The 114,159-nt window shown below is 37.9% G+C and overlaps 3 protein-coding genes, 1 long non-coding RNA gene and 2 pseudogenes across 5 annotated transcripts; 1 reads left to right on the top strand and 5 right to left on the bottom strand.

Moving 5' to 3' along the window:
* Positions 1–27,982: 27,982 nt before the first annotated feature.
* LOC143617236 (heavy metal-associated isoprenylated plant protein 39-like) lies at positions 27,983–28,913 on the bottom strand. Its single transcript, XM_077089860.1, has 3 exons — positions 28,782–28,913; positions 28,619–28,694; positions 27,983–28,252 (listed from the first exon to the last, which is right to left on the bottom strand). The coding sequence occupies exons 1-3, from the start codon at positions 28,794–28,796 to the stop codon at positions 28,008–28,010; spliced, it is 336 nt and encodes a 111-aa protein (XP_076945975.1). The 5' UTR covers positions 28,797–28,913; the 3' UTR covers positions 27,983–28,007.
* Positions 28,914–53,607: 24,694 nt separating this feature from the next.
* LOC143617241 (heavy metal-associated isoprenylated plant protein 12-like) lies at positions 53,608–67,829 on the bottom strand. Its single transcript, XM_077089862.1, has 5 exons — positions 67,722–67,829; positions 67,559–67,634; positions 66,959–67,191; positions 53,843–53,918; positions 53,608–53,735 (listed from the first exon to the last, which is right to left on the bottom strand). Exons 1-5 carry the CDS (start codon positions 67,734–67,736, stop codon positions 53,608–53,610), a joined length of 528 nt encoding a protein of 175 aa, XP_076945977.1. The 5' UTR covers positions 67,737–67,829.
* A 5,167-nt stretch (positions 67,830–72,996) lies between these two features.
* LOC143617237 (uncharacterized) lies at positions 72,997–73,820 on the bottom strand. The gene is made up of 3 exons (XR_013150795.1): positions 73,788–73,820; positions 73,219–73,294; positions 72,997–73,111 (listed from the first exon to the last, which is right to left on the bottom strand). It is a non-coding gene; the product is annotated as an uncharacterized LOC143617237 (long non-coding RNA).
* Positions 73,821–78,476: 4,656 nt separating this feature from the next.
* Positions 78,477–79,620, bottom strand: LOC143617240 (uncharacterized). The gene is made up of 2 exons (XM_077089861.1): positions 79,261–79,620; positions 78,477–78,596 (listed from the first exon to the last, which is right to left on the bottom strand). Exons 1-2 carry the CDS (start codon positions 79,618–79,620, stop codon positions 78,477–78,479), a joined length of 480 nt encoding a protein of 159 aa, XP_076945976.1.
* A 3,163-nt stretch (positions 79,621–82,783) lies between these two features.
* LOC143617238 (uncharacterized) lies at positions 82,784–99,984 on the top strand (annotated as a pseudogene).
* An 8,104-nt stretch (positions 99,985–108,088) lies between these two features.
* On the bottom strand, positions 108,089–111,641 carry LOC143617234 (putative polygalacturonase; annotated as a pseudogene). The gene is made up of 6 exons (XR_013150794.1): positions 111,576–111,641; positions 110,794–111,168; positions 109,698–109,818; positions 109,421–109,595; positions 109,266–109,336; positions 108,089–108,576 (listed from the first exon to the last, which is right to left on the bottom strand). The product of XR_013150794.1 is annotated as a putative polygalacturonase (transcript).
* Positions 111,642–114,159: the final 2,518 nt, after the last annotated feature.

Here is a 114,159-nt window from a genome sequence, read left to right as displayed (position 1 = left end):
CGTGCATAGCCGGCAGTTGGTGGAAAAGGAATAGTACACAGCAGGCCTGGTCACTATCAGCCGCTGCCTACCCACCAACTACCAGCAGGGCACGTGCGTAGGCCACTGTTGGTGGAACAGGAACACTATTGCAGCCGGCCACACCTCATTGGAAACCTACCTTCGGCTATAAATACCACAAATGGTATGACCATCTTATCTTAACATATCTTATCATATTATACCTGATATCTGCTCTAGCAATCTCTTAATATACATTTATATTAAAGAGCAATCTAGTCTGATTCTCACGCCGGAGGGTGGTCACAAGGAGGAACCCCCCCCCCCCTTCTCAGTGACAAGCTCACGGTGTCTGTTTTGCAGGTTATCAGAAGAACCATCTTTACCGGGTCTAACCCCTCGTGGGAAACATCTATCTAACCCCCAGGTTACCCGTAATCTGCCCGGGGTCCGGTTAGTGTTTCTTCATTGGCGCCATCCGTGCATAAAGCTAGAACTTCATTTCTTTTCAGTTTTTTCAAACTACTGGAAAGATGGTTAAAGAAATTCCGGTAACCACAACCCCAGCTACTGGGGGGAATACCGGCTACACAGTCTTTACAAACACTACCCCGGTTACCCAAGCCGGGGCAAGTGAAGTAAATTTTACGAACACTACCCCAGTTACCCAAGCTGGGGCAAGTGCAGTAAATAATCGCTCACTGGATTCACCGATACCCAGTTAGAGAAACGAACAAGATTCCCCGCCAAACACTCGATGAAGTTAAGGCATGGGCGGAGGCACGTCAGAGGGAATTCCAAGCTGAGTTGGACGAACGTTTGCGTTCCGTCCAACAGGCTGACGAATTCGAAGAATACTTGGACGATGACTCGGAAGAATCCGACTCCGACGCGAACCCTCGCCATAGGGCAAAAGGGAAGCGTAAAGGAAACGGACTCCCAACCGAGAAGGCATTTTGGAGAAGCCTTCAAACCAAAAAACACAGGTGGAAGTCCACGTGACTTCTCCAAAACATTCAGACCAAACGTTGCAAATGCGGGGGAACGTCCAAATTTGCAAGGGACATTGCGGAAGCAATTGCCCCAAAAAGTGCTAAACAAATGTCCAGCATAGGCACATATGATGGTATATCTGACCCAGATGATCATTTGAACAGATTCATAGCTGGGGGCAACCGTCAGTAGTTGGACGGAACCTACGTGGTGTACATGTTCCAAATGACGCTTGTTGGGGCTGCTAGAGCGTGGTTCGATCGTCTACCGGTCAACCCACATCTACGACTGGGCAGACTTCCAACAGAAGTTTAGCCAACACTTCAGCCAGCAAAGAAAAGTATACCGAGGAGCAATGGACAATCCTCAAATGCATTCGAGAGGAAGATGAATCTTTGCTAGACTTCATCACTCGCTTCAACTCGAAGAAGCTAAGTCTGGGTAACATTAGCGAAGATCTTGTTCGCGCTGCTTTTATTCAGGGCGCGAACGACCCAGAGCTCATCCGCACCTTAACGGGTAAAGATGGCATGCCATCCACATGGGATGCCATCATGACAGCAGCTAAACGCTTTGCGGAAACGGAGAAGCAACTGGGTAGAGATCTCCCACAGAGCACAAACCTCTACACCCAGAAAAACAAGAGAAGACAACGTCCTTACCGGCCCGATTAAACAAAAAGCGGAAGCTAGGCATTTGGCAGTCAAGGGTAAACTTTGACACCTCATCCGGCTTGCAGCATCGGTTAGGCGGAAGGGATAACGTACAGTCAAACAAGAACTCCAGATGGACGCCGCTCACCAAAAGCGTCACCGAGATATTCGCTACTGAGGAGCTCCCATGGCCAAAGCCTCAAATAATCCGACATCGTCACAATGCTGATCGGAGCAAATACTGTGACTTTCACAGGACAAAAGGCCACAACACCGAAGAATGCATAGACGTAAAGGACATGGTCGAAGCATTTGTCAGAGATGGGACGCTCGCGCACCTCGTGGCGCAATGAACGCTGAGCAGGCTGATGCGTGTAGAACCCCAGCTGGGGAAAACACGAATAAAATTCCAGCTTCAATGTGGAGACTACATGCTGCGTAAAGAACGAGATCCCGAACCAGGTGCGTATCGGCTCGATGGCACTCCCATCCCAACAACATGGAAGGGAGCTCAATTACACAGTTTGCATGTAAATCAATTCCAAATTTGTAAAGAAAAGGCCAAGAGCCACTTCTAATGGAAATGATTCTCCTTAGAACATCGACGCTGATGATTTTACATTTATACTTTATGAACTATCAACACTGATGCGGTTTTCACCGCATAAATACGTGGAAAGTCGTTGGTTGGGGAAGACGGCAAAACCCGCATAAACCCAAAAAACGGCAAACCTTCACGCAGGTCAGTTGAAGGGGAAAAGTTCAGTCATCCTACTAAATGAAAGTGCCGGTCTATCCGCATGAATCAGGAGAGGAAACTGAACACTAACCTATTACAACCGCACGTCGAACGGTTATTCAAAACAGAGAATTTCTAACAAAAGGATGAGGAAAACCTACACGCAGGTCAGATGTAGGTAAAGTTTAGCCATCCTACTAAGTGCAAGTGACGGTCCCTACCCGCACAATCACGAAAGAGGAAGCAAAACTTCAACCTATTATCTACCACGTTCAAAGGTTAACTTATCCTAAACACTTAGAAATTTCATTAAGGATGAGCAAAACCTCCACGCAGGTTACCCGTAATCTGCCCGGGGTCCGGTTAGTGTTTCTTCATTGGCGCCATCCGTGCATAAAGCTAGAACTTCATTTCTTTTCAGTTTTTTCAAACTACTGAAAGATGGTTAAGAAATTCCGGTAACCACAACCCCAGCTACTGGGGGGAATACCGGCTACACAGTCTTTACAAACACTACCCCGGTTACCCAAGCCGGGGCAAGTGAAGTAAATTTTACGAACACTACCCCAGTTACCCAAGCTGGGGCAAGTGCAGTAAATAATCGCTCACTGGATTCACCGATACCCAGTTAGAGAAACGAACAAGATTCCCCGCCAAACACTCGATGAAGTTAAGGCATGGGCGGAGGCACGTCAGAGGGAATTCCAAGCTGAGTTGGACGAACGTTTGCGTTCCGTCCAACAGGCTGACGAATTCGAAGAATACTTGGACGATGACTCGGAAGAATCCGACTCCGACGCGAACCCTCGCTATAGGGCAAAAGGGAAGCGTAAGGAAACGGACTCCCAACCGAGAAGGCATTTTGGAGAAGCCTTCAAACCAAAAAACACAGGTGGAAGTCCACGTGACTTCTCCAAAACATTCAGACCAAACGTTGCAAATGCGGGGAACGTCCAAATTTGCAAGGGACATTGCGGAAGCAATTGCCCCAAAAAGTGCTAAACAAATGTCCAGCATAGGCACATATGATGGTATATCTGACCCAGATGATCATTTGAACAGATTCATAGCGGGGGCAACCGTCAGTAGTTGGACGGAACCTACGTGGTGTTACATGTTCCAAATGACGCTTGTTGGGGCTGCTAGAGCGTGGTTCGATCGTCTACCGGTCAACCACATCTACGACTGGGCAGACTTCCAACAGAAGTTTAGCCAACACTTCAGCCAGCAAAGAAAGTATACCGAGGAGCAATGGGACAATCCTCAAATGCATTCGAGAGGAAGATGAATCTTTGCTAGACTTCATCACTCGCTTCAACTCGAAGAAGCTAAGTCTGGTAACATTAGCGAAGATCTTGTTCGCGCTGCTTTTATTCAGGGTGCGCGAACGACCCAGAGCTCATCCGCACCTTAACGGGTAAAGATGGCATGCCATCCACATGGGATGCCATCATGACAGCAGCTAAACGCTTTGCGGAAACGGAGAAGCAACTGGGTAGAGATCTCCCACAGAGCACAAACCTCTACACCCAGAAAACAAGAGAAGACAACGTCCTTACCGCCCGATTAAACAAAAAGCGGAAGCTAGGCATTTGGCAGTCAAGGGTAAACTTTGACACCTCATCCGGCTTGCAGCATCGGTTAGGCGGAAGGGATAACGTACAGTCAAACAAGAACTCCAGATGGACGCCGCTCACCAAAAGCGTCACCGAGATATTCGCTACTGAGGAGCTCCCATGGCCAAAGCCTCAAATAATCCGACATCGTCACAATGCTGATCGGAGCAAATACTGTGACTTTCACAGGACAAAAGGCCACAACACCGAAGAATGCATAGACGTAAAGGACATGGGTCGAAGCATTTGTCAGAGATGGACGCTCGCGCACCTCGTGGCGCAATGAACGCTGAGCAGGCTGATGCGTGTAGAACCCCAGCTGGGGAAAACACGAATAAAATTCCAGCTTCAATGTGGAGACTACATGCTGCGTAAAGAACGAGATCCCGAACCAGGTGCGTATCGGCTCGATGGCACTCCCATCCCAACAACATGGAAGGGAGCTCAATTACACAGTTTGCATGTAAATCAATTCCAAATTTGTAAAGAAAAGGCCAAGAGCCACTTCTAATGGAAATGATTCTCCTTAGAACATCGACGCTGATGATTTACATTTATACTTTATGAACTATCAACACTGATGCCGGTTTTCACCGCATAAATACGTGGAAAGTCGTTGGTTGGGAAGGCGGCAAAACCCGCATAAACCCAAAAAACGGCAAACCTTCACGCAGGTCAGTTGAAGGGGAAAAGTTCAGTCATCCTACTAAATGAAAGTGCCGGTCTATCCGCATGAATCAGGAGAGGAAACTGAACACTAACCTATTAACAACCGCACGTCGAACGGTTATTCAAAACAGAGAATTTCTAACAAAAGGATGAGGAAAACCTACACGCAGGTCAGATGTAGGTAAAGTTTAGCCATCCTACTAAGTGCAAGTGACGGTCCTACCCGCACAATCACGAAAGAGGAAGCAAAACTTCAACCTATTATCTACCACGTTCAAAGGTTAACTTATCCTAAACACTTAGAAATTTCATTAAGGATGAGCAAAACCTCCACGCAGGTCAGATGTAGGTAAAGTTTAGCCATCCTACTAAGTGTAAGTGACGGTCCTACCCGCACAATCACGAAAGAGCAAAACTTCAACCTATTATCTACCACGTTCAAAGGTTAACTTATCCTAAATACTTAGAAATTTCAAAAAAGATGAGGAAAACCTCCACGCAGGTCAGATATAGGTAAAGTTTAGCCATCCTACTAAGTGCAAGTGACGGTCCTACCCGCACAATCACGAAAGAGGAAGCAAAACTTTAACCTATTATCTACCACGTTCAAAGGTTAACTTATTCTAAACACTTGGAAAATTGCTAATTTAAACTAAAGTATGCAAGTCATATAACGTTTACAAAGCAAGGAATCCAATGAAAATAGCGGTCTTACCCGCAAAAAGATTTATATTTCACAATGATTCATTACAAGAATGGCCGGGTAACTACCCGCCTACAAGAAAATAAATCTATACAAGCTAAATCTATCCTAGCAGTGGAAGGGATCTTCAGGATCAGGCTTCAGGGCCACTTCCACTTGGACCAGCACCGTCAGTAGAGCGTGGCAGTTCAAGGAAAGCTTTAAGGATAGCTAGCCCATCATCAGCAGCAGCAACTTGGTTCACCTTCTCCACCACCGGATGCGGGAAGGCGGCATACTGATTCACTGCTTGGTCGTAAACAGCTTCAGTATCAACATTGTACAAAGGGAAGTTGGAAGGCGGGATGCCTTTCTCAACGACCCTAGACCAAGCAGGAAGCCGGCTTTTCCCCATCCTCGTGAGAAGCGTTGAGGGCTGCGCTCATAGCATCGTCATAAGACGTCTCTGAGAAGACCCGATGCACAACCTACAAGAAAATATACAAGTATCAGAACCTTTTCTATCTACAAAGAAAAGCGTAAAGAAATGAAAAGCATACCTGAGACAACGCTTCTCGAAGAAGCCATTCCTTGGCAACCAGAGCTTCTTGGAGGGCAGCTTGAGCTTCGTTACGGGCGCGTTCGGCTTCACTCTTGTTGAGGTTGGCAAGCAACACTTCTTTAGCCGCAGCCTCTTCGACGCCCTTTAGCTTCCGCTCAGTATGGTCAAGCACCCCCTCTGGTCCAAGATCTCCTGGAGCTTTTTGGCGTCTTCCATCGCCAAGGCATCATGAGCCTGCTGGAGAGCCTCTAATTGGCTTTAAGCTCTTCATTCTCCACGCGTAGAGGCTCAGCAACAGCTTCAGCCTTGGTGGCCCTCTCGGTTGCGTTCCTTGCAGTTTCCTTAGCCAGCCGAAGCTGTTCATTAACAGCTTGGGCAGCCTTGGACGGGCCTCGAGCCGGGCCTGAACTTCAACCTCGAGGGCCCTTGAAGGCCTTCTCCTTTTCCGCAGCAGCTGCGGTAAGCCTTTGGTTCTCCTCCCGGACAGCCCGCGCCTGAGCTACTTCTTTATGCGAGCTGCTTTTAACTTGTCGTTTTCATGGACAAAGCAGCTCGACGCGCGGCTGCATCCGGGCCAGGAGAACCCCGAAGCTCATTGGTTAGCCTACCCTCCTGGTAGCTAGCCATGGCTTCCCCCAACGCACCACTGGGAGCAGCGTGACGAGCCCACTCCACGCACTCCACAGGGGTGCGAAGGGTTGTTCCTCGGCGAATGTTCCATCGTGGAACATACACTTCATTAGAATCCGACACTGCAAAAAACATAAAGCAGTTAGGAAAAGATGATAAAAAAATATATATAAAATGGGTCAAAAGAACCCTATGCACCTGTAGGGTCAATAACAGGCCGATAGCCGCCAAACCCATCACCTGAACCCAACGGAAATCCATCCAAGAGGTCAGGCAGATGGGAAGGAGGCAGAGGTTGGCGATAAGCCCCATGCATACCTGAAGGTTCGGCCGTCGTTGCCGATGACGGAGGCATGGTAGAAGCCGCCGCGGTCGCAGCCGCGGAATCCGCAGCAAAACTAACCGCCGGCAAGGTGAAAGATGCGCTAAAAATAGCACTCACTGCCGGCGGTGACGTCATCACAGCTGGAACAGTCGGCTCAAAGGAGTGAGCAACTGAACCAGCGGAAGCAGGCGCAGGCGCCTGGGTCGTCGCCTCAGGTAGGCTGACCAAGCCTACCGTCATTGGCGGAGAGGTACTCCTCTGCGCTCCACCCTGGAATGCGTCAACATCCACGCCTGCACAAAGAAGAAAAGTATTAATAATGGAAAACTATGAAGTTAAAGATAAAGGAAGTTTGTACTTACGGGTTTTCTTGAGCCTAAATGTACGGACAGGCGGGGATGAACCCGATGGAGCCGGCCTCTTCACGCCGCTCACCATTGTCATCCTGGGCTCTTCGGTGACAGTTGTCACAGCCTCCGGAATGGTGGCCTTATCACCACCGGGATTCCCCGCCACCTCTTCGCTCTCGGTCTCCGATTCAGACCGAGGCACCGGATCGGCAGTAGAGGCCACCTTCTCCTTCCCCTTCCCGCCGGCAGCCTTCTTCTTCCGCACCAACGGAGGACCATATGCGGATTCCTCATCAGAACATACGATTAGAGGAATTCCAGCAGAGGTTTCAACATTGAGGGGTCGAGGGTCGAATAGCGCCTTACCTGGCCGCCTGGCGCTAAGGATCTCATGGCCTAGCGGATAGACCTCCACGAACCGATCCGCCGTTTGTTCTAGGATGGGCAACTCGTTCTCGTCTAGAGCGCGAGTACCCATCCGAGCGGGACCGTCAGCCTCCCGCGGGTACATGAGCGACTGCAAGTCGTTCCCCTCTGAAATAAACAGGAAAGAAGTTAGAAGAAATTCTAAATTAACAAAAAGAAACAGAGCATACCGTAAGGAACAGAGTTCGAACCGTATTCAAGGACGATTGGGATCTTTTGCGCATCCGCAGCCTTCCACACCCGGCTCATCCCCAGCATCACCATCCCGGACTCCGCAAACCGGTAAACCGGAGATTGGACTCGGGATATCTTCGCAAACCATTCCGCCTCCTGGTAGTTGGAGGCGTGAAGGCTGGGAAGTGCTTGCCCATTCTTGAATTTCATGGCAAGGGGGATGGCGCGAGCGGAGATGTAGAAGAACTCCCGCTTCCACGAGCGAAGACTGCGCTCGGTTGCGCAAATATTCAAACCCTTAATCCGGGTTATCAACGTGTACCACCCCTGGATGCACCTCCAGGAGTAGAAGGTCATCAGGCGGTCGACGAAGGGCTCAATGCCCAGTATCCGGCACACCCACTCGAAGTGGCGAACCTTGGCAATCGCCATCGGATGCACCTCGGTCAGGTGCACACCGTGCCTCTCAAGGACACGGTAAACAAACTTTGTCAATGGGAACCTAAGATTCCCATAGACAAAGAATGCAGCATAAACCCCGATCTTGCCTCTGGGGGCATCATACACCGTCTGGTGGGGTTCAGGAAACTCAGGCTCGAGAGACTCAAGCATGAACTTCCTGACGACGTACTGATACAGATCGACAGGCAGAGCACACTGGCACTCGCCAGCAGTACTCTTGTCATCGGCTGTAGCTTCGAAATCACGAGACGACATCTTGCAAAAAGAAAGAAGAAAACGATTTCAAGAGAATGCTCGACTGAAAGATGAGTATTCGCCGGAAATCGTTTAGAAGATGAAGAGAAAAGTGAAAAGTGTGGATTACAAAGAACCCTCTCCCCCTTTATATACTAATCGCAATTAATGCGATGAATTTAATGCGGAGGAGAGAGAAATCAAAGGTGCAGTGAAACTATGACACGTGGCGAAAAGCAAGCTGGCAACAGCTGTTGAAAGGACGCGTACCATTAATTTCGCGGCCACGCGCCCGAAAAATCGCGCCCACGCGCCTGAAAAAGCGTCTGGAATGACCATGTACTGTCACGTCACCATAACTTCCTGCACGTCCTGACACAGTCAGAAGAAACCGTCGCACGACGTTTCAGAGGTTTGGACTGTTCTTATCCTTTCACCAACCTTTCGAATTTCAAAATTCAAAAAGATTCAAAAGCGGGAAAATACCCCTTACCTTGGCAACCAAGTAACCATAAGACGGGTGCGGGTACAGTGTTAAGGCAAAACCCTTCACATACCTAGCACCCGCAGGGAATTGAAGCCAAGAATAACTTGGCAACCAAGTAACCGTAAGACGGATGCGGGTACAGTGTTAAGGCAAAACCCTTCACATACCTAGCACCCGCAGGGAATTGAAGCCAAGAGTAACTTGGCAACCAAGTAACCATAAGACGGATGCAGGTACAGTGTTAAGGCAAAACCCTTCACATACCTAGCACCCGCAGGGAATTGAAGCCAAGAATAACTTGGCAACCCAGTAACCGTAAGACGGATGCGGGTACAGTGTTAAGGCAAAACCCTTCACATACCTAGCACCCGCAGGGAATTGAAGCCAAGAATACCTCGGCAACCAAGTAACTATAAGACGGGTGCGGGTACAGTGTCAAGGCAAAACCCTTCACATACCTAGCACCCGCAGGGAATGGACGCCAGGAATACCTTGGAAGTAAAGTAACCGTAAGACGAGCGCGGGTACAGTGTTAAGGCAAAACCCTTCACATACCTAGCGCTCCGCAGGGAATTGAAACCAAGAAGGATCTTCTGGGCAATGCTTGCGGAAACGGAAATAACATCCCCGCATAGCGGGAATGTCGAGAACTACGTTGTTTGAAGCTCCAGGATGGAATTGGTGGTTTTAACATAATTGATCACTATGTTCAAAACTACCAAAACCTCATGGAGAATCCACACAAGTGGGACTCAACGCTCCTGACTTGCGAGGAGGTTACAGACCTACCCGCATCATACCCAAAGATCACGCAGGAAACTCGGGAATTTCTGCAAGTGACAAGGACTTCCGCGGGAAGAATCCCCATGGAAAACCTTAAAAAACCCTTTTCAAAACCCTTTGCTTAAGTCCAAAAGTTCACCTCACTTTATTAAACACTCATGAGAAGAACATTGGACTAGGGGGACTTGAAGAGGTAGGTCCCAGCAGAGCCCAGTTGGACCCGCAAGACTCACCTTGAAGAGGGACGTCTGCTCAGAAACCAACTGGATCCGCAGGACCCACCATGCTCAGAGACGTGACGTCCTTACGCGCAGTACGCAAGCTGTTCCCGCAGGAAATGCCTCCCAATGGTGAAGGACTCCGCCTGTTCCCGCAGCTTCGGATACAAGCCATCAGGGAAGGCCACCCGCGCAGCAAGGCTACACGCACAAGACACTTAGCTCTCAATCACTCAGTGTCACCTGAAGGAATGAGCAAAGCCGGGAACAATCCCGCACAAGGGCGGGAGGGGGAATACTCCCGCCCAAATAAGCCAGTCCGTACGATACGGGAAGATCTTCTGTACTGTACCTGACGAGGTATGGGCAAAAGATCTGACTAAAGATACGACAGCTTATTGACAACAGTATGGCGAGCAACATGCTCCTGTACTGTATGTCACTATTAGCCGCTGCCTACTCACCAACTCCTGTCATACCACGTGCATAGCCGGCAGTTGGTGGAAAAGGAATAGTACACAGCAGGCCTGGTCACTATCAGCCGCTGCCTACCCACCAACTACCAGCAGGGCACGTGCGTAGGCCACTGTTGGTGGAACAGGAACACTATTGCAGCCGGCCACATCTCCTTGGAAACCTACCTTCGGCTATAAATACCACAAATGGTATGACCATCTTATCTTAACATATCTTATCATATTATACCTGATATCTGCTCTAGCAATCTCTTAATATACATTTATATTTAAAGAGCAATCTAGTCTGATTCTCACGCCGGAGGGTGGTCACAAGGAGGAACCCCCCCCCCCCTTCTCAGTGACAAGCTCACGGTGTCTGTTTTGCAGGTTATCAGAAGAACCATCTTTACCGGGTCTAACCCCTCGTGGGAAACATCTATCTAACCCCCAGGTTACCCGTAATCTGCCCGGGGTCCGGTTAGTGTTTCTTCATCCAAACACTATTATTCAACTCGGTTTTCATATTAATTTGGACGACAAAATATTATTTTCTTTAGAAAATAGGTTATAAAAAATATACCGAGTAAACTAATTTAAAAACTTGAACCTGTTATAAAAACTATTGTACGAATCCCTTAAGGTTTAAAGCTTCAAATTTAGCAATCCCGTTTACACATAGCTAGACTTATGAAATATAATATCATGTAAGTTGCAGAAAGTAAGATTGAAAAGGTTGATATTTTTTTTGCATGCATGGTATGTTCCGGTAGATAAAAGAAAAATTATGTGTTTATCTCAACATGTGGAAGAGCAAAAATGGAAAACATTTTGAAACGATATTTCATAATATAGAGTCACGTGCGTTACTAGGCAGCTAGAGCAATAACAAGAAACGTAATTAATGAAGTATTTGAAACCATAACAAGACATGGCCGGGCCTAAAACATTACAATGAATCAACTCAAAAGGGGACGTATACAACACATGGTTCTCGCATAGATATAGTTTCGCAAAAATCATAGGTTTTGCATAAAACCAGAGTTTTCACATAAAAACATCATGTTCGCAAGAAGAAGAAGAAGAAACTCATAGTTTTCGCATATAACCATAGTTTTCACGTTTGTAAAAGAATCCGAGTTTAAGTGATGTTTCTGACATTGAATATTAGATCGGCGTGAGTACTATAGCATGTGAATACTTGACCGAAGCGAGAACTTTTGAATGAGCGATAACTTGTAGTTGTCGCATGGCGTTGATAGTTTCACATGTGAACCTTGTACGTATTTAGAGTGAAGTACGGTAACAGTCAAGTATAACTTAGCCGGATTATCATGTGAGTTCGATCTAGACCCCTTTTTATGTGTTCTAGGGTCCAATACGTGCATGCTAGCATTTAGAAGTAAGATGTTTCAAATGTGAACGTTGTTATAAGCTAAGTACATACAAATCTACCAATAGTCCCACACACAAACTTAGCCCTTATTGAATTTGGCAATGCCTTGTGGCTGGCTGACAATTGTACAATTGTTAGGCCGGTGTGTGCCTACCTGTAAAATTAGAAGTCGGGTAGGGTTGGACGTTTTTAACCTGGGGCATGTTTGGGATTCCTTATTTTACCTCCTTATAACTTTTCATTAAGTTAATAAGTTACAAAAGTTTAACTTACGAAACTTTTCCTCTCACAATATAAGCAACGCCAAACACCTTATTACTTTTCAAAAAGTTAATAAGTTATAAGTTGATGAAAATAAGCAATCCCAAACACCCCCTTAGTCTTACAATGATGTAAAAGGCAGTTCTTTCCTTTGACGTGACAAAATTTTATGTTTTGTACCCTTAGGTACTCAAGTATTATTATTTTAATTATGTTTGTGAATGAATGTTATGAATCTAGAACTCACTCAGATAAACTGATTTTCTGAATGCCATCAAATTGGTAATAATGATTTTGATAATGGCAAGCACAGAAGCAGGTTTGTCCGGCTGAAGACCGACATCCGAAAGTTTTGAAGTTTTATAATTTTTGTTATGTTAAAACAACTTACATTGTTCTTCTATAGATCCGTCGCCTTTGGGTTTGAACTATATGTATGATTTCTGCTAGGATTTGTGTTAATTTGAAGTTCAATTAAGAACTATCTTGCATGTGTAAACCCAACCTCTGAGACACCTTGAGTTCAGGACATTTCATAGCGAGAACAGAAGTCTGTCAAAGTGATCATATACTCCATGCCATTGATTTCTATTTCATCGAGTTAAGCACGTCAGTATATATGAATGAACTCAAGTGGTTGGCTGTGCCTTCCCAAATTGGCATTCTACATACATATATTCATTTGTAACTTCAATCACAGGTAAACAAGTTACTCTTTCTTTTCTAGAGATTAAGTTTAATTTACCATAGGCTGCGTGACCAAGTCTTACATGCCACAAATTGGTGTGGCTATAGACTCGGTTGGCAACACATTCAAGGTCTCATATTGGTGTTGACTTAGAGCATGTTTGTGATTGAGTTTGAAAAATGTTTATTGACTTATTGGTGTTTTTAAAAAGCCAATAAGTTAAAATGTGTTTGACAATCACAAATTTTTTTTTTATTTTAGCGTTTTGAAGGGGTTAAAAAACAGTTTTCAAAAGCATAAAATCCTGGCTTTTTAAAATGACTTTTTGAAAAAGCCAATAAACATTTTTTAAAATCAATTCCAAACATGTTCTTAGTCTTGAATTCCTCAAACAACCTAACGTCATGTGGTCTGAACAAAACATACTTTCATGTCTTAGTTATTTGAGGGACCGAGATAATGCTCTTCATTCCGGGCACATATGTTGTAGACTTTGTCAAGGGACAGTTGTCACCTCTTCGGTTTGGAAACGCCACACTCCCGATGCTCGAACTATTACCCAATTGCCTTCATGCTTCTTTGGTTTTAACAATTTATTTTTATCACCGGTTCAAATATTAATAAATTCAAATTGAACCGGAAATGCATTTATTAATTTTTGGTTATAATGTAGTTAGAGATTTTAAAATATATGAAATCATTTAAAATAATGAACATATATGATATATATATATATATATATATATATATATATATATATATATATATATAACAATTCTATCACAGAAAGAATATTGAAAGAATTTTAAAAAATGAAAATTTTATAAATATGAAATCATTAAAAATAATGAACATATAATAACATTTCCATCTAATAGAATATTGAAAAAATATAAAAATGTATTGAAGAAATATTCTACAGTGTATGTCATCAAATATTTAATAGAAATAATTAAGAAGATTATGTCATAAAAAATTTTATATTAAGGGGACTATAACTGAGAAGCACATAATCTCCTATGTGGAGAAGCTGAAGAGACGGCTGAACATGTGTTCACAGTGTGTCAAATTGCTGACGGAGTTTGGAATGGAATCGCTCGGTGGTGTCACATTCCTCCGATCTTCTTATTCTCAATTAATGATATACAGACTATTGTTGATCAGTCGGGAGTTCGAACCGGAAAAAGGAGCTTCTTCATGGCATCTTGGTGCTAACATGTTGGTGCATTTGGAAGGCGAGAAACGAGAAGGTGTTTACGAAGAATAATACAAAGATTACTGAGATTATTTCGGACGTAAAGTTTTAAGGGGACTATAACTGAGAAGCACATAATCGTTTTTGATGAAAATGAAGTCAGTAAAATTCAAGTTTTAATTACAGTAAGATATCCATTGAAAGCCTCCTTTAATTAAACTAAACATAAATACATCATTTTCAGAGCGAGGCGGCACGAAAGAATTTTTGATTTATTTTTTTCTACAGCATTTCATAGTCCTTTTAAATTTACTTGTAAATTAGGTCTATTTTGATAACCACGAGATCTTAAAAAAACAAATCTTTATCCAATTATTTGATACCCTTAGATCAAGGCCCTCTAAATATAACTTTTAGACCTTTTAATCAAGTAAAGCTACACAATATTTTTTTAATTTTCGTAAATATCCCTAAATAAGACTTGTATTTTTTTATTTAGATACACAAGGATAAGTTTATGAAGTCATTGCGTGCATCATTAAATCAAAACAAAGCTCAAAATATATTATTCAACCTTTATAAAAATACAAGTATGATTATGATACACCAATCAACCTTTATAAAAATACAAGTATGAGTATGATACACCAACAATAATCCAAAGTCAACTCCGTATACTGACTATTTCAGTGTGCCATTTCTTTATAAGTTTTCCAACCACATTCACTGGATCAACGTCTCCAACGATCGTTAGTTTCTTGTCTATCAAGTTGATAGACAAGGACTCGATCCCTAAACGAGTTTCAGAAAAGGATTTATGTTTATTAAATCAAATTATGATGCTAAAATTTGGATGATAACTTAATATGAAGTTAAGACTTAAGAACAATGATTTTAACCTGAAAGTCCTGAAACCGCCTTTAAAGCCTTCCTTTTATCATTTTCGTCATGGATATCCACTTTAAGAATCACTTTCTGCAATTTGTTACGGGTTAATAACATTAAAATAGACAAATATGAATGAGGATTAATGATTTAAAGCTAGGAATATAAAATATTTGTTTTTCTAACAAGAAAGAAATAGAGGTTCATTTGAAACGCGTAATTTGGCTTGTTTGGTGGATTTAGCCATAGTTTGATGGTTTCCAGGGGTGCACATGTCGCTAAAAAAATTATGGTGATTCCGCCATCTGAGATAGCAGTTCCCCCACCCAAACTTGTCATGGGTCCATCAAACAAGCATGTGACGGGTGAGACAAGGCATGTAAATTCGGCTATCTGAGATAACAGATCCCACCTAAGCTTGTAACGTATCCTATTATGCTATCTCAGATAACAGAATCCCCAAAAACACTTCACGATCAATTTGGTCCACCATAAACCGGGTTTTTTTTTTTTTTTTTTTTTGCTAAACCCTCAAAACCACAAAAAAATTCCATATGAAAAAGAGGAAGTAATGAAATTTACCTTGCTTTCAGGCATATTGATGGAGATGGTGATCGGTGTGACAAATGGTTGAAGGTTTTGAAATAAGAAAACAGGAAGGTGCGAGGAAAGAATGGGTTGACCGTTACTTGTGGAAGGGATGATATTAGAAAAAAATAAGAAAATGAGTGGCCAAAAGTAGCATTCAATTTTTGCAAGTGAAATTGCGTCGTTTAATTACTTTCTACCAAGATGTTTGTACAAGTCCCGGTAAATGTTTGCATTTCATTTTCTTGTTTTCAACACTTGGTAAGTTGTAAAATGTAAACTATGGTTGTGTTGACTGTTGAGTAATAATGGTCTGTTTTGCTGGTAAAAATAGAATTGTTGTGAAAGGGATTAGAAAAATAAATGCTAGCCATGGACCAAGTTAGTAAAGTCTATTATTAATAATAATACTATTTATTTATTTATTTAATTATTTATTTATTGTGGAACGGCATGCAAAGTCTACTAGGGGATATGAGACCAAGTCTACGTTAGGACATAGCACAACCTCTAGGATTTTATTGCTACAGTAAGCTAAACTTTTTATATATATATTTTTTTTTTAAAATTGACTTTCATTAAAAAAAGACACAACCAACGACTATCACCAAGACGGAGAAAGACGCTGAAATCCAAAAACCAAAACCAACAATCACGTTACATCAAATAAACACCAATTTTTCCAATCCACCACCCCTATCTTAGATCTATTTTTGTACCAAAGAAAACCCAAAGATTTTATATCCGCAACCATTTCTGCCACGTTAGTGCTCTTGCCCGAAAAAATCTTTTCATTCCTAGCCCGCCAAATCCTCCAACAAGTAATGATGACAATTCCATGAATAATCAACCTTTTATTCCCCGTCGCACCACAAACCTTATGCACTTCCACCAAATCATTGACATGAAAAACAAATAGTCTAGGGATGTTGCACCATGAACCAATCGCATTCCAAACGGCCATAGAAATGGAACACCCGGTTAACAAGTGCTCGAGCGATTCCTCATTACTCTCACATAAAGCGCAACTATGATCATCACAATACAAATGACGTCTAGCTAAAGCCTGCTTGGTTGGAAGGCTATCCTGAACGGCCCTCCACATAAAAATATTACATTTTTTCGGGACCCAATCGCTCCATTGGAAACTGGAACTCCCAGCGTCCACAACGGACCGCACCATCCATCTTTTAATCGCCGAAACCTCAAACTCTTTGCAGCTACCAACCGCCCAAGACCATGAATCTTCACGGTCAACCATCACCACCCCTTGAAGGAGATCTTCCAACTCCTGCTTCTCGCTGACCTCCTGATGGGAGCAAGGAGCTCTAAGCCAATCCCACACAATGCGACGAGAAGATCCAGTGACCACCAACCGATCAGCTAACAAGACATTTTTATGTTTTTCTACCGCATATAAGGACGGATACTTGTCCATAACCGGCGCCGAACCCAACCACAAATCCGTCCAAAACCTAACTTGGCGACCATTCCCGACTGTGGCCCGGATCACTCTATTAAAACCCACACCATCAACCTTAAATTTGTTCCAGAACATAACACAATTCTTCCAAACCCCGGGAACCCCATTATTAACCGGAGCAAGCCCCCAACAGCGCGAGGTCCCGTGAATAGACAACACTACTCTTCTCCACATCGCGTGCTAAACTTTTTATATGACTAAAAATAAATTAAAAAAATAAACAGATAATAATAATAATAATAATGTAAACACATTATTATATGTCATCGAACAAACACATACTAAATAATAATAATAATGTAAACAAACATGGAAAAGGACAGTAACACCCCTGAGTTAACGTTGAATTTAGACCGAGTTAACAACTTAGACGAAATTGGCAAAGGTTGGGAAAAATTAAGGGTTTAATTGCCAAAAAAAATATTTTTGGATGAAATTTGCAAATGTGACAAAACCTCAGGGAAGATTTTGGCACTTTACTCATATAATAAAGAAAGAGTGAAAAAGCATATCTACCCCTAACTTAACGATTCAATTTAACGGAGTTAGTGATTTGAATGTAATTGATAAGAATTGAGAAACGTGGATGGTCCATATGCAAAAAATAAACTTTTTGAACTAAATTCGTATTATTTGTCAAACTACAAGGATGAAAATGACACTTTTCTCTATTCAAAGTTAAGTTTCTATCAATCTTCTTTGTTCTTCTTGTTTTGTTATTGATTGAATATCTGATTCAATGACCTCCCTAAGTCCTATACCCCTTGAAGAGTATTGAGATATGTGAGACCAATATTTAGTGCAGACATTATAAATGGAAACTAGAACTGAAAACCCATTGCAATGCAACGACACAGTGATGTGAATTCGGTCAGGATTAGTTAGGTTCGTTGTGGTAACACCAAACTTAAAAATAAAATTAGTAAACACCGAGAATAGTATTGGCACTCTTATAACTTATGATAGAACAAAAAACGTTATTAAGAAAGTGTATTCGGTTGGTCAAACATGCTCGCTGTTGCGAGTCCTTGCGAATTTGGTCGTATCAGAGAAGTTTGTGATTGCACGTTAACTAAAGCAAAAGAAAAATACATTCGTGAATGCCCAAGTACCAAAAACTAACATAAAAAAATGTAAATTGGAAATGGCACCAGTACTAAATCTAAAAAATAATGTCTTCGGTTGGTAAAACTCACTCGTTGCGGCTGTAAGTCATTGCGAATCCAGTCGGCATCAGTCACGTTCATGATGTACGTAAGTAAAACTAAAAAAATATATACATTCATAAATAAATTCCGTTAAACATACACTGTTTGAACCGCATGCCAAAATTGGCCTTCCGATATACGTACTGTTGCCCATTGCGTACATACAATCATTCAACAGCACGCCCTCGTCATCATAGCACCATGTCCATGGTCCTGTTCTCAAAGGCATTTGAGAAGGTTGAGTATAAGAGACGACTAGAGAAGATGAATGTGCATAATGAGCCAGAAAAATTATATTGAGATGATATGTATTTAGTTGTGTAAAAAAATGGTAATTGGTTGAAGATTAAATAGGAAAAAAGATTTTTTTTTCATATGCCCATGGCCAGGGGTAAAAAAAAAAGGCATCGGTAAAATTTTCCATCGGGTAACCGTTTTTACCCATAAATCCAGGGCGGCGGTGTTACCGCTCGTGGTGGGATGCCAAAGTGGCTTTGCTGCCGGTGCCCCCTCTTCCCCTTATAATGTATACATGTTAAGTGGGTTGGTCAAAACTATTAAGATGATTAACGTTTTGTAGCGGAAGGTTAAAATGCCGATCAATTTTGAGGGATTGGCAGTCGTGAACTGAACAAAGTGTTTCGGGCGAAGCAATTAGGGTTGTATAAGGAATGACTAAGTCGAATCGAGCCAGCTTAAGCAGTTTAGGTTTGAATAAACAATTGAACTAGGTTCGACTTTTCTATATTTAACAAAATGAATTTTGAGCTCGTGTATATATTTTTTATATTTTAACAAAATGAAATTTAACTAATTTTTTAGTAAATAGTTCAAACAAGCTCATGTATCAACAAGCCAACACGTTAATTAAGATTAATATTAAATTTTGATTTTAATATTAATTAGTAAAAACAAGTATTAAGTTTCATATTACAATTATAATTAAGACTTATATAACATTAGCTTATCTCTAAATGGAGTTTAAAACCTAAAGTTAACTACTTAACTTAAACAAGTCAAGCAAGCGAGCCACCAAGTGATGTTACCTTGACTTGAGCTTGATTCATTTACAATCTGAACCAAGTTGACTTATTTATAAACTATTCGGTTTTGTATAAACTTTTTTCTAACAATCTTCAAGCCACAGGCTATTTGTAAATTTTAATGCTCTAGATCCAACCTTTAAAACATTAACCGTCTTAATTCTTGACCCTTCTATATTTCCACCTATTATATGTATCCCTTTTGAGTGTAAAAAACTAAAAAAAAAATATATATATCTCATATAGATGTTAGGACCATATCTTAATGTGAGTTTCAAATTTATGATTTTTTAGAACGGTGACTTTCTTGTATTTAAGCTATCGTACCTCCCGAATTTAAAGAGTCTCGATGCCCCACTCTGGCTTTACAGTTTGGGTTGTTAGAAGAAATTTTCTTTACAAAATTAAATATTCTGGATATAATAAGCTGAAGTGAAGGGGCATTCTTTAGTAGACGCCTCTATATAAAAATGAAGAAGTGTGAGATTTTCGAAAATGATATGTTTGTCACTTTCTGTGGGTGTTTAATGTTCTTTATATTGAATGTAATAATGTATATTTGAATAAAATTAAAACAAGTTGCTTTGGTCTATTTTGACAAATATATAAACACATAATTTAGGGAGCATTTGATTTGTTGGAATTGTTAAGTTTAATTAAACTTAACAATTCCAACAAATCAAATGCTCCCTAAATTATGTGTTTATATATTTGTCAAAACTGTTTAATCCAACACGAATCCTGAACTGTCATAGTTACTTCAACTTACTTTTTTGTTGTCTAAATGTGTATTGGAAGCCGAAAAATCTGCTAGATCATCTTATTAGGAAATAAAATTTTAATTAAAAGATAATTGGAAATTTAGGACAAAGAGAGCCAACTTTAGCTCGGACTAGCTTGAGGTAAACGAGCCAACTTGGATTCACTAATTTATACTTAACGAGCAGAAATTTAAGCTAGAGTCAATTTTTTTATGATGAATTTAAAATCTATTATTTATTTTAGTATTTCCATTAAAATTAAGTATTAAGATTAATGAAAATACTAATTAATATTCAGGTGGGCTCTAGTAGGTTCATTTATCGTTTTACGTGAGTTTATTTATAAGTGAAATTGGTTTACAACTTATGAATGTTAAAATATTAACTTTTATGTTAGATGAGCCAAACGAGCGAGCTACTAAGCGAGGTTATGAGCTAGCAAACCTTGGGCTTGAGCTCGGCTCGTTTACAAACCGAACCAGCTTGGCTCCGCTCATTTATAAACAAGGTGATTTTTAATGAGCTTTGAGCCACAACCTTTTGAATGCCCTCAACCCAACCTAGGATATTAACTTAAAAGTTTTGGCAAACCCGTTCGACCAGCCTATGTTTCCCCTATCATGTATCTATATTGTCTCATAATTCTTAACACTTTAGAGGTGTTCACATTCCGATTCTAACAATTTGATGAAAATTATAGACTATCGTTTAACCGTAGCTTTATAAAAGGACAAACCAAATTATTGGGTCGGTTGGGTAGAGTCTACTTCGTGGATTTTACATGCTTGGTCCAAGTCTTGATTTTGATTTTTCTGATCCTTTATTCAACAAATGAATACTCATTTCGACTTATTATTAAGTACTCATTTTTTCTTAATATCGTTTCTAAAGAAATCTAAAAACAAAGATAAATTGATTGGATTTCTATTCATTTATGTCGTCGTCGTCATCATCATCATCTAGGCCCTATAATCGAGCTTGTTACTCAAGAACGAGTGTAAAATCTGTTAAGAATTTTCATACCAAAATATGACCAAACCGATTTCTATTTATAGGCTGAATTGGTGCAATGAACCATCACAACCTTCATGAAATGCCATGAAAATTGGCGGTTATAACTTCCATAACTGTCAATAGACAATTACGTCACTCTGCTATTGATAAAGTTATGCCATTGATTAAGAAAGGTTATACTGATGAACAATTTGCTACTCATGAACAAATTGACTACCCAAGAACAAAATCACGACATATCCTCATTTTTGCTCTTTGATTATGACTTCTCATTCGGTCCTTAACTGAATTTCAATTACACAAAATAGCTAGATAACACTAAAATCACTAATAGGTGCGGCGTCAAAGTGGTCTATGGTGTTGACCTGTTGAGACGTGTTTTCAACTAACAATATAAGAGTGTTATATTACTTGAGTAAACTAAAATTGGCTCGATATGGTGTGAGTTGACTCATATCAGATGAGTCCCTTTACAATACCTTTTTCCAACTCTTGAACAATAGGTTATGATTACCCTCCTTAATTTCATAAGACTAGACAATCATCATTTTCATAATCCACTAATCACTTGTTAGTGATTAACGAAAATCAACTATATAGAAGTACAATAAAGATAAATACAAGAAAACATAATCAAATACAATCTTCAAACTATGATAACAATATAATACTCAAATCCTAATAATATATAATATTCTCTAATATTCCTCTACAGTCAAAGCGGTAGAAAAATGGATGCTCAGACTGGAGCACAAAGTTTGTGAAGATACACGATCGGTTGTCATGTTGAGCAGGAACTTGATCGGTTGTAGGACTAAGAAGATCGGCGGCTGATATAAGGCTAAATATATATTAATTCCTTGTATATTTTAATTAATATTTTAATCGTTTATGTTCGGTTTTTATTAGGATTTGTATACTACTAACTTATTTGAATAATGTAGGTTTCGGGTTTTAATTCCGGTGAAAAGAGGGCGAAAAACGAGCAAAAACAAGCCGAACCGGAGATACGACGCATCAGGAAAAGAACCAGACCGAACCAGGATTGAACCGGACCAGACGAGCCAGACCAGCCCCCCTAGGCCGGTGCGCCGCGCGGCCAAGGGGAAGAGGGCCGTCGCGCGGCGCGGCGGGTGTAATTGGCGGTGTCAGTTTCCAGAATCTTCGTTTTTAACAGTCTTAACCTATTTTTGGACCCCTGTTGCCTATATAAAGACCCCTAAACTCACCATTAATCATACCTTGAAGTCCAGACGAATTTGGAGAGTTCCGAGGCGTCCGAGGCGAGTTTCCGGCAGCTTTGGAGTCGAGGAATCAGCCGGCGAAGTGCTTATCGATCAAGGACGAAGACTCCGGGTTTTATCGCCTTTATTCTTCCGTTCTTATTTATTTTCGCCATGATTTCGTTTAGTATTGTTTTGTTTTATTTTAAGATGCTAGGCTAAACATTATAGACTGCTTAGGCTTATGATGAACCTACTTTGACGTTGTGTTTTGATTTGAGATTTATTTACGTTATGGTTTTTATGATTTAGTAAAAGGTTTACTTCTATTAAATTGATGCGTATGGATATTTAGGATTGTTTGATTAATTGTTATTATTCCATAGTTGCCTTAATTATTGTTTGTCATTATGATAGGTTGCTATTAGGTCATCTACTTTGTGTTTATGATTATTTTATGATTGATTTCGAATAAGATCATAGGAATAATAATTATTAATTAAATAAACCTAAGTGTGCTGCTAACCTAAATAGCTGTAAGGTGCTAGGTTATCGATAGATCTTTATTATTTGATTTTGCTAGATTTAGTTCTTCGTAAGGAGTCCGTCTAGGTTTGATTATTTAATTATTGTTTATTGAATCAAATTGATATATTAAATTGCCTTTGATTTCCGCGCTGTAAGGTAGGATTTCGTATAAAGGAACTAAATTATAAACAATTAGGTGACTGTAAGCGAACTTGATTTTTAATACTGGTGTGCGTTAAAACTTGTTAGAAATCCATAGCTTTTCTCTTGAGAAGGGTCAGGGGTCCTATTTGGTTTTTTCTTTTAAGTGTCTATTTTACAATCCCAGTCCATAACTAAATATTTTCCCGAGTTAATTCATTACCGAAATTTTAGGGAGTCTAGCCTGGGTAGTTTTCTCATCATCATCTTATTTTCATAACAAACTTTGTTTTCGTTTAATTTACTTGTTTTCTTAATTAGTTTTAATTATAATATTAATTTAGTATTTTAAATAAAAAACCCCCTTAAACAAATATAAATAATAAGTCGTGTTTTGTAGTCGAGTCTAATTAGCTAGTAAACATATTTTAAAGAGTCTCGTGGGTTCAATTTCCGGACTTACTTAGCTGTATTAGAGTCGACCGGTTCACTTGCCGGTTAGTAGTTTAGTTAAGTTTAAGAGTCTAGAATTTATTACTTGGTGTCTAGATTAGCGTGTTTTTATATAACTACTTTTAGCACATCAACGGCGCCTTGACCACGGTCATACGACAACTAAGTATAATAGCAGGAGCTTCGACTGTAAAGGCAGGAGCTATAACAGAGTCAGCCGAAGCAACGACTTGACGACACAACGGCAACATAATAATAAATAAGACTTCATTTTATTTCACAAAACAAAAGATGGAGGAAAAAACTAAAGAAATAACCAAGGATAAAAACCTCCATAAATAGGGGAAAAACTAAATATATGAAAAGGAAAAAAGACAAAAACTAAAGATAAAAAAATTGTTCAAAAACTGTTCACCGTAGGGTAAGATATGGAAGAATAAAAATCAAATAGAAGAACTGGAAAGTTCTGGTTTTGTAAATACGTGCTCGGAACCGAACAGTAAGAACAATGTGGCGGCGCGTAAAGATACACATGGCGAGGATCTTTTTATATGTTGCTTGGAAAATTGAACCGAGCAAAAACATGGTTCATGGCCTCATGCCATCCTGTTGTGTTTTCCTTCAAATTTCCCAGAAAAAAAACAAAGAAAAAAGAAAACTATTTTCGGTATTATTAATTAATTATATTTTGTGGACTAAATTTAATATGAAACCAAGTCGAATATCAATAAATTGGATAGTATACAATCAACTATAACTATAATATAAGGTTAAGAACCCAAATGGTGTTTTAGAATAAGATATTAAGAGGGTGTTTGGGATTGCTTCTTTCCATTAACTTATAGCTTATTAACTTTTAAAAAGTAACAAGGTGTTTAGGATTGTTTGTATTGTGAGAGGAAAAATTTCATAAGTTACAGTTTCGTAACTTATTAACTTAATGAAAAGTTATAAGTAGGTAAAATAAGTAGGGGTGCAAACGAGCCGAGCCGAGCCCGAGCTCGGCTCGTTTCGAGCTCTATTTTCAAAGCTCGAGCTCGGCTAGTGAGTAGATTCTCAAGCTCGAGCTCGGCTCGGGCTCGGCTTGTTTACTATTTATCAATTATTTTTTATATAATTATAATTGTTTTTATATTTTTTTCTATTATAATTTTATGTATAAAAATATATATTATTTAGTTATTTGTATTTATTTTTTCATCATTATATATATATATATATATATATATATATATTTATTAATAATTATAAAATATATATTTTAAAAAATTATATAAATGGCAGACTCGTTTAGGCTCGCGAGCCGGCTCAAGCTCAATAAGTGACGCTCGATTATTCAACGAGGTTACTTTTAGGCTCCAGCTCGAGCTCGGGCTCGGGCTCAATTAAGCTCGGCTCGATCAAGCTTTTTAACGAGCCGATCTCGAGTAGCTCACGAGCAGCTCGGCTCGTTTGCACCCCTAAAAATAAGAATCCCTGACACCCCAGATAGATATTAGAAGACTAACAAAATGACTAATGAGAAAAATAAAAATAAATATTCTAAATAAAATAACTTGAAGCTCTCCTGTAGGAGACGCCTCAATAGGAAAATGAAATTCGAAAATGATATTTTTGTCACTTGTTGGAGGTCGTTCTTTAATCTATATCAGTAGACTTTTTGACTTGATACAATAAGTGACAACTGATGTGGTGGTTGAGACGACGTAGCCATTATCCTTAATGGTTTGATCAAGTCTTTAGAGACATTAATTGTTGACCGTTTGTTTCCTGCAGGACCAAGTCAATGATGAAAGGATAATGTTAGTTAATAATAATACTTATTAAGGATCTTTTCTGTCTGTGATCCTGATACACTGTGAGGATTCTTCAAAGGATTCTGCTTGCTAGGATCTTTGAAATTTCTACCCTCAACAGTTGCTAAGGGTTGCAACCAGGCCAACATGAAACCTGATCGCGGTGAGCACCACAACATGCCACCTGCGAGGAGGGTGTCAAAGTGATGGTCAGATATAAATAATGTATAATTTGTTTTATTTTATAGTTTTTATCAAGTTTAGAATGCGAGCAATGGTACTTCATTTGTGTTATTATTTTGCAGGTCACATGACGTTAATGATGCTTAATTATTTTGGACCTATACGGGCATGAGATGAAGTCCCGGGTTGATTGGCACACAAAACGATGCAAAACAGTTGAACGAAATTAATATTCTGTCTCTGAAGGTTTTCACGCTACGCTAAGAGTGAGAGTTTTGTCCATCGCGCTACACGAAGGACCTAGAAGACAAGGCGAGGTCGTGAGCCTAGTAACAAGGTCCAAATAATTTTTGGACCATCTATATAAAGAAGGGGGGGGGGGGGGAGGGGGGGGGGGCGTTCCTCTAACGAGTCTTTTCAATAAGCAAAAATAATAATTCAATAAATAAAGTATATATAAACTAACTAAACACGTTCATTTCTTCACCCTCTACCACTCTTCAATCTTACTATACGTAATTGCCTATACTACCGTAAATCTCATATTTCTCATAATGACGTATGAATTTTTATTGTCAGAATCATTTGACGAAAACGAGCCATTTATGAAAGTCGCTCCAATATGATATGTTAACCATCACGCCGAAGTTCACTCCAATTACTAGGCGACATACAGTTGATCAGGAGCGTGAGGTCGCTATCAAATGTCTTGTATGTCACTATTTTTTTGACAACCCCGGGTATGATATCTAAATCTTTAGGCGACTGTTTTGAATGATTCAGAATTTATTTTGACGCATAGTTGTCGATTTATAGTAGACATGTCCTTTTTCTCAAAAAAGGTCGGCTGACGCTAGAGGTAAATCATGTTTCACTACTATACAAAAAGTGTACATCGACTATTCGTCAAGTTGTGTATGGAACTTCGTACGATTTGTGGGAGGAATGTATGAAGGTGTTACAAGCATTTATTTACGGCACATTTATTGTTACAATTATTTATATTCTTACGCTAAGGTGTTTTTGTCCTTATAATGTGAAGAGATGTTTAAGGAGACCTATAGTGAGTAACATTCGACAAAAAATACGAAGTACATTAAGAAATACACGACTATCCGTGGGATGCTTTAAAGTATTGATTGCACATAATGGAGGTGGGCAAATTGTCCTGGTTGGCGATGTTAGCATCAACGAGGTGATCACCCACGCCTATCCATGATGCTCGAAGTTGTGACATCATCTGACCTTTGGATCTCAAATGCATTCTTTGGAGCTTATGGTTCTAACATTGATATCAATGTTGAGGATCGATCACTTATTTTCAATGACATCTTTGATTGTTCTGCACATGGAGAAACATGTTATGTCGAAAATGTAGAGTACATGCATGAGTATTATCTTGTTGATGGTATTTATCCATGGTACGCCACTATTGTGAAAGCATTTATATGCCCAAATGAAGAAAAAAGTGCATTATTAAAAGAACACAAGAACTAGCAAGAAAAAAAAAGGAAAGAGCATTTGGTGTTATTAAAAAAAGTGGTCTATCATCACTGTTTAGGCACGAATGCGGGTGAAAGAAAAGATAGGCAATACAATCTATACTTGTATGGTATTACATAATATGATCTCGGGAAACAAAGAGAAATGACTTGTCGAAAGTAAGAAAGTGACGTTGAACAGTCCCCGAAGCTGATAAATGCCGCAGAGAAACAAGCTGTACCCAATGATGAAACACACAACCACCTATTTTTTTTAATGAATTTTAGTCATGTTATTTAAAAAAAAAATATTTAGTAACGTTGAGTTTACCATAAAAAAATGACTTTTCTGGCTAAAATCGTTTTCTCCGACGATTTCAAGTAACGGCGTTAAGATTTTGTTAGTCGCGGACCGTTGAGAATAAATACGCTAAAAGTTGGGACCATCAGTAGCCAGCTAATTAGTTGGGGCCAACAATGACTTATAGATAACAGTTATGATTAATAAAAACCGTTACAGCTATATTTTATTTATTCACAAAAATATATGATAGATACACATGACAGTTGGCACCTGGAAGCTGTAATCCAACATCTTACTCAATAGTACGTGCTAAATGCTAAAGTATCAATATTGTCGAGTCATCCCAACCTCATAATATAAAACATTAGTCCCCATCCCATTGAAGACACTGGCACAAGTGGGAATACGTCCTTGTTCAGGTAGTATACGTACTCGCATTAATTAAATCACCGATATTTCCGATATCAGTGTTTTAAGTCTTAATTATCAACTTTTAATTTTCAATGTTAGTGTTTTAAGTCTTAATCAATTCTTACTTGGCACGATTGTTGGTGCTTTGCAATTTGCAAAAGGTTAATTTGTTAATGACTTAATGGTTGGAGACTATACTGAATTATAAGTGTTAAAATGCTATACATATGAATTTTACATGATATTAAAATTACCGATATCCTACCGATATCTCACTACGATAAACGATATCTCATATATCGGTCCTTGACCGATATTCGATTTTTTCCACGTTAATTGCTTAGGGCTACTACACAGTACTACTTATAGTTAGAGATACACCAAAAGCGTGTTTTAAGGTTAATCATTGTTTGTATAATATAAAAGAAAGTACGATAATGACCAACAACCCAACAACAAACCCATATACATGTACCTAGCTATGCATCTCTTATATATATTATACATTCAACAAATAACACAAGCATTGGGATCTTCTTCTATAGAATGATTACCGTATACTGGTGGCGGCCAGTACGGATTGTAAGCCACCAAATTTCCATTCGCTTTCTTTTCCGGCTCTTTCTTTGCGGGTCCAACGCTCAATATATTAGTGTGCCATTTTTTAAGTTTCCCCACAACATTCACCGGATCAACGTCTCCAACGATCGTCAGTTTCTGGTCTTTCATTTCAATAGCCACCGAATCGATCCCTAAAAGATTTAAGATTGGTTTTCTCTAACTAAATCAAGTTATACGGAATTGAAGTGGTTTGCTTTACAACTTGGTGGACTCTTTGGAGATTCAGAAATAAGATTGTTTTTAGCCGAACTAGGTTAGAAGTGGAAAGATTTTCGAGAATATTGTTTATTATTCTTTTTTATGGTACACTAGTAAAAATCGCAAAAGCTAGAGTTGCTTGGAATGAGTGGATTAAGAATCCTCTTTTTATTGATGTAAATACTTTTTTCAGCTTCGAATAGTTTGTTTCGGAGCTCGGTTTTTTTATTCCATGACAACTTAAAAAAAAAGTTATTTGGTGTAGAATCAAAACTGGATAAAATGAACCATATATTAACCTGAAAGACCGGAAACCGCCTTTAACGCTTTCCTCTTGTCATTGTTGTCATGGATATCCACTTTAATAACCACTTTCTGCAATTAGTTAAGGATTAATAACAGTAAAATTATGAAGAAATACGGATGTAGAAGTTGATATCAATTAAGGTACAGAAAATATACCTTGCTTTCAGGCATGTTGATGGAGATGATGATGATTGGTGAAGCAGATGTGTTTGTGTGTGTGATTTATAATAAAATAAAGAAAATGTTTTGAATTCTAAGTGTGTTGGTGTATGAGATTTATAAGAAGAGGAAATAGTGGTCTGAACATTACTTGTGGAAGAAAAGATATTAGAAAAAAATTGACTAGTATAAGGCCAAAAGAACATTCAATTGATGCCAAAGAGTTAGAAAACTCGAAGTCAAGACTTGGACCAAGTATGTAAAAGACATTTAGTGTCATGAGACCAAGTCTATCTCCTGTATTATCAAACAATGTTTGGTTTGTCCGATTCTAAAACTTGTAGTCAAGTGTTCGGTCTAGAAATATTGTTAAATTGGTTGAACCAAATCGTAAACATCTCTAGTTGAGTGTTGAAAATTATGTGACGATTATTTAGTACATACGGTATAGGTAGAAACATACCGGTTTGGAGTTGATCAAAACTATTAAGATGGTTAACTTTTTGTGGTTGGGCCTAGGGTAGTTCAAACAGCTTGTCATTAGCTTGAAGATAGCTTAAAACATTCACGCAAAATCATGTAGTTCATAAAGGAGCAAAGCCAGGCTGGTTCGGCTTCTAAACGAGTTGAGCTCGAGCCAAAGTAAGCTCGCTCAATAGCTGGCTTGCTCATAAGCTTGCTTGGTGATTCACTCATTTAACTTAAGCCCGAATTTTAATGTTTGAAAATTATAAACCAGCTTCATAAATAAACCAGGGCTACTAAACATGCATGTTATGTCGGAGACATGATAAGAAGTCCATGGGTATCAATTGATTCGTCATGTTACGCTCATTGGGGTCGCTACATACACATTAGCAACGGGAGAAAAGGTCAAAAAAATAAAATTTTAATATGATTGAAATGATATCTTAATTAAAAGTTGTGATATAAAACTTTGCCAAACTATTTGTAACTTTTTTTTATGTCTCATTTTTAATTAAATTAAAAAGAAAATACAGTCACATAAAGTTTTTGAAAAGAACCACGGATAAAATTATAATTATTATACTTATTAAAATTTATTATTTTTAATTTATTTAAGATTCTTGGTTAATCTAATTTAATTATTGTATATTATCCTTATTAAATACTTATAATTCTACTTTGTGGGATATCTAATCAAATTGTTTAAGGGACATAAACTGCCAAATGAGTAATGAGTAATATTATATATATCAAAAACCTTTTTTTTTTTTGTCAATCTTTATATTTTCACTATATTCATGAAAATCTATTTTCTCAACCACACATATATATGCTCTCCTCGATCAACGCTTCCTTAATGTGTTGTTATCTAGTCTTCACATATCCCACTTTCTCATTTGTTCTTCTCCATCGTCTCCCCATGAATCGAACTTTGATTAAGACCTAATGGACCACGATGACGGCATTTTAAATAAAACAAAAGAAAAAGAAATGCTCAAAATCGAATTTGAACCTAAGACCTGCCCTTCTTCCAAAGCTTTAATCATGCCATACATAAACACCACCACCACATCTGGTCGCCACCACCACCTTCGGTACCACCTCCGAATTGACGTTCACGAACTTACATGGCATGTGTTTAGTTCTGGTGGTTTAATATATATATATATATATATATATATATATATATATATATATATATATATATATATATATATATATTATATAAACAAATATCTTTTTTCATATTTATTAATTTAACACTTTAACTACTTACTATGAACATTTCATAAATACATGGACTTTCTATGAACAGTTCATAAACATGTGGTTTGTTTGGAGGGCTAATCAAACTTGTATACTTATAACATCTTAATCTAGAATAACATTCGAGGACCCATATCATTGATTATTCTAGACAAAAAAATATTCATTATAGTTGACCTGTACGTACCAACTGAAGAGGTAGGTCCCAGCAGAGCCCAGTTGGACACGCAAGACTCACCTTGAAGAGGGACGTCTGCGCAGAAACCAACTGGATCCGCAGGACCCACCATGCTCAGAGACGTGACGTCCTTACGCGCAGTACGCAAGCTGTTCCCGCAGGAAATGCCTCCCAATGGTGAAGGACTCTGCCTGTTCCCGCAGTTGCGGATACAAGCCATCAGGGAAGGCCACCCGCGCAGCAAGGCTACACGCACAAGGCACTTAGCTCTCAATCACTCAGTGTCACCTGAAGGAATGAGCAAAGCCGGGAACAATCCCGCACAAGGGCGGGAGGGGGAATACTCCCGCCCAAATAAGTCAGTCCGTACGATACGGGAAGATCTTCTGTACTGTACCTGACGAGGTATGGGCAAAAGATCTGACTAAAGATACGACAGCTTATTGACAACAGTATGGCGAGCAGCATGCTCCTGTACTGTATGTCACTATTAGCCGCTGCCTACTCACCAACTCCTGTCATACCACGTGCATAGCCGGCAGTTGGTGGAAAAGGAATAGTACACAGCAGGCCTGGTCACTATCAGCCGCTGCCTACCCACCAACTACCAGCAGGGCACGTGCGTAGGCCACTGTTGGTGAAACAGGAACACTATTGCAGCCGGCCACACCTCATTGGAAACCTACCTTCGGCTATAAATACCACAAATGGTATGACCATCTTATCTTAACATATCTTATCATATTATACCTGATATCTGCTCTAGCAATCTCTTAATATACATTTATATTTAAAGAGCAATCTAGTCTGATTCTCACGCCGGAGGGTGGTCACAAGGAGGAACCCCCCCCCCCCTTCTCAGTGACAAGCTCACGGTGTCTGTTTTGCAGGTTATCAGAAGAACCATCTTTACCGGGTCTAACCCCTCGTGGGAAACATCTATCTAACCCCCAGGTTACCCGTAATCTGCCCGGGGTCCGGTTAGTGTTTCTTCATTGGCGCCATCCGTGCATAAAGCTAGAACTTCATTTCTTTTCAGTTTTTTCAAACTACTGGAAAGATGGTTAAAGAAATTCCGGTAACCACAACCCCAGCTACTGGGGGGAATACCGGCTACACAGTCTTTACAAACACTACCCCGGTTACCCAAGCCGGGGCAAGTGAAGTAAATTTTACGAACACTACCCCAGTTACCCAAGCTGGGGCAAGTGCAGTAAATAATCGCTCACTGGGATTCACCGATACCCAGTTAGAGAAACGAACAAGATTCCCCCGCCAAACACTCGATGAAGTTAAGGCATGGGCGGAGGCACGTCAGAGGGAATTCCAAGCTGAGTTGGACGAACGTTTGCGTTCCGTCCAACAGGCTGACGAATTCGAAGAATACTTGGACGATGACTCGGAAGAATCCGACTCCGACGCGAACCCTCGCCATAGGGCAAAAGGGAAGCGTAAGGAAACGGACTCCCAACCGAGAAGGCATTTTGGAGAAGCCTTCAAACCAAAAAACACAGGTGGAAGTCCACGTGACTTCTCCAAAACATTCAGACCAAACGTTGCAAATGCGGGAACGTCCAAATTTGCAAGGGACATTGCGGAAGCAATTGCCCCAAAAAGTGCTAAACAAATGTCCAGCATAGGCACATATGATGGTATATCTGACCCAGATGATCATTTGAACAGATTCATAGCGGGGGCAACCGTCTTGTTGGGGCTGCTAGAGCGTGGTTCGATCGTCTACCGGTCAACCACATCTACGACTGGGCAGACTTCCAACAGAAGTTTAGCCAACACTTCAGCCAGCAAAGAAAGTATACCGAGGAGCAATGGACAATCCTCAAATGCATTCGAGAGGAAGATGAATCTTTGCTAGACTTCATCACTCGCTTCAACTCGAAGAAGCTAAGTCTGGGTAACATTAGCGAAGATCTTGTTCGCGCTGCTTTTATTCAGGGCGCGAACGACCCAGAGCTCATCCGCACCTTAACGGGTAAAGATGGCATGCCATCCACATGGGATGCCATCATGACAGCAGCTAAACGCTTTGCGGAAACGGAGAAGCAACTGGGTAGAGATCTCCCACAGAGCACAAACCTCTACACCCAGAAAACAAGAGAAGACAACGTCCTTACCGCCCGATTAAACAAAAAGCGGAAGCTAGGCATTTGGCAGTCAAGGGTAAACTTTGACACCTCATCCGGCTTGCAGCATCGGTTAGGCGGAAGGGATAACGTACAGTCAAACAAGAACTCCAGATGGACGCCGCTCACCAAAAGCGTCACCGAGATATTCGCTACTGAGGAGCTCCCATGGCCAAAGCCTCAAATAATCCGACATCGTCACAATGCTGATCGGAGCAAATACTGTGACTTTCACAGGACAAAAGGCCACAACACCGAAGAATGCATAGACGTAAAGGACATGGTCGAAGCATTTGTCAGAGATGGGACGCTCGCGCACCTCGTGGCGCAATGAACGCTGAGCAGGCTGATGCGTGTAGAACCCCAGCTGGGGAAAACACGAATAAAATTCCAGCTTCAATGTGGAGACTACATGCTGCGTAAAGAACGAGATCCCGAACCAGGTGCGTATCGGCTCGATGGCACTCCCATCCCAACAACATGGAAGGGAGCTCAATTACACAGTTTGCATGTAAATCAATTCCAAATTTGTAAAGAAAAGGCCAAGAGCCACTTCTAATGGAAATGATTCTCCTTAGAACATCGACGCTGATGATTTTACATTTATACTTTATGAACTATCAACACTGATGCCGGTTTTCACCGCATAAATACGTGGAAAGTCGTTGGTTGGGGAAGGCGGCAAAACCCGCATAAACCCAAAAAACGGCAAACCTTCACGCAGGTCAGTTGAAGGGGAAAAGTTCAGTCATCCTACTAAATGAAAGTGCCGGTCTATCCGCATGAATCAGGAGAGGAAACTGAACACTAACCTAATAACAACCGCACGTCGAACGGTTATTCAAAACAGAGAATTTCTAACAAAAGGATGAGGAAAACCTACACGCAGGTCAGATGTAGGTAAAGTTTAGCCATCCTACTAAGTGCAAGTGACGGTCCTACCCGCACAATCACGAAAGAGGAAGCAAAACTTCAACCTATTATCTACCACGTTCAAAGGTTAACTTATCCTAAACACTTAGAAATTTCATTAAGGATGAGCAAAACCTCCACGCAGGTTACCCGTAATCTGCCCGGGGTCCGGTTAGTGTTTCTTCATTGGCGCCATCCGTGCATAAAGCTAGAACTTCATTTCTTTTCAGTTTTTTCAAACTACTGGAAAGATGGTTAAAGAAATTCCGGTAACCACAACCCCAGCTACTGGGGGGAATACCGGCTACACAGTCTTTACAAACACTACCCCGGTTACCCAAGCCGGGGCAAGTGAAGTAAATTTTACGAACACTACCCCAGTTACCCAAGCTGGGGCAAGTGCAGTAAATAATCGCTCACTGGGATTCACCGATACCCAGTTAGAGAAACGAACAAGATTCCCCCGCCAAACACTCGATGAAGTTAAGGCATGGGCGGAGGCACGTCAGAGGGAATTCCAAGCTGAGTTGGACGAACGTTTGCGTTCCGTCCAACAGGCTGACGAATTCGAAGAATACTTGGACGATGACTCGGAAGAATCCGACTCCGACGCGAACCCTCGCCATAGGGCAAAAGGGAAGCGTAAGGAAACGGACTCCCAACCGAGAAGGCATTTTGGAGAAGCCTTCAAACCAAAAAACACAGGTGGAAGTCCACGTGACTTCTCCAAAACATTCAGACCAAACGTTGCAAATGCGGGAACGTCCAAATTTGCAAGGGACATTGCGGAAGCAATTGCCCCAAAAAGTGCTAAACAAATGTCCAGCATAGGCACATATGATGGTATATCTGACCCAGATGATCATTTGAACAGATTCATAGCGGGGGCAACCGTCAGTAGTTGGACGGAACCTACGTGGTGTTACATGTTCCAAATGACGCTTGTTGGGGCTGCTAGAGCGTGGTTCGATCGTCTACCGGTCAACCACATCTACGACTGGGCAGACTTCCAACAGAAGTTTAGCCAACACTTCAGCCAGCAAAGAAAGTATACCGATGAGCAATGGACAATCCTCAAATGCATTCGAGAGGAAGATGAATCTTTGCTAGACTTCATCACTCGCTTCAACTCGAAGAAGCTAAGTCTGGGTAACATTAGCGAAGATCTTGTTCGCGCTGCTTTTATTCAGGGCGCGAACGACCCAGAGCTCATCCGCACCTTAACGGGTAAAGATGGCATGCCATCCACATGGGATGCCATCATGACAGCAGCTAAACGCTTTGCGAAAACGGAGAAGCAACTGGGTAGAGATCTCCCACAGAGCACAAACCTCTACACCCAGAAAACAAGAGAAGACAACGTCCTTACCGCCCGATTAAACAAAAAGCGGAAGCTAGGCATTTGGCAGTCAAGGGTAAACTTTGACACCTCATCCGGCTTGCAGCATCGGTTAGGCGGAAGGGATAACGTACAGTCAAACAAGAACTCCAGATGGACGCCGCTCACCAAAAGCGTCACCGAGATATTCGCTACTGAGGAGCTCCCATGGCCAAAGCCTCAAATAATCCGACATCGTCACAATGCTGATCGGAGCAAATACTGTGACTTTCACAGGACAAAAGGCCACAACACCGAAGAATGCATAGACGTAAAGGACATGGTCGAAGCATTTGTCAGAGATGGGACGCTCGCGCACCTCGTGGCGCAATGAACGCTGAGCAGGCTGATGCGTGTAGAACCCCAGCTGGGGAAAACACGAATAAAATTCCAGCTTCAATGTGGAGACTACATGCTGCGTAAAGAACGAGATCCCGAACCAGGTGCGTATCGGCTCGATGGCACTCCCATCCCAACAACATGGAAGGGAGCTCAATTACACAGTTTGCATGTAAATCAATTCCAAATTTGTAAAGAAAAGGCCAAGAGCCACTTCTAATGGAAATGATTCTCCTTAGAACATCGACGCTGATGATTTTACATTTATACTTTATGAACTATCAACACTGATGCCGGTTTTCACCGCATAAATACGTGGAAAGTCGTTGGTTGGGGAAGGCGGCAAAACCCGCATAAACCCAAAAAACGGCAAACCTTCACGCAGGTCAGTTGAAGGGGAAAAGTTCAGTCATCCTACTAAATGAAAGTGCCGGTCTATCCGCATGAATCAGGAGAGGAAACTGAACACTAACCTATTAACAACCGCACGTCGAACGGTTATTCAAAACCGAGAATTTCTAACAAAAGGATGAGGAAAACCTACACGCAGGTCAGATGTAGGTAAAGTTTAGCCATCCTACTAAGTGCAAGTGACGGTCCTACCCGCACAATCACGAAAGAGGAAGCAAAACTTCAACCTATTATCTACCACGTTCAAAGGTTAACTTATCCTAAACACTTAGAAATTTCATTAAGGATGAGCAAAACCTCCACGCAGGTCAGATGTAGGTAAAGTTTAGCCATCCTACTAAGTGTAAGTGACGGTCCTACCCGCACAATCACGAAAGAGGAAGCAAAACTTCAACCTATTATCTACCACGTTCAAAGGTTAACTTATCCTAAATACTTAGAAATTTCAAAAAAGATGAGGAAAACCTCCACGCAGGTCAGATATAGGTAAAGTTTAGCCATCCTACTAAGTGCAAGTGACGGTCCTACCCGCACAATCACGAAAGAGGAAGCAAAACTTCAACCTATTATCTACCACGTTCAAAGGTTAACTTATTCTAAACACTTGGAAAATTGCTAATTTAAACTAAAGTATGCAAGTCATATAACGTTTACAAAGCAAGGAATCCAATGAAAATAGCGGTCTTACCCGCAAAAAGATTTATATTTCACAATGATTCATTACAAGAATGGCCGGGTAACTACCCGCCTACAAGAAAATAAATCTATACAAGCTAAATCTATCCTAGCAGTGGGAAGGGATCTTCAGGATCAGGCTTCAGGGCCACTTCCACTTGGACCAGCACCGTCAGTAGAGCGTGGCAGTTCAAGGAAAGCTTTAAGGATAGCTAGCCCATCATCAGCAGCAGCAACTTGGTTCACCTTCTCCACCACCGGATGCGGGAAGGCGGCATACTGATTCACTGCTTGGTCGTAAACAGCTTCAGTATCAACATTGTACAAAGGGAAGTTGGAAGGCGGGATGCCTTTCTCAACGAACCCTAGACCAAGCAGGAAGCCGGCCTTTTCCCCATCCTCGTGAGAAGCGTTGAGGGCTGCGCTCATAGCATCGTCATAAGACGTCTCTGAGAAGACCCGATGCACAACCTACAAGAAAATATACAAGTATCAGAACCTTTTCTATCTACAAAGAAAAGCGTAAAGAAATGAAAAGCATACCTGAGACAACGCTTCTCGAAGAAGCCATTCCTTGGCAACCAGAGCTTCTTGGAGGGCAGCTTGAGCTTCGTTACGGGCGCGTTCGGCTTCACTCTTGTTGAGGTTGGCAAGCAACACTTCTTTAGCCGCAGCCTCTTCGACGCCCTTTAGCTTCCGCTCAGTATGGTCAAGCACCCCCCTCTGGTCCAAGATCTCCTGGAGCTTTTTGGCGTCTTCCATCGCCAAGGCATCATGAGCCTGCTGGAGAGCCTCTAATTTGGCTTTAAGCTCTTCATTCTCCACGCGTAGAGGCTCAGCAACAGCTTCAGCCTTGGTGGCCCTCTCGGTTGCGTTCCTTGCAGTTTCCTTAGCCAGCCGAAGCTGTTCATTAACAGCTTGGGCAGCCTTGGAACGGGCCTCGAGCCGGGCCTGAACTTCAACCTCGAGGGCCTTGAAGGCCTTCTCCTTTTCCGCAGCAGCTGCGGTAAGCCTTTGGTTCTCCTCCCGGACAGCCCGCGCCTGAGCTACTTCTTTAATGCGAGCTGCTTTTAACTTGTCGTTTTCATGACAAAGCAGCTCGACGCGCGGCTGCATCCGGGCCAGGAGAACCCGAAGCTCATTGGTTAGCCTACCCTCCTGGTAGCTAGCCATGGCTTCCCCCAACGCACCACTGGGAGCAGCGTGACGAGCCCACTCCACGCACTCCACAGGGGTGCGAAGGGTTGTTCCTCGGCGAATGTTCCATCGTGGAACATACACTTCATTAGAATCCGACACTGCAAAAAACATAAAGCAGTTAGGAAAAGATGATAAAAAAATATATATAAAATGGGTCAAAAGAACCCTATGCACCTGTAGGGTCAATAACAGGCCGATAGCCGCCAAACCCATCACCTGAACCCAACGGAAATCCATCCAAGAGGTCAGGCAGATGGGAAGGAGGCAGAGGTTGGCGATAAGCCCCATGCATACCTGAAGGTTCGGCCGTCGTTGCCGATGACGGAGGCATGGTAGAAGCCGCCGCGGTCGCAGCCGCGGAATCCGCAGCAAAACTAACCGCCGGCACGGTGAAAGATGCGCTAAAAATAGCACTCACTGCCGGCGGTGACGTCATCACAGCTGGAACAGTCGGCTCAAAGGAGTGAGCAACTGAACCAGCGGAAGCAGGCGCAGGCGCCTGGGTCGTCGCCTCAGGTAGGCTGACCAAGCCTACCGTCATTGGCGGAGAGGTACTCCTCTGCGCTCCACCCTGGAATGCGTCAACATCCACGCCTGCACAAAGAAGAAAAGTATTAATAATGGAAAACTATGAAGTTAAAGATAAAGGAAGTTTGTACTTACGGGTTTTCTTGAGCCTAAATGTACGGACAGGCGGGGATGAACCCGATGGAGCCGGCCTCTTCACGCCGCTCACCATTGTCATCCTGGGCTCTTCGGTGACAGTTGTCACAGCCTCCGGAATGGTGGCCTTATCACCACCGGGATTCCCCGCCACCTCTTCGCTCTCGGTCTCCGATTCAGACCGAGGCACCGGATCGGCAGTAGAGGCCACCTTCTCCTTCCCCTTCCCGTCGGCAGCCTTCTTCTTCCGCACCAACGGAGGACCATATGCGGATTCCTCATCAGAACATACGATTAGAGGAATTCCAGCAGAGGTTTCAACATTGAGGGGTCGAGGGTCGAATAGCGCCTTACCTGGCCGCCTGGCGCTAAGGATCTCATGGCCTAGCGGATAGACCTCCACGAACCGATCCGCCGTTTGTTCTAGGATGGGCAACTCGTTCTCGTCTAGAGCGCGAGTACCCATCCGAGCGGGACCGTCAGCCTCCCGCGGGTACATGAGCGACTGCAAGTCGTTCCCCTCTGAAATAAACAGGAAAGAAGTTAGAAGAAATTCTAAATTAACAAAAAGAAACAGAGCATACCGTAAGGAACAGAGTTCGAACCGTATTCAAGGACGATTGGGATCTTTTGCGCATCCGCAGCCTTCCACACCCGGCTCATCCCCAGCATCACCATCCCGGACTCCGCAAACCGGTAAACCGGAGATTGGACTCGGGATATCTTCGCAAACCATTCCGCCTCCTGGTAGTTGGAGGCGTGAAGGCTGGGAAGTGCTTGCCCATTCTTGAATTTCATGGCAAGGGGGATGGCGCGAGCGGAGATGTAGAAGAACTCCCGCTTCCACGAGCGAAGACTGCGCTCGGTTGCGCAAATATTCAAACCCTTAATCCGGGTTATCAACGTGTACCACCCCTGGATGCACCTCCAGGAGTAGAAGGTCATCAGGCGGTCGACGAAGGGCTCAATGCCCAGTATCCGGCACACCCACTCGAAGTGGCGAACCTTGGCAATCGCCATCGGATGCACCTCGGTCAGGTGCACACCGTGCCTCTCAAGGACACGGTAAACAAACTTTGTCAATGGGAACCTAAGATTCCCATAGACAAATAATGCAGCATAAACCCCGATCTTGCCTCTGGGGGCATCATACACCGTCTGGTGGGGTTCAGGAAACTCAGGCTCGAGAGACTCAAGCATGAACTTCCTGACGACGTACTGATACAGATCGACAGGCAGAGCACACTGGCACTCGCCAGCAGTACTCTTGTCATCGGCTGTAGCTTCGAAATCACGAGACGACATCTTGCAAAAAGAAAGAAGAAAACGATTTCAAGAGAATGCTCGACTGAAAGATGAGTATTCGCCGGAAATCGTTTAGAAGATGAAGAGAAAAGTGAAAAGTGTGGATTACAAAGAACCCTCTCCCCCTTTATATACTAATCGCAATTAATGCGATGAATTTAATGCGGAGGAGAGAGAAATCAAAGGTGCAGTGAAACTATGACACGTGGCGAAAAGCAAGCTGGCAACAGCTGTTGAAAGGACGCGTACCATTAATTTCGCGGCCACGCGCCCGAAAAATCGCGCCCACGCGCCTGAAAAAGCGTCTGGAATGACCATGTACTGTCACGTCACCATAACTTCCTGCACGTCCTGACACAGTCAGAAGAAACCGTCGCACGACGTTTCAGAGGTTTGGACTGTTCTTATCCTTTCACCAACCTTTCGAATTTCAAAATTCAAAAAGATTCAAAAGCGGGAAAATACCCCTTACCTTGGCAACCAAGTAACCATAAGACGGGTGCGGGTACAGTGTTAAGGCAAAACCCTTCACATACCTAGCACCCGCAGGGAATTGAAGCCAAGAATAACTTGGCAACCAAGTAACCGTAAGACGGATGCGGGTACAGTGTTAAGGCAAAACCCTTCACATACCTAGCACCCGCAGGGAATTGAAGCCAAGAGTAACTTGGCAACCAAGTAACCATAAGACGGATGCAGGTACAGTGTTAAGGCAAAACCCTTCACATACCTAGCACCCGCAGGGAATTGAAGCCAAGAATAACTTGGCAACCCAGTAACCGTAAGACGGATGCGGGTACAGTGTTAAGGCAAAACCCTTCACATACCTAGCACCCGCAGGGAATTGAAGCCAAGAATACCTCGGCAACCAAGTAACTATAAGACGGGTGCGGGTACAGTGTCAAGGCAAAACCCTTCACATACCTAGCACCCGCAGGGAATGGACGCCAGGAATACCTTGGAAGTAAAGTAACCGTAAGACGAGCGCGGGTACAGTGTTAAGGCAAAACCCTTCACATACCTAGCGCTCCGCAGGGAATTGAAACCAAGAAGGATCTTCTGGGCAATGCTTGCGGAAACGGAAATAACATCCCCGCATAGCGGGAACGTCGAGAACTACGTTGTTTGAAGCTCCAGGATGGAATTGGTGGTTTTAACATAATTGATCACTATGTTCAAAACTACCAAAACCTCATGGAGAATCCACACAAGTGGGACTCAACGCTCCTGACTTGCGAGGAGGTTACAGACCTACCCGCATCATACCCAAAGATCACGCAGGAAACTCGGGAATTTCTGCAAGTGACAAGGACTTCCGCGGGAAGAATCCCCATGGAAAACCTTAAAAAACCCTTTTCAAAACCCTTTGCTTAAGTCCAAAAGTTCACCTCACTTTATTAAACACTCATGAGAAGAACATTGGACTAGGGGGACTTGAAGAGGTAGGTCCCAGCAGAGCCCAGTTGGACCCGCAAGACTCACCTTGAAGAGGGACGTCTGCTCAGAAACCAACTGGATCCGCAGGACCCACCATGCTCAGAGACGTGACGTCCTTACGCGCAGTACGCAAGCTGTTCCCGCAGGAAATGCCTCCCAATGGTGAAGGACTCCGCCTGTTCCCGCAGCTTCGGATACAAGCCATCAGGGAAGGCCACCCGCGCAGCAAGGCTACACGCACAAGACACTTAGCTCTCAATCACTCAGTGTCACCTGAAGGAATGAGCAAAGCCGGGAACAATCCCGCACAAGGGCGGGAGGGGGAATACTCCCGCCCAAATAAGCCAGTCCGTACGATACGGGAAGATCTTCTGTACTGTACCTGACGAGGTATGGGCAAAAGATCTGACTAAAGATACGACAGCTTATTGACAACAGTATGGCGAGCAACATGCTCCTGTACTGTATGTCACTATTAGCCGCTGCCTACTCACCAACTCCTGTCATACCACGTTGTGACAATCGTCAATTTCAGGTTAACTCAACTCCGTCAATTCAAACTTTAAGATCGTTGAATCTATAACGTACACTTCATTACATTTAAACTAGGGTTTAAATGACGCGTAACACTTACTACATGTGTAGTCTTTCGGGATTTGCACCGAAACGCAAACGAGTTGACGCAAACGATTGATAAATAAACGATAAACGTAAAAACAATAATTATGTGATTATTATGTGTTAGGATTATGTGCTATGTGATAAAACTATGGTCATGTTAACTTATTGGGCAAGTATGATGGAATGTTCTAGAAAAACAACACTTGGAAAGAAGAGGGACTAGAGTGTAACTTGTATTATTATAAATACATCACTAATAAACAAACCCTAACTTATTATTAACCTACAACCCTAAATCGGCTCTCTCTCCCTCTCTTGATCCACGGCTGCCGTCCACCTTCATCACACACACACACATCAATCAAGAGATTAATCCAAGAACTAGGTGCTAGGAAGGTATACTTGATCATCTCTTACCTCCTTGTTGTGTAATTTTGATGTTTAATGGGTTGTATGTAAACCCTAACTCAGCCGATTATATGTATGTATGTGATCAATATGATAGTTGTTAGTTGGATAATAGATTGATAACTAGATTGATGTTGTTGCATGATTGATTGTTGTTCTTGATTTGAATTAAAACACAAACCCTAATCTTGTATGTATGGTGTGATTTATATGCATGGATAGTAGTTATGGTGTCTAGAGGGTTATATGGATGCATGATAGTTCATAGATTGTTATGATGTTGAGTTTTGATGTGAACAGATTCTGGACAGAATATATATACGATGTTTAACTGACTGTAACGAAGTGTAAACGTGAAAATTGATTGAGATTGTGAGTACTGCAGTAAACTAGGTTGAGTCTAGTTTCTATAAAGTATAAATTCGTAATTTTTGGATAAGTGGAAGTATACTTTTATGATTTTACAAAAACGTGATGCAAAGCTGAGCTGTTAGACCTGCTGTTAGGTTATATTGTAAATTCTATATCTCATGAACTACGAGGCCAATTGGGTTGGTTCCACTTCTGGAAGTTGACTCACTGAGTTAGGAACCAAACCCAAGTGGTCTTGCATTTATTGGATTTTTCGTTTACCGGGAATTGCAAATAACATTCTGTTGTGCATGAATCTGACTGATATGAGTTTACTGTAGTGTTTTGATCATTATGAGAAATCTATATGGAATAAAAATAATATAAAATATGTTCTGGAAACCTAAGACATGTATGTTTCAGTGGTGATTTTTGGTGAATTAATTGAGATGATATGATCGGTGAAATAGTACAATCTTTCAAGTAGAAATTCTGTCACAATGAAACTAGCTGCTGAGTTGTATAGGAATGCATGAAATATGATAGTTTTTATATAATTGTGGTATTTTGACCAAAATACCCTTGCGGGGAATAATTGCTAGTTGATTGCCATGAATTGACCAAATTGCCCTTATGGGGAATAATAGTTAGTTAGTCTTTGTTTGTTGACCAAAATGCCCTTACGGGAATAATTGCTTGTAAGTATGTTATTAATACATGACACGAAAGTAATTGCTCACTCGTGTATCGTATCACAATTGTACTTGTTTAAATCACACACGGTTCACAAACGAAACACGAAACATGATACGTGCATAGGTATTATGTGCCGAGTCTAGAGACTCGTTAAACGTTCCGATACTTAGAAAATCTCTTTGTTATTTTAGAACGCTAGAGAGTTTTCTACGACGCGCATCACTCGGTGATCTAATTTGGAATATTCTTCGCAAACAGTGAGTTCACTTACCCCGCTCTTTGAACTGTTTTCAAACGTTTTTCACTTGGGGGAGATAACATACTCCGATAAACGCATTTTTGAGATAAACACATATTTAAGATTTTGTTATAAATTATATATATCACTTGTAGAGGCTAAGCGGCACGTAACCCTTGAAGTCCCACGCATCGAACCGGTTAATATTTGGAATAGCGAGTCACTGTTGAGTAGTACTACTGGGTTTGACAAACCCCACCCGACGCTAAGCTCAACTGGAGGTTGAGTGGGTGTAATTTTTGGCTAACACTTACCATGGTCTGGGTTGACCTGGTGACGGGCACTTGATAAACAGTCAGCTTCGGTCTCGAACCACTTAGTAATACTTGTTGTATAGATTAGCTACCTATCGATATATAATTTGACATAACATTATCTGGTAACACTTAAACGCTGTAACGTGGTTACACACTTAAACGCTGTAACGTGGTTACACACTTAAACGCTGTAACGTGGTTACACACTTAAACGCTGTAACGTGGTTACACACTTAAACGCCGTAACGTGGTTACGCAAAACTTTTAAACGCCGTAACGTGGTTACGCAAAACACTTAACGAAAACGCTGAACTCAAACGCTAAACGATTTGTCTTATATAGCTTGTGAACTCACCAACCTCGTGTTGACCCCTTTTAGTATGTTATTCTCAGGTAGCCGAGGCGGGCGCGCGGTTTAGGAGCATGCATTAATTGTTAAACATCTTACTCTGCAAACTTAATTTTAACATTTACATTTGGTTTTAAGTCGTCCTGCGTGACGCAACTTTTGAATTAAGGTTTTACGCTTCCGCACTTATTTTTCATTTAAACGTTTTCTTTGGTTTGGTTATAACTAATGATTCCGATCCTGCCAGTTCACACCCTCTGACGGTAAAACTCCGTTAGTGGATTTTGAGGGTGTGACAGATTGGTATCAGAGCCATTGGTTATAGCGAACTAGAAACTGCATGCATACTAGACTATAACCGCGACGACCCATTAGTTATAATAATACGCACTGCATAGGTTTGTGTAGTCTTGTAATCTTATCTCTTACCTCTTTCGCTTCCAACTATTGAAAACCAAGCTTTGTAGCGCCCCTATTTTAGCCCTCCCCGAGGGAACGGAAAACTTTGAGGTACACTGTGACGCATCTATACAAGGTCTCGGTTGTGTGCTGATGCAACTCGAGAAGGTTATAGCCTACGCCTCTAGACAACTACGGGTTCACGAGAAGAACTACACGACCCATGATTTGGAACTCGGAGCTGTGGTGTTTGCTCTTAAGATATGGAGGCATTACTTGTACGGTACCAAGTTTACCATTTACACCGACCACAAGAGTCTCCAACATATCTACGATCAGAAAGAGCTGAACATGCGACAGCGTCGTTGGGTCGAGCTGCTTAAAGATTATGATTGTGCCATCAAGTACCACCCTGGAAAGGCCAATGTGGTGGCCGACGCCCTCAGCAGAAAAGAAACAGAAAAACCCAGACGAGTAAGAGCATTGCAACTTACGATTCATGCCAGCTTACCCGATCAGATTCGCGATGCGCAACTGGAAGCTTTGAAAGATGATAATCTTCCATCGGAACTCATGCGGGGCATGAGCGAGCAACTTGAAACCAGATCGGACGGGGTCTGATATTTTGAGAACCGGATTTGGGTTCCACGATACGGAGAGTTGAGAACTCTAGTGATGGACGAAGCTCACAAGTCCCGATATTCTATCCACCCTGGCTCAGATAAAATGTATCATGATTTAAAGGAACTTTACTGGTGGCCGAACATGAAAGCCGACATTGCCACCTACGTGAGCAAATGCTTGACTTGTGCCAGAGTCAAGATAGAATACCAGAAACCATCTGGTCTACTGCAACAACCGGAACTCCCAATGTGGAAATGGGAGCACATCTCAATGGATTTTATTACGGGTTTGCCTAAGACACCGACGGGATGCGATACCATCTGGGTGATCGTTGACCGGTTGACTAAATCGGCACATTTCCTAGCGATTAAGGAAACGGACAAAATGGAAAGACTGACTCGAGTATACATGAAAGAAGTGGTGTCTAGACACGGAGTGCCTGTCTCGATCATTTCCGATCGAGATTCTCGTTTTACCTCACACTTTTGGAAGTCGCTGCAAAGCGCACTGGGCACACGTCTCGATATGAGTACAGCATACCATCCTCAGACGGATGGGCAAAGTGAACGGACTATTCAGACCCTGGAGGATATGTTGCGTGCATGCGTTTTAGATTTCGGAAAAAGTTGGGAACCCCACTTACCCTTGGTAGAGTTTTCGTATAATAACAGCTACCACGCAAGTATTAAGGCAGCGCCGTTTGAAGCGCTGTACGGACGGAAGTGTCGATCACCACTCTGCTGGGCAGAGGTGGGTGACAGTCAAATCACTGGTCCAGAACTGGTACTCGAAACCTCGGAAAAGATTGTTCAAATCCGAAATCGCATGGCAGCAGCACGGGATCGCCAAAAGAGTTACGCCGACAAGCGCCGAAAACCTCTCGAATTTAAAGTGAACGATCGGGTGTTACTCAAAGTCTCACCTTGGAAAGGTGTAGTTCGCTTTGGTAAGCGAAACAAACTCAACCCACGGTATGTTGGTCCGTACCGGATAACTGAGCGCATTGGTCCGGTGGCGTACCGACTGGACCTACCAACAGAACTCAGTGGCGTACACGATGTATTCCACGTATCAAATTTGAAGAAATGCCTATCTGATGAAACCCAAGTAGTCCCTTTGGAGGAACTGCAAGTTGATGAACAGTTACGGTTCATTGAGGAACCAGTCGAAGTTTTGGATTGGGAAACCAAAACACTCAAACACAGCAAAATTCCAATCGTTAAGGTTCGTTGGAACTCGAGACGTGGACCGGAGTTCACGTGGGAACGCGAGGATCAAATGATGAAAAAGTATCCTCACCTTTTTGAAGGGCTAACCAAACACCGAAAACCGCGAAACCCGGCAAACCGTCAAACATCACCGAAGGTATGAATTAAATTTCGGGACGAAATTTCTTTTTACTAGGGGATGATATGACAAACTGAAAATTTTTCTTCTTACTCTTTCAGACTCTCATCACGACTTGACTCAAATTTTCGGGACGAAAATTCTTTAACATGGGAATGATGTGACAATCGTCAATTTCAGGTTAACTCAACTCCGTCAATTCAAACTTTAAGATCGTTGAATCTATAACGTACACTTCATTACATTTAAACTAGGGTTTAAATGACGCGTAACACTTACTACATGTGTAGTCTTTCGGGATTTGCACCGAAACGCAAACGAGTTGACGCAAACGATTGATAAATAAACGATAAACGTAAAAACAATAATTATGTGATTATTATGTGTTAGGATTATGTGCTATGTGATAAAACTATGGTCATGTTAACTTATTGGGCAAGTATGATGGAATGTTCTAGAAAAACAACACTTGGAAAGAAGAGGGACTAGAGTGTAACTTGTATTATTATAAATACATCACTAATAAACAAACCCTAACTTATTATTAACCTACAACCCTAAATCGGCTCTCTCTCCCTCTCTTGATCCACGGCTGCCGTCCACCTTCATCACACACACACACATCAATCAAGAGATTAATCCAAGAACTAGGTGCTAGGAAGGTATACTTGATCATCTCTTACCTCCTTGTTGTGTAATTTTGATGTTTAATGGGTTGTATGTAAACCCTAACTCAGCCGATTATATGTATGTATGTGATCAATATGATAGTTGTTAGTTGGATAATAGATTGATAACTAGATTGATGTTGTTGCATGATTGATTGTTGTTCTTGATTTGAATTAAAACACAAACCCTAATCTTGTATGTATGGTGTGATTTATATGCATGGATAGTAGTTATGGTGTCTAGAGGGTTATATGGATGCATGATAGTTCATAGATTGTTATGATGTTGAGTTTTGATGTGAACAGATTCTGGACAGAATATATATACGATGTTTAACTGACTGTAACGAAGTGTAAACGTGAAAATTGATTGAGATTGTGAGTACTGCAGTAAACTAGGTTGAGTCTAGTTTCTATAAAGTATAAATTCGTAATTTTTGGATAAGTGGAAGTATACTTTTATGATTTTACAAAAACGTGATGCAAAGCTGAGCTGTTAGACCTGCTGTTAGGTTATATTGTAAATTCTATATCTCATGAACTACGAGGCCAATTGGGTTGGTTCCACTTCTGGAAGTTGACTCACTGAGTTAGGAACCAAACCCAAGTGGTCTTGCATTTATTGGATTTTTCGTTTACCGGGAATTGCAAATAACATTCTGTTGTGCATGAATCTGACTGATATGAGTTTACTGTAGTGTTTTGATCATTATGAGAAATCTATATGGAATAAAAATAATATAAAATATGTTCTGGAAACCTAAGACATGTATGTTTCAGTGGTGATTTTTGGTGAATTAATTGAGATGATATGATCGGTGAAATAGTACAATCTTTCAAGTAGAAATTCTGTCACAATGAAACTAGCTGCTGAGTTGTATAGGAATGCATGAAATATGATAGTTTTTATATAATTGTGGTATTTTGACCAAAATACCCTTGCGGGGAATAATTGCTAGTTGATTGCCATGAATTGACCAAATTGCCCTTATGGGGAATAATAGTTAGTTAGTCTTTGTTTGTTGACCAAAATGCCCTTACGGGAATAATTGCTTGTAAGTATGTTATTAATACATGACACGAAAGTAATTGCTCACTCGTGTATCGTATCACAATTGTACTTGTTTAAATCACACACGGTTCACAAACGAAACACGAAACATGATACGTGCATAGGTATTATGTGCCGAGTCTAGAGACTCGTTAAACGTTCCGATACTTAGAAAATCTCTTTGTTATTTTAGAACGCTAGAGAGTTTTCTACGACGCGCATCACTCGGTGATCTAATTTGGAATATTCTTCGCAAACAGTGAGTTCACTTACCCCGCTCTTTGAACTGTTTTCAAACGTTTTTCACTTGGGGGAGATAACATACTCCGATAAACGCATTTTTGAGATAAACACATATTTAAGATTTTGTTATAAATTATATATATCACTTGTAGAGGCTAAGCGGCACGTAACCCTTGAAGTCCCACGCATCGAACCGGTTAATATTTGGAATAGCGAGTCACTGTTGAGTAGTACTACTGGGTTTGACAAACCCCACCCGACGCTAAGCTCAACTGGAGGTTGAGTGGGTGTAATTTTTGGCTAACACTTACCATGGTCTGGGTTGACCTGGTGACGGGCACTTGATAAACAGTCAGCTTCGGTCTCGAACCACTTAGTAATACTTGTTGTATAGATTAGCTACCTATCGATATATAATTTGACATAACATTATCTGGTAACACTTAAACGCTGTAACGTGGTTACACACTTAAACGCTGTAACGTGGTTACACACTTAAACGCTGTAACGTGGTTACACACTTAAACGCCGTAACGTGGTTACACACTTAAACGCCGTAACGTGGTTACGCAAAACTTTTAAACGCCGTAACGTGGTTACGCAAAACACTTAACGAAAACGCTGAACTCAAACGCTAAACGATTTGTCTTATATAGCTTGTGAACTCACCAACCTCGTGTTGACCCCTTTTAGTATGTTATTCTCAGGTAGCCGAGGCGGGCGCGCGGTTTAGGAGCATGCATTAATTGTTAAACATCTTACTCTGCAAACTTAATTTTAACATTTACATTTGGTTTTAAGTCGTCCTGCGTGACGCAACTTTTGAATTAAGGTTTTACGCTTCCGCACTTATTTTTCATTTAAACGTTTTCTTTGGTTTGGTTATAACTAATGATTCCGATCCTGCCAGTTCACACCCTCTGACGGTAAAACTCCGTTAGTGGATTTTGAGGGTGTGACACACGTGCATAGCCGGCAGTTGGTGGAAAAGGAATAGTACACAGCAGGCCTGGTCACTATCAGCCGCTGCCTACCCACCAACTACCAGCAGGGCACGTGCGTAGGCCACTGTTGGTGGAACAGGAACACTATTGCAGCCGGCCACATCTCCTTGGAAACCTACCTTCGGCTATAAATACCACAAATGGTATGACCATCTTATCTTAACATATCTTATCATATTATACCTGATATCTGCTCTAGCAATCTCTTAATATACATTTATATTTAAAGAGCAATCTAGTCTGATTCTCACGCCGGAGGGTGGTCACAAGGAGGAACCCCCCCCCCCCCCCTTCTCAGTGACAAGCTCACGGTGTCTGTTTTGCAGGTTATCAGAAGAACCATCTTTACCGGGTCTAACCCCTCGTGGGAAACATCTATCTAACCCCCAGGTTACCCGTAATCTGCCCGGGGTCCGGTTAGTGTTTCTTCATCCAAACACTATTATTCAACTCGGTTTTCATATTAATTTGGACGACAAAATATTATTTTCTTTAGAAAATAGGTTATAAAAAATATACCGAGTAAACTAATTTAAAAACTTGAACCTGTTATAAAAACTATTGTACGAATCCCTTAAGGTTTAAAGCTTCAAATTTAGCAATCCCGTTTACACATAGCTAGACTTATGAAATATAATATCATGTAAGTTGCAGAAAGTAAGATTGAAAAGGTTGATATTTTTTTTGCATGCATGGTATGTTCCGGTAGATAAAAGAAAAATTATGTGTTTATCTCAACATGTGGAAGAGCAAAAATGGAAAACATTTTGAAACGATATTTCATAATATAGAGTCACGTACGTTACTAGGCAGCTAGAGCAATAACAAGAAACGTAATTAATGAAGTATTTGAAACCATAACAAGACATGGCCGGGCCTAAAACATTACAATGAATCAACTCAAAAGGGGACGTATACAACACATGGTTCTCGCATAGATATAGTTTCGCAAAAATCATAGGTTTTGCATAAAACCAGAGTTTTCACATAAAAACATCATGTTCGCAAGAAGAAGAAGAAGAAACTCATAGTTTTCGCATATAACCATAGTTTTCACGTTTGTAAAAGAATCCGAGTTTAAGTGATGTTTCTGACATTGAATATTAGATCGGCGTGAGTACTATAGCATGTGAATACTTGACCGAAGCGAGAACTTTTGAATGAGCGATAACTTGTAGTTGTCGCATGGCGTTGATAGTTTCACATGTGAACCTTGTACGTATTTAGAGTGAAGTACGGTAACAGTCAAGTATAACTTAGCCGGATTATCATGTGAGTTCGATCTAGACCCCTTTTTATGTGTTCTAGGGTCCAATACGTGCATGCTAGCATTTAGAAGTAAGATGTTTCAAATGTGAACGTTGTTATAAGCTAAGTACATACAAATCTACCAATAGTCCCACACACAAACTTAGCCCTTATTGAATTTGGCAATGCCTTGTGGCTGGCTGACAATTGTACAATTGTTAGGCCGGTGTGTGCCTACCTGTAAAATTAGAAGTCGGGTAGGGTTGGACGTTTTTAACCTGGGGCATGTTTGGGATTCCTTATTTTACCTCCTTATAACTTTTCATTAAGTTAATAAGTTACAAAAGTTTAACTTACGAAACTTTTCCTCTCACAATATAAGCAACGCCAAACACCTTATTACTTTTCAAAAAGTTAATAAGTTATAAGTTGATGAAAATAAGCAATCCCAAACACCCCCTTAGTCTTACAATGATGTAAAAGGCAGTTCTTTCCTTTGACGTGACAAAATTTTATGTTTTGTACCCTTAGGTACTCAAGTATTATTATTTTAATTATGTTTGTGAATGAATGTTATGAATCTAGAACTCACTCAGATAAACTGATTTTCTGAATGCCATCAAATTGGTAATAATGATTTTGATAATGGCAAGCACAGAAGCAGGTTTGTCCGGCTGAAGACCGACATCCGAAAGTTTTGAAGTTTTATAATTTTTGTTATGTTAAAACAACTTACATTGTTCTTCTATAGATCCGTCGCCTTTGGGTTTGAACTATATGTATGATTTCTGCTAGGATTTGTGTTAATTTGAAGTTCAATTAAGAACTATCTTGCATGTGTAAACCCAACCTCTGAGACACCTTGAGTTCAGGACATTTCATAGCGAGAACAGAAGTCTGTCAAAGTGATCATATACTCCATGCCATTGATTTCTATTTCATCGAGTTAAGCACGTCAGTATATATGAATGAACTCAAGTGGTTGGCTGTGCCTTCCCAAATTGGCATTCTACATACATATATTCATTTGTAACTTCAATCACAGGTAAACAAGTTACTCTTTCTTTTCTAGAGATTAAGTTTAATTTACCATAGGCTGCGTGACCAAGTCTTACATGCCACAAATTGGTGTGGCTATAGACTCGGTTGGCAACACATTCAAGGTCTCATATTGGTGTTGACTTAGAGCATGTTTGTGATTGAGTTTGAAAAATGTTTATTGACTTATTGGTGTTTTTAAAAAGCCAATAAGTTAAAATGTGTTTGACAATCACAAATTTTTTTTTTATTTTAGCGTTTTGAAGGGGTTAAAAAACAGTTTTCAAAAGCATAAAATCCTGGCTTTTTAAAATGACTTTTTGAAAAAGCCAATAAACATTTTTTAAAATCAATTCCAAACATGTTCTTAGTCTTGAATTCCTCAAACAACCTAACGTCATGTGGTCTGAACAAAACATACTTTCATGTCTTAGTTATTTGAGGGACCGAGATAATGCTCTTCATTCCGGGCACATATGTTGTAGACTTTGTCAAGGGACAGTTGTCACCTCTTCGGTTTGGAAACGCCACACTCCCGATGCTCGAACTATTACCCAATTGCCTTCATGCTTCTTTGGTTTTAACAATTTATTTTTATCACCGGTTCAAATATTAATAAATTCAAATTGAACCGGAAATGCATTTATTAATTTTTGGTTATAATGTAGTTAGAGATTTTAAAATATATGAAATCATTTAAAATAATGAACATATATGATATATATATATATATATATATATATATATATATATATATATAACAATTCTATCACAGAAAGAATATTGAAAGAATTTTAAAAAATGAAAATTTTATAAATATGAAATCATTAAAAATAATGAACATATAATAACATTTCCATCTAATAGAATATTGAAAAAATATAAAAATGTATTGAAGAAATATTCTACAGTGTATGTCATCAAATATTTAATAGAAATAATTAAGAAGATTATGTCATAAAAAATTTTATATTAAGGGGACTATAACTGAGAAGCACATAATCTCCTATGTGGAGAAGCTGAAGAGACGGCTGAACATGTGTTCACAGTGTGTCAAATTGCTGACGGAGTTTGGAATGGAATCGCTCGGTGGTGTCACATTCCTCCGATCTTCTTATTCTCAATTAATGATATACAGACTATTGTTGATCAGTCGGGAGTTCGAACCGGAAAAAGGAGCTTCTTCATGGCATCTTGGTGCTAACATGTTGGTGCATTTGGAAGGCGAGAAACGAGAAGGTGTTTACGAAGAATAATACAAAGATTACTGAGATTATTTCGGACGTAAAGTTTTAAGGGGACTATAACTGAGAAGCACATAATCGTTTTTGATGAAAATGAAGTCAGTAAAATTCAAGTTTTAATTACAGTAAGATATCCATTGAAAGCCTCCTTTAATTAAACTAAACATAAATACATCATTTTCAGAGCGAGGCGGCACGAAAGAATTTTTGATTTATTTTTTTCTACAGCATTTCATAGTCCTTTTAAATTTACTTGTAAATTAGGTCTATTTTGATAACCACGAGATCTTAAAAAAACAAATCTTTATCCAATTATTTGATACCCTTAGATCAAGGCCCTCTAAATATAACTTTTAGACCTTTTAATCAAGTAAAGCTACACAATATTTTTTTAATTTTCGTAAATATCCCTAAATAAGACTTGTATTTTTTTATTTAGATACACAAGGATAAGTTTATGAAGTCATTGCGTGCATCATTAAATCAAAACAAAGCTCAAAATATATTATTCAACCTTTATAAAAATACAAGTATGATTATGATACACCAATCAACCTTTATAAAAATACAAGTATGAGTATGATACACCAACAATAATCCAAAGTCAACTCCGTATACTGACTATTTCAGTGTGCCATTTCTTTATAAGTTTTCCAACCACATTCACTGGATCAACGTCTCCAACGATCGTTAGTTTCTTGTCTATCAAGTTGATAGACAAGGACTCGATCCCTAAACGAGTTTCAGAAAAGGATTTATGTTTATTAAATCAAATTATGATGCTAAAATTTGGATGATAACTTAATATGAAGTTAAGACTTAAGAACAATGATTTTAACCTGAAAGTCCTGAAACCGCCTTTAAAGCCTTCCTTTTATCATTTTCGTCATGGATATCCACTTTAAGAATCACTTTCTGCAATTTGTTACGGGTTAATAACATTAAAATAGACAAATATGAATGAGGATTAATGATTTAAAGCTAGGAATATAAAATATTTGTTTTTCTAACAAGAAAGAAATAGAGGTTCATTTGAAACGCGTAATTTGGCTTGTTTGGTGGATTTAGCCATAGTTTGATGGTTTCCAGGGGTGCACATGTCGCTAAAAAATTATGGTGATTCCGCCATCTGAGATAGCAGTTCCCCCACCCAAACTTGTCATGGGTCCATCAAACAAGCATGTGACGGGTGAGACAAGGCATGTAAATTCGGCTATCTGAGATAACAGATCCCACCTAAGCTTGTAACGTATCCTATTATGCTATCTCAGATAACAGAATCCCCAAAAACACTTCACGATCAATTTGGTCCACCATAAACCGGGTTTTTTTTTTTTTTTTTTTTTGCTAAACCCTCAAAACCACAAAAAAATTCCATATGAAAAAGAGGAAGTAATGAAATTTACCTTGCTTTCAGGCATATTGATGGAGATGGTGATCGGTGTGACAAATGGTTGAAGGTTTTGAAATAAGAAAACAGGAAGGTGCGAGGAAAGAATGGGTTGACCGTTACTTGTGGAAGGGATGATATTAGAAAAAAATAAGAAAATGAGTGGCCAAAAGTAGCATTCAATTTTTGCAAGTGAAATTGCGTCGTTTAATTACTTTCTACCAAGATGTTTGTACAAGTCCCGGTAAATGTTTGCATTTCATTTTCTTGTTTTCAACACTTGGTAAGTTGTAAAATGTAAACTATGGTTGTGTTGACTGTTGAGTAATAATGGTCTGTTTTGCTGGTAAAAATAGAATTGTTGTGAAAGGGATTAGAAAAATAAATGCTAGCCATGGACCAAGTTAGTAAAGTCTATTATTAATAATAATACTATTTATTTATTTATTTAATTATTTATTTATTGTGGAACGGCATGCAAAGTCTACTAGGGGATATGAGACCAAGTCTACGTTAGGACATAGCACAACCTCTAGGATTTTATTGCTACAGTAAGCTAAACTTTTTATATATATATTTTTTTTTTAAAATTGACTTTCATTAAAAAAAGACACAACCAACGACTATCACCAAGACGGAGAAAGACGCTGAAATCCAAAAACCAAAACCAACAATCACGTTACATCAAATAAACACCAATTTTTCCAATCCACCACCCCTATCTTAGATCTATTTTTGTACCAAAGAAAACCCAAAGATTTTATATCCGCAACCATTTCTGCCACGTTAGTGCTCTTGCCCGAAAAAATCTTTTCATTCCTAGCCCGCCAAATCCTCCAACAAGTAATGATGACAATTCCATGAATAATCAACCTTTTATTCCCCGTCGCACCACAAACCTTATGCACTTCCACCAAATCATTGACATGAAAAACAAATAGTCTAGGGATGTTGCACCATGAACCAATCGCATTCCAAACGGCCATAGAAATGGAACACCCGGTTAACAAGTGCTCGAGCGATTCCTCATTACTCTCACATAAAGCGCAACTATGATCATCACAATACAAATGACGTCTAGCTAAAGCCTGCTTGGTTGGAAGGCTATCCTGAACGGCCCTCCACATAAAAATATTACATTTTTTCGGGACCCAATCGCTCCATTGGAAACTGGAACTCCCAGCGTCCACAACGGACCGCACCATCCATCTTTTAATCGCCGAAACCTCAAACTCTTTGCAGCTACCAACCGCCCAAGACCATGAATCTTCACGGTCAACCATCACCACCCCTTGAAGGAGATCTTCCAACTCCTGCTTCTCGCTGACCTCCTGATGGGAGCAAGGAGCTCTAAGCCAATCCCACACAATGCGACGAGAAGATCCAGTGACCACCAACCGATCAGCTAACAAGACATTTTTATGTTTTTCTACCGCATATAAGGACGGATACTTGTCCATAACCGGCGCCGAACCCAACCACAAATCCGTCCAAAACCTAACTTGGCGACCATTCCCGACTGTGGCCCGGATCACTCTATTAAAACCCACACCATCAACCTTAAATTTGTTCCAGAACATAACACAATTCTTCCAAACCCCGGGAACCCCATTATTAACCGGAGCAAGCCCCCAACAGCGCGAGGTCCCGTGAATAGACAACACTACTCTTCTCCACATCGCGTGCTAAACTTTTTATATGACTAAAAATAAATTAAAAAAATAAACAGATAATAATAATAATAATAATGTAAACACATTATTATATGTCATCGAACAAACACATACTAAATAATAATAATAATGTAAACAAACATGGAAAAGGACAGTAACACCCCTGAGTTAACGTTGAATTTAGACCGAGTTAACAACTTAGACGAAATTGGCAAAGGTTGGGAAAAATTAGGGTTTAATTGCCAAAAAAAATATTTTTGGATGAAATTTGCAAATGTGACAAAACCTCAGGGAAGATTTTGGCACTTTACTCATATAATAAAGAAAGAGTGAAAAAGCATATCTACCCCTAACTTAACGATTCAATTTAACGGAGTTAGTGATTTGAATGTAATTGATAAGAATTGAGAAACGTGGATGGTCCATATGCAAAAAATAAACTTTTTGAACTAAATTCGTATTATTTGTCAAACTACAAGGATGAAAATGACACTTTTCTCTATTCAAAGTTAAGTTTCTATCAATCTTCTTTGTTCTTCTTGTTTTGTTATTGATTGAATATCTGATTCAATGACCTCCCTAAGTCCTATACCCCTTGAAGAGTATTGAGATATGTGAGACCAATATTTAGTGCAGACATTATAAATGGAAACTAGAACTGAAAACCCATTGCAATGCAACGACACAGTGATGTGAATTCGGTCAGGATTAGTTAGGTTCGTTGTGGTAACACCAAACTTAAAAATAAAATTAGTAAACACCGAGAATAGTATTGGCACTCTTATAACTTATGATAGAACAAAAAACGTTATTAAGAAAGTGTATTCGGTTGGTCAAACATGCTCGCTGTTGCGAGTCCTTGCGAATTTGGTCGTATCAGAGAAGTTTGTGATTGCACGTTAACTAAAGCAAAAGAAAAATACATTCGTGAATGCCCAAGTACCAAAAACTAACATAAAAAAATGTAAATTGGAAATGGCACTAGTACTAAATCTAAAAAATAATGTCTTCGGTTGGTAAAACTCACTCGTTGCGGCTGTAAGTCATTGCGAATCCAGTCGGCATCAGTCACGTTCATGATGTACGTAAGTAAAACTAAAAAAATATATACATTCATAAATAAATTCCGTTAAACATACACTGTTTGAACCGCATGCCAAAATTGGCCTTCCGATATACGTACTGTTGCCCATTGCGTACATACAATCATTCAACAGCACGCCCTCGTCATCATAGCACCATGTCCATGGTCCTGTTCTCAAAGGCATTTGAGAAGGTTGAGTATAAGAGACGACTAGAGAAGATGAATGTGCATAATGAGCCAGAAAAATTATATTGAGATGATATGTATTTAGTTGTGTAAAAAAATGGTAATTGGTTGAAGATTAAATAGGAAAAAAGATTTTTTTTTCATATGCCCATGGCCAGGGGTAAAAAAAAAAGGCATCGGTAAAATTTTCCATCGGGTAACCGTTTTTACCCATAAATCCAGGGCGGCGGTGTTACCGCTCGTGGTGGGATGCCAAAGTGGCATTGCTGCCGGTGCCCCCTCTTCCCCTTATAATGTATACATGTTAAGTGGGTTGGTCAAAACTATTAAGATGATTAACGTTTTGTAGCGGAAGGTTAAAATGCCGATCAATTTTGAGGGATTGGCAGTCGTGAACTGAACAAAGTGTTTCGGGCGAAGCAATTAGGGTTGTATAAGGAATGACTAAGTCGAATCGAGCCAGCTTAAGCAGTTTAGGTTTGAATAAACAATTGAACTAGGTTCGACTTTTCTATATTTAACAAAATGAATTTTGAGCTCGTGTATATATTTTTTATATTTTAACAAAATGAAATTTAACTAATTTTTTAGTAAATAGTTCAAACAAGCTCATGTATCAACAAGCCAACACGTTAATTAAGATTAATATTAAATTTTGATTTTAATATTAATTAGTAAAAACAAGTATTAAGTTTCATATTACAATTATAATTAAGACTTATATAACATTAGCTTATCTCTAAATGGAGTTTAAAACCTAAAGTTAACTACTTAACTTAAACAAGTCAAGCAAGCGAGCCACCAAGTGATGTTACCTTGACTTGAGCTTGATTCATTTACAATCTGAACCAAGTTGACTTATTTATAAACTATTCGGTTTTGTATAAACTTTTTTCTAACAATCTTCAAGCCACAGGCTATTTGTAAATTTTAATGCTCTAGATCCAACCTTTAAAACATTAACCGTCTTAATTCTTGACCCTTCTATATTTCCACCTATTATATGTATCCCTTTTGAGTGTAAAAAACTAAAAAAAAATATATATATCTCATATAGATGTTAGGACCATATCTTAATGTGAGTTTCAAATTTATGATTTTTTAGAACGGTGACTTTCTTGTATTTAAGCTATCGTACCTCCCGAATTTAAAGAGTCTCGATGCCCCACTCTGGCTTTACAGTTTGGGTTGTTAGAAGAAATTTTCTTTACAAAATTAAATATTCTGGATATAATAAGCTGAAGTGAAGGGGCATTCTTTAGTAGACGCCTCTATATAAAAATGAAGAAGTGTGAGATTTTCGAAAATGATATGTTTGTCACTTTCTGTGGGTGTTTAATGTTCTTTATATTGAATGTAATAATGTATATTTGAATAAAATTAAAACAAGTTGCTTTGGTCTATTTTGACAAATATATAAACACATAATTTAGGGAGCATTTGATTTGTTGGAATTGTTAAGTTTAATTAAACTTAACAATTCCAACAAATCAAATGCTCCCTAAATTATGTGTTTATATATTTGTCAAAACTGTTTAATCCAACACGAATCCTGAACTGTCATAGTTACTTCAACTTACTTTTTTGTTGTCTAAATGTGTATTGGAAGCCGAAAAATCTGCTAGATCATCTTATTAGGAAATAAAATTTTAATTAAAAGATAATTCGAAATTTAGGACAAAGAGAGCCAACTTTAGCTCGGACTGGCTTGAGGTAAACGAGCCAACTTGGATTCACTAATTTATACTTAACGAGCAGAAATTTAAGCTTGAGTCAATTTTTTTATGATAAATTTAAAATCTATTATTTATTTTAGTATTTCCATTAAAATTAAGTATTAAGATTAATGAAAATACTAATTAATATTCAGGTGGGCTCTAGTAGGTTCATTTATCGTTTTACGTGAGTTTATTTATAAGTGAAATTGGTTTACAACTTATGAATGTTAAAATATTAACTTTTATGTTAGATGAGCCAAACGAGCGAGCTACTAAGCGAGGTTATGAGCTAGCAAACCTTGGGCTTGAGCTCGGCTCGTTTACAAACCGAACCAGCTTGGCTCCGCTCATTTATAAACAAGGTGATTTTTAATGAGCTTTGAGCCACAACCTTTTGAATGCCCTCAACCCAACCTAGGATATTAACTTAAAAGTTTTGGCAAACCCGTTCGACCAGCCTATGTTTCCCCTATCATGTATCTATATTGTCTCATAATTCTTAACACTTTAGAGGTGTTCACATTCCGATTCTAACAATTTGATGAAAATTATAGACTATCGTTTAACCGTAGCTTTATAAAAGTACAAACCAAATTATTGGGTCGGTTAGGTAGAGTCTACTTCGTGGATTTTACATGCTTGGTCCAAGTCTTGATTTTGATTTTTCTGATCCTTTATTCAACAAATGAATACTCATTTCGACTTATTATTAAGTACTCATTTTTTCTTAATATCGTTTCTAAAGAAATCTAAAAACAAAGATAAATTGATTGGATTTCTATTCATTTATGTCGTCGTCGTCATCATCATCATCTAGGCCCTATAATCGAGCTTGTTACTCAAGAACGAGTGTAAAATCTGTTAAGAATTTTCATACCAAAATATGACCAAACCGATTTCTATTTATAGGCTGAATTGGTGCAATGAACCATCACAACCTTCATGAAATGCCATGAAAATTGGCGGTTATAACTTCCATAACTGTCAATAGACAATTACGTCACTCTGCTATTGATAAAGTTATGCCATTGATTAAGAAAGGTTATACTGATGAACAATTTGCTACTCATGAACAAATTGACTACCCAAGAACAAAATCACGACATATCCTCATTTTTGCTCTTTGATTATGACTTCTCATTCGGTCCTTAACTGAATTTCAATTACACAAAATAGCTAGATAACACTAAAATCACTAATAGGTGCGGCGTCAAAGTGGTCTATGGTGTTGACCTGTTGAGACGTGTTTTCAACTAACAATATAAGAGTGTTATATTACTTGAGTAAACTAAAATTGGCTCGATATGGTGTGAGTTGACTCATATCAGATGAGCCCCTTTACAATACCTTTTTCCAACTCTTGAACAATAGGTTATGATTACCCTCCTTAATTTCATAAGACTAGACAATCATCATTTTCATAATCCACTAATCACTTGTTAGTGATTAACGAAAATCAACTATATAGAAGTACAATAAAGATAAATACAAGAAAACATAATCAAATACAATCTTCAAACTATGATAACAATATAATACTCAAATCCTAATAATATATAATATTCTCTAATATTCCTCTACAGTCAAAGCGGTAGAAAAATGGATGCTCAGACTGGAGCACAAAGTTTGTGAAGATACACGATCGGTTGTCATGTTGAGCAGGAACTTGATCGGTTGTAGGACTAAGAAGATCGGCGGCTGATATAAGGCTAAATATATATTAATTCCTTGTATATTTTAATTAATATTTTAATCGTTTATGTTCGGTTTTTATTAGGATTTGTATACTACTAACTTATTTGAATAATGTAGGTTTCGGGTTTTAATTCCGGTGAAAAGAGGGCGAAAAACGAGCAAAAACAAGCCGAACCGGAGAACCGACGCATCAGGAAACGAACCGGACCGAACCAGGATTGAACCGGACCAGACGAGCCAGACCAGCCCCCCTAGGCCGGTGCGCCGCGCGGCCAAGGGGAAGAGGGCCGTCGCGCGGCGCGGCGGGTGTAATTGGCGGTGTCAGTTTCCAGAATCTTCTTTTTTAACAGTCTTAACCTATTTTTGGACCCATGTTGCCTATATAAAGACCCCTAAACTCACCATTAATCATACCTTGAAGTCCAGACGAATTTGGAGAGTTCCGAGGCGTCCGAGGCGAGTTTCTGGCAGCTTTGGAGTCGAGGAATCAGCCGGCGAAGTGCTTATTGATCAAGGACGAAGACTCCGGGTTTTATCGCCTTTATTCTTCCGTTCTTATTTATTTTCGCCATGATTTCGTTTAGTATTGTTTTGTTTTATTTTAAGATGCTAGGCTAAACATTATAGACTGCTTAGGCTTATGATGAACCTACTTTGACGTTGTGTTTTGATTTGAGATTTATTTACGTTATGGTTTTTATGATTTAGTAAAAGGTTTACTTCTATTAAATTGATGCGTATGGATATTTAGGATTGTTTGATTAATTGTTATTATTCCATAGTTGCCTTAATTATTGTTTGTCATTATGATAGGTTGCTATTAGGTCATCTACTTTGTGTTTATGATTATTTTATGATTGATTTCGAATAAGATCATAGGAATAATAATTATTAATTAAATAAACCTAAGTGTGCTGCTAACCTAAATAGCTGTAAGGTGCTAGGTTATCGATAGATCTTTATTATTTGATTTTGCTAGATTTAGTTCTTCGTAAGGAGTCCGTCTAGGTTTGATTATTTAATTATTGTTTATTGAATCAATTTGATATATTAAATTGCCTTTGATTTCCGCGCTGTAAGGTAGGATTTCGTATAAAGGAACTAAATTATAAACAATTAGGTGACCGTAAGCGAACTTGATTTTTAATACTGGTGTGCGTTAAAACTTGTTAGAAATCCATAGCTTTTCTCTTGAGAAGGGTCAGGGGTCCTATTTGGTTTTTTCTTTTAAGTGTCTATTTTACGATCCCAGTCCATAACTAAATATTTTCCCGAGTTAATTCATTACCGAAATTTTGGGGAGTCTAGCCTGGGTAGTTTTCTCATCATCATCTTATTTTCATAACAAACTTTGTTTTCGTTTAATTTACTTGTTTTCTTAATTAGTTTTAATTATAATATTAATTTAGTATTTTAAATAAAAAACCCCCTTAAACAAATATAAATAATAAGTCGTGTTTTGTAGTCGAGTCTAATTAGCTAGTAAACATAATTTAAAGAGTCTCGTGGGTTCAATTTCCGGACTTACTTAGCTGTATTAGAGTCGACCGGTTCACTTGCCGGTTAGTAGTTTAGTTAAGTTTAAGAGTCTAGAATTTATTACTTGGTGTCTAGATTAGCGTGTTTTTATATAACTACTTTTAGCACATCAACGGCGCCTTGACCACGGTCATACGACAACTAAGTATAATAGCAGGAGCTTCGACTGTAAAGGCAGGAGCTATAACAGAGTAAGCCGAAGCAACGACTTGACGACACAACGGCAACATAATAATAAATAAGACTTCATTTTATTTCACAAAACAAAAGATGGAGGAAAAAACTAAAGAAATAACCAAGGATAAAAACCTCCATAAATAGGGGAAAAACTAAATATATGAAAAGGAAAAAAGACAAAAACTAAAGATAAAAAAATTGTTCAAAAACTGTTCACCGTAGGGTAAGATATGGAAGAATAAAAATCAAATAGAAGAACTGGAAAGTTCTGGTTTTGTAAATACGTGCTCGGAACCGAACAGTAAGAACAATGTGGCGGCGCGTAAAGATACACATGGCGAGGATCTTTTTATATGTTGCTTGGAAAATTGAACCGAGCAAAAACATGGTTCATGGCCTCATGCCATCCTGTTGTGTTTTCCTTCAAATTTCCCAGAAAAAAAACAAAGAAAAAAGAAAACTATTTTCGGTATTATTAATTAATTATATTTTGTGGACTAAATTTAATATGAAACCAAGTCGAATATCAATAAATTGGATAGTATACAATCAACTATAACTATAATATAAGGTTAAGAACCCAAATGGTGTTTTAGAATAAGATATTAAGAGGGTGTTTGGGATTGCTTCTTTCCATTAACTTATAGCTTATTAACTTTTAAAAAGTAACAAGGTGTTTAGGATTGTTTGTATTGTGAGAGGAAAAATTTCATAAGTTACAGTTTCGTAACTTATTAACTTAATGAAAAGTTATAAGTAGGTAAAATAAGTAGGGGTGCAAACGAGCCGAGCCGAGCCCGAGCTCGGCTCGTTTCGAGCTCTATTTTCAAAGCTCGAGCTCGGCTAGTGAGTAGATTCTCAAGCTCGAGCTCGGCTCGGGCTCGGCTTGTTTACTATTTATCAATTATTTTTTATATAATTATAATTGTTTTTATATTTTTTTCTATTATAATTTTATGTATAAAAATATATATTATTTAGTTATTTGTATTTATTTTTTCATCATTATATATATATATATATATATATATATATATATTTATTAATAATTATAAAATATATATTTTAAAAAATTATATAAATGGCAGACTCGTTTAGGCTCGCGAGCCGGCTCAAGCTCAATAAGTGACGCTCGATTATTCAACGAGGTTACTTTTAGGCTCCAGCTCGAGCTCGGGCTCGGGCTCAATTAAGCTCGGCTCGATCAAGCTTTTTAACGAGCCGATCTCGAGTAGCTCACGAGCAGCTCGGCTCGTTTGCACCCCTAAAAATAAGAATCCCTGACACCCCAGAGAGATATTAGAAGACTAACAAAATGACTAATGAGAAAAATAAAAATAAATATTCTAAATAAAATAACTTGAAGCTCTCCTGTAGGAGACGCCTCAATAGGAAAATGAAATTCGAAAATGATATTTTTGTCACTTGTTGGAGGTCGTTCTTTAATCTATATCAGTAGACTTTTTGACTTGATACAATAAGTGACAACTGATGTGGTGGTTGAGACGACGTAGCCATTATCCTTAATGGTTTGATCAAGTCTTTAGAGACATTAATTGTTGACCGTTTGTTTCCTGCAGGACCAAGTCAATGATGAAAGGATAATGTTAGTTAATAATAATACTTATTAAGGATCTTTTCTGTCTGTGATCCTGATACACTGTGAGGATTCTTCAAAGGATTCTGCTTGCTAGGATCTTTGAAATTTCTACCCTCAACAGTTGCTAAGGGTTGCAACCAGGCCAACATGAAACCTGATCGCGGTGAGCACCACAACATGCCACCTGCGAGGAGGGTGTCAAAGTGATGGTCAGATATAAATAATGTATAATTTGTTTTATTTTATAGTTTTTATCAAGTTTAGAATGCGAGCAATGGTACTTCATTTGTGTTATTATTTTGCAGGTCACATGACGTTAATGATGCTTAATTATTTTGGACCGGTACGGGCATGAGATGAAGTCCCGGGTTGATTGGCACACAAAACGATGCAAAACAGTTGAACGAAATTAATATTCTGTCTCTGAAGGTTTTCACGCTACGCTAAGAGTGAGAGTTTTGTCCATTGCGCTACACGAAGGACCTAGAAGACAAGGCGAGGTCGTGAGCCTAGTAACAAGGTCCAAATAATTTTTGGACCATCTATATAAAGAAGGGGGGGGGGGAGGGGGGGGGGCGTTCCTCTAACGAGTCTTTTCAATAAGCAAAAATAATAATTCAATAAATAAAGTATATATAAACTAACTAAACACGTTCATTTCTTCACCCTCTACCACTCTTCAATCTTACTATACGTAATTGCCTATACTACCGTAAATCTCATATTTCTCATAATGACGTATGAATTTTTATTGTCAGAATCATTTGACGAAAACGAGCCATTTATGAAAGTCGCTCCAATATGATATGTTAACCATCACGCCGAAGTTCACTCCAATTACTAGGCGACATACAGTTGATCAGGAGCGTGAGGTCGCTATCAAATGTCTTGTATGTCACTATTTTTTTGACAACCCCGGGTATGATATCAAAATCTTTAGGCGACTGTTTTGAATGATTCAGAATTTATTTTGACGCATAGTTGTCGATTTATAGTAGACATGTCCTTTTTCTCAAAAAAGGTCGGCTGACGCTAGAGGTAAATCATGTTTCACTACTATACAAAAAGTGTACATCGACTATTCGTCAAGTTGTGTATGGAACTTCGTACGATTTGTGGGAGGAATGTATGAAGGTGTTACAAGCATTTATTTACGGCACATTTATTGTTACAATTATTTATATTCTTACGCTAAGGTGTTTTTGTCCTTATAATGTGAAGAGATGTTTAAGGAGACCTATAGTGAGTAACATTCGACAAAAAATACGAAGTACATTAAGAAATACACGACTATCCGTGGGATGCTTTAAAGTATTGATTGCACATAATGGAGGTGGGCAAATTGTCCTGGTTGGCGATGTTAGCATCAACGAGGTGATCACCCACGCCTATCCATGATGCTCGAAGTTGTGACATCATCTGACCTTTGGATCTCAAATGCATTCTTTGGAGCTTATGGTTCTAACATTGATATCAATGTTGAGGATCGATCACTTATTTTCAATGACATCTTTGATTGTTCTGCACATGGAGAAACATGTTATGTCGAAAATGTAGAGTACATGCATGAGTATTATCTTGTTGATGGTATTTATCCATGGTACGCCACTATTGTGAAAGCATTTATATGCCCAAATGAAGAAAAAAGTGCATTATTAAAAGAACACAAGAACTAGCAAGAAAAAAAAAGGAAAGAGCATTTGGTGTTATTAAAAAAAGTGGTCTATCATCACTGTTTAGGCACGAATGCGGGTGAAAGAAAAGATAGGCAATACAATCTATACTTGTATTGTATTACATAATATGATCTCGGGAAACAAAGAGAAATGACTTGTCGAAAGTAAGAAAGTGACGTTGAACAGTCCCCGAAGCTGATAAATGCCGCAGAGAAACAAGCTGTACCCAATGATGAAACACACAACCACCTATTTTTTTTTAATGAATTTTAGTCATGTTATTTAAAAAAAAATATTTAGTAACGTTGAGTTTACCATAAAAAAATGACTTTTCTGGCTAAAATCGTTTTCACCGACGATTTCAAGTAACGGCGTTAAGATTTTGTTAGTCGCTGACCGTTGAGAATAAATACGCTAAAAGTTGGGACCATCAGTAGCCAGCTAATTAGTTGGGGCCAACAATGACTTATAGATAACAGTTATGATTAATAAAAACCGTTACAGCTATATTTTATTTATTCACAAAAATATATGATAGATACACATGACAGTTGGCACCTGGAAGCTGTAATCCAACATCTTACTCAATAGTACGTGCTAAATGCTAAAGTATCAATATTGTCGAGTCATCCCAACCTCATAATATAAAACATTAGTCCCCATCCCATTGAAGACACTGGCACAAGTGGGAATACGTCCTTGTTCAGGTAGTATACGTACTCGCATTAATTAAATCACCGATATTCCCGATATCAGTGTTTTAAGTCTTAATTATCAACTTTTAATTTTCAATGTTAGTGTTTTAAGTCTTAATCAATTCTTACTTGGCACGATTGTTGGTGCTTTGCAATTTGCAAAAGGTTAATTTGTTAATGACTTAATGGTTGGAGACTATACTGAATTATAAGTGTTAAAATGCTATACATATGAATTTTACATGATATTAAAATTACCGATATCCTACCGATATCTCACTACGATAAACGATATCTCATATATCGGTCCTTGACCGATATTCGATTTTTTCCACGTTAATTGCTTAGGGCTACTACACAGTACTACTTATAGTTAGAGATACACCAAAAGCGTGTTTTAAGGTTAATCATTGTTTGTATAATATAAAAGAAAGTACGATAATGACCAACAACCCAACAACAAACCCATATACATGTACCTAGCTATGCATCTCTTATATATATTATACATTCAACAAATACACAAGCATTGGGATCTTCTTCTATAGAATGATTACCGTATACTGGTGGCGGCCAGTACGGATTGTAAGCCACCAAATTTCCATTCGCTTTCTTTTCCGGCTCTTTCTTTGCGGGTCCAACGCTCAATATATTAGTGTGCCATTTTTTAAGTTTCCCCACAACATTCACCGGATCAACGTCTCCAACGATCGTCAGTTTCTGGTCTTTCATTTCAATAGCCACCGAATCGATCCCTAAAAGATTTAAGATTGGTTTTCTCTAACTAAATCAAGTTATACGGAATTGAAGTGGTTTGCTTTACAACTTGGTGGACTCTTTGGAGATTCAGAAATAAGATTGTTTTTTAGCCGAACTTGGTTAGAAGTGGAAAGATTTTCGAGAATATTGTTTATTATTCTTTTTTATGGTACACTAGTAAAAATCGCAAAAGCTAGAGTTGCTTGGAATGAGTGGATTAAGAATCCTCTTTTTATTGATGTAAATACTTTTTTCAGCTTCGAATAGTTTGTTTCGGAGCTCGGTTTTTTTATTCCATGACAACTTAAAAAAAAAGTTATTTGGTGTAGAATCAAAACTGGATAAAATGAACCATATATTAACCTGAAAGACCGGAAACCGCCTTTAACGCTTTCCTCTTGTCATTGTTGTCATGGATATCCACTTTAATAACCACTTTCTGCAATTAGTTAAGGATTAATAACAGTAAAATTATGAAGAAATACGGATGTAGAAGTTGATATCAATTAAGGTACAGAAAATATACCTTGCTTTCAGGCATGTTGATGGAGATGATGATGATTGGTGAAGCAGATGTGTTTGTGTGTGTGATTTATAATAAAATAAAGAAAATGTTTTGAATTCTAAGTGTGTTGTAAGAAGAGGAAATAGTGGTCTGAACATTACTTGTGGAAGAAAAGATATTAGAAAAAAATTGACTAGTATAAGGCCAAAAGAACATTCAATTGATGCCAAAGAGTTAGAAAACTCGAAGTCAAGACTTGGACCAAGTATGTAAAAGACATGAAGTGTCATGAGACCAAGTCTATCTCCTGTATTATCAAACAATGTTTGGTTTGTCCGATTCTAAAACTTGTAGTCAAGTGTTCGGTCTAGAAATATTGTTAAATTGGTTGAACCAAATCGTAAACATCTCTAGTTGAGTGTTGAAAATTATGTGACGATTATTTAGTACATACGGTATAGGTAGAAACATACCGGTTTGGAGTTGATCAAAACTATTAAGATGGTTAACTTTTTGTGGTTGGGCCTAGGGTAGTTCAAACAGCTTGTCATTAGCTTGAAGATAGCTTAAAACATTCACGCAAAATCATGTAGTTCATAAAGGAGCAAAGCCAGGCTGGTTCGGCTTCTAAACGAGTTGAGCTCGAGCCAAAGTAAGCTCGCTCAATAGCTGGCTTGCTCATAAGCTTGCTTGGTGATTCACTCATTTAACTTAAGCCCGAATTTTAATGTTTGAAAATTATAAACCAGCTTCATAAATAAACCAGGGCTACTAAACATGCATGTTATGTCGGAGACATGATAAGAAGTCCATGGGTATCAATTGATTCGTCATGTTACGCTCATTGGGGTCGCTACATACACATTAGCAACGGGAGAAAAGGTCAAAAAAACAAAATTTTAATATGATTGAAATGATATCTTAATTAAAAGTTGTGATATAAAACTTTGCCAAACTATTTGTAACTTTTTTTTATGTCTCATTTTTAATTAAATTAAAAAGAAAATACAGTCACATAAAGTTTTTGAAAAGAACCACGGATAAAATTATAATTATTATACTTATTAAAATTTATTATTTTTAATTTATTTAAGATTCTTGGTAAATCTAATTTAAGTATTGTATATTATCCTTATTAAATACTTATAATTCTACTTTGTGGGATATCTAATCAAATTGTTTAAGGGACATAAACTGCCAAATGAGTAATGAGTAATATTATATATATCAAAAACCTTTTTTTTTTTTTGTCAATCTTTATATTTTCACTATATTCATGAAAATCTCTTTTCTCAACCACACATATATATGCTCTCCTCGATCAACGCTTCCTTAATGTGTTGTTATCTAGTCTTCACATATCCCACTTTCTCATTTGTTCTTATCCATCGTCTCCCCATGAATCGAACTTTGATTAAGACCTAATGGACCACGATGACGGCATTTTAAATAAAACAAAAGAAAAAGAAATGCTCAAAATCGAATTTGAACCTAAGACCTGCCCTTCTTCCAAAGCTTTAATCATGCCATACATAAACACCACCACCACATCTGGTCGCCACCACCACCTTCGGTACCACCTCCGAATTGACGTTCACGAACTTACATGGCATGTGTTTAGTTCTGGTGGTTTAATATATATATATATATATATATATATATATATATATATATATATATATGTATATATATATATATATTATATAAACAAATATCTTTTTTCATATTTATTAATTTAACACTTTAACTACTTACTATGAACATTTCATAAATACATGGACTTTCTATGAACAGTTCATAAACATGTGGTTTGTTTGGAGGGCTAATCAAACTTGTATACTTATAACATCTTAATCTGGAATAACATTCGAGGACCCATATCATTGATTATTCTAGACAAAAAAATATTCATTATAGTTGACCTGTACGTACCAACCAAACACTATTATTCAACTCGGTTTTCATATTAATTTGGACGACAAAATATTATTTTCTTTAGAAAATAGGTTATAAAAAATATACCGAGTAAACTAATTTAAAAACTTGAAGCTGTTATAAAAATTATTGTACGAATCCCTTAAGGTTTAAAGCTTCAAATTTAGCAATCCCGTTTACACATAGCTAGACTTATGAAATATAATATCATGTAAGTTGCAGAAAGTAAGATTGAAAAGGTTGATATTTTTTTTGCATGCATGGTATGTTCCGGTAGATAAAAGAAAAATTATGTGTTTATCTCAACATGTGAAGAGCAAAAATGGAAAACATTTTGAAACGATATTTCATAATATAGAGTCACGTACGTTACTAGGCAGCTAGAGCAATAACAAGAAACGTAATTAATGAAGTATTTGAAACCATAACAAGACATGGCCGGGCCTAAAACATTACAATGAATCAACTCAAAAGGGGACGTATACAACACATGGTTCTCGCATAGATATAGTTTCGCAAAAATCATAGGTTTTGCATAAAACCAGAGTTTTCACATAAAAACATCATGTTCGCAAGAAGAAGAAGAAGAAACTCATAGTTTTCGCATATAACCATAGTTTTCACGTTTGTAAAAGAATCCGAGTTTAAGTGATGTTTCTGACATTGAATATTAGATCGGCGTGAGTACTATAGCATGTGAATACTTGACCGAAGCGAGAACTTTTGAATGAGCGATAACTTGTAGTTGTCGCATGGCGTTGATAGTTTCACATGTGAACCTTGTACGTATTTAGAGTGAAGTACGGTAACAGTCAAGTATAACTTAGCCGGATTATCATGTGAGTTCGATCTAGACCCCTTTTTATGTGTTCTAGGGTCCAATACGTGCATGCTAGCATTTAGAAGTAAGATGTTTCAAATGTGAACGTTGTTATAAGCTAAGTACATACAAATCTACCAATAGTCCCACACACAAACTTAGCCCTTATTGAATTTGGCAATGCCTTGTGGCTGGCTGACAATTGTACAATTGTTAGGCCGGTGTGTGCCTACCTGTAAAATTAGAAGTCGGGTAGGGTTGGACGTTTTTAACCTGGGGCATGTTTGGGATTCCTTATTTTACCTCCTTATAACTTTTCATTAAGTTAATAAGTTACAAAAGTTTAACTTACGAAACTTTTCCTCTCACAATATAAGCAACGCCAAACACCTTATTACTTTTCAAAAAGTTAATAAGTTATAAGTTGATGAAAATAAGCAATCCCAAACACCCCCTTAGTCTTACAATGATGTAAAAGGCAGTTCTTTCCTTTGACGTGACAAAATTTTATGTTTTGTACCCTTAGGTACTCAAGTATTATTATTTTAATTATGTTTGTGAATGAATGTTATGAATCTAGAACTCACTCAGATAAACTGATTTTCTGAATGCCATCAAATTGGTAATAATGATTTTGATAATGGCAAGCACAGAAGCAGGTTTGTCCGGCTGAAGACCGACATCCGAAAGTTTTGAAGTTTTATAATTTTTGTTATGTTAAAACAACTTACATTGTTCTTCTATAGATCCGTCGCCTTTGGGTTTGAACTATATGTATGATTTCTGCTAGGATTTGTGTTAATTTGAAGTTCAATTAAGAACTATCTTGCATGTGTAAACCCAACCTCTGAGACACCTTGAGTTCAGGACATTTCATAGCGAGAACAGAAGTCTGTCAAAGTGATCATATACTCCATGCCATTGATTTCTATTTCATCGAGTTAAGCACGTCAGTATATATGAATGAACTCAAGTGGTTGGCTGTGCCTTCCCAAATTGGCATTCTACATACATATATTCATTTGTAACTTCAATCACAGGTAAACAAGTTACTCTTTCTTTTCTAGAGATTAAGTTTAATTTACCATAGGCTGCGTGACCAAGTCTTACATGCCACAAATTGGTGTGGCTATAGACTCGGTTGGCAACACATTCAAGGTCTCATATTGGTGTTGACTTAGAGCATGTTTGTGATTGAGTTTGAAAAATGTTTATTGACTTATTGGTGTTTTTAAAAAGCCAATAAGTTAAAATGTGTTTGACAATCACAAATTTTTTTTTTATTTTAGCGTTTTGAAGGGATTAAAAAACAGTTTTCAAAAGCATAAAATCCTGGCTTTTTAAAATGACTTTTTGAAAAAGCCAATAAACATTTTTCAAAATCAATTCCAAACATGTTCTTAGTCTTGAATTCCTCAAACAACCTAACGTCATGTGGTCTGAACAAAACATACTTTCATGTCTTAGTTATTTGAGGGACCGAGATAATGCTCTTCATTCCGGGCACATATATTGTAGACTTTGTCAAGGGACAGTTGTCACCTCTTCGGTTTGGAAACGCCACACTCCCGATGCTCGAACTATTACCCAATTGCCTTCATGCTTCTTTGGTTTTAACAATTTATTTTTATCACCGGTTCAAATATTAATAAATTCAAATTGAACCGGAAATGCATTTATTAATTTTTGGTTATAATGTAGTTAGAGATTTTAAAATATATGAAATCATTTAAAATAATGAACATATATGATATATATATAACAATTCTATCACAGAAAGAATATTGAAAGAATTTTAAAAAATGAAAATTTTATAAATATGAAATCATTAAAAATAATGAACATATAATAACATTTCCATCGAATAGAATATTGAAAAAATATAAAAATGTATTGAAGAAATATTCTACAGTGTATGTCATCAAATATTTAATAGAAATAATTAAGAAGATTATGTCATCAAAAATTTTATATTAAGGGGACTATAACTGAGAAGCACATAATCGTTTTTGATGAAAATGAAGTCAGTAAAATTCAAGTTTTAATTACAGTAAGATATCCATTGAAAGCCTCCTTTAATTAAACTAAACATAAATACATCATTTTCAGAGCGAGGAGGCACGAAAGAATTTTGATTTATTTTTTTCTACAGCATTTCATAGTCCTTTTAAATTTACTTGTAAATTAGGTCTATTTTGATAACCACGAGATCTTAAAAAAACAAATCTTTATCCAATTATTTGATACCCTTAGATCAAGGCCCTCTAAATATAACTTTTAGACCTTTTAATCAAGTAAAGCTACACAATATTTTTTTAATTTTCGTAAATATCCCTAAATAAGACTTGTATTTTTTTATTTAGATACACAAGGATAAGTTTATGAAGTCATTGCGTGCATCATTAAATCAAAACAAAGCTCAAAATATATTATTCAACCTTTATAAAAATACAAGTATGATTATGATACACCAATCAACCTTTATAAAAATACAAGTATGAGTATGATACACCAACAATAATCCAAAGTCAACTCCGTATACTGACTATTTCAGTGTGCCATTTCTTTATAAGTTTTCCAACCACATTCACTGGATCAACGTCTCCAACGATCGTTAGTTTCTTGTCTATCAAGTTGATAGACAAGGACTCGATCCCTAAACGAGTTTCAGAAAAGGATTTATGTTTATTAAATCAAATTATGATGCTAAAATTTGGATGATAACTTAATATGAAGTTAAGACTTAAGAACAATGATTTTAACCTGAAAGTCCTGAAACCGCCTTTAAAGCCTTCCTTTTATCATTTTCGTCATGGATATCCACTTTAAGAATCACTTTCTGCAATTTGTTACGGGTTAATAACATTAAAATAGACAAATATGAATGAGGATTAATGATTTAAAGCTAGGAATATAAAATATTTGTTTTTCTAACAAGAAAGAAATAGAGGTTCATTTGAAACGCATAATTTGGCTTGTTTGGTGGATTTAGCCATAGTTTGATGGTTTCCAGGGGTGCACATGTCGCTAAAAAAATTATGGTGATTCCGCCATCTGAGATAGCAGTTCCCCCACCCAAACTTGTCATGGGTCCATCAAACAAGCATGTGACGGGTGAGACAAGTCATGTAAATTCGGCTATCTGAGATAACAGATCCCACCTAAGCTTGTAACGTATCCTATTATGCTATCTCAGATAACAGAATCCCCAAAAACACTTCACGATCAATTTGGTCCACCATAAACCGGTTTTTTTTTTTTTTTTTTTTTTTGCTAAACCCTCAAAACCACAAAAAAATTCCATATGAAAAAGAGGAAGTAATGAAATTTACCTTGCTTTCAGGCATATTGATGGAGATGGTGATCGGTGTGACAAATGGTTGAAGGTTTTGAAATAAGAAAACAGGAAGGTGCGAGGAAAGAATGGGTTGACCGTTACTTGTGGAAGGGATGATATTAGAAAAAATAAGAAAATGAGTGGCCAAAAGTAGCATTCAATTTTTGCAAGTGAAATTGCGTCGTTTAATTACTTTCTACCAAGATGTTTGTACAAGTCCCGGTAAATGTTTGCATTTCATTTTCTTGTTTTCAACACTTGGTAAGTTGTAAAATGTAAACTATGGTTGTGTTGACTGTTGAGTAATAATGGTCTGTTTTGCTGGTAAAAATAGAATTGTTGTGAAAGGGATTAGAAAAATAAATGCTAGCCATGGACCAAGTTAGTAAAGTCTATTATTAATAATAATACTATTTATTTATTTAATTATTTATTTATTGTGGAACGGCATGCAAAGTCTACTAGGGGATATGAGACCAAGTCTACGTTAGGACATAGCACAACCTCTAGGATTTTATTGCTACAGTAAGCTAAACTTTTTATATGACTAAAAATAAATTAAAAAAATAAACAGATAATAATAATAATAATGTTGGACCCCTGTTGCCTATATAAAGACCCCTAAACTCACCATTAATCATACCTTGAAGTCCAGACGAATTTGGAGAGTTCCGAGGCGTCCGAGGCGAGTTTCTGGCAGCTTTGGAGTCGAGGAATCAGCCGGCGAAGTGCTTATTGATCAAGGACGAAGACTCCGGGTTTTATCGCCTTTATTCTTCCGTTCTTATTTATTTTCGCCATGATTTCGTTTAGTATTGTTTTGTTTTATTTTAAGATGCTAGGCTAAACATTATAGACTGCTTAGGCTTATGATGAACCTACTTTGACGTTGTGTTTTGATTTTAGATTTATTTACGTTATGGTTTTTATGATTTAGTAAAAGGTTTACTTCTATTAAATTGATGCGTATGGATATTTAGGATTGTTTGATTAATTGTTATTATTCCATAGTTGCCTTAATTATTGTTTGTCATTATGATAGGTTGCTATTAGGTCATCTACTTTGTGTTTATGATTATTTTATGATTGATTTCGAATAAGATCATAGGAATAATAATTATTAATTAAATAAACCTAAGTGTGCTGCTAACCTAAATAGCTGTAAGGTGCTAGGTTATCGATAGATCTTTATTATTTGATTTTGCTAGATTTAGTTCTTCGTAAGGAGTCCGTCTAGGTTTGATTATTTAATTATTGTTTATTGAATCAATTTGATATATTAAATTGCCTTTGATTTCCGCGCTGTAAGGTAGGATTTCGTATAAAGGAACTAAATTATAAACAATTAGGTGACCGTAAGCGAACTTGATTTTTAATACTGGTGTGCGTTAAAACTTGTTAGAAATCCATAGCTTTTCTCTTGAGAAGGGTCAGGGGTCCTATTTGGTTTTTTCTTTTAAGTGTCTATTTTACGATCCCAGTCCATAACTAAATATTTTCCCGAGTTAATTCATTACCGAAATTTTGGGGAGTCTAGCCTGGGTAGTTTTCTCATCATCATCTTATTTTCATAACAAACTTTGTTTTCGTTTAATTTACTTGTTTTCTTAATTAGTTTTAATTATAATATTAATTTAGTATTTTAAATAAAAAACCCCCTTAAACAAATATAAATAATAAGTCGTGTTTTGTAGTCGAGTCTAATTAGCTAGTAAACATAATTTAAAGAGTCTCGTGGGTTCAATTTCCGGACTTACTTAGCTGTATTAGAGTCGACCGGTTCACTTGCCGGTTAGTAGTTTAGTTAAGTTTAAGAGTCTAGAATTTATTACTTGGTGTCTAGATTAGCGTGTTTTTATATAACTACTTTTAGCACATCAACGGCGCCTTGACCACGGTCATACGACAACTAAGTATAATAGCAGGAGCTTCGACTGTAAAGGCAGGAGCTATAACAGAGTCAGCCGAAGCAACGACTTGACGACACAACGGCAACATAATAATAAATAAGACTTCATTTTATTTCACAAAACAAAAGATGGAGGAAAAAACTAAAGAAATAACCAAGGATAAAAACCTCCATAAATAGGGGAAAAACTAAATATATGAAAAGGAAAAAAGACAAAAACTAAAGATAAAAAAATTGTTCAAAAACTGTTCACCGTAGGGTAAGATATGGAAGAATAAAAATCAAATAGAAGAACTGGAAAGTTCTGGTTTTGTAAATACGTGCTCGGAACCGAACAGTAAGAACAATGTGGCGGCGCGTAAAGATACACATGGCGAGGATCTTTTTATATGTTGCTTGGAAAATTGAACCGAGCAAAAACATGGTTCATGGCCTCATGCCATCCTGTTGTGTTTTCCTTCAAATTTCCCAGAAAAAAAACAAAGAAAAAAGAAAACTATTTTCGGTATTATTAATTAATTATATTTTGTGGACTAAATTTAATATGAAACCAAGTCGAATATCAATAAATTGGATAGTATACAATCAACTATAACTATAATATAAGGTTAAGAACCCAAATGGTGTTTTAGAATAAGATATTAAGAGGGTGTTTGGGATTGCTTCTTTCCATTAACTTATAGCTTATTAACTTTTAAAAAGTAACAAGGTGTTTAGGATTGTTTGTATTGTGAGAGGAAAAATTTCATAAGTTACAGTTTCGTAACTTATTAACTTAATGAAAAGTTATAAGTAGGTAAAATAAGTAGGGGTGCAAACGAGCCGAGCCGAGCCCGAGCTCGGCTCGTTTCGAGCTCTATTTTCAAAGCTCGAGCTCGGCTCGTGATTAGATTCTCAAGCTCGAGCTCGGCTCGGGCTCGGCTTGTTTACTATTTATCAATTATTTTTTATATAATTATAATTGTTTTTATATTTTTTTCTATTATAATTTTATGTATAAAAATATATATTATTTAGTTATTTGTATTTATTTTTTCATCATTATATATATATATATATTAATTAATAATTATAAAATATATATTTTAAAAAAATATATAAATGGCAGACTCGTTTAGGCTCGCGAGCCGGCTCAAGCTCAATAAGTGACGCTCGATTATTCAACGAGGTTACTTTTAGGCTCCAGCTCGAGCTCGGGCTCGGGCTCAATTAAGCTCGGCTCGATCAAGCTTTTTAACGAGCCGATCTCGAGTAGCTTACGAGCAGCTCAGCTCGTTTGCACCCCTAAAAATAAGAATCCCTGACACCCCAGACAGATATTAGAAGACTAACAAAATGACTAATGAGAAAAATAAAAATAAATATTCTAAATAAAATAACTTGAAGCTCTCCTGTAGGAGACGCCTCAATAGGAAAATGAAATTCGAAAATGATATTTTTGTCACTTGTTGGAGGTCGTTCTTTAATCTATATCAGTAGACTTTTTGACTTGATACAAACACATATATAGTCTTGGTATTAATGCGTATTCGAATGGAACTGCACAAGTCGGTTTGGTCTAGGTTGAAAAGGAAACTAAAGCATCAATTTTGATAAAGTTTTAAAGAGTTTTGAGTCAGTTTGGTCTATTTAATTAGAAAAATGAGTCTTGATTATTTTAATTAAGTCTATTTGATTTCAATCTTATATGAGTCTTGCTCAGCAAATAGAGTTTTATCATAATAAATAGTATAAGGTTATTGTATTCATATTTTGTGTGGTTGAATTGTTTCGTTTTTTATAAATAAACAACCAAAAAGTCGTGTAGAGCTCTCACAAAATCAGTATTTAATTAATAGTCCAAGGTTTTTTTTTTCTTTGTGGATAGGGCTCAAAATAATGGAGGCACTAGTGTGTGGGGGCAGCGAAGAAGAATTTAGTTGAATGAAGTTACGGGTTCTACACGCAAGTTAAGGTAAGAGATCAAAAAGAAAAGTAATACAGTTTACTGATTAATTATTTGAGGAGTTCAACTAATAGAGTTTCTTTGTCATTACTTAAAAATCACTACATTTTCTCTCTCATTTTAATTAAATAATATTTTTTTATACCTTTATCATTACCTTTTCTCTTTCATTCACTCATAACCACTTTAGGATAGCATCAACACCTAACTCAACCATTGTTGAAGAAGGGAAACAAAAAAAAATAATAATAAAGTAATATAACATACACAAACAGAAAACATGAGTTTTAATTACCCAAATCGGACTAAAAAGCAATAAATAGCTTATGTTTGACTTTAAAAGTCAACCCGTCAAGGACAAGGGAAAGAAGCCTTGCAATCCAAAAACATTGAGAGGGTATGAAGTGTGAGCAGCTGAAAATGAGTGAAATACACTTGTATTTATAAGCCAAGGGTGTACAAAAAGACTTGAGAGCTCCACCAATAAAATCTCATGCAAAAATGTCCGTTGGTTGCTTTTGAATTAAAGTAAAACCTTTAATTTAAATAAAAGGGGCATTTACATATATCTCTTTATTACGTTCATATATTACATATATACCCAACTCTAAAACTTAATTACATATATCCTCTTTGTTACAACTAAAAATATCAAATATACCCATTTTGATTTATTTTATTTTAAATAAATTCGATGACTATTTTACCCTTTTTATTATATTTTCTTCTCTTGCCTTTTTTTTTCACAGCCAGATAAAAGCCATTGTTTGGCTTGCCGGAAAATCACATCCACCACTCGCTGGAAAAACGCCCAAGAACCCCAAGCCAGTTCATCCTTTTTGGCATCCTTTCTCGCCGTAACACTTCATCATCATCTCCGCCAACACCTCCTCTACTTCAGAAACTGAAATATCACTGGAGATTTTTTCAGATCTGGAATGGCCAATAACCTGAAACATGGCCAAAAACCCCGCCGGAAATAGAAGATGCAATTGACAAGATCTGAAACACTAATTCAAGAGATTTCCGCAACCCTTTGCTGGAAAAACGATTCTGTTAATTATACATATTTTATGGAATTTTCAATTCATTTCCACAAGATCTGGACATGAGTTGTCAACTCTTTCACCAATAATTAAATGTTCCTTTGATAAGGCCTGTGAGTAGGCTACACTCCAAGAATACTAAAAGATTGAGAAGAGGACATTTGGGACAATTTTCTGCATATTCCAAAATGCAAAACAAGAACAGTATCTAAACATGCATGGGAATACATGTCCACCATGCCATGAAAGCATGTTCACCATGTCACCTCCCTTATTTCATGCCATGATCTACCACTACTTCTAAATGCACATGTGACTTAATGAATAATTCAAAACTTGCAAAACAATTAAAAACATGCAGTAAATAAATTGTGTAATTAGTCTAGTAGTCGTGCGGGTCTCCTGGCATCTCTTTCGGCCTTGTGATTGGGCCTGTAGCTACTTGACTTGGACCGGTGGTGTTTTAGGCCGTAACAATTGCCTTCCCCTTCAGTTTCAGCTCGTCCTCGAGCTCAGCATGAACTTCCGGATAATGCGCACAAAAATCTTCATATAACTCCTAAGTCACCTCTGCTATGTCTTGACCTTTCCACGCGACTAACACTTCAACTTTCCCTAGCTTGTAACGATGATCCAGTACTTGACTTGGCTGTAACATAGGCTCCCCTATCCCGATGAAATCTGGTAAAGGAACTGGACTTGGGTTGCCCTTTGCTTCTCGCAGCAACGAGACGTGAAAACCATTGTGTATCTTAGTCCCGGTCGGTAGTTGAAGTCGATATTCCAATGACCCGATACGCTCGATTATCTCGAATGGCCCAAAAAATCTTTTTGAAAGCTTCCTCGTATTGCGATGCTCCACCGATCCTTGGCGATAATCTTGTAACTTGAGGAAAACCATATCACCAACCTTGAATTCTTTCTCCATTCGATGCTTATTTACGAAACTAGCCATGCGTTGTTGTGCCCTCTTTAAGTTTTGCTTGACAACTGATCTAAGGCACTGCAGCTCGTTAAGTGTTTCATCAATCGAAGGACTGTCAGAAGCTCCTGGCTTGTACTTTTCTGGTTCACCCCAACATTCCCCACTTGTCCGACTGTTGCTGAGCAGTTTTTGGATATCAAACGGACCTCCCCAGAAGGTAATTTTAATGTGGCTGATTTCCCTTCTTTTGCAATCAGTTTCGCTACAGCACCCGCTGCTCTAGCTAATTGTCCACCCTTTCCAAGTGTGATTTCTATGTTATGTATGGCCGTGCCTAAGGGCATATCGGTTGAAGTAGATTCTTCTTTTTTATCAATCAAAACCCCTTCCCAAACTGTACAAGCTTCTTCCAAAGCATACGGCTTTCTGGATGTAGATGGTGATATACCGCATCACGTCCGGAATGGGCTGCCCATAGAGTGCTTGAAAAGGACTCATATTAATAGAGGAATGGTGTGATGTGTTACACCAGTATTCCACCAAGTACAAATATTGGCTCCAACTTTTAGGTTCGTCACCTGCAAAAGAACGTAAAAAGTTTTGCAAACATCGATTAACAACTTCAGTTTGGCCGTCCGATTGAGGGTGATAAGCTGTGGAGTAATTGAGCTTTGTTCCAATTTGTTTGAAAAGTTCCTTCCAAAACGTGCTAAGAAAAATCAGGTCACGATCCGTAACAATGCTCTTAGGTAATCCATGTAGGCGATAGATGTTTTGTAGAAACAACGTTGCCAACATCACTGCTCCATAATGTGGTGGTAAAGAAATAAAATGAGCAAATTTAGAAAATCGGTCGACTATTACCCAAATTGCGGTTTTCCCGTGAGACGCGGGCAGGTGGGTAATAAAGTCCATCGACACATCTTGCCACACATTCGAAGGAATGGGTAGCGGCTGCAGAAGACCATAAGGCTTGTGGGTTGGGTATTTCACATGTTGGCAAACTTGACATTGTCGTATAAATGAAATGACATTGGTTTTCAGTTTCGGCCAAGAGAAGGCTGCCGCGAGGCGTTTCATTGTGACCCGAATGCCCGAATGCCCCCCCGCTTGCGATGCATGAAACTCATGACGTAAAAGTGATCGAAGTTGTTGGTGAGAGGGAATAAATATCTTCTTGGTGTGAAAAAGCAATCCCTCCTTAAACAAAAAGTTTGAACCCGATGACTTTGTCATGCACTTTTCTACCAGCCCCTTGCCCTCATTTGACTCATAAAACTTCTTTAATTCACTGACCCACATAGGACTTGAAAAAGAAATAGCCATCACCTGAACAAAATGTATGCGACTTAGAGCATCAGCTACTCGATTGTCTTTTCCCAGTTTATAGTGTATTTCAAAATCGTACCCGATCAACTTGGTGGCCCATTTATACTGCTCGGGTGTTTGAACAACCTGCGACAATAGATGTTTGAGACTTTTTTGGTCCGTAAATATGTTGAATTTTCGGCCGAGTAAGTATTGCCTCCACTTCTTAACGGCTTCCGTAACAGCATACAATTCTCGAACATACGCCGATGCAACCTGCATTCTTGGGAAAATTTTTTTGCTAAAAAAAGTGATAGGATGGTCCGCTTAAGATAACACGACACCAATAGCGACGTTGGAAGCATCTGTTGTAACATCAAATGGTTGTGAAAAGTTGGGAAGGGTGAGTGTTACCAAGGAAACCATAGCAGATTTCAAAGCCATGAAAGCCGCATCACTTTTTTCCGTCCAATTAAATGCGGATTGTTTTAGAAGATCCGTTAAAGGTGCTGCAATCTGAGCGTAGTTACGAACGAACCGGCGATAGTAACCCGTTTAACCCAAAAAACCCCGTAATTTTGAGATGTTCGTTGGAGTCGGCCAAGATTGAATGGCTTTGAGTTTTTCAGGATCATCTTCAACACCGTTTGCCAATATTATGTGACCTAAATAGTCAATGGAGGACACTGCAAAGGTACACTTGGAAGCCTTTGCAAAAAATTTGTGTTGAGATAATGTCTCAAACACCTGTTGTAAGTGGTAATAGTGTTCCTCATTGATTGACTATAAATTAGAATGTCATCAAAAAACACAAGTATATACCGCTGTAATACGTCTCGAAAAAGATCGTTCATTGTTGCATGAAAAGTCGATGGTGTGTTCGTTAACCCGAACGACATAACAAGAAATTCATAATGCCCATCAACGGTTCGAAAAGCGGTCTTGTGTGTATCCTCTGTCGCTACTCGGATTTGATGATAACCTGCTGTGAGATCTATTTTTGAAAATACGACTACGCCATGAAGTTCATCAAGTAACTCATCCACCGTTGGAATCGGAAAACGGTCTTTTATGGTAATGGCGTTTAGTGCACGATAGTTAACACAAAAACGCCAAGAACCGTCCTTTTTTCGAACCAAAAGCACTGGTGACGAAAAAGGACTTTGGATCAGTTTGATTATGCCATCACGAAGCATCTCAGCGATTAGGTTAGACATGATTTGTTTCTGATAATGTGGGTATCAGTATGGACGAACATTGATTGGTTTAGATAATGGTGTGGTGGGAATATGGTGGTCCTGGGAACGATTTGGTGGTAATTGGGTAGGTTGTTGAAAAGGATGATCATATGTTTGTAGTAATTGTTGTATGGTGGGGTTCAATCATTGGTGGAGGGTTTTAAGTGGGTACAATAACATGAAAGTATAAAGCGTGTAAAGATGCAACACTATTTTTGGAAATTAGGTTTTGAAGTAAGGTGGTTGATACTTGGGCTGCATGGGTCTCTCCCCGTAAAGTGATGGCTCTTGGGCCCACATTAAACGTGAGTTGTGGCACCGCAAAATCAGCCAACAATGGGCCCAAAGTACGAAGCCATGCTAACCCTAAAATAATATCAGCTCCTTCCACGGGTAACACAAACACAGGGATGTTAAACGAGGCTTCTTGAATCATGAGATTAACGGCTGGGCAAACGACATTACACTTCAAATTATCGCCATTGCCAACCATCACCGCGCATTCCAGGACGTCTTGTTTGGGCAGTTTCAAAAAGGAGACTATGCGGGGTTGCACGATATTATGCGTACCGCCGGAATCTATCAACACCTAGACCGGCTGGTTGTTGATATACCCTGTAATGCGTAATGCTCGGGGAGACGACAAACCAAAAAAGGCTGCCGACGATAGTGAGAAAACTGGTTAGGGTTTGACGGATCGATGATTTCCGAGGTAAGAGATAATACCATGTTATCGGGAAGCGGTTTGGTATGATCCTCTGGTTCATTATCCGCAATCAATCAAAATTGCGGCGGGTTACATTTATGGCCCGGAAAATACCGCTTCAGACATCGGAAACATAAACCTTCAGAGCGTCTCTTTTGTAAGGCTTCAGGCGAAAGCTTAGTGAAGGAAAGATGCGATTTGGGGTTGGTTAGAAGCGGTGGATTGCCGTTTTAGAAGGAGGCGCTGGTGTGGTGTTGGAGGGGGCGGTAAAGGTGTTAGAGGTTGTGGGAGGTGTGAGAGGCGATGAGGTATAGGTTCGAGGTTGGAACAACTTGGGTTTATTGAGGTTTAGTTTATCTTCAACACGTTTAGATAAACCAGATGCCTGGTGAAGGGTAGTAGGCTTAATTATGGCGAGTTTGGCTTGAATGTCGGCTTTGAGACCTGACATGTAACAATTCAGCAACGCTTCACTCGAAAGCCCAACAATACAGTTACAAAGCTTCTCAAATTCTGATTGGTAAGCCGTAACCGTGGTTGTCTGTTTGAGCTTAAAAAGTGTTGCTTGATAGTTCTCATAATCCGAGGGACCAAAACGAAGCTCAAGAGCACGGGAAAACTCCTGCCAAGTACCTAACAATGAATTGTTATAAAGGTACTTATACCAACTTAGAGCTTTTCCAGTGAAATAAAAAACGGACAACGTGAGTTGATGTAACATCCCGGCTAAAGTGGAAACGCCCGAGTGTGACGTACAGATTGTTCAAAACACATGTAACACTATTAAGTGACAATATCATCATTAATTGGTTTAAACATCATATACACAAGTTCGTAAACAAGAAATACAAGAAAATATAAATACAACTAAACATTTTGTCCATTTGTTTCAATAATCTAAGTCTAGTGTCTTCTCCAAGTATCATCCTCTAATGTTTGTACCTGTAACATATATATAAAAATACGGTCAACTAACTTAATAGTTGGTGAGTTCCCGCAAGTTTGAATAAATACATAAAAACCTTGCAATTCCATGAAACTTGTGATAATTAAACTACTTCGCATGCAATGTCCTTTCCAGTTGGCCACAACCAACGTACTCGGATCGGGGGTCCCTTTTCCACTCATAACAAAATGGTCCTGTGTGCAAAGGGGGGGCGTATGATCATACTTATTGAGGCAACCACTTGCTGAGCACATAATCAAGTAAGCACATATAACACACAAGTCCACGATATGAATTGCAGTTTAATTGCTGAGTATAAAATCGATTTGCGTTTAATAGGATATATATATGCTACCCCCAAAAGTAAAAGCGTTAAAAAGGGGGGTGTGAGAAACTCACCTCGAAATCGACGATAAACTTGCGGGATTGATAAAGTATGATAGCAAGACCGAAGCAACCGAACTTCTCGAACTATAATTGAAACAAAACGAAATCTAACTAACGGGATTGATAAAGTTAAAGAATAATTTAATTTAAGGGATTTACGTTATTTTAATATGCTTTTATTAGCTTTTTATTATAATATACTATTTTAGTTGAGTTTAACGAAATTTAGTGATGTTTATTATTTAAGTTATGATTTTAACACTAATATGAAAGTTACGATATTATAATGTACGTTTTAAATGGGGATTATGTCTCGAAGACTAATTATGTTAACGAATTAAAACTACCGAACTAATTAATATTTTATTATTATTTTTACTCATTTTATTTTAATAATATTTTACGTTTTAACGAATTTTTAGGTTATTATTATTTGATTACTATCTTAACGAAAATATACAAGACATGATATTCGTAAAGTTTCGACTAACGTTTACGAGTCGAAATTGAATTCAAAGGTTTTATTGCAATACTCTAATCAATTAAAGTTTACGGATTATGTTAACGAATGGATTAAAGTTAGTGGGTTACAGAAATGAAAGTTTGGTTTTAACTGGAAAAGTGATGAATTAATTTGTTTTTGTTTTATAAAAATTTTATTTAGTTTTAAAAATAATAAATTTATTGATTGATTATGACTTTTAAAAGGTTTAAATGATTTTTATGAATTAAATAAAGGCTTTAAAAAAAATATAGAACCGCTATGACCCGAGTTCAAACCCGGGTCTATGGTTAAGCATAATATTACCTTAACCATCAGACTAGATTGTTAGTTTGTTAGAAAAACAGAAACAAATATTTATAAACTATACTACCATATTCATCATCTTACCCTAGATATTTCATTCCATGATTTGGTTCCAGGTACGATCAGTTAAAGTTATGGGTTTTGTTTGGTGACTAAAAAATGTTAAAAATCATATAAAATTTACCTGGAATGGTTATGGATTGACGGAGTGCAAGCTTTGGCCGAAAAACGAATTGTTAAGATTCAATACAGATTATAGAGAGTATGTGAGTTTGTTTTGAATGTTGGAACGAGTTTGGAAGAATGAATGGGTCCTATTTATACTAAAAATCGAAGCGTATATGGCCTGATTGATGTTATTGCGGCGTAATTCTCGGCCGGCGAATTCGCGGTCGTTTTGCGGCTTAATTAACTGAATTTTAGGTTGTTAAAACGCGTAAAGATCAATAATTCGAGTTTCCGTTAAGGTCTACGAGTCGTTACAGCATATTAATTAGATTTTAATCAAGTTGAAAAGCTGTTTTGGGTGTTGGCCGGCGCCATTCCGGCTGCCGGAGTTTAGATCGTGAAAACGAGACGGCCATGTGGGCTGGGGGTTGGGTTTACATATTTTATTAATATAATATAAACAAATTTTACATAACATGTCCTTCATCTTTCAGTTTACTTTAAAACAGAATTTAATTATAAATTACAATTTACACCTTGGACTTTCTAATTGTTTTAAGATTAGAAAAATTTTAAATGCAAATTTACGAATTTTTTGAAACATGATAAAAGGTGGAGTAAATGTTTAAATACTTGAATATTTTTGTTATATTATACTCGTATTACTTGAAGATTATGTAACTAGAAATTAAATCCCGGAGTTTCAAGAATTGGACAAAATGGAAAGAAATCGAACGAACGATAAGCGTAATCATTATGAACATTAAACATGACGAAACGTGTCGAATTAACGAAGACGAACGCAAAATTCAAATTTGAATAAAAATATGAAAATTAACTAAATTTGGGAATATATATATATATAAACAAAACCGAAAATTCAAAATGGGTCGGGTTTTCAGGTTTGAAAAGTAACGAATGTTACAGTCGACGATTTTTGGAAATGTTGTAAGTAAAGTAGTTATCGGCTTGGAAAATCCAGTCTAACGGATTAGATCCGTCATACATGGGAAGGTTAGTTTTTGGTGGTCGAGGATTGGGTGGATCGGGTGGGTCGTCTTGAGTGTTCGGCTTAAGGGTAATTTTAGGATGGTTAGGGTCGTTCATGAGGGAGGCAAGGAGACAGTTGGTGGTATCGTTTTGTTGCTGGATTGAAGCTTGAATGGCTTCAAACTGAGCTAACGAGCAGGATTCGGCTTGTGCGGAGGTGGTGGTGTGGTGGGTAAAGAATTGTGTGAATTGATCACACAAGTTTTGGATAGGATCGTCGGAATGGGTTTGGTCTTTGCGAGGAGGCATGGTAATGGGATGAAAGCACCAATGATAAGGCCTGTGAGTAGGCTACACTCCAAGAATACTAAAAGATTAAGAAGAGGACACTTAGGACAATTTTCTGTATATTCCAAAATGCAAAACAAGAACAGTATTTAAACATGCATGGGAATACATGTTCACCATGCCATGAAAGCATGCTCACCATGTCACCTCCCTAATTTCATGCCATGATCTACCATTACTTCTAAATGCACATGTGACTTAAAGAATAATTCAAAACTTGCAAAACAATTAAAAACATGCAGTAAATAACTTGTGGAATTAGTCCAGTAGCCGTGCGGGCCTCCTGGCATCTCTTTTGGGCCTTGTGATTAGGCCTGTAGCTACTTGACTTGGACCGGTGGTGTTTTGGGCCGTAACATCCTTTCATCTGCATATTGTAGTGAAATGTCGAAAAAGAAGATCAAAAAGCATCATTTTCATCATTCTTTAGTTTGTGGTTATCGGAAAATCCTGGATGTACAGGGGTGCTTCGGAAATGTCACACCGATCGGAAATATCACTTTAGATGTGGTGAAGATGAGGAGGGATTATGGAGGGGATGAAGATAACTAATATTTTCTTGTTAGTTTAAAAAGGTATTTTTATCTTAAAGTAGAATTCTATAAATGAAGGGAATATATGTAATTTAAATTTTGATTTGGGTATATATGTAATTAGATTACTTAATAAGGCGATATATGTAATTCTTCCTAAATAAAATAATTAAAATGATTAAAAGAAATCTGGACAAAAATATTTTTATAGCTGGCAAATATTTATGGGATTAATCTTGGTTGGTTTTTGACAACTTTGGTCCTTGTAGTTTGTTTTATGTCGTTTTGAGCACAAAATAAGCGTTTTAACCACCGTTAAATACTTTGGAACGAAACGAAAAGTATGAAACATTATTATAACATAAAATTCATTGTTTTATTAATATCCAATGATCCAAAAATCAAAACGGGTCGGGTTTACAATACAAAAACAGGTATAAATGCGGGCCAAAAATGATGAATGTCACATCTATGTTAATAGCGTTCAATCATAATTTACCTTTTTTCATATTTCTTCAAAAATGGCATTAAAAATGAAAATTATAAGTAGTTGGTGCAAGGCAAAATGGACATTTAGTTGTTGCAAGAAGGATTAGAAAAGTCAAAATCAAGACTTGGACCAAGTTTGTAAAAACCATGAATTGTCATGCGACCAAGTCTACGTTTTGTGTACTCTACCCAACCGACTCAAATATGTTGGTTTGTCATTCTTAGGTTGTCGATAACTGTACTAATTATAATTTTCATCAAATCGGCAGAATCGAACGATAAGCACCTCTAATAAAAATATAATTTTCATCAACGTGGTTAACATTTTGAAGGTTGGGTCGATGACGGTTCAAAAAAATCGTGGCTCGAAGCTCATTAGAAATAGGTGTGTTTATAAGCGAGCAGAGCCGAACTGGCTCGGTTTGTAAAGGAACGGAGCACAAGCCTACGTAAGCTTGCTTAGGGGCTTGGTCGTTTGGCTTGTTAATTTGAGCCGAAGCGTTTATAAGTTATAACAAATTTCTTTTATAAATGAACCTGCGTGCTATGATAAATGACCCCCCCCCCCCAATATCAACTAATATTTAAATATTAAAATCATCATCATCATCATCATCGTACTCAGTATATCCCACCAATAGCAAAGCTATGGTAGGGTCTGAGGAGGGTAAGATGTAGACAGCCTTACCTCTACCCTATAAGGATAGAGAGGCTGCTTTCGGTGAGACCCCCGGCTCGATAGTAGTTTTGCATCAAGCGTTGGACATAAGGCACATAGCACTCGATCATCGGGACACCGGCTGATCGGTGCATGTACCCTTGTCTTTCGGCTATCAACGCCACTACATGATGCCTGATTAACCGTCCGTCACTTTTAACGTTATTTTCACGAGATTAGTAAAATAACGTCAAAATTAGTGCAATTTCACTTTTGCCCACCCGAGGGTTCACACATACATACATCATATGTGCGCACCACAAGCAGGGCTAATATTTAAATATTAAAATAAAACATAAATTTTAATTTTAATCCAATAGACCGGCTCGAGCTCAAATTTCAACTTGTTAAAAATACAAGTGGAGCAATGTTGGTTTGTTTAGCTCGAGCCCGAGCTAAAGCTAACTTGGTTCACTCGTTAAACAACATAAGTTGGGTCCACTTAAAACACTCTTTATCCTAAATTTTCAATTATCCCATTCATACCGAAACAAACATCCCGTTAGTAGGTTTAGGCATAAAAAACACATTTCATGAGAGCTTTGATATGCTCGCTCATAACTAATAATATTTGTGTTACCCTTGTAATCTTTTAAGTATAAAATATAGATACATAATCTGAGTCGACATGTTTGAAAGAAATAAAATGAGTCAAAGCCATCTGTTCCTTAAAATCACATCAAAGACAAACGAGACTGGTGAAATGTTTTAGTACCATAATTGAAAATAAAAAATCTTGTCTTATAAACTAACCTATTTTACTACCGAGTTTTTCTCACTAATTTTAGACTAGAATTTCTCATATCTTACATCTATGACACCTAAAAGAAGCAAAAACAGTACCACTTGAATTACAAACCCTTTGATGTAGTTTTGAGTCGAGAAGCTTTCAAAGAAAGTAATCTTTTAACTGGCTCGTAAGACGCAAAGACAATTTTATACTTGAAACGAGATTTTTGAATTATACATAAAGTATTACACTTCAGACTTTTTTAAAAGGTGTTGTAGATATGAAAATGATGGGATTGAGGGGGTGTTTGAGATTGCTTACAGGGCCGTCTCTGAAGATTTAAATACCTCGGTCGAGCTGGAAAAAAAGGCCCATAGCCTTAACGAGTGACGAAATATGTGGCTACTTTTTTTAAACGAGGCTTAATGTTATAACAATAAACATAGAAAAATATATTATTAAAATCAAATACCGTAATAATTAAAGATTAACCAGTGATTCGTGAAACTCTACTAAGTCCTAACATTGGAAAAAAAAATAGCTTGGTCCTTGGTGGCTAGCTTGGTCAACCGTAGGGGAGCCTGGTGGTTAACAACGAACCAACAGTGGTGGTCGGCAGGATTGGTCGTTGTTCAGCATTAGCAAAGAATGAAGGAACCAAAGAGAAATTTTAATCGACCGCTATTTCTTTTATTTTGCATCGGGTTTTTATTTAATTTTTTTTAGTTTTTAGTTTTAGTTTAGGCCCAGTAATTTAAACTTAATTAAATGGATTATGGATAAAAAATAATTTCGGGCCCAGTAATTATAAGATGATAAAGAGCAATTCATATTTTATAAGTTTTATATTTTTAAATGTATATATAAAAAATATAGATACAAAAAATTTTGACCCCTAAAAATTATGTGCGCCGTCAACGGTCCAACCGGCGCCACCCTCCAGCCGGCCTTGATTGCTTATTTTATCTTCTTATGACTTGTGTTTGGGAAAGTTAAAGATTGTGAGTGCATAAGTCATAAGTTACACAACTTTGTATGACTTATATAAGTTATAAGGAGGTTAAATAAGGAATTCTAAACACCTCCTGAGTAATTTATATGTAAATGGGTTGAACGGGAATGAGTTGAACCTCGCTCAAAATACTCATTAACTAATTATTACACATTGACAAAAAGTGTTTACGGGTAAACCTAACACAAATTGACCGTTAAACAAATGCAGTGGCAATTGACAAGTTTGACTTCTGAAGTCAAAGAAGCTAACTTTCCCTTAAAACTGAAATGAGCTTTTGAATTATACTAAAGCTATATTAATTAGACTTTTATATGAGGTTTCATAATCATAAACATAGAAAAAGTTGGTGTTGAGTTAATCATGTGTAAAGATCCATTTCACATGTGAAATTGGGTTATGCTTTATCTCTAACGGGTCAAACGAGAAAGTCATAAAATACGCTTTAACTTTTTATAGAACATGGACAAAAGCGCTTACGGATCAACCTAAACCAACTTGACCTCTTAGACCCATAATCGACCCATCCAATTTTCCACCTCTACAATAAACAATAGTCAGTTAACAATTAACATACTTGATGCAATACACGGGACCCCCTTGGTTAACGAAGGTGCTATTAGCTTCCGCCTTTGTGCAGATGGAGCGGTCTCCATCGATTTTTGTGAGGAAGAGGCAGGCTTTTTGTGGTTTTGGAAGTTTTAGCAGGTGCAATATCCATTTACATACTTTATCAGTATAAAGGTATACTGATCAAAAGTTTAAAATGATGTTAATAAGAACACAAGTATGCAACCAATATTCAGGTATTACTTGATCATTCAGTTATATCTTACAGAAAAAAGAATAAAATAGGTCCACAGAATTAGTCATGTTACAATGAACCCAAAAATTTACAACATAACATTTTATCGAGTACTTACAATTAATCTAAACTCTCACACAAGCTCCCGAGACAAATCATGAACTAAAAGCCAAATGATGTTACACCCGGACAACTCTACACATTCTTGTAAATCTGAATCACTAGCAAACTATATCAAATGTGCTCACAGCTAACTATGTAACTGATTTCAATGTCACACTCGCTATACCTGAGTTTACAACCTCAACAAAGCTAACTATATCATCTCAGTAACAAGGATTCAGTTTTCATACAAAGTTTTACATGTGTGTGAATTTGGGCTAAGTTTAGCTGCTGGCCGATGTATGAAGGAATAGTGAATGTTCCTTTGCCACCAACTCAATCACTCATTTTAGCTTGAGGGAAGACCCCATATCCAACCCATCACAGGACATACCATTGAGATTTTGATTCCACGAGTACTTAAAATAATAACCACCATCATAGTTTTAACAAATCACGAACAGAAGGTATTTCCTAGCTATGAACAAATATCTATTTTTAATGGTAACATTTCAATATTCGTTCATTTTTAAGTCAACACACTTATTATCATAAAAGCGTGACCATTCCACTTCAACAACCATCATTGAGTTGGTTATTGGATTACAAAGAGAGAAGAATCGTGGATATCTTATAAAAGCGCCAAATACCTTTCAAGATGAAAGTTTTTTTGTCTACATAAACACATAAAACCAATAGCTAAATATATATCAGTTATTTTGAAACCCATAAGATTCGGGTAAATTACAACCTGCTACCATAAAGATATGTACGATAGAATGTACCCGTTCCATTTCAACAACCATTTCACTAACACAAAAAAGAACAGTTAATTATAGATATTAATTTCATTGAAACCCATAAAAATCTTTGAACAAAATGTTTCCTTGTTTTCTTCTACATCAATAATAAGTTTGACTGGTTCCTTCTAGTAGTCCGAAAATCAGCCATGGATATAAAGAATAATGGTAAGTTGCTTCATTTGTGAATTTAGAAAAAAGAAAGCTAAAAGATCATTTCATAATACTATAAAGTCAGGCTGACAATCAAGAAAGACACACCGGACACTACATTTGCATGCAACGAAGAAACAAATGTGGTGTCATCCAACTCAATTTCATGCCTGTAGAAACGTGAAATGAATCTGACCTGACCCATGACGATGTTTCCACGGACTTCGAGATGAACGAACCACGACTTGCTTGCTTCTGCTCCGACCGCTGCTGTGATCTGCTGTGACTTTTGGGGGTGTGGAGGTGACCGCTAAGAAATCCAGAGGATCTATTGTTCACAGACACAAAAATATGGTGGTGGCTCTTATTGAGCTATTTGCCAACCCTTGATAAGGAGGTGGAGACCTCCTTATATAGGGAGCCTCATGGCCACCATCATGGTACCCTAATGGGCCTAGCCCAGTTAGGGTTACCTTCACAAAACCCCCTCAGCCCAAAAACAAATGTATTAGCCCATATAATAAAATAAGCCCAAAACACAATAAATTAGGGTTCTTAGTACCATACCCCGACAAGCCCCCCAAGTCCAGTGTTGCTCCTAGGCGTGCAAGCGTTTAGGTGGAGCACTGGACTTTATAAGGTGTGCTAGATCGTGAGGCGATTTCTTCCCTTTTCTTCGGCCTTGTCTTTGAGTTTTGGGAGGTTTTCTCCATGATGGTGACATGTTGTGATCCTTATGATGATGATGGTGCACTAGTATGAATAAGATATAGCACGCATCATAATAATAGTGGCGCGGGGCCTGATAATAAAGCTTGCGCGCGAGGCGACTTATGAGCTATAATAATAACAAAAGCCTGCGCGCGAAGCGACTTACGAGCTGAGAATAATAAAAGCCTGCGCGCGAGGCGACTTACGAGCTGAGAGTAATAAAGCTTGGCGCGCGCGGCGACTTACGAGCTAAGAATAATAAAGCTTGGGCGCGCGCGGCGACTTACGAGCTGTAGAATAATAAAGCTGGCGCGTGAGGCGACTTACGAGCTAAGAATAATAAAGCTTGGCGCGCGCGGCGACTTACGAGCTGTAGAATAATAAAGCTGGCGCGTGAGGCGACTTACGAGCTTGTAGAATAATGAGAGCCTGCGCGCATGGCGACTTACGAGCTGTAATAATAAAGAAGCTGGCGCGCGAGGCGACTTACGAGCTTATAGAATAATGAAGCTGGCGCGCAAGGCGACTTACGAGCTTGTAGAATAATGAAGCTGGCGCGCAAGGCGGCTTACGAGCTGTAAAAATAATAAAGCTGGCGCGTGAGGCGACTTACGAGCTTGTAGAATAATGAGAGCCTGCGCGCATTGCAACTTACGAGTTGTAATAATAAAGAAGCTGGCGCGCGAGGCGACTTACGAGCTTGTAGAATAATGAAGCTGGCGCGCAAGGCGACTTACGAGCTTGTAGAATAATGAAGCTGGCGCGCAAGGCGGCTTACGAGTTGTAAAATAATAAAGCTGGCGTGTGAGGCGACTTACGAGCTTGTAGAATAATGAGAGCCTGCGCGCATTGCGACTTACGATCTGTAATAATAAAGAAGCTGGCGCGCGAGGCGACTTACGAGCTTGTAGAATAATGAAGCTGGCGCGCAAGGCGACTTACGAGCTTGTGGAATAATTAAGCTGGCGCGCAAGGCGGATTACGAGCTGTAATATGATGATAATGACTGGCCGACAAGGGCCTCTTCTGCGCAGGATGACTATCCCGGCTTGTCTTCAAAATAATAATGGAGGCACAAACGGCCAGATAATAATAATGATGTCACAGGTGCTTGCGCGGCTCGTGGCCGAACCTTTTAGTATGGCGCGTAGCCATATGGGTTTATGAGTATTCCACCCTTGGCGCGAGGCCTGTGGGTCTATGAGTATTCCACCCTTGGCGCGAGGCCTGTGGGTCTATGAGTATTCCGCCCTTGGCGCGAGGCCTGTGGGTTTAAGAGGATTCCCAACTTTTAAGTTTGAGCTAAGGCTCATATATTTTGGGCTAAGGCCCTGACGTTTTAGAGTTAAGACTCGTCAACGCGTTTGAGCTTGAAGCTCGCGCATGTATGTTTTACTTCGTTTTATTTTTAGTTTGATGTCAATATAATGTTGTCATATTGCTCAAATTAATAAAAGGAAGTGTGAAACATGTATGCAAAAACATGTATGCGGTGGCGCGAATGCAAACCGCTGTGGCGAAGAGTGATCGCCGGGAGCGCGCATGCGGAATCCGAAGTTGATCCGCGGTGGCGCGCATGATCTAGAGATTTTGAATGCGTGAGCATCTGTGATGTGTGAGCATGCGTGATGCGTGAGCATGCTTGATGTTTGAGCATGCTTGATGCTCGAGCATGCTTGATGATTGAGCATGCTTGATGCGTGAGCATGCTTGATGCTTGAGCATCGATGCGTGAGCATACTTAGATGTTTGAGCATGCTTGATGTTTGAGCATGCTTGATGCTTGAGCATCGATGCGTGAGGATGCTTGATGCTTGAGCATGCTTGATGCGTGAGCATGCAAATGTTTGAGCATGCTTGATGCTTGAGCATGCTTGAGCATGTGCTATGCGCCATGAGCATAGGTTTTGGCTGTCTTCATGACATCTTGATTTTAAGCCTCGGTCTGTATCTTGTGGGTTGACCTTTCGCGCGCTCGGTGCCTGCGCGCATGTTTGAGCATGCTTGATGTTTGAGCATGCTTGATGCGTGAGCACGCTTGATGCTTGAGCACGCTTAATGCTTGAGCACGCTTGATGCTTGAGCATGCTTGATGCTTGAGCATCGATGCGTGAGCATGCTTGATGTTTGAGCATGCTTGATGCGTGAGCATACTTGATGTTTGAGCATGCTTGATGCGTGAGCATCGATGCGTGAGCATATTTGAGGCTTGAGCATGCTTGATGCTTGAGCATCGATGCGTGAGCATGCTTGATGCTTGAGCATCGATGCGTGAGCATACTTGATGTTTGAGCATACTTGATGCGTGAGCATGCTTGATGCTTGAGCATCGATGCGTGAGCATGCTTGATGCTTGAGCATCGATGCGTGAGCATACTTGATGTTTGAGCATTCTTGATGTTTGAGCATGCTTGATGCGTGAGCGAACCCAGATCTGATTCAGCACAGATATGAGGGTTTTCCCCAAAATATCGGGTATTTCTTCCTGTGTATTTCCAGATCATTGCTCAGATCCGATAGTATTTCTTCCTGTGTATTTCTTCCAACAGATCTGATAGTATTTCCAGATCTGGAAATATTTTTTAGATCTACGGAAGAACATATCTGAGAGAAGAAATCGTAGATCTGAGATATCGATGAACAGATCTGGAATATTGATGAACAGATCTGAGATATTGATGAACAGATCTGGAATATTGATGAACAGATCTGGAATATTGATCCGTATATCTGAGATCTTGATGAACAGATCTGTAGATCTTGATGAACAGATCCGTAGATCTGATGAACAGATCCGTAGATCTGAGATGCTGATGGACAGATCGGAGGGCCGAAACGAGAAGCGAAGTGTGGTTTATTGCCGTCCCACGGATGGCGCCAAATGTAGAAACGTGAAATGAATCTGACCTGACCCATGACGATGTTTCCACGGACTTCGAGATGAACGAACCACGACTTGCTTGCTTCTGCTCCGACCGCTGCTGTGATCTGCTGTGACTTTTGGGGGTGTGGAGGTGACCGCTAAGAAATCCAGAGGATCTCTTGTTCACAGACACAAAAATATGGTGGTGGCTCTTATTGAGCTATTTGCCAACCCTTGATAAGGAGGTGGAGACCTCCTTATATAGGGAGCCTCATGGCCACCATCATGGTACCCTAATGGGCCTAGCCCAGTTAGGGTTACCTCCACAAAACCCCCTCAGCCCAAAAACAAATGTATTAGCCCATATAATAAAATAAGCCCAAAACACAATAAATTAGGGTTAGGCTCCCTATATAAGGAGGTCTCCACCTCCTTATCAAGGGTTGGCAAATAGCTCAATAAGAGCCACCACCATATTTTTGTGTCTGTGAACAAGAGATCCTCTGGATTTCTTAGCGGTCACCTCCACACCCCCAAAAGTCACAGCAGATCACAGCAGCGGTCGGAGCAGAAGCAAGCAAGTCGTGGTTCGTTCATCTCGAAGTCCGTGTATATCTGAGATCTTGATGAACAGATCTGTAGATCTTGATGAACAGATCCGTAGATCTGATGAACAGATCCGTAGATCTGAGATGCTGATGGACAGATCGGAGGGCCGAAACGAGAAGCGAAGTGTGGTTCATTGCCGTCCCACGGATGGCGCCAAATGTAGAAACGTGAAATGAATCTGACCTGACCCATGACGATGTTTCCACGGACTTCGAGATGAACGAACCACGACTTGCTTGCTTCTGCTCCGACCGCTGCTGTGATCTGCTGTGACTTTTGGGGGTGTGGAGGTGACCGCTAAGAAATCCAGAGGATCTCTTGTTCACAGACACAAAAATATGGTGGTGGCTCTTATTGAGCTATTTGCCAACCCTTGATAAGGAGGTGGAGACCTCCTTATATAGGGAGCCTCATGGCCACCATCATGGTACCCTAATGGGCCTAGCCCAGTTAGGGTTACCTTCACAAAACCCCCTCAGCCCAAAAACAAATGTATTAGCCCATATAATAAAATAAGCCCAAAACACAATAAATTAGGGTTCTTAGTACCATACCCCGACAATGCCAATAATCCAACACATCAAAGTCAGTTCTTAAAAGTTACTAAGCTAAAATTGAAGTTTTATTCCCAACAAATTTAACCAATATATAATACATCATTCCCAATTTGATAGAATTCCTTTCACTTGACAAGTTTGACTTCTAACAGGTTATAACGGGTTTAAAATTAGAGAACAATCATAATTTTAAATCGTCTGCTCGTACTTTAATTCAATCACACTTATTCCCTTAAATTCACAAGAATCTTACTCGAAATTGCTTCCGATTCCCACAAGTATCTTATTTCATGACAACCCCCAAATTCTTAATTCTTCAAGTGCCTCGAGATACTCCATGTCTTTTCATCGTTTTTTAATAGGAATGACGGGGAAAACATTTTAGTTTTTTAAATTTTTTTATTTTTTATTTATATTTTGAGCTAAGATTTTTTTTATTAATTTTTTAGTTTATTTTTAAAAGGTTTTTTTGTGTAATCACAAATCATTCTCACGCTTCTCATTTTTGCAGCACTTTCTATTTTCACTTTACCCTCTTGTTAAATGTGTTTAGTTTGAATAATTAGTATTTTAGTCTCATATCAGACTAGGGATGATGAGATTAGTACCATACCTGTAGTTGTATTCGTACCTAAAATCAGTAAATCTTGGTACCCGTACTCGTACCTAATTTTACGGTGTGGGTACACGTAAAGGTACTTTCGGGTATGATACTCGTTTTGGTATCACTTTGTTTTTTTTTTAAATCTTCATTAAACTTGGTATCGGAACCATACAGTACAGACAAACAATTATCTATAATACCACAACCAAAACATAATATCAAAACTAAAAATGAAATAAATCATAATATAAAATTCATTCATAATCAAGTAATGAATTTCAAAACATATAAACTTTTCCAAAAAATTTTTTTATCAAAATATTTAAAACAAAATTAACTTAAATACAAAGAAAGTTAGCATTCGTTTAATCTTTGTTAGTCATCTTTCCATTTTCCCTTTTCTTTTTCTTGTTTATTACTTCCTCAAGTTTTATAGAAAAACAAGAGAGAAAATTAATACATGCTATTTAATGATATACACAATTGCATATACATGATGAAATAAAAATACATGAATACACAATATATGAATATACACATATAGATCGAGAAGTAACTAATTCAACTTATATATATAAGCTTTTAAAGATCCCGCTTGAAAGTTAAGTAATGAGTGTTGTAACCCGTTTAAGAGCTATCTAGGTTTGGTGAGACGTTTACCCGTGAATTCGGGTCAAATGCGTGAGAAGCCTTCATTTACAAATAAAGCAATCTGATGGCTTGAGAAAATGGTTGTTTTACATTTTTTGTTTTTTAATATTTATTTTTTGGATTTTAATTTTATTTATTGTAAGAAAGTTAATAATATACTTAGGGTTTGATGATAAAGGGTTTCATAAATAAATGATATGTTATAACCCGTTTAAAAGCTATCTGGATTTGGTGACCCATGACCCGCTTATGTTTTTTACTACAAAATTGTTTATTAGTTATAAATAAGGGTTAGGTTCAAATAAGAAGTTTGATTTTCTTAAGAAAGCTAGGAAGGTGGGTAATTTTAGTCTAACACTTAAATATTAAAAGCCACTTAATTTAATTTAAAAAACCCATTTACATTAATTTCAAAAACCCACCTACATAAAACCCAATTACATATTTACTCTCTACAACCACCACCACTCCACCGCCCACCGCCACCACAACCGTCACCCACCAAGTCCGGAAAAACACAATGGAAAACACTATGAAAAACACAATAGAAAAAAAACACAATGAAAAAAAAACACAATGAAAAAAACACAATAAAAAACACAATTGTATGACACAACGTAAAAAATACAATGGAAAAAACACAATAGAAAAAACACAATGAAAAATACTATTGTATTAACACAATTTTGTAAAATATAATTTGGTAAAATACAATTTGTAAAAAATCCACTAATTTTTTTTAAATTTTATATTACAATATGGTACTCATATGAAAGATAAAAAGACACTCGTTATTATGGTGAATTTGTTTTTCAATAAAAAAGTCGTAAAAAAAGTTATGGACGTTTTAAAATGATGGAAGAATTTGGCATGTGTCTTACATGTGGAAAGAGAAAGTCAACAAATGTGTTATTCCTTTTATGACATTTCCTTTATGTTCATACTTGATTTCCACATAAACTAATCTAAACCCTTCATATTCAAAATCAATGGACACAATTACTTATTATCCTTTCTACAAAAACTATACTTCCTATTATAACCTAACCCTTATAAATAATATCTTTTTTTTAAGACAGAATTACAAATTTTGTCCTTTAAAAAAAACCAAATTACGGTTCGTGTCATTTTTTTAGTTTCCTTGCATGCGGTGTACTTTAAACTTTTTTTTTCTACACGTGATGTCATTTACGCTAACTGGGTTAGAAAAACTCAGATAAATGCCCTCACGTGAGGGGCATGTGAGGGCATTTTTGTCTTTTCGTCTACCCTGCAACTTCTTCTTCCTCTTTCTTCTTCATTTTTGCAGAGACTCTCTCTTTCTCCCCCCCCCCCCCCTTCTTTCTCTCTGTTTAAACCTTTAAGTGATTTTGTTGCGTAGCAGCGGCTCCTCGTTGTCGGCTCCGGCGTCGAAGTCGGCGGCTCATCAGTTTCATGGCGCGGTGGCGCTTGCACACCAGCCGTTTGAAGAAGGGTTTTCACAAATGTTGGGGTTTCATCATCACCAGCAGCACCACGGCCAACACCCACATTAAAACCCTAATAATAATATTCTCACCGCCGACCAGATCGCCGACGCAATTTCCACTGGCGGCGGTGATTCAACCGATTACATGAGAAAACGGTACCGAGAAGATTTATTCAAAGACGAAAGTAATCAAACCGAAACAACCGTCGGAGCATCGTCATCCTCACCGTCAAACAAACAGTTAAAAACCCAGCAAGAAGCCGGTCCTTCCTCCGGCAATAATATTCTCCGGCACAATATGATGCCGACAGCCGCCATGTGGGCGGTCGCTCCTGCCGCCGCCACCGCCGGAGCCGGAGGTGGCAACACGTTATGGATGCTACCAGTTTCCACCAACAGAGCAGCAGTAACCACCACACGACACCGGAGTCTCAGCCGATGTGGCCGTTTCCGGCAGCCGGCGGCGGAAACACGATACAAGCGCCACTACATTTTCTCCCGAGAATTAATCTTCCAGGGGCAAATTTGGAATTTCAGCAGAATTTGAGGAGTAATCCGCTGCAACTCGGGTCTATGATAATGAACCAACACCCTCAGCAGCAGCCATCTCAACATTTGGGACTGGGAATGAGTGAGGGTTTGATTGTGGTGAATGCAATTTAGTAGGTTTGATGGAAAAAGATTCAAGAGAGATTGTATAGAAGGATAGATTGATTTGTGCTTAGTATTATAATTTTATAAATTTGGTTTGTTAATTAAGTCCAATCAAGTGAGGGGGGAAATATCTAGAAATGTGATTGACAGATCTCTGCAAAAATGAAGAAGAAAGAGGAAGAAGAAGTTGCAGGGTAGACGAAAAGACAAAAATGCCCTCACATGCGCCTCACGTGAGGGCATTTAATTGAGTTTTTCTAACCCAGTTAGCGTAAAGGACATAACGTGTAGAAAAAAAAGTTTAAAGTACACCGCCTGCAAGGAAATTAAAAAAAGGACACGAACCATAATTTGGCTTTTTTTAAAGGACAAAATTTGTAATTATGTCTTTTTTTAATTTGGATATTAAATTTTAGTATATCCCTATTTTATAGGATTTTTACATCAAATAATTGGTAAGATTAGTTTTTAATTTAATGAGATGTTATAACCCGTTTAAGAGCTATCTGGTTTTGGTAAGACCCATACCCATAAATTTGAGTTAAATCAATGAGAGGTCTCAATTTAAAAATTAAGCGATATGGTGGCTTCCATAAAAGGGGGTGCGACCACATCGCGACACGTAGGATTTTAGGGTTTTGGTTTATATATATTATATTATAGATATAAATGTAACGTGATACAATAATAATACATGCATAAAGAAGCTAAGATGTTTAATTTCTAAAGCTTCTTTTACATTTTTATCCATTGCCTCATACTCTTGCTTTTGTATGCGATTCGGAACTTAATATATTTATGTATGTGATTTGGTTTGATATTACGTTGGTTGGCTATGACTGAATTCATGTCCATTCGGTAACAGTGTAAATGAAAGGTTGTTGAACATAAATGAACGAACACAAGAGGACATAAATTAACGAACATAAGGAAGCTAAGCGAACAACAACGTATTATGACGAAACAATTATCAAAACCAAACGTGCCAATAAAATCTAAAAAATATATCTTCACTTCAAGAACATAAACAAAAAAACTTAAAACAAGCATGAAGTAACGAACATAATCTCTTACCCTGATTCACAACATAAACATGTGTTTATGAATTAATTATTCATCTGTGTATGTAAAATTAATTTACTGCCCATTGCTACATGGCCCCAAGTTAATTTACTGCCCATACACTAATGGCTAAATTCCAATAGATTCAAACAGCATCAATGTGTGTGCGTTTTTTTCCCAGTTTTGTGATGTACCAATAATATATTGCCACCTGTCAATTCTGCAGTTGAACATGTGAAAGGGGGGCTATAAATTTTGTTTGACCAGTCTGCCCTTCAATTAACATGGACAGGCTGTTATAGTTCACTTTTCAGTGGTTTTATGGACTACCTGTTATACTAGTTATCCTATTTTGAACATTTATGCACTCATGCAATCTCAACAATCAATGACCCATTGCATTTGATTTGAGTGGAAAGTCGTTGTATAAAATCCGTACCAAATTAAAAAATACAAAAGAAAATTATTGTTTGCGTCCCTGTAGTCAAAGGGTGGAGTTACATTGAGTCCCCGAAAAGAAAATTGAACTGGTTGAATCCTCATGGTTTCAAAAGTGACCCGAATGAGTCCCTCTGTTAACTTTCTGTTACTAACATCGTTAAAATAAGGAATAAACCGGTCTTTTCACACATTAAAAGATAAAAAAAACCAAAAAAATAAAAACAAAAGACAAAGAAAGAAAGAAAGCATCGTTCTTGTGACTCTACTCCCTGTTGTCTTCAATCTCCAGACTTCGTTCAATTCCAATACTCCAATTCCAACTTTCGCTGTAGCCTCGGAACCTGCTGCCGTTGGTCCTTCTGCCGCTGTAGTCTCATAGTGTCTCGGAACCTGCTGCCGTTGCTACACACCACCAAACCCTACTCCCTATAAGATTCTCCAAATTTGTTACCACCATCATCGTTTAATTGTGTTTTGAATTCTAACCCTCTACTATTATCAAAATGTTTTTTTTTTCATCACCACTGCTAGATTTTGTGTTTATTTGAAGTGGGTTTTGTGTGAAGTTGGCGATGCCTACCAAATGTTCGACGAAATGCCACCGATGATCGAATTATCAAATTGAGGGCTTTTGTAAGTTTTTGTTATATGATTGCCCGAATCGATTAGTTTTTTTTTTAATAAAGAATGGTTCAATGTATTTTGTTAATAAAGTTTAGTTCGATGAGTTTATTTAAAAAAGTTCTCTTCGGTTAGTTTTGTTGAAAAAGTAGTTTGATTCGATTAGTTTTTGTTAGAAAACTAGTTCGACCGGATTGGTTTTGTTAAAAAAGTAGTTTGGTTTGATTAGTTTTGTTTAAATAGTAGTCCGGTTCGATTATTTTTGTTAAAAAAGTAGTTCAGTTCGATTAGTTTGGTTAAAAAAGTAGTTCGGTTCGATTAGTTTGGATAAAAAAGTAGTTCGGTTCCATTAGTTTTGTTGTAAAAGTAGTTCGGTTCGATTAGTTTTGTTAAAAGAAAGTAGTTCAGTTTGATTAGTCTTGTTAAAAAGTAGTTCAGTTCGAATAGATTTGTTGAAAAAGTAGTTTGGTTCGATTAGTTTTTGTTCAAAAACCAATCCGGTTCAATTAGTTTTGCTAAAAAAGTAGTTCAGATTGATTAGTTTTGTTAAAAAGTTGGTCGATTCGATTAGGTTTGTTAAAAAAGTTGTTTCGTTCACTTAGTGTTTCTTAAAAACTAGTTCAGCCCGATTAGTTTTGTTAAAGAAGTAGTTTGATTCTGTTAGTTTTATTTAAAAGGTAGTTTGGTTTGATAAGTTTATTTAAAAAAAATAGTTTTGATAGAAATTTAAAATGAGAGACGTAAAGTGAGCACAACCACAAACCATATGTACTCATATGAATCTTATAGAAGGGTATATTGGTAATTTCAGCTTTTCTATGGATGGAAACTTAACAGTGGAGACTCGTCTAGTTCATTTTTTGAACCATGGGGATTCAATCTGTTCAATTTTTTTTTCAGGACCTCAATGTGACTCCACCCTCAGATTATAAGGACGCAAACAGTTATTTTCTCAAAATATAATGTTCTTACATTATTAATTATTTATGTATCTACATTTCCATCTTTTTCAAATTTATCTTCATAAAAATCACAAGGCCAATACTTCTTTAAGCCCTTTGCTGACATTTTCCTATCAATATATGGTATGTGAAATTCACTACCACACTTTGATGAGCAAAAGATGTTACAGGTTTATTATTCAATTCAATATACTCTTTTAATAATATATGCCAATAACTACATTTTGAAAGAATTCCTAATAATCAGTTTCATGAACATAAGCAATCTTAAGTACTGTGAAATATAAAATAAACAAAAAAAAACCCTATATTTTCCAGGCTGAGGTTTAATATATCACATGTTTATATGTTTATATGTATGTATTAGGTTAGCTAAATTCATTGTGTTTATGCACCGAAGAATGCTACTTTGATAGGCTTTTTTTCTGTTTATTTATAGGTATGACGGATAAACTAAAGGCATGTAAAAGACAAACCATGATCGAAGATGGCTACTTTGAATGGCTGTTCAAATTAGATAGTTTGCAACCAGGAAAGTTATAAACCGCTGAAAGCCTGAAACTATTGATATGTCACATTTATATAGTTTAGTTGTGATGTTATATCCATATCCTTAGATGTTTGCTATAAGATATAACAGAAGCGGACAAGTGGTAAAACTCCCAAATGTTTTAAAGTTATTTATATCACCAAAGCAAGGTATTATCGTATTAAAATTTAATTTCATTATAATGTAAACCAAGTTATCACTATAACTAATTAACCACATAACTACATGAGAACCGCATCTTTTGCTTCACGAATTAATTTGTTTTCTGGTACGTTTTAAATGATATACTAATTAACTAGGATATAGCACGTGTGATACATGAGTGGTTAAAAAGTAAACAAAAAAGTTAAATTTAATAATATACATAATAACATATCTTATGGATATATAAGATATAAATAATTTTTTTCTAAAATACATAGATTAGTAAGAATATTTTGTATTTGTGAAAACAAATTTCTAGTTTTAGGTACAATTTGCAAAAAATTCCAGAAATATAATTATAAACTAATCGTGACGAGTAGTTTGCATAAACCGGTTAGAACTTGCCACGTGTTCTTAAACTAACCGTAACGGCACGTTTACTAATCATTTACTCGTCACGACTAAATAAGTTTCATGCCTCGTAATCAACGCCCACGAGTAATTCATAAGTCCTTTAGTCGTGACGAGTATATTATAAGGTTAAACTAGTCGCGACGTGTTAATTATTAATAAACTACTCGTATAGGGAATATAAACCGGGTAAATTAGTCGTCGGGACTAAAAATGAATTACTCGTGGGCGTTGATTACAAGGCATGAAACTTATTTAGTCGTGACGAGTAAATGATTAGTAAACGTGCTCGTTACGGTTACTTTAAGAGTTTAAGGACACGCGGCAAGTTTTAGTTAGTTCTACAAACTACTCGTTACGACTAGTTTATAATACATATTTCTAAATTTTTTTACAAATGGTACCTAAATCAAGAAATTTGTTTTCATAAATACTTATTTTGAGAATTTTCCCTAATTTCAATAACAAAGCGTCATTTTTGCTTTTCAAATGATGATCATGAAAGCTATAAAGCAATGTGTGCATAAACTTGTTACAAATACATTTGTTATATCATTTCTTTTCTCAAATTTTAAATTTTATATATACGTGTGTGTATATATATGACAAAATGGCAAAAGACGTCCTTTACGTTTGATCTGATTTTCATTAGACGTCCTTTAATGAAAGAAATAGCAAAAGGCATAACTCATGTTTCAAATTTGTTTCACGTTACGTCATTTATCACTAACCCAGTTAATTTTTCTTGTTAAATATGGTCATGTGCCTTGCACATGAGGCCAGTATGGTCATTTTACCCCCTATATGGGCAGTGTGGTCATGTTTCAAAACTTAATCTTTCTCTCGCCCTCTTCTTACTCCATCACCACCAAGCTTTCCGGCAGCCACCGCCGCCGCCGTCTTCTCCAACAATGAAAACCACCTCCAACCGCCTCCGAAACAACCACAGTTCACCACTCACCCGAAAACCTTTACCGATTTACCCTACCACCATCACACTCTCCACTTTCACCGTTGAAACCACCATTCCCGTCAACCTCGACCACCGCAACACCACGCACGTCGGCGAGGCCACCAAGCGCCGTCCGTCAATCACCTGCAACTGAGCACCACCAAGCGTCCAGAAATCAATTTTTCCGGTAACCCGTTGGTTCGATCGATTTTCAGATCCTTTGAAAAGTAATCGCCATCCCCTCGATCTTCACACCCTCGTTTTCAGTTGACATTCAGGTCGAATTCCAAGCAATAAATTATGTTCAGATATCTTCCTGTTGTTTAAGCAATTAGGTGAGAAGTTGGAAAACCCCCTCCCTGAAAGATCTTAAAAACCCCTATTTTTAATTTTTAGAAACTTTGCAGTGAGAAATTGAGTCGATTAAGAAAGGGAACGCTAAATGCATGTGAAATTGAGGACGGGGCTATGTGTTTCAGCTCTTATTTTAGTTTGATTCAAGTTTGATAAGGAGATCTACTTGTGGGGTGGTGGCTTGCCGGTGGGGGAGAAGTAGATGATGAAGGTGGTTAGGGTTGGGTGGGGGTGGTACATTGGTCGTGGAGGCGGAGGCGATTGGAGGTGGTTTTTATTGTCGGAGAAGACAGCGGCGGTGGCTGCCGGAGAGCTTGGTGATGGCTGCCAGAAAGCTTGGTGGCCATGGAGGAAGAAGAGGAATGGGTAAAATGACCATACTGGCCTCATGTGCAAGGCTTGCACATGACCATATTTAACAAGAAAAATTAACTAGGTTAGTGATAAAGGACGTAATGTGAAACAAATTTGAAACATGAGTTACGCCTTTTGTTATTTCTTTCATTAAAGGACGTCTAATGAAAATCAGGTCAAACGTAAAGGATGTCTTTTGCCATTTTGTCTATATATATAGGGTTAGGTTAGAATAAAAACCCGCTTGAGTTGTGAAAACTCTAGAAACTCATTCTCAACCACATGTTTTTAATTAAAGATTAAATCTTGTGGTTTACAATTAAAGTTAATAAAAAAATGTTAAAGTTTATTTACACCTTCTCTCTCATGAAAACATGTTTTTAATTAAAGATTAAATCTTATGGTTAACAATTAAAGTTAATAAAAAAATGTTAAAGTTTATTTACACCTTCTCTCTCATGAAAACATAAATAGAAATTAGTAAAAAAAATAGCAAAACATTTTTTTTATGTTTTCCATGTTTTGTATCAAATGTAACAACATATACTACATGTAACAAAAAAAAACGATGTTCCATAGGGTTTTCACGGGTTTTCATTTTATACTTTGCCTGTATATATATATATATATATATATACAGGCATATATATATATATATTATATATATATATATATATATATATAGGGGAAAGTTAACGTACAAATGAAATTAACGTGCTAAACGTGAGAATCAAGTAGAGTAATTATATATACAAGTAGAGTAATTATGTAATTACATCATAGAGTAATTACGTAATTACTCTATGATGTAATTACATAATTACTCTACTTGTATATATAATTACTCTACTTGATTCTAACGTTTAGCACGTTAATTTCATTTGTATTTGATCCAAACCCTATATATATATATATATAAGGAGAGGATCAAGAGAAAACTTAAAAACTCCTAAAGAATTATTTTTAATTAAAAATAAAAAAATATTTTCAAAATTCTGTTTTAGCCATTATTCTTATATTTCACTCGAAAAAAATAAAAAAAATAAAAAAAAACCGCTGTAATGCACATACGTATTACTGTGCGATACCGTTGTATTACTATGTATTTTTGAGTTTAATAGTGTTTTATTGCATATATTCAATATGTGTGTACTGTATATGTGTAATAGTGTTGTATTATAGGGAAAAAATAATAAAATAAAAGTCGATGCGGTGCACATGTGCATTAATGTTGTATTACACATACGTACTAATGTGTATTCGATGTGTGTATTAGTCTTATATTACATATATACAATGGTGTGTATCAAATATGTGCAATAGTGTTGTATTTTATGTAATACAAACACTTTTGCATATATGCAATGCACACTATTACACATGCGCACTATACCGACGAGGTTACCGACAAGTTTTTCTTCTTTTTTTTGGAACCAATAACAACATATAAGAATAATGTAAAAAAAAAAAGAAACTTCAAAACAAAATTAAAAAAAAAGTTAAAAATAGTTTTTTAGAAGTTTTTAGGAGTTTTTAAATTTTCTCTTTAAGAGGAGTTTTCACTAGAACCCACCCCTATATATATATATATGAGAGATTTCAATTAAGAACCCCTTTGAGTTTTAAGAACTCGAATGAACTCAGTGTAACGATTTTTTTTTCCCGAATCTTATTTTACACATGCGTAATATATGTAAGTTACATACACGTAAAAATTTATAGAATTTTTTACGCACCGAGTCGACTTTTTACACATGTGTAACGGACGTAAAAGTTAGTGTAACCACTTACATATTTATTCTCTCTCCTACTTTGACTTTTTTGCCAGATTTAATCTCAATCACATATTCCAATCCATTTAATTAAATGTGTGGCCTAGAATGAAGTTCTTAAGTTCTTAAAACTCAACATGGTTATCAAAATATCCCCTAAGGGATATTTTAACAAAAATGATGATGCCTTCAAAAGTTAAACCCCATTCTACAATTGAGGCCTACAAAATAAACCCCCAAATAACCGATTAAAAAACAACCAAAAATAATAGTCCAATGGAAAGCATACGTTAACCCTAACGGATACGAAAGGCACAAATTTTAGGAAACATACCGATTTTAATCTAAGGACTTGTTTGGTAGCCTCTTAATTGTTCATGTCCATTAGACTTAAGAGTAATTCTTATTCATTAAGAGGTTATATGAACCATTGAAAGATGATGGCCTCTTAATGACCATTAAGAGGTGATAGCCTTTTAATGACCAGAGGCTAACAAACAACCTCTAGATCTTTCAAGCATTTTTTCCAAGCTAACAGCATGCAAAACAGAACATCGTGAGCCTCGTCACGGGAAGGACACGATGGAGGGTCTTCCCGTAACCACCTTACGGCATAGTGAACCCTTTTACATATATGTCTTTTACAAAACGCCCATCTCATTGTGTGCATAGTGAACCCTTTTACATATATGTCTTTTACAAATCCGCCCCTCCAGATGCCGGTTTTGATATGGACTCCCGACTCGGAACTGATGGCTACAATGTCTTAGGCTCGAACGTCTTGAATACCACCCGAGCCGTCGGCTCACAAGTTGGTGATCCGACTTGTTGGTGAAATGCACGTGAGCCGTCGGATCACAAGTTGTTGGGTTGGCATCCCGTACGCAATTCCGTACTCGTCCCAACCACTCTTCACGGCTATACAATCGTCCCCTGACATGATGTAACAATCCTCGATTCGTGTGTTTGTGCAAGAATCTGAAACAAAGGTTCATTCAATTCAAACAGGCTGGTTGACTTTGAAATTTTGTGCTTGGTTAATTCTCATGTTTCAAAAAAAAATAAAGATTGTGTGATTACTCTAAATCTTTGTCACAAAAACCAAAAAGATATCTAACTATCCCTAAAGTTAAAGCTATTCAGGTCAAATGGATTGACTTTGCCTTCGAAAATAATACGAGTTAAAAGATCAAACTTTTAGAAAATTTAAACCCATAGACCAAAAGTTGTAAATCTTTCTAAAACAGCAGATCAGGTGGCATTTATGATCAAATGTAGCTTATGTCCATTCAAAAGACCGTAAGTCCGACTAAAAAAGTCAATGCATACATAAGTCAAACGTATTACTCTTGGCTTTATAATTTATGCTTAGTCAGTTACCTCATATTTCAAAAATAACTTAAAACAGGATAATTACTCTAAATCTTTGTCACAAACTCTAAAAACATGATATTTTTTGTACTCAAAGTCAAAAGTATCATTCAAGTCAAATGGATCAAGTTGAACTACTAAAATAAATCTAGTAAGACGATTAAACTTTAAGAAAATTTAGACCCATATGCTAGACGTTGTAAACATTTCTAGAATCAGCAGATCAGGTGACATTTCTGATTAAAAAAAAACTATAAGTTTGACTAAAAAAGTCAACTTAAACATAAAGTCATTACCAGGGTTAATTCCATCAGTGTTTGGAGACCTAACTGGTGCAAGAATAGTAATTCCTTGAATTATTATATTGCTGCATCAACCAAACTTAATAAATCAACCACATTCCATAAAATAAAACCACAAACGACACGTGATTAAAACATTTCACCAATACCTGCTATATATCGGATGAACATTCCATGAAGGCGAGTCAATCAAAGTAAGATTTGATATCTGAATTCCATCCGAGTACATGATTTCAATCAAGTATGGTCGGGTGTACTGTAACTTGCCTCCACGAAATTTGTCCCACCACGGGCCTCCTTGACCATTAATCGTCCCGTTGTTCCCTTCAAGAAACAAACACCAATGTTAAACAACTAACTTGAACCCATTATGGCCCGTTATCAAACCCGGCCCAACCCGCCCATTTTAATAAAAACGTAATATACCAGTGATTATAACATCAGTGAGATTGGTACCAAATATGAGACTAATGTATCTTCCACCATCAGCATCGCGTCCCCGGCCATACGAGGGTAATGGGTCGATAACCGCCCATTCGTTTTCATCCTATCAATCAAGAACTTTTAATAATCACGTGATCATTATTGTTATAATTAAGACATTAAATATGGTAGAATAATTCTAAAAAGAACAATCCAAAGTTCAAGAAACACATTGATATGCCTTGTTTCTTGTCTGAACATGACTGCTTGTATTTGAAAATATTCTTATTCTTAGCATCCTTGAACATTAATCTTGAACTGACAAATGGGTGATCTTCAAATTAACAAAAGCGTTTCGGCTTTTGAGAAACATTATGTTTCGGGTTTTTTTTCCTTTTTCTGGTTTTTGTTTCGGTTTGGTTTTTCGGTTTTACTATTCGGGCTTGAAAATTTTGGTTAAAAAAAGGCCCAAAATAATGAAAATTTGAGCCAAGAACTTTGGGCTTAAATTTTTTTTTTAATTAATAATTAACTGATTATTACAAATTTGGATCTAAAACCATAAGCTAAACCATTAATTAATTCTTGTAGCAATTGAAACGTAGCAAAAGTTGGTTTTTTAAAAAACATAAAACCTAACCATTAGTTTTTTTATGTATTAATTTCATATATACCTAACCAAAACTAAAAATATCATATATATGCCCAACATTAATGAATTTTAACTTAATAACCACTCTACCCCTTTTCATCATATTTGGTTAAACACTTTTTTTTTTGGATTTTGAATAGCATAAACGATATGCAAGCAAACCGATCCGGGTCTCTCCTATGTTGTTCTCTAATGGCATATAACCGAACAATCTAATATGTATGTTCGAATCAGATAATGAAACAAGGTATAATACATCTAATATTCTGAGAAACTACTAGTAAAAAATATAAAAACAAAATAAGTTTAAGCTAAAAATTGGTAAATAAAAAAATTTAGCATTAAAGATGGGCATATATGAGCTTTTAAAGCGTTAAAAAATAAGGGTAAAATGTTCATTTATTAAACTGTTAATAATAATAAAAAGAACAATTTAAATATATAAACCTGGGTAGCAAGAAGAACAGCATCTTGATGCAGAAACAGAGTAAAATGACTGGTGAGATTGAAACTACCGGTTAACCATCTTCCGGGCGGTACAAACAGAAGCGAGCCACCGCCTCTAGACCCGAACTTGCCGAGATGATCAATGGCTGTCTGAAAGGCCTTTGTGTTTAAGGTCACGCCATCACCAACACCACCAAATTCAGTAATGGAAGCTGTGTAAGCCCTGCAACTTACTGCAGAGTACTCAAAATAGCCTTTGATATGATGCTTATGATTTCGATGATGTCGATAATTTCGATAACTCGGTGTTCCGTAAACGTTGTTGATATTCGATAAAGCCAAAACAACAATCAAAACCAGTTTCAGATTCATCCCCTGCATTCAAAATTTGGTTTCAAAATCGTTCAAATTCAGCAAAATTGGTTTCAAATTCGATTAAATTCAACAAATTTCGCTCAAAAATTGTTCAAATTCAGTAAATTGGTTCAAAATTCGTTCAATTTCAGCAAAATTGCTTCAAATTTCGTTTAACTTTCAGTGAAATTGGTACAAAATTCGTTCAAATTCAGCAAATTTGGTTTTAAAAATCCTTAAAATGAAGCAAAAATGGTTCAAATTCAGCAAAATTCGCTCAAAAATGTTCAATTTCACCAAAATTGGTTAAAAATTCGTTCAATTTCAGTAAAATGGGTACAAAAATTGGGTCAAATTCAGCAAAATTGGTAAAATGCAGCAAAAATTCGTTACGAATTGACGGAAAAAAAGGAAGAATGGAAACATACAAGTAAATTTATACGGTTTTTGAGCAACTCCATTGAAGAAGCAAAATGTGTGTGTGATTTATGGTTGTCAAAGAACTATTGGGGGTATGTATGTATATACAGGGGTGTGTCATTCATCAAGATTCTGTGTTCTCTTATATTTGAAAAAACTAGATTACACGGGTTTTGTCAAAAGATAAAGATAAACAAGGTTGGTTATTTCAGTTGCGATTCTCAAAATACTTATGAATTAATTTAATGTAAGACTTAATTGAAAAAACAAACAGGGTTAACGAAAACTTCTAAATAGCATGATTTTGAAAACGTTAGGTGTTGATTTACAAGAAATTTAAAAAAATATACTAAAGTTGTGTAGTTGGTCAAACCTTAGGTATGAAAATGACACTTGATTCAATATGAATATAATCCACACTATGTTATAACCCATTTGACAAATGGTTTTGACCAATGCCCCATAAATAGCTAAAATGAATAAGGTAAGAGATTATAAATTGGGGTAGGGTAGAATAAAAACCCACTTGAGTTGTGAAAACTCTATAAACTCATTCTCAACCATATGTTTTTAATTAAAGATTAAACCTTGTCATCCACTGTTAAAGTTAATAAAAATGTAAAAGTTTATTTACATTTTCTCTCTTCTGAAAACATATATAAAAATTACTAAAAAATATAAAAAAAATAGCAAAACATTTTTTTATGTTTTCGATATTTTGTATTAAATGTAATAACATATATTACATGTAACAAAAAAAAGAAAAAAAACGATGTTACATACGGTTTTCACGGGTTTTCTCAACTCAAGAGCGTTTTCGGGTTTTCTCAACTCAATAGGGTTTTCAAACTATACTTCTCCATTATGAATTAGGTGAAATATGGGCTTAATACCTAAGTTTTAATATTTTCTTTATTAGTATGGTAAGATATAAAATAAATTAAAATAAACTGCTTTTTTGTTGCTTTGTGGACTTTGAGTGTAGAAAAAAAAATTGGAACTTGGAGTAACCGTAACCTAGCTTTTAAAGATTGCAAACAAGTCAAAAACAACCCTTGCAAGTTTTGTCATTCAATTTTATGCAATAAGACTCCACACTATGGGGCGTAGAAGGCGGCAGAACACCGCCGAGTGGCGCGGTCGGTGGGGGCGTATTTGGAACGACCAGCGAGGAAGAGGGGAAAAGGTGGACCCTCTCTCTCTCTCCATCTCTCACACACACATACATATATATGTAAAGATATATTGGGGTGTCCAAGGAGCTTTAAATCATAACGAGGCATTATGGAGAAGGGCTTCAAAACCCCATTTTTTATGCGGCGATGACATGACACTGTGGAGGAGCTTCGATTCCCCCCACCATAGAGAACAGCCTAATGCATTTATTTGTGCTGATTTTACTTTGAACCCATAGCTCATTAGCTTGTGTATGTTACAAGTGGGGAATCTAAAGCAATCTCATAACGGTTATTTGTGAATTTATGTTTGCCGGAAATGATAGATAGTGAGATCCTGACTACACATTTGTCTGACACGTAGCGGTACGTCGGTACCTCTACTATCACGTGGACTTGCAGTTAAACTTCGTGCAAGAATATATAGTTTAGGTGGTATTTTCCTTTTGTGCGGATGTTTTCCGTTGTTTTAATTGGTTGTTTCCAATCGTTGTTAATATAAGTTTTTTTGGTCGTTCAAAAAAGAAAACTTGGAAATACATGACATAAATGCTCAAAATTTACGAAATGAATGCAAAGATACATTAAATGGAGATATAAATATATGAAATGGTTATATATATAAATACATAAAATAGCGGTATAAAACATAAAGTACATGAAATTGATGTTTAACAGCTAGATTATATGAAAATATGAATGGTTCTGTTCAGTATTTCGGCTAGCCGAGGGCACAAAAGGTAATCGATAACCGCTTTTCGGCTAATTCGGTTAGCGGTTAGTTTATGTTTGGTTTCATCAGTTTTCGATTTGTTGTTGTTCACTCATAGTTACAGACTTCCAATGCCATCCGAATCGCCAAATTGTGGGCCGAGAACATTTAAATGGACCAAGAAACGTTCGGTTTTTGTGAATTTTTAATTTTCAAACTTTTTCTAGAAATAATATTGACTTTATTATTTATTTTATATTATCACATACTACTCTATACAAAATTGGCTTTACTGTGAGGTTATTTATTACTATTTTATTTATTTATTTTATATTATCTCATCTTCCAATTACCAAACAAGTTAGTTACCAAAAAAAAGAACCACAACTACCATTTACCACGCTCGAGATAAAAGATACATCGTATGCAAACATATTGGAAATGTATATTTAACGAGTATGTTACCAAGATGTACCAAAATTGACCACATGGAGCTAGTTTAGCACATCATGATCAGTTGTAACTAGCAACACGTGCTATCTTGAACCTATAAGGACGACCATAGCTAAAATTTGTCTTCTTTCCAATAATATATACATGTTACATTACTATTTTTCTTTTTTAACAGTTACATACGCCCATCTATCCCTACTCCTATCTCTAAACTACTTCAAAAAATATTTTACTCACGTTACTACTTAAACT

This window comes from Bidens hawaiensis, unplaced genomic scaffold (assembly GCF_021521415.1).
Source record: "Bidens hawaiensis isolate Kalapana, Puna unplaced genomic scaffold, B.hawaiensis_p1.1 tig00053229_1, whole genome shotgun sequence".
Taxonomy (NCBI): domain Eukaryota; kingdom Viridiplantae; phylum Streptophyta; class Magnoliopsida; order Asterales; family Asteraceae; genus Bidens; species Bidens hawaiensis.
The sequence above is the reverse complement of the archived record's forward strand: the minus strand, read 5'-3'. Positions and strand labels throughout refer to the sequence as shown.

Excerpts from the sequence above, each read along its gene's own strand:
- LOC143617236 (XM_077089860.1), bottom strand. Across the intron at positions 28,253-28,618 it reads GGCGGTTTCCGGTCTTTCAG|GGATCGATTCGGTGGCTATT; the intron begins GTTAATATATGG and ends TAAATCTTTTAG.
- LOC143617240 (XM_077089861.1), bottom strand. The coding sequence starts at position 79,620 with ATGGAGAAAGAATTCAAGGTTGGTGATATGGTTTTCCTCAAGTTACAA. Across the intron at positions 78,597-79,260 it reads AAGGTCAAGACATAGCAGAG|GTTATTGGCCATTCCAGATC; the intron begins GTGACTTAGGAG and ends GCCATGTTTCAG.
- LOC143617241 (XM_077089862.1), bottom strand. Across the intron at positions 53,919-66,958 it reads AAGAAGATCCCAATGCTTGT|AAAGTGATTCTTAAAGTGGA; the intron begins GTATTTGTTGAA and ends AACAAATTGCAG. Across the intron at positions 53,736-53,842 it reads GGCGGTTTCAGGACTTTCAG|GGATCGAGTCCTTGTCTATC; the intron begins GTTAAAATCATT and ends AAACTCGTTTAG.